Source organism: Bos grunniens, chromosome 7 (assembly GCF_055505025.1).
Source record: "Bos grunniens cultivar Pamir isolate PY7600 chromosome 7, Bosgru_T2T1.0, whole genome shotgun sequence".
NCBI lineage: Eukaryota > Metazoa > Chordata > Mammalia > Artiodactyla > Bovidae > Bos > Bos grunniens.
Genome location: NC_141171.1, coordinates 68,545,518 through 68,689,696, shown reverse-complemented (window position 1 = coordinate 68,689,696; position 144,179 = coordinate 68,545,518). Strand labels below are relative to the sequence as shown.

Here is a 144,179-nt window from a genome sequence, read left to right as displayed (position 1 = left end):
ATGTGGTTCAGATTGTTCCGGCTCTGGTTATATTTCCTGCCTCAACCCTGGAATCAGCCATTTTGCCCAGGTGCTCTAGTTCCTTTTGTTGTAGAGCAGTGTTGCAAACTAAGATCTGGGTGCTAGGTGTGCTCAGTATGTACATTTTTAAAAACCTAAATGTATTCTAAATAACATAAATTGTTCTAAAGGTCTAGAGTAATCTAGTTGTTTAGAAGGCTAATCACTAAAAATAAAATAAATTCCTTTTCTATTAATTTCCATAAAATTTTAACTTTGGGATTTTTCTTCTGTTTTTTACCTCCATATTAGTCATAATATGCTTACTCTGATATTGTTTAGTCAATTTGGACATCAACTATTGACATCCTGTAAGGGCAAATAAAGTTTGACTCTCTGGCACCAGCATCCTGCTTTCCGTCTGCCCATTTTCCCAAAGTCATCAGATTGCAATTTTGTACTAAACCAGAGTCAGTTTCTTTTATTATGAGCATCATTTTCCCCTGTGAGTTTTGAAAACATTCCTGCATTTCTTCTAGCTTGGCTATTTAGAAGACCAATGAGATTCCAATTCTGAATCCCTCCTTTTTATTTGTTTTCCCTCTGGAGTCTTTTAATATCTTCTACTATGTCTAATATTCTTTTCTTAAAGATTTATTTATTTATTAATTTATTTGTTTTTTGATGCACTGGGTCTTCATTGCTATGCACAGTGGGCTTTCTCTCCTTGTAGGGAAAGGCTGCTGCTGCTGCTAAGTCACTTTAGTCGTGTCCGACTCTGTGCGACCCCATAGATGGCAGCCCACCAGGCTCCCCTGTCCCTGGTATTCTCCCAGCAAGAACACTGGAGTGGGTTGCCATTTCCTTCTCCAATGCGTGAAAGTGAAAAGTGAAAGTGAAGTCGCTCAGTCTTGTCCGACCCTCAGCGACCCCATGGACTGCAGCCTACCAGGCTCCTCCGTCCATGGGATTTTCCAGGCAGGAGTACTGGATTGGGGTGCCACTGCCTTCTCCGTGTAGGGAGAGGGCCTACTCTTACTGTGGTGTGCGGGCTTCTCATTGTGGTGGCGTCTCTTGTTCCAGAACACTGGTTTCAGAGTGCAGGCTCAGTATTTGTGGCACACAGGCATGGCTGCCTTCTTGGTTCCTTGGTAGCATGTGTAATCTTCCCATAATCAAATCCCTCTTTACTGCATTGGCAGGTGGATTCTTAACCACTGGACCACCAGGGAATTCCTCATATTCTTATATTTCATGATAACAGTATTTTTCTGGGATATTTTTTATTCATTGTATGTAACATTAGTTTGAGCCCCCCAGTCTGGAGACTCATGTCTTTTGGATATGAGAATTAAGAAAATGATTTCTTTAATAATTTCCTCCTCTCTATTTTATGTTTTATTATTCTGAAACACTCCTAGCTATTTGACTTTACAGATTGGCTTTATAGTTTCTCTGTTCCTTCTCTTTTTTGGGGGGTGATACTGGTTTTGGTTATTTGTTTGTTTTCTTACTTGTTTTGTTCTGGTCTCTGTCTTGTTTTTGTATCCTTTTCATATTGAGGACTTTCCTGAGATGTCTGGAGATCCTCATTTTACTATTCATATTTTAAATTAATGTTCTAAAAAGTAATTAGGAGAGGTGCATGCATGACCGAGACTCACTCTCTGATGACTTTATTGAAGGGAGATTGGGTGACATTGTTGGAAGCACGCAAATCTCAGTATTATTGAGTGTTTTATTTGGACCATTCCATTTATTCAGAGATTACGTCTTCCAGGTTCCTAGGAATGGGGTCGGAAAAGAATTCCACAGTTTAGTGAACACTGAGTGGAAAGATTTTCTCTGAATCCCTCTATTTCCATCCTTTTCTCTCTGTTTTAGTTTGAGTCCAGTGCCTCACCCAAGATTTGTACTTTCAATAATATCTCAATGTGAGAAATTTGAAGATTTAAGGCTCATTTGGCTGGTTACAATCAAATAAGATTTTTTAAAAAAATTCTAGAATATTTGTGCATCCTTAAATTCCCTCTCTGGGGCTAGATAGGCGCTAGCCACTGATATGCTTGGTCTCCTGGTGTATTGCCCTAAGGGTCACAGATCAAAGGAGTGTGTAGTGATTAAGATCTGGGCTTTGAGGTCAGAAAGTCTTGGCTTCAGTTCTGTTTCTACAATATTTTTTGCTGTGAGTGTCAATCACTTAGCTCCCTTAAGCTTCTCTGGTAGCTTAGCTGGTAAAGAATCCATCTGCAATGCAGGAGACCATGGTTTGATTCCTGGGTTGAGGAGATCCCCTAGAGAAGGGATAGGCTACCCACTTCAGTATTTCTGAGCTTCCCTGGTGCTCAGACGGTAAAGAACGCAGGAGACCTGGGTTTGATCCTGGCTTGGGAAGATCCCCTAGAGAAAGGCATGGCTGCCCACTCCAATATTCTTGCCTGGAGAATTCCATGGACAGAGGAGTCCATGAGGTTGCAAAGAGTTGGAAACGACTGAGCTACTTTCACTTTCACTTAAGTCTCAGTTTCCTAATCTGCTACATAGGAAATGGTAGTATCTATTTATTAGGGCTGTGAAAATTAAATAATACATCTATCAATCTATCTATAGCAGAGTGCCTAGCATATAATATATAGCAGAGTGCCTGGCATATAATTAAGCATTCAATAACTAATGATGAGATAAATTTGTTTTATAAAACATATTTGGTTGTTGAACATTGATTTGATTTCTCTTCTAACTGATTCTGTGGTTCAGAATATATCATTGAATCCGGAGTCCAGAAGGGTCATAAATATCAGGAGATTTAAGCCCTGAAATATGGTTTGTGTGCTCTTCAATATCAAGTTGTTTCTCTAACAAGTGTTGGAATTGGGCCCAGACATTGGCTTTTTTATACCTGAGCCTGTCTGGTAACAATCACCATACATTTCCTCTGTTGAACCTCTTCTTTCCTTGCCCAATAATGGGGATTTTGGCTTATGGGATGGTTGATGGCAGCCCTGCTTTTATTTCTTTTATCAGGGCAAGGGGGCCAAGGAGTTGGATGAGGGAGAACCCAGAATGGGAGCAGGGCAAAATTCCCATCTAACTTCCCTTTGGCTCCATGAGGAGTCTGTGTGTGAAACACTGCCAGTAGGAGGAGAGTTATTTGTATTCGAGTGTGAGCTGCACAGTAGCCAGAAGGACCATGGCTGATGCATAGTTTATGAGCATGCATACACACAGCGTAGGTGTTCATGTACATGCTGGAAAACCCTCTTCATGAGTGGACAAGGGAGTACAAGCACACCCACACCACCATTCCACATGTCTGCATACACACTAATGGCCAGGAGAAAAGTGCTCCGCACATGTGATCGTACATCCCAGATTGAGGGAGGCCATTCAGGAGAAGGAAAAAGAAAATTATGATGCAAAAGAGAAATGAAACCTCAAGTCCTGCTCTGTCAGCATTAATTAGAGTGTAAGAAATGGAATTTGGACAGACTGACTCCTGTGGCCTACCAACAGCCGAAATGTCCAAAGGCCTCTGATTCTCTGGCTGGTGATTGAACTTGGGCGGCTTTTTCTGAGTAAGTGTTCTCAGTCCTTCCATCCAGGAGTCCCTGTGATGGATTTCCACAGCTGATCTGTAAAGCAGAAGCCCTTTTCATTCCTTCATCCACTCAATTTCTCTTCCTGGAAGGTCTCTCCCCCTATTTGTGACACAGGGTTTATCCTGAGATTGGTTTGGATGTTTTAGGGTGGGGGTATTTATGTTAATACCAGAGATGGTAAGATAAGAAAAGACATAGAGATGAGAGGTCAGATAACATGTGGAAAAGAAACATCCTTTGTAGGTGTTATTCAGTTAGAGCCAGGGGAATTTGTTCTGCTAAGAGCTCTGAATACATTTTTTATTATTCTCTTTATTTTTAGGACTTTTGTTTGCTTTTGATTTGTTTTATTTTGCTGGGGGTCAGGCATCAAGGTGAGGTTTGCCTTTTCCACACATCATTTTCAGGTTTTGGATGATGCAGAAGTATACACTTAGTGTGGACCAGTATAGACCTTCACATCCTGATTTTATAGGGTGAGATGCTCTGTGCTGAGCTCAAGTCATCTTGGTTATTATCCTTTCACACTGGCAACTATGGCCCTTCCAGGTAAGAAAGGCAGGACCTGGATAAGACCGGTTTTAACAATCCACGACTCTAGGAGAAAAGAATACCTAATGTTCTTTGCAGTTTAAACAGTTCATAGTTTCTGCACATGAATCTTTCAAATGTGCTGCATGAGAAAACACCTACATTCCAAGAAAAACAAGCCTTTGTTATATTGTTCTTTGTTCCTTTCTTTCATCTGTAATTCCATGCATCCTCAGGGCTTCATGTAAGTCAGCCTTTTCCTGACCACCTGTAGCCTCCTAACTGGTTGAATTATTTCCACCAAGAGTTGCTCTCCTCCTTGGAGTATGCCAATTAGAGAACTTGTCACCCTGTAATAATTGCTCTTTTAACCGCCTCTCTCCCCAGATACCCTGTGCGAGTTAATGGAATGAAAGCAATTCCTGTCACTTCCTTTATCATTGTTTTTTCCAGGTCCTATCTTGGACTGGAAGTGTGGAGGGTTTGGTGATGCTGATTGTTGCTAATGCCACCTTTCTGGCTACAGGCTGAACACTGATTGAGTGAGCTTCTCCAATCCTACTTGAAGAAGGCAAGTTACTTTTTTAAAATGACCATTTTAGAAGACAGTGACCACTCAGACCATCAAGGATCAGAGCTGAATGTGCTCTTCAAAGATGCCAAATCAATCTGTACCAGGGACTGAGGATTCTCCAGCTCTTTTCCTAACTGGATGGCATCTTGGAAGGTGGGGTCTCACTATGTGTAATAATCTCTTCAAGTGACTCTCATGTGCTCTAAACTTTGAGGAGAACAGATGTGGATGCTTTTAATTAGAGAACTTTCATAAGCATTAGTATATTTTTCTTTCAAAGCAACTTTGTGTGGTAGAAAGTGTTATTCCTATTTGTTGAAGATAAACAATGCCAATCCAAGTCTTTGCTTTTCAAGCCTGATATAACCAGCTGTTCATATTATTTTGTAGAGTACTGGTTCACCTCAGTATTATATGAGGTCATTTCTAAATTCACTTGAAAATGATGTCTTTCTCATCCATTAAAGTTTATGGAATTTTGGCCTATTTGAGAGAGGGTGGTATGTGTTGAATAACTGTTACTAATGAGCCCAAATTCAGATGCTTAGGAGGTGAATTTTCACCCTATGTCACACTTTTTGGAGCTGCTTTTTTGATTTTGATTGTGGCAAAAATATCTAGCATGTTTCTACCCTGTTCAAGGATTTTGAATTGTACGATGTACTATTGTTAATTATGAATACAGTGTGTGCAGCAAAATCCATCTTGCACTCCCTTTTGATGGCCTTGTTCATTTATTCATTCATACCATGTTTTGAGAATACCTACCATGAACCAGATGCTGTAGTAGGTATTAGTTTTATAGCAGAGAACAAAATAATTACCAGCTTTTCCCTCATGGAGCCAACAGTATGCTAGCAGAAGTAGTCATTACATAATAATTTCTTATTTTCAAAGATTATTCTAGCCAGTGTATGAAGTACAGGTTGTAAAGGCCAAGACTAGAGTTAATAATCCCAATCATTGTGGGCATTTTAATGATCCAGACTTGTGGACCATATGAGGCAACAGAAACACAAAGAAATGGACAGATGCCAGCTGTATCTGTGGTGTTTCCTTCTTCCTCTGTCTCCACTTAGTACCAGACATATCTTCAATCGGTTACAGCCCCCACATTGACATGCTCAACAATCACTTACCACCCAATCACCACCACCACCACCACCACCACCACCTCTGGCATGAGGACACCCGACCCACAGCTGTGCTTCCATCAACAGTCGTGACTACATCTGACCTCACATCCACACCACCACTTCAGATGAGAACCCCTGTTGAACTCAGGACCATGCCCTTTATGCGCTCTCTAACAACCCTGAGCTCCCTTCCTGAGGAAGACACCATACTACTGACCCTTAAGCCTTCCACCGAAGGGCCCATCCTCACTGTAGGTACCTGATTCAATTGGCCAGTCTTTCTCTTCTGCTGCTGAGATGTACTTTTGATCCCTTGACCCTAGTGACTTGTTCTAAGGTATATGTATATGGGTGCATGTATGAGTTTGCAGGGTTGTATAACAAATAGCACAGACTGGGCAGCTTAAACAACAAAAGTTTCAGTTCATTTCAGTTGCTCAGTCATGTCTGACTCTTTGCGACCCCTTGGACTGCAGCATGCCAGGCCTCCCTGTCCATCACCAACTCCCGGAGTTCACTCAAACTCACGTCCATCGAGTCAGTGATGCCATCCAGCCATCTCATCCTCTGTCGTCCCCTTTTCTTCCTGCCCCCAATCCCTCCCAGCATCAGAGTCTTTTCCAATGAGTCAACTCTTCGCATGAGGTGGCCAAAGTACTGGAGTTTCAGCTTTAGCATCATTCCTTCCAAAGAACACCCAGGACTGATCTCCTTCAGAATGGACTGGTTGGATCTCCTTGCAGTCCAAGGGACTCTCAAGAGTCTTCTCCAACACCACAGTTCAAAAGCATCAATTCTTTGGCACTCAGCTTTCTTCACAGTCCAACTCTCACATCCATACATGAACACTGGAAAAACCATAGCCTTGACAAAGGTCCATAGATGGACCTTTGTTGGCAAAGTGATGTCTCTGCTTTTTAATATGCTATCTAGGTTGGTCATAACTTTCCTTCCAAGGAGTAAGCGTCTTTTAATTTCATGGCTGCAGTCACCATCTGCAGTGATTTTGGAGCCCCCCCCAAAATAAAGTCTGACACTGTTTCCACTGTTTCCCCGTCTATGTGCCATGAAATGATGGGACCGGATGCCATGATCTTCGTTTTCTGAATGTTGAGCTTTAAGCCAACTTTTTCACTCTCCACTTTCACTTTTGTCAAGAGGCTTTTTAGTTCCTCTTCACTTTCTGCCATAAGGGTGGTGTCATCTGCATATCTGAGGTTATTGAAATTTCTCCTGGCAGTCTTGATTCCAGCTTGTGCTTCTTCCAGCCCAGCATTTCTCATGATGTACTCTGCATGTAAGTTAAATAAGCAAGGTGACAATATACAGCCTTGATGAATTCCTTTCCTTATTTGGAACCAGTCTGTTCTTCCATGTCCAGTTCTATTTCAAGTCTGCTGCTGCTGCTGCTAAGCCGCTTCAGTCATGTCCGACTCTGTGCGACCTCATAGACGGCAGCCCACCAGGATCCTCTGTCCATGGGATTTCAAGTCTAGCCATAGTGAAATACACATACACACACACACACATCACTCAAAATCCTTGGGTTGCTACATTGTCTCATTGTTAGCCCTGTTTTTTAAAGTTATTTTTAGAGAGAATATTTTTATGTTTTGATATGATGATATACATATTTAAAGAGTTTAAATAATACAAAAAAACACATGCAAACCTGAAATTCTTGTTAATCCAAAGTGTCTTGCAGCTATCACCACTGATAATCTCCTCTGCCTGAAATTCCTTCTAACCCACCCCAATCCTCTCCAATGTTCCTTAGTTGTAGACTTAGAGAGTGACCTTGACTCTCTCCTTCTGGCTTTAAGACGGAGCTAGGATTCTTTCCTACCACCCCCAGTGTTCTGTCCTTTCCCTCTCACATCTTATCACAATGTGTTCTGTCGTCTGTTAACTTGCTTTTCTCCCACTAGGAAGCACTAGCCTGTGAGCTTATTGAAGACAAGAACATTTGGGTAACTCTGCAGCCTGGCACACAGCAATATATAGTTCAGAGGTTGACAATTCTTTACTGTTAAGACTGGATAGTAACCATTTTTGGCTGTGTGGATCATACTGTATATAGATGATATATCTGTATACAGATACATACAGATCACATCTGTCACATTTATTCAACTCTGTCATTGCAGTTTGAAAGCAGTCACAGACAATAGATAAACACACGGGCATGGTTGTGTTGCAGTAAAGCTGTGTTGCAGCTTTATTTATAAAGCTAGATGTGGTCCATGGTCCACGGTTTGCCAACTCTCGCTATAACTGATGAAGAAACAAACAAATAAAAGTGAATGAGTGGGATTACATTTAACCAGAGAGAAATTACTGGCTACCAGAAAGAGCCATTTATCCAAAAACTTGGATTCTATTTTCTCCTATTACTTAAAAGTCTTGTATGTCTATGTCCTTCAGGATCTTGTCATTAAAATGGGACCTGATAATACTGCCTCTGCTTAAAGTTTTGAAACTTTCAGGTCCTTAAGTGTAAAAAATCTGTCTTTACTCCAAGTGCCCAGAACCTAGAAGAATTCCCACGTGCCTAAAGTGAAATAGGTGACAATAGTTGGTGCAAGTCAGGTGTTGAGTGAGGGGATTCCCAGGTGGCTCAATGGTAAAGAATCTGCCTGCCAGTGAAGGAGACATGGGTTCGATGCTTGGATCAGGAAGATACCCTGGAGAAGGAAATGGCAACCTCCTCCAGTATTCTTTCCTGGCAGATCCCATGGACAGAGGAACCTGGTGGGCTACAGTCCATGGGGTTACAAAAGAGTCCCTCACTACTTAGCGACTAAACCAACAAGCAAGGCATTTAGTGAAGCAGGTTATTGGACCAGATAATAGTTAAATTCTTAAGACTGGGAAAAGTTTAGTCATCCAGCCACATCAACACATGTGGATGCCCTTCTAGGTTTAGACTTCGGGTCTTTTGATTCCTAATGATGGAAAACTCAATACAATGCTGAACCTGGAAGCGATTGTATTGGCATAATTAGTAAACCTTGTTGCATGTCAGAGAACCGGGATTTCTCTATGTCTCCACTTGCCTTCTGCCTGAATGGCTCTCTTGTAAGCATACTTCACCCACTGGTGGCACAATGAGCAACACTGGTTTCAGGCTTATGTCCATACCGTTCAGAGCCCAGTGAAAAACAGGGAAAGTCCCTGTTTCTCAACTGCGCCTGTAAATGTGAGAAGACTGTGTATCCTTGCCTTTGTTTGGGTTACCTCTCCGTCCTTGAGCCAATCACCACAAATGAAATCAATGCCAGCTGAACTTTGTTGACCAAGAAGAAGGGAGAATTGGTTCTCTAGAAGCAAACTGCATGCACAGAGAGAAGGTGGCAAACACACGAAGCGTCTAGGACTACTATGGCCCCTCCCCAGAATAGTAGACTTTTGTACAATGATATGAATTAACCATCCAGTATTAGGATATTTGTGAATTCCCTGAAGTCTGTCCACTGACCTTATCTTTGGAAGAGAAGACAACCAAGTTTAGTCCATGTTTCCAGTGTGTGACCCCTTCCAGATACCACATTACTGTTAACATTTTCATGTCTAAAACAAAGGTATATGTACTTCTTTAAAAATAAACAATGTATTTTACAACAGCTTGAGGTTCACAGAAAACTTCTGAAGAGTGTGCAGGGAGTTCCCATATACCCAATACCTAGTTTCCCCTATTGTTAATATCTTCCATAAGTGTGGTTATTTGTGACAATTATTGAACGAACATTGATAATTATTATTACCCAAAGTCCAAAGATTTCCTTAGTTTTTACCTAATGGCCGTTTCCTCTTCCAGGATTCCATTCAGAATACCACATTGCATTCAGTCATCATATTTTCATAGGTTCCTCTTAGCTGTAAGTTCTTTAAACCTTCCGTATTTTTGATGACCTTGACAGAACTTTTGTAGAAAACCCCTCAATTTGGTTGTGTCTGATGGTTTCCTTGTATCTAGACTTAGGTTGTGGGTTCTGGGAGGAGGCTGCAGAGTAAAAGCTCCATTTACCTCCCATCTCTCAAGCTATCACCATAACTTATCTCTGTTGACATTGATCTTGACTGCCTGCTTCAAACAGTGTTTGCCAGGTTTCTCCACTGCAAAGTTAGTCTTTTTCTCTCCCTCTCCATTCTATATTTTTAGGGAAGAAAATTACTGTGTCCTGCCCACACATTAGGAAGGGAGTTTTGCTTCACCTCCTTGGGGAGGGAGTATCTACATCAATTATTTGGAATTCTGGGAAGATTTGTCTCTTCTCCCCAACGTATGTATTGATTCAATTATTTATTGTGTCAGTATGGAATCATAGGATTTATTGTCTACTTTGCGTTATAATCCAGTACTACATTATTTTTTATTGTTCAGATTGTTCCAGGTCTGGTCATTGGGAGCTCTTTCTGTTGTCTCCTCTGTCCCTTTAATAATCCTACTGTTAAATTATGGATTTTCCCCAACATTCCATACTTCCTAGCATTGCAAGATGTTCCAAACTCATCTCAAGTATTTGCCTCAGGCCCAGAATCAGCCATTTTTCCAAGGTGCTCTATTTACTGTTGTTGGAGAGCAGTGTTGGAAACTAAGATCTAGGTGCTAAATATGCTCAATATTTCTATTTAAAAATGTGTTAAAAATAATAAAAATAACTTATTCTAAATTTTTTAAGGCTTACTAATAAAAAAATATAATAAATTGTTTTCCTAAGTCTTTTCATAAAATTTTAAATCCTTAGGTTTCTCCCTCTGTTTTTTACCTCGATTTTAGTAATAATGTGCTTATGTTGGTATTCTTTAGTCAATTTGGACATTAGCTAGTGGCATCCTATAAGGGCAAATAGGATTTGACTCTCTGCCACCACCACCCTACTTTCTGTCTGCCCATTTTCCCAATGTCATCAAATTACAATTTTGTATTAAACCTGTAGTCAGAGTTTTTATTTTCATGACCATCATTTCCCCACGAATTCTGAAAGCAATCCTGCATTATTTTCTAGCTTGTCTATTTAGAAGACCAATGCCGTTCTGACTCTATGTCCTTTCAGTGAGTATCTTTTTGTTTGTTTTCACTCTGGAGACTTTTAATATCTTTCCTTATGTCTAATATTCTTCTATTTCATGATAATGTACTATTTCTGTGGGGATCTTTTTATTCCTGAAGTTTAGCATTTGGTTGGCCCTCCCAGTCTGGAGACTCATTTTTTTTTTTTTAGTATAAGAATTAATCGTTTCTTCCTCTCTATTTTCTGTTTTAATATTCTGAAACACACCCAGCCATTTGACTTTGTAGATAGGTTGTATTTTCTAGAAAGTTTCCTCAATGTCATTTTTCAAAGCCTGTCATAAAATTTTGGAGTAAGTATAATCTTAATTATTAACAGCTCTTATTTTTCTCTGACTTTTCTTTTTAATAGTTTTTCTGTTTCCTCCTTTATTTCTTGGGTGATACTTATTTGGGTTTTTGTTTGTTTATTTATTTGGTTGTTTGCTTATTTTCTTCTACTCTCATAGAATGGGAAAGACTAGAGATCTCTTCAAGAAAATTAGAGCTACCAAGGGAACATTTCATGCAAAGATGGGCTTGATAAAGGACAGAAATGGTATGGACTTAACAGAAGCAGAAGATATTAAGAAGAGGTGGCAATAATACACAGAACTGTACAAAAAAGATCTTCCTGACACGGATAATCATGATAGTGTGATCATTCACACTCACCTAGAGCCAGACATCCTGGAATGTGAAGTCAAGTGGGTCTTAGGAAGCATCAGTACAAACAAAGCTAGTGGAGGTGATGGAATTCCAGTTGAGCTATTTCAAATCCTAAAAGATGATGCTGTGAAACTGCTGCACTCAATATGTCAGCAAATTTGGAAAACTCAGCAGTGGCCACAGGACTGGAAAAGGTCCATTTTCATTCCAATCCCAAAGAAAGGCAATGCCAAAGAATGCTCAAACTACCGCACAATTGTACTCATCTCACACACTAGTTAAGTAATGCTCAAAATTCTCCAAGCCAGGCTTCAGCAATACATGAACAATGAACTTCCAGTTCAAAAAAAAAAAAAACCAGTTCAAGCTGGTTTTAGAAAAGACAGAGGAACCAGAGTTCAAATTGCCAACATCTGGATCATCAAAAAAACAAGAGAGTTCCAGAAAAACATCTATTTCTGCTTTATTGACTATGCCAAAACCTTTGATTATGTGGATCACAACAAACTGTGGAAAATTCTTAATGAGATGGGAATACCAGACCACCAGACCTGCTTATTGAGAAACCTTTATGCAGGTCAGGAAGCAACAGTTAGAACTGGACATGGGACAACAGACTGGTTCCAAATTGGGAAAGGAGTACGTCAAGGCTGTATATTGTCACCCTGCTTATTTAACTTATATGCAAAGTACATCATGAGAAATGCTGGGCTAGAGGAAGCACAAGCTGGAATCAAGATTGCCGGGAGAAGTATCAATAAGAGGTTAAGACAATTGCCAGAGTTGGAAATGTGACATTTCAAAATAAACGACCCTGTATGTGTGAAACCTGAAATAATTTCTCCATAGTGCCATGATGGTCCCAAATGCATCATATAGGATCAAAAACTTCTCCATCTGACTTGTAGGAGGAACTAGTGATGGAAAACTCAGACAAAGAAGGTGGTCTTCTGCCCTCTCTCTCTTCCTTTGATTATAAAAATGTAACCTACTAAGTACCTGGGGCAGCACAACACTCACCTACCAGCTGTAGGTCTCACACACATCCTATTCTAATAAATCTTCTTACCTATCCATTTTCAACCTCCTGCTGAATTCTCTCTGTACTGAGATATAAGTGATCTGAGCTCCTCGGAGCCCCCGTAATACCACCTAGCTGTATTGATTCTGATACCATACATTTGGAAGGCACACTAACCAGTCTGCTTTCTCTTTCCTTCAGTTCAATAGCATCACGTATCCTTGGTTAGCCATCCTGGGCCTCCTACTCCTTCTGCCAGGTACGTGAGCATGTGGTCTATGATTTGGAAGCCTTGAGCTTGGGAGGGTGTAGGGGATATGTAGATGTGATGGTGGAGAGTAGATGTTCTTGGGTTTTCTTGGCATAAGAAAACTTCCCTGGGTTTTCTAGTGGTTAAGACTCGTGCTTCCAATATAGGGAATGTGGGTTCAATCCCTCATTAGGGAATTAAGATCCCACATGTCTGCAGTATGGTCAAAATTGTTTATTAAAAAAAATAAGTAAATCGAAAGAAAAAAATTAATTAAAAGCATTTGATGTAACAAGGGAAATTTTAGGGATAGACATCCCGTAAATTTCCAAAACAATCTCTAGAAGTGGGAATTAGGAAAAGTACATTTTAGAATTATACTTCTGTTACTTAAAGTTTTATAAATAGTATGTTTTACCTTTGTAGTCCAAAAATGATATGTGGTTAAATTAAATATTATCAGAACTACAGGGAAAAAATAGACTCTTACTTTATGTAATATGAGCATTTTATTCCCAGAGCATTTCCCAGATGCACAGCCCAATTATAAGTATGATTAGTTGTTGAATCTCAGATTTCTTTTAAGAACCACTCAGACTACATTTGGCAATGCAGTGTTTTATAAGCCACTACCACAGGGGAGAGTTTTCCTGCCTGTTTGTTTTTAAGAGGCGAAGTTTAGTATTTGACTGAATATTCTCTAATTTTTGGTTTTACCTGGGTAAGCAGACTGTGCCCATTCCGGGGCTGTCATCAACTCACGAGCAGGGATCCCTGTTTGAATTTCTTGGATTGATCCTAAAACTCATTATAAGCCTCAGTTTCTCCTGAAAGTATTATAGACTCATTTTTTTTTAGAATTGATTTCTAAAAGGGTTCCTTGCTTCTGCCTTCTAGCCAATGATGCTTAAAGTAAAGCACTGTTGTTGTTGTTTTTTTAGCTTCCCTAGTAGCTCAGCCGGTAAAGAATCCACCTGCAATGCAGGAGACCCTGGTTCGAATCCTGGGTTGGGAAGAGCCTTTTGAGACAGGATAGGCTACCCACTTCAGTATTCTTGGGCTTCCCTGGTGACTCAGACTGTAAAGAAACCTGCAATGTGGGAGACATGGGTTTGATCACTGGGTTGGGAAGATGCCCTGGAGGAAGGTATGGCAACCCACTCCAGTATTCTTGCCTGGAGAATCGCCCATGGGGATTCATCCATGGGGTTGCAAAGAGTCAGACACTACTGAGCGACTAAGCACAGTAGCCCTCCAGGCTTCTCTGTCCGTGGAATTTCCCATGGAAGAAAACTGGAGTGGGTTGTCATTTCCTCCAGAGTATCTTCCCGACCCAGGGAACAAACCTACATCCCCTGCTTGGCAGGCGATTCTTTACCAACTGAGCTATCAGGGAAGCATCCAAGTAAAACATTAGCTCAGCTTTTTTTTTTTTTTAAATAAGAGAGGGGTTGTGAGGTGACATTATTTGCAATAGCTATTTTTAAAATTGCAATAAAAATTGAAAATCAAAACTTTAAATTCAATAGTTTATAAGCAGATTTCAACTGAGACAGTCATTGAATCAAGGGAAAAGGAAAAGCCACGTATAAGTATTACATATTTAATAAGTAGATACCTGTCAAATACAGGATGAAATATAAACACACTCATGCATTGCTGCAGTGTCATTTGTTTCAAATCTTTTGGAGAGAAATCTGGTCATATATACCAAGAGACTGAGCATATTTCTGCCATTTATGCTGATAGTTTCTCAGTTGGAAATCTATCATATTAGAAAGTAATCATGAATACAGAAAGACATTTATAAGAAGTTTCATCTATAAATATATATCAAGTAAATAGTAATGCCACCAAATAATATATTAGCTTAGAAAAATGCTTATACTAAATTTTAAAAGTTCAAGATAATCAGATGATTTCAAACCACATAAGCTACATAAGAACAAAATGAAAATAAATTAAAGGTAAAATATTGAGACCTCATGCTCTGGTTTCTTTTTATCTATAGATGACGTAACGTCTTACAAACAAGTGAGTGGAGTGGTGGGTCAGTCTGTCACTCTACCGTGCACCTACACTGGAGATGTCATGCCCACGTGTTGGGGCTGAGGGTCATGTAATTGGACTCCGTGTGGACACATCTGGACTGATGGATACAGAGTTGTCGATCGGAGAGACAGACATTTTCATCTAAAGGGAAATAACCGTGAAAGGGATGCCTCTTTGACCATAGACAATGCTGTCCAATCTGACGATGGCTTGTATTGCTGCCGTGTTGAGCAGAGAGGGTGGTACAATGACAGAAGAGTCACCCTAGAGCTGCATATAACACCAGGTGAGTTTGTCTTCTTACTTCCTTTGATTACTTCCTATGAGTTTCCAGAGATAAGAGTTTTCTGCTTGATATTAACTTTTTCTTTTTTAAATAGGGAAACAGGAGGTTCCTATAATCTTGTTTTCTAATAACTGTTCAATAGAATAACTTGTATTTGTGTAGAATGAAGTGTTAAGACGAACCTTGATTCAAAACCAAAGTCAAGAGAATATTTCCAGTCAGCAAACTATCTTCTAAAGCAGTGCTTCAGGAGTGCTGGCTGGTTCATGAAAAAGCATTCATTGTTCCACACTGAAATATAGTGAATATTTTTATGGAACTGAATATATTCCACTTGAAGAACTGTCCTTTTCTCTGAGATTATGTCTTAGGAGAATTTTAAAATGTCATTTCTTAACATTTTACAACTTAGATAGATAATATAAAGCCCTGTCAAGTAAAGAATCCACCTGCTAATGTAGGAGACGCAGGAGACGAGGGTTGGATCCCTGGTTCAGGAATGGCAACCCACTCCAGTATTCTTGCCTGGGAAATCCCACAGGCTACAGTCCATGGGGTGGCAAAGAGTGGGACACAATTTAGCAATTAAAGAGCAACAGCAAGTAGATGTATCATTTGGCTTAACAACTGTCAATTCCATCTTGTTGCGTATACTTTGTATGAGCCTATATAGTTTCAACCTTTCCTTTGCTCTGTCTTCGATTTTTTGAAGCAGATGTCACACCACGTCACTAAATTGCTTGTTTAAAAATCAAAATAGCTTTATTGCAGTATGAAAGCATTTGCATCTCAATAGTTGTTCACTTGTAGCTTTTAATAATTTTGTGAAATAAAAAAAATCGGGGAAGTTTACATTTTTCCATCTTGATGTAGACATCCGAATTTTCCTTATCACTTGATGGAAGGTGCAGGTTCTTCAGGATTTCCTGGTTTCTGGTTCTCTTTCCTAATAAACGTTCTCTCCCTAAAATCTTCTATTAACAACAGAACATGATATTTTTGGCCTTCATAATCTGTTTCAATTTTAATTTAATGAACTTGATATTGTGATCTCCCAACTTTTGTACTTGGCTTGTGCCCTTGATGAAGGCAAGTAAAATGTCAATTCTGATGCAGGAAATAACTGACTCTGGGGAAACTACATCTAGGGGGTGTTTTAAGGAAGCCAAAAAAGGCTGGTGGGAGGAGGCCACATGTGAAGAAGAGAATATTTTTGAAACTGTGAAATTATATGATTGTTCTGGCTGAATATTTAAAAAATAATATAGAAAGAAATTAAGAGGAGAGTTTTAGTGCTCAGAAATTCTTTAGTAGATGAATATTTATAAAGCCACTGCTCTGTTCGGGAAACGGGTACATAGCTGAGTCAAAGTGACTCTACCTCCAACCCAATTCTTTGCTAAAGTTTTCTTGCACTTTTCACAGAATGAGCTTACTTTTCAACCTTATGTTAGGGCTCTTCCTCAGCAGTTTTTTCTACCCTTAGCTTTCTAGCTTCTTTCTCAGGAAATACCGCCAAGGAAGACAAATTAAAGAAGGTGATTAGGTTTTTTCATTGTTATAGTACTTTAATAAGATTTTTTGCTTGGTTCCTTTTTTCTCTGTATTTTATTTCAAACTGAGGGGGTTGGATTTCACACTTTTAAAAAAACTTCTGATTACGCTATTAGAACAGGCTCAGCAAACTGTAGCCCCAGGACCAGATCATATTACAAAACACTTCCACCCACAGTTTTATAAATTGGAAGACAGCCACACTCATTTGTTTATATTCTGTCTATGGCTGTTTTCACACTGACAGATTTGAGCAATTACCACTGAGATCACAGGACCCCCGAAGCCTAAAGCATTTACTAATGCCTTGTACACAACAGACAGGCACAAATAATTGTCGAAAAAAAGTTTTTCTTCTTTAAGGCAAAAATTAGCTAGTTTCCAAATTAATTTGACTTGATCCCTCAAAAGCTGTTCATACCCATCATCCCCTATTCAATAAACTTGGGACTCTAATTTATAGTTTATAGGGTTGAAATTCAAGAATACTTCTTGTAGGCAACAAAAGATGTCTGGTGAGTAAAAGCTACACGTTCTTGATTCAGTCCTGCAATTTTCCCTTTATGGCAGCGGGCACAATGTTTTTGGCTTAATCCCAGATTCAATTTTCCCTGAGCAGCTCTGAGGACTGCAGTAAGTGGTTTGGAATCCTATACCATTTCTAACTCTGAAAAGAGTCTAAATTATTGCCTATTGTTATTATCTCTCCAGTAGAAAAGAACCTTAAAATGTCTGGCTCACTTTCTATCCAAAAGCCTAAGGCATCTATTATCTAGCATATGGTGTGTGTGTGTTGTTTTTCTTTTAAATTGTAGTATAGTTGATTTACAATGTTGTATTACTTTCTACTGTACAGAGAAGTGAGTCAGCTCTATGCATACATATAACCCATCCTTCCTGGTCCTCCCTCTCGTCCACACTTCCATCTTACCCTCTATGTCACCACAGAGCACCAAGCTGAGCTCCCTGTGCTACATAGCAGGTTCCCACTAGCTATCTATTATCCACAAGATAGTGTGTATATGTCGACCTTAATCTCCCAATCCATTCCACCAACCTCTATCCCTCCCTCTGTCCACTTGTCCACTCTCTATGTCTGCATCTCTAATCCTGTCCTGCAAATAAGTTCATCTGGACCATTTTTCTAGATTCCATATATGTTTTAATATATTATATTAATATTTGTTTTTCTGACTTACTTTACTCCATCTGACAGCCTCTAGATCCATCCACCTTTCTACAAATGGCAATGGTGTGAATTAATCTGCATTTAGGATGCAGGTCTGTTGAAAGGGCACTCCTAGGACTGACTGAAGTAAATGCTATTTATTTGGTAAATATTCCAGTTCTTGGGGACTACTATTTAAATCCTAGTCATAAGGCACTCAATAAACTGTTGAATGAAAAAAAAAAAATCCCAGTCATACACCACTAAAAGGACAAAGACAGTTTCAGGCTCTAGACATTTTTTCCTATCTCACAGATGTTTATGAAGATACATAAATCTGATATGCATGACTAGTCTTTATGAAGTGCTTCAATACAAATCCCAAATGTCATTTTTTATATTGACACCTCCCCCAAATATGATCCTTTCAATGCAGGTGTTTCCTTGTTATGACCATGTCTTCATTCCCTCCTTGGTCACAGATTCTAGTTGACCAATGACAAGAACTCAGAGTTCATGGGAGATGAGCCTGAGTTCTGCCTGGGGACAGTCTCCTTGGTTGTGTTGGTTTACTGGACCAGCACAAGTCTCTTGTTTCCCGCAGCTTAATGAATCCCAGCTTTCATGTTGATTTCTAGCTCCACCTACAACAACAACGACCAAAACTACTACTACAACAATAACAACCACCACTGCTTCAACAGCCACCACTACTACCACCACTGCTCCAACAACCACCACCACTACTCCCACAACAACAACTACTACTCCAACAGCAATGACTAATACTACTCCCACAACTACTACTACTACTACTCCGACAACCACCACCACTACTCCCACAACTACTACTACTACTCCAACAGCAACGACTACTACTACTCCAACAACCACCACCACTACTCCCACAACAACTACTACTACTCCAACAACAACCACCACTGCTTCAACAGCCACCACTACTACCACCACTGCTCCAACAACCACCACCACTACTCCCACAACAACTACTACTACTCCAACAGCAACGACTACTACTACTCCCACAACTACTACTACTCCTCCAACAGCAACGACTACTACTACTCCAACAACCACCACCACTACTCCTACAACAACTACTACTACTCCAACAACAACCACCACTGCCTCAACAGCCACCACTACTACCACCACTACTCCAACAGCCACCACCACTACTCCCACAACAACAACTACTACTACTCCAACAACCACCACCACTACTCCCACAACAACTACTACTATTCCAAGAACAATGACTACTACTCTGACAACCACCACGACTTCAACAACCACCACTACTACCACCACCTCTCTGACAACCACCACCACTACTCCCACAACAACAACTACTACTACTCCAACAACCACAACCACTACTCTCACAACAACCACTACTCTCACAACAACCACCACTATTCCAATAACCACCAACACTACTCCAACAACAACCACCGCTCTTCCAACCACCACTACCACTACTCCAACAATGAACACCACCACTTCTCCAAAAGCAACCTCTACTACTACTCCAACAGTAACCACCACCACTCCAACCACCACCACCACTCCAACAACAACCACCACTACTTCAACAACCACCACTACTTCAACAACCACCACCACTATTCCAACAACAACTACTACTACAACTCCAACAGCAACCACCATCACTCCAACAACAACCACCACTACTCCAGTAGCAAACACCACTAAAACAACCCTAAAACAACCACCACTAGTCACACAACCACTACCACAACTCTGACAACAACCATGCCTACTTCAACCACCATCATTACCACCACTCCAACAATCACCACCACTACTCCAAAAATAAGCACTATCACTACTCCAACAACAGATACCACCACTAATACAACAACTACTACTCCAACAACAACCACCACCACTACTCCAACAATGACCAGCACCACTACTCCAGCAACAAGTACTACTACTACTACTCCAGTGACAGTAGCTACCATGAAGATCTCAACAGCAATGACCCCTACTACTCAAGCAACCATGACTACTCCAACAATGACCAGCAGTATTCTGATAACAATGTCTACCTCTACTCCAAGAAGAACCACCGCTATTTCAACAACGATGACCGCTACTACTCCAATAACAACCACAATCATTCCACCAACTACCACCACTATTACTCCAACTGCAACCTGGAGTACTTCAACAACTACCACAACTACTCCAAAAATGACAACCATCACAACTCCAACAAGGAACACCACTGCTGTAACAACCACGATAGTCACCACTGCTCCAGAGAAAATGAGGCCCTCTACCTCTGCTTTTTTAATGCCATCACCCACAAAGGACTTCCAACCAGGTAAGCAGCTATGCTTCTCAGCCCAGAAGGATTTACAGGCGAGGATATAGACCATGCAAGGGCACTGTGTTAAGGCAGAAATACAATCTTGGGTAGGATGCTCAACACATTTCCAAACCTGGTTTCACAAAAATCTGGAACTCTCTGCCCCTTCTTACATTCACAGTTTTTTATGTCTAAGCACTTTCAGAATGAAGGGGACTCATGGCTATTATCTGATTCTCAAAGGAATTAGTCAATAGTTAAAGAAAGCCAGACCACTGATTTGGATATCTATTATGATAGTGAATTTGGCCCAGTTGAATATAGATTTCAGAGGAAAATATATGGAATCCCAGAACAGGCTCAGGTAAATGAGACTCTGTCCTTACAAGGAGTTCTGAATAGAGATCAGGTAATTTATTTTGAAACCGAAGCCAACACTTGAGGATAAAATTTCAATGAAGTTAATTTTACTTTGTTTCCTGTATCAGGAACCATGCTAACTGCTTTACAAGTATTAAGCCACTTAATTCTTAGGACAACTCTATGAATTGTAGGTGTGATTCAATCCTATTGTGTATTCCTGAGTCCTGAGGAATGAAATGTAAGCGCATTGTTGACAGTCATATGACTAGAAAATGGTTGAGTCTAGATGTCTCCATTAGTTTGAATGTTGGGCCTTTTCTGCCTTCTATTATGAACATAGAGCTTATATTTGAGTGAACTTCTGATCTGACATCATCACTGGAAAAGCCTTCATATTGAAAAGCCCTGTCTTTTCAGGTTGTCAGTAACTTACATAGTTTTACGTCATCACTGAAAAGCCCTGTCTTTCCAGGGTGTCATTGACTTACATAGTTTTGCTGCTAGCATCCTTTAATTTATTTATGTGGCATAGAAATGTTATTTATACTGATGAGAATGTAAACATCAGTTTTAAGGACTTTAGAAATTTAGAATCCATGTGTTTGTTTTTTCAATTCAGGCTACATGATTCATACTTCAAATTTTAGTTAGATAAAAGTTTTGATTTAATAGAAATGGAGATTAATTTCCTTTATGGGTTGGAAAATAGTGTCTCATTCTGAGGACATGTTTACATTCAATCATTATATTTTTAGTATTAAAAAGATAATGTTTTAGTGAACATTCTCTCTCTTTGACATGGCTCTAGATCCTGAGGAATAACAGAAATGTCACAACCTCTTAGCTAAAAAAGTCTGATGGAACATATTGATTTCCTCTCCCTCCCATTCAACCATGTGTGTATTCAACTTGAGAAATCTGAAGGATTAGATTTTGAACAGAGTTTGAAAGAAAGATCTTTAGGTTAAAACTGGGATTTTAGAGTCATAAAAGTTTGTAAAAAAAAAAAAGCAAAAGCTTAGTTCCAGGCAACAAACATACTACAGCATCTGTTGACTTTCTCAATATTGATTTAGCTTCTTAATAGTTTGTGCTGACAGAAGTGGATGGATTAGTGCTCCTGGTTTGGGGAACATGTGTAAGCTATGGCCTTTGTTTAAAGGAGAGTTTCAGAAGGAAAGTGTTAGTGTATTTGTCCATGTGACCTCCTGGGGGATATAATCCATTGAATATTATATGTATCCTGATGGAGATGGCTGGATGGCTTCACTGACTCAATGGACATGAGTTTAGCTAAACTCTGGGAGTTGGTGATGGACAGGGAGGCCTGGGGTGCTGCGCTTCATGGGGTCGCAAAGAGTTGGACATGACTGAGTGACTGAATTGAACCGAAATGATGGTTTCCTAAAGAGTTTGAAATTAGATTTGAATTTTAGCAGATCCAGTGCAGAGTCATTTATGTTTACATGCATTTCCTCTCTGTGCATCTGTCCATACTAATTACCTAAAATATTTCTATAATAGTTGGAAGTAAAGTCATAGGAACAGGGAAGGGAAAAAATGCCCACAAAGACCCAAACGAGGGAAAGAAGTTAAGCTCAAGAGTTCTTTTGCACAGATTTAAGAGAAATGAAGACTCTGATCATCTGATTTTCTTTTATTGTCTTGTTCTTAGTTCCTAAAGAGAGTCATATCCTGTTATAAATTTGAGATTAGGGGGAAGCAAAAACAAAGTTAAAAAGCCATTACCTTGGAGATTCCTTTAAAAACTAGGAATAAATCTACCATATGACCCAGCAACCCCAGTACTGAGAATATACTTTGAGAAAACCACAGTTCTAAAAGAAACATGTACCCCATTGTTCATTGCAGCACTATTTATGATAGCCAGGACATGGGAGCAACCTAGATGTCCATCGACAGATGAATAGATAAAGAAGATGTTATACATATATATGATGGAATATTACTCAGTCATAAAAAGAATGAATTTGAGTCAGTTCTAGTGAGGTGGATGAACCTGGAACCTGTTATACAGAGTGAAGTAAGTCAGAAAAAGAAAAACAAATATTGAATATTTACACATATACATGGTATCTAGAAATATAGTACTGATGAACCTATTTGCAGGGAAGGAAAGGAGATGCAGAAATAGAGAATGGACTTGTGGCACAAGTTGGGGAGGAAGAGAGTGGGACGAATGGATAAAGTAGTGTTAACATATGTACACTACCATGTGGAGAATGGAGACCTGGTGAGAAGTTGCTGTATAACACAGGGAGCCCAGGCTTCCACCGTGTGATGACCTAGAGGGGTGGGATGGGTGAGGGATGAGGCTCAAGAGGGAGGGGATATGTGTGAAGTTGTGGCTGATTTGTGTTGCTGTCTGGAGGAAGCCAACTCAACATTGTAAAAATTAAAAACAAACCAAAAAATGACCAAGAAACACACACACACACACAATAGTTCAGAATAAAAGAAGAGGTGATGCTGAAATGTGAAGTCCATGGTGAGGAAGTGGAAAGAGGAAGACCAATGAGAGGCAATAAGAAAAGCCCAGGTTTGTAAACTCATGTCTAAGCAATACCACTAATTTGCTCTAAAATTCTGTGGCACTCTCAGAGGAAGAGATATAAAGATCTTATTAAGAGGCAAGGGGTCAACTCTTAAGGTAAGGTGAGAGGTCTTATGGAAAATAAAGAAGAGATTTCAAGAAGGGAAAAGGAAATATAGCTATGAGAATTCTTACTGAAGCTTTTTATTGAGAAATGGAAGATTAGTCAGATAACACAGGAAATCATTCTTATGAAAGGAGTGACCAGAACACAACTGCAGAAAGAGCCAGGGTACCAGGGACATTGCTTCGTGGCTCATTACCAAGACTCAGACATTGGACAGTACTATTACCTGGAAGGGACCTCAAGGAATTGAATATTTTTAGTATGTTTTCTGTGCTGGTCAATGTGTGCATCTCCCTGGAAAAACATGTGGATGGATAGTTAGGAACTTGAATAAGGTCAGGAAATCCAGATTGGGTTTCTTATGAATGGAGGAGTATGGATTAGTGCCAGGCCATTCTCCACAAAAGTGAAATGTCATTGGTATGAATAAAAGTTTAATTGGGTGTCCCGCTTACAATGCACTGCTGTAGACCTTAGGGGGATCCTAGGAGTATAAAAAGCGAAATAATTCTGTCTATTGGTAGGCTCTCCAGACCATTGTCTAGATCAAATTTATTCATGATGATGAAATACCTATATGTCAATGTAATGCCTCAAGGTTATCCTTTGATACTTCTCTAAGAAAGGTTTGAAGGGTAATTCCTGATTTTAGCTTTGTGTTTTATTTTTGTTGGAGGTGGAAATTTTCCTCCATAATTGTACACGATTCTTCCATTCTTATCATTCCAGTGCTTTCTTTATCTTCTCCAATGCAGACAGCAGAAAACCAGCCTACCATAACGCATGACTCTTGCTCAACAGGTAACTTCTGTTTCTTTCCTGAACACCTTGTTTAACCATTTCGGGTCAGTGTCCTCATCTCTAAAATGCGATTAAGGAAATTGGTATAAGCATGTACAAAGCACTTTGTATATGCTAGATAATCAGCAAAGAAAATCCTGTATTTGACCTATAGTTGCTTATGATGTCCAACAGTATATGTTCTGTATGACAAAATAGATGTTTCAAAACATTATTAAAATTTGCACATTAAAACTTCATGCTATAATATCCTTTTATACTGGGGTATTATGTCATTTAAGATACACCGGCCTTGGGGCTGGTGTAACATATTTTCTAAAGCAAGTTTGGATCAATGGGCAAGCTGGCATATAATGTAGGACTTAGATGGCTCCTGTTTGAGGTATCTTGGTACATTTCATTCATGTTTTGAATGTAAAACCAGTGTAACATCCATTTTGAAAACAGTGGTTCTGCTCTTTGGATGTGTAACGGCCTCTGAGCAATCACTGGCAGTTTCTTAGCTGTCATGAAAATGTTGATTATCTACCTGTGCTATGCTTAATCACTCAGTCATGTTTCAGTCTTTGCGACCCCATGAACTGTATCCCATCAGCCCCTCTGTCCATGAGATTCTCCAGGCAAGAATACTGGAGTGGGTTGCCATTTCCTTCTCCAGGGGATCTTCCTGACCCAGGGATCAAACCCAGGTCTCCTGCATTGTAGGCAGATGCTTTGCCACCTGAGCCACCAGGGAAGTCCTTAAAAAGCACTATGTTAGTAAAATACCCTTTTTGTAAGAAAAAGAGCCATCCACATTTGGAGCATCAAGGTTTCTTTCCCCATCTCCCCACCACCCCATCCCTTTCTGGGAGGCATTTGCTTCTGCTGTAGTGGATATTTGCTTCTGCTGCCCAGCATCCATTTCTCCTGTTAAAATGCACCACACTTTTTTCTTTAGGGTAACCACCCTTCTCTCACTTTCAGAGCATGAGATTTGGTGACCCAGGCCTTACCCAATTAGTCTTTTTTGACCCTATGGACACAGATTGTTCAAGAATGAGTCTGTAACCCAATTTGGGTGTTTGAGGGAATGAGCATCCGTGGGCTTGTGGGAGAGTGGCCAAGAGATGTTCTTGGTGTGCGGATATGTGCTCTGAAGGAGGGAGAGGGACACTGTAGGATCTGCAGAAGGCACCAATGCCAGGACAGCTAGAAATCAGGTCCCTGATGTTTTCACTGGGGCCATTGAGCCAAGCTTTGCCTGAAGCTAGACTTTTCAATAACATCAGTCAATAAATCCATAGTTTAAGCTAATTTGAGTTGCATTTTCAGTCATCTGCAACATAAGTAAAGTATAGGGTCTTTGGTGAAAGAAGTCTTTTTCGGCAAAAGAACACCAAGATCATGTTTTGAGAGGTGGGCAGTAGCAAGGAAGAAATCTGTCTTGTAGCTAACCCTAAGATACCTGGATGAGAGGGATGAAGTACCTCTGTCCGTGCTGGGACCAGATGCAGAAGGCAATATTGAAAGCACTTTGATGTGAATGAAAGCACTAAGACCACACAAATAAAAGTAAAATAAAAAGACTTTCATCGATGCAGTTTGTAGACTGCATCATCTGAGATCATCTGAGATGCAGTCTACAAACTGATAGGTGATTTAATGGGGAATTTTGTACCTTTTCCTGGGTCCCAGTGAATTCAGGATATTCACAATTATCCATGAGTAAGACTTTCTGAGTGGTGATAGACCTACCAAAAGTATGGTGTTAACACATTGTATATATAGAGAGAAATTTATTAAAAATATCTGAAAGGAGAAAAACATTACTGTTTTGGTAACAGTGGATATTTCAAGGTACCAGAGTCTGGCCTTTATTTTATTTATTTATTCCTATTTTTCACAGTTTTCTACAGTGACTATGACTTACATAATAAAAGTTTTTCAAGTATTGTATAGACACATAAGGTTATAGTCCCTTTAAAGGGAAGTCACATGGCTAGCTGTAATCTGTAGGTCAAGATCAAGTTCAGAGTTGCTTAACTTCTTATCTTTTATGTCCAACCTCAGTGTCTGCCTTTGCAAAATTTTGGCACTAATGGTACATGGAACCTAACTGAGATGCTGTGATTTAAATGAGAGGATTTTTGATTCAAACTAAATATGTATAGGATTCCAGCTCTAGTGGGCATTACAATCTCCCCATTACCTAGTCAACTGCAGTTCTCCCATTGTATAGGGTAGATTCTAAGTGAACTGAGTTTTCCAGGTGATCTTATCTGTCTCACCCACATTTTCCTATCTTCTGACCTGAGTAAAATTCTCTCACTTCCATTTTATACATTTTGTTAAGTGTCCCCTTGTCTCTTGTCATATGTCTGACTCTTTTGCAACTCCATGAATTGTAGCTCACCGGGCTCCTCTGTTCATGGGATTTCCCAGGCAAGAATACTGGAGTGGGTTGCCATTTCCTTCTCTAAGGGATCTTTCTGACTCAGGGATCAAATCCATGTCTTCTGCTTTGACAGGTGGATTCTTTACCACTGAGCCATCTGGGAAGCCCATCAGGTGGCCCCTTAGTTATCTATAAATGTGTAATTGTAATTACACATAATTCCAGTGTTTCCATTTAGTGTTTGGAGGATATCTTTAAGGAGTCTGAGATTTTCTGCCACATTTCCTGCTGACAGAGGGAGAAAACAGAACACTTAACTTCTACAGTAGTATCATATGTAGTCGTTTTATTGTGTAGTTATCCCTCCACATAATTATAGCCAACCCTCAACAAGGCCTTGAGAAAATTCATGATACGAGTTTCTATTAATAAACAGAATATAGAAAATATTACACTATGGAAGATTTCTTTACCAAAAATACATTCAATGTCTCCTTTCAAAAAGCAAACTTCTCTTGTACATAATTAAAGAATCATAGACCTTCATGGGTCTTTTATGGTCATCTTTATAAATAAATTGAGACATGCTGTATTCCTTTCAAAAGAATAATAATTATTATTTCCACCCAGTGTTTTCACCCAATAAGATCTATGTTGCCATAACAAAGAACAAGAACATTCTGTATGAGCTGAAATGGAGAAATGCTCAGAATAGAATATGAAGTTGAAAAAGAAAGATGCAAGCTGATTGATCTTAGCATCTCTAGATGTGGCACAACCATTCAATTGTGATGGAGTAGCACCAGCTGTGTGTTCTTGCCGAAGAATTAAGCCTGAATCTAACCAAATCTCTAGAGCTAAGTTACATTTATAGGAAATACAAAGGAAAGAGGAATATTTTAAAAGAAGACACAGGGAAACAAACCCAGAATGTGGAACAGCACATTGTTTTGTACAACTTGTCAGTGGCAGGGGGAAAGGCGGGAAGACTGGCCTTGATGAAAAGAAACTTAAGGGTTATAACCTGTGGAGGAGGAAATGGCAACCCACTCCAGTATTCTTTTTTTTTTTTTTTTTGAAGGTTTTCAGGATTTATTTAAGCATATTTTGGGGCGAGTACGTACCATTGCTGACTTATTTTTATCTTGGTGAATGACACCCTCATTCATCTTGTCACTGAAGCCTGAAACTTGAATGTTATTATCCACTCCTCCCTTTCACTCACCCCTCTGGTCCCATCTGGTCTTGCTTGTTCTACATCTCAAATAGAGCTTGGAAGCAATTTTATTCATCTTCACGACTGAGTGGACCACAACAAACTCTGGAAAATTCCTAAAGAGGTGGAAATACCAGACCACCTGACCTGCCTCTTGAGAAATCTGTATGCAGGTCAGGAAGCAACAGTTAGAACTCGACACAGAACAACAGACGGGTTCCAAATAGAGAAAGGAGTACATCAAGGCTGTGTATTGTCACCCTGCTTATTTAACTTATATGCAGATTACATCATGAGAAATGCCAGGCTTTATGAACCTCAAACTGGAATCAAGATTGCTGGGAGAAATATCAATAACCTCAGATATCCAGATGACACCACCCTTAAGGCAGAAAGTGAAGAAGAACTAAAGAGCCTCTTGATAAAAGTGAAAGAAGAGAGTAAAAATGTTGGCTTAAAACTCAACATTCAGAAAACTAAGATCATGGCGATCTGGTCCCATCATTTCATGGCAAATAGATGGGAAACAGTGGAAACAGTGACAGACTTTATTTATGGGGGCTCCAAAATCACTGCAGATGGTGACTGCAGCCATGAAATTAAAAGATGCTTGCTCCTTGGAGGAAAAGTTATGACCAACCTAGAAAGCATATTAAAATTCAGAGACATTACTTTTCCAACAAAGATCTGTCTAGTCAAAGCTATGGTTTTTCCAATAGTCATGTATGGATGTGAGAGTTGGACTATGAAGAAAGCTGAGTGCCGAATAATTGATGCTTTTGAACTGTGGTGTTGGAGAAGAGTCTTGAGAGTCCTTTGGACAGCAAGGAGATCCAACCAGTCCATCCTAAAGGAAATCAGTCCTGAATATTCATTGGAAGGACTGACGCTGAAGCTGAAACTCCAATACATTGGCCACCTGATGCAAAAAACTGACTCATTTGAAAAGACCCTGATGCTGGGAAAGAGTGAAGGCAGGAGGAGAAGGGGCTGACAGGACAAGATGGTTGGGTGGCATCATGGATTCAATGGACATGAATCTGAGTAAACTCCAGGAGTTGGTGATGGACAGGGAGACCTGGCGTGCTGCAATCTATGGGGTAGCAAAGAGTGAGACAGGACTGAGTGACTGAACTGAACTGAACTGCCACTCTTATTCAAGTTACTATTATCTCTCACAGGGAAATCTGTGAACACTTCTTAACTGGTTTTATAATGCAGCAGCTGAAGTGATTTAAAAAAAAATAATGTATTTATTTTAATTGGAGGCTAATTACTTTACAATATTGTGGTGGTTTTTGCCGTACATTGACATGAATCAGCCACTGGTGTACATGTGTCCCCTATCCCAAACCCCCCTCCCACGTCCCTCCCCATCCCATCCCTCTGGGTTGTCCCAGTGCACTCCAATATTCTTTCCTGAAAAATCCCATGGATTGAGAAGCCTGGCCTACTGTAGTCGAAAGGGTTGCAAAGAGTCAGACACAACTAAGTGAGCACACAGAGCACAAGGGTTATAACAACCAAACGCAGTGTAGGGTTACAACAACCAAAAGCACAAGGGTTATTACAAACAAATGCAGTGTTTAGATCTGGGTTTAAACCTATTATTAAAGGACATTTTTGAGGTAATCAGGGGAATTTGATTATGGACTGAAGAATCAGGTGCTGCTAAGACATCATTATTAATTTTGTCTTATGTGATAATGGTAATTAGCAGAGTGTCAATTTTTAAAAAACAAGATACACATTGACGTCTGTAAGGGTGAAATAACATGACATCTGGGATTTGTTTTAAAAGAAAAATTTGATAAATTTGAATTTGTGTATTGAGAGAGTGTACTATTCTCTCTGCTTTTGATATGTCAGGAAATTTATATAAAATAGTAAATGGAAAATGCAAATTGTAAAATGTGTTATGATATGCTTTTTTGTCAGAAAAAGGGAGAAATAAGAATATATACTTTATTTTCTTGTGTTTGCATTGGGAAGGGTACACAAAAGATTCATGAAAATAGAAACCTATAGGTTGGGGGGGGAAACTGGTGGACTTGAAGGGGTGAGAATGAAGCTTCTCAGTATAAGTTTTTTATATTGCTTTAAACTTTAGCCATTTGGATGTGTTGCCTAAACAGTTAAAAAAAAAACGCCAAGAAATAAAAGTTAAGTGAAAATGATAATATTCAGAAAAAGTCCTGTATACACAGAAAAAGAAAGGGGTTAGAGTAGATTTCTAGGCACCTTCATGTCTAGACCTCAATGAATTAATACATTGTTAATTTTTTAAAGCCTGACTAGTAAGTAATTTCATTTTAAAAATAATTTTATTTATTTATTTAGTCTGTCCTGGGTCTTTGCTGCTACATGTGGGCTTAGTTGTTCCATGGCATGTGGGATCTTCCTGGGCTATGGGGATTGAACCTGTGTTCCCTTCATTGGCAGGTGGCTTCCCAGGGAAGTTCCCATTGTTAAACTTTTATTAAGCTGGATCCAGTAATAATTCCAGAGATGTATAGAGGACAGAGTAATAATAAGAAACACAATAAACCAAAATCAGAACACAAAATGTGAAGCCTGAAACTTTTAACAGTTTTGCTTGGACTCACCCATGCTGTTAGTAAATCTAACCTCTGACCCCATGTTTAATCAAATCTACCTTACACTTGAATATGTACATTTGCTTGTTGTTATTAGGTATGTGGGCAGACATAGTAAGGACAAATATGAAACTTATGAAACATAGTTTGCAGTGGGAAAACAATCTGGTTCTTAGGGAAACTCGTGTTCTTGCCTGAAATGAACAGTCATATACCTTTGGGCAAATTGGTCTTTTCAGATCTCAGTTTCCTTGTCTATGCTGCTGCTGTTAAGTCACTTCAGTCGTGTCCGACTCTGTGCGACCCCACCAGGCTCCCCTGTCCCTGGGATGCTCCAGGCAAGAACACTGGAGTGGATATATACCATAAAGAAATTGAACGTGATCTCCTGAGTCACCACTAACTTCGTGGCACTATAAAGGTACACACACTGAACAAGCTGGATATTTATAATAAATGCATTTAGTAACGTTTAAAGTGAGTGACAAGGAAATTCAGGCAGAGAAGACAGAGGAAGACCACAGGGTTTTCAGAAACTATTCCATCTGAGAGCTCACTTCCCTTTTATAAATAGATGTTTGCTTTAAAGATTTCCAGACAAAAGTCACTCTCCCAGAGTTGAGACTGTTTGAGTCTGAGATGTTAATCTCAATAATGGAGAGTGTGGTTCAACACTTTCTGGCAATTGATGCCCAAAGCCCCTGGGCTGGAAGAGAGGGGACATCTAGTGTATATGGGAGGAAATAGAATATCGAGGTGCCTTCAGGTCCCCCAACAGGAGGGGGAAAGAATCATTACAGGAAGGAATGCATTTTTCCTTGGTGGAAGAGTTTGGAAGTTCAGGTCAAAGTCAGAATATTAGAGCAGCTGTTCATATATCACCTAACACAATTTCCTCATGTTATAAGTTTTATAAATGGGGAGGCCAACCTAGTAAGCTTATATGACATAGCTCAGTTTGTATTAGAGCAAGGCTAAGAACTAGTTTCATGATTGGAGTAGAAAGGGCAGCTAAATGTGAGGATAAGGAACAGGCCTGGGATTTCCCTGGCAGTTCAGTGGTTAAGAATGCACACTTCAAAGCAGGGGGCATGGGTTTAATCCCTGGTCAGGGAACTAAGATCCTACAAGTCACATGGCATGGCCAAAAGGAAAAAAAAAAAAGAATCAGGCCATTCATTCATGGTGGTATCTCCCAGCTCCTAGTCCAGTTCCTGACAAGTAGCAGATGCTTCATAAACATTGGTCACAGAACTCACCAGCTGACTGACTTGACTGAATGAATGTATGAGTGATATATTTCTACCTGTGTTCCCAGGGAACACTGTCCATTTCAGACTGAGGACTACTATTTCACTGGAGATAGTAGAGGGTTTACTCTACTTGCCAAGAGACACTTGACAGAGTAACAGTTTTCTTCCTCTGAGTATTGCTTCCTCTTCGTTGATGAGGACAGGGTAAATGTCAGTCTTCACAGGATGTGTGTGGTCTATCATGAGAGAGAACTAGCATTTCCTTTGCTGTCATCATAGATGACAGTGTTAAGAGAGCAGTGATTGGTAGTCAAACACCTGCTGTGCTGGGCCAGCAGTCTGGAGAGTGGCCACTGCTCCTGTGACTTGGGAGGAGAGACAGTTCCAGGAAATACTCAGTTCGATTGGAGAATTGAAACGGCACCTAAACAGAGCCATTGTTTGACTTTCTTCTTCAGAATCCATGTTTTCACATCTTCTTTTTGATTGTGTCCTGCTCATGCTGCTACTGCTTACAAGTAAGTCTGGATTTTTGCAGTTGGATAGTACAAGATAAAGATGCAAGGATGATCATTGTAATAAGCAAAAGCTTGGAAGAAACCTAAATATCCACCAGCAGAAGGTGGGTAAAGAAATTGTGATATATCCATGATACAAATAGCAAAGCTGATGAAACATGATGATATGAGATGTTTTTAAATCATAATGTTAATTGAAGAAAGCAAGGAGCACAAAAATGGATATATTGGACTTGTTTTTGTGTGTGTCACAGGGCAGTGGGAATACATGAATGCTTCTCTGGGAAAGGGAGCTGGGAAATGGAAAAGAGCAGGGTATGGGAGAGTTGTCATATGCTTTTTATACTGCTTTTATAATATGTGTGTATATTTTTATACTGCTTTTTAATATGCGTGTATATTAGTGTGTAGTTTATATAAATTTTAAACCTCAGAACAGCCATACATTAACTTCTTATTCAACCAAGGGTTTTTATTCATTATGTGACTGGTCCTTCATTAAAAAAAAAGGAGAGAGAGTTTTGTGTCAGGATAACTGCCCTGAGTTTGTGAATAGACGACTAGCCTAAATGGGTGAGCTCTTTTCCTGGCTGACAGTGACTCACTGCTGATTATCTGTTTCCATCAGCAGTGCCCTTCAATGTTCACAGGACCAGGCCATGATTCTCTCCTTGGGCACTGGTTCTCAAAGTGAGGTTCTAAGATGAGCCATATTCTGAGGGTGTCCTGGGAACTTGTTAGAAATATAATTCTTGGGCCCCACCCAAGAACTATTGAATGGGGAACTCTAGCAGTTGAGCTCAGCTCTCTCTGTTTGAACAAGGCTTTCTGGTGATTCTGGTGCCCCTTGAGTCTGAGAATCATTGCTATAGTGAACTGTTCTCCAAGCAGGACAGCAGCAGTGGTTTCCTCTTTATTCTGCAAAGCACTGCTTGCAGTTTTCTTGAAGTGGAACAACCTCTGTCACTGCTCTCTTTCCCTCTTTATGCAGGTTCTTTGAAAGGGGCATATGTGTCTCAGGTGGGTCAGAATGCTGATCTGCCCTGCACCTACTCTCCAGCTACCACCGAGAATCTCGTGCCTGTGTGCTGGGGCAAGGGACCCTGCCCTGTGTTTGAATGTTATAGTTTGGTGCTCAGGACTGATGGAAGGAACGTGACCTATCAGACATCCAGCAGATACCTACTAAAGAGGGATTTGCACAAAGGAGACATGACCTTAACCATCAAGAATGTGACTTTAGCTGACAGTGGGACCTATTGCTGCCGGATCCAATTCCCAGGTCTAATGAATGATCGAAAATCAAACCTGGAGTTGATCATCAAACCAGGTGAGTAGACTTTTGCATACCTTCTTTCTGAATGAGATTTGCCTGTGGATCATATTAAATACACTGACTAGTCTCACCTTTGGTCTTCCCAATTACAGCCCTCCAGTTGGGACCCTAAGACCTAAAGTTTAACAGGTCCAACCGTGTTTAATTCCCTCCATCTATTTTGAACCTCATGGCCATAGAATGAAGGAAAGTGCTAGATCAGTGGTCTGAGTACCTGACTGGTCATTGGAATCACCTGGGGAGCCTTTTGACTCCCACAGTTGCTTGGGCTCCAGCCCTGAACCAGGGAAATCAGCATTTCTGGAGGTGGATGGAGCCTGAGCATGGGAGTTTTACAAAGTCTACACCCAATGATTCTCCCCCATGTGCAGCCAAGATTGAGAACCACTGGACTCTGCATGTGTGGGGAAGAGGGGGCACGTATGCTCTCATGTTTTAATGCTTATAGAGTGTGTACTTAGTGGTTGATGGAGCTAAGTTCAAATTTGACACTGCTTCTTACCAGCTATGTAATCTTGACAAGTTATTTAAGCTCTGTGACCTCTTCCTCTATAAAATATAATATTACCTACCCTAGAGGCCACTGGGAGGATTTTATGAGATGTTTTGTGGAATGCATTTACTATGGCTGTAAGTTTTATTATTAACAATTAGACTGTGATAATAATGATGCAACACACCTCTGTCAGACATTCTGAGTGTCATATACTCTCAACGAAGGTGTTCAGGTAGGTTTGGAAGTTTAGCATGTGTTTCTCTTCTATTGTTGTGTTTACAATTTTTTTTCTGTTGCCACTTTTCTGCTGTCAGAGAAGCCTCATCCTTACATTGGTTTCTGACTTTAGCCAAGGTCACATCAGCTTGGACTCCATGGAGGGACATCACTACAGCCTTTCCAAGGATGCTCACCACAAAGGGACCGGTCTCAGGTAATTACACATGGTGTATAGGAGGAAACCTTTAGTTGGTTTCAGAGTTCAGAAGATTTAGAATATGGGGAAAATACGAGAAAATAGTTTGAGTGGAGGCACGAATATTTCTGTGCACCCAAGACAGTGACAGGTGTAAGGAAGGGTTTGAGGTAAATTTATGCTGGGAAAAAAGAGCCCCAGGCTAGGATTCTGAATTAGTCATGAGTAGCCCTCTACCTGAGGAGAAGGCAATGGCACCCCACTCCAGTACTCTTGCCTGGAAAATCCCATGGACAGAGGAGCCTGGAATGCAGTCCATGGGGTTGCTGAGGGTCGGACATGACTGAGCGACTTCACTTTCTCTTTTCACTTTCATGCATTGGAGAAGGAAATGGCAACCAACTCCGGTGTTCTTGCCTGGAGAATCCCAGGGACGGGGGAGCCTGGTGGGCTGCTGTCTATGGGTTCACACAGAGTCAGACACGACTGAAGCGACTTAGCATAGCATAGCATACCCTCTACCTGAGCAAAAGCCTTTCACTTCTCCTGATAGCAGCTTCCTCTTCTGTCTGAGGAATGAGTTCAGAGACTTGGATTTCACCACCCAATAATTCCCAACTCCTGATAAAGATTTTTGATGAGCTTCATATTTTGCCAAACAAGGGAAAAAAAGATTTCTACTACTGACATCCCCATGTTAAAAAAAAAAAAGAGGATACTCTTACGTAAGTTTAATGAAAAACTCATTATGTTTCCTTATTATTTTCTGATTTACTCCTGTACTGATGATGTTTTGTCATGTATTGGCCCCAGTCCATGTTTGGGATAATTTGGATTAGGCTATTTCAAGAGTTCCTTCTAACTGGAATAAAGTCCATCATCTTCCTCAGATTCTGACCTCAGAAGGAGCAGCTAAAACCTTCAAGTATTTCAACAAGTATTTTCCACAGTGCTCTAGAAAGAAGATAAGGTTGACAGAGCAGACCTCAAGTCACATTGATCAGGGAGGAGTTCTGGTCTCTCTAAACTCTCCAAAGCATAGTCTTTGATTCAGTAAAATGAGGTGGTTATTGTTGTTTAGTTGCTAAGTCATGTTTGCCTCTTTTGTGACCACATGGACTGTAGTCCATCAAGCTCCTATCCATGAGATTTCCCAAGCAAGAATACTAGAGTGGGCTGCTGTTTCCTTCTCCAGGGGATCTTCCAGACCCAGAAATTGAACTCGTATATTCTGAATTGGTAGGTGGATTCTTTACCACTGAGCAACCAGGAAAGCCCTAAAATTTAATAATAGGTAAATTCCAATCCTAATCTATTAAATCTCTCAGATTTAAATAAGGAAGTGTGTCTAAAGTGCTTAGCCCAGAGTCTGATCATGGTACATACTCAGTACATGTTAGCTATTGTCATTTTCAGTAAGATCTAAAGGCAGAATGAGGTTGCAGTTAAGTACTAGTTCAGTGATGGGCTTCCCAAGGTGACTCTGTGGGTAAAGAACCTGACTGAAATGCAGGAGACACAAGAGATGAATGTTCAATCCCTGAGTCAGGAAGATCCCCTGGAAAAGGACATGGCAACCAGCTTCAGTATTCTTGCCTGGAGAATCCCATGGACATAGGAGCCTGCCAGGCTATGGTCCGTACAGTTCCAAAGAGTTGGACATGACTGAAACAAGTGAGCACAGCACAGCGCTTCAGTGATAGGCAGAATGGGTTCTAATGTCAGCTTTTTGTGTTAGTTTTATAAACTCAGTTTTGTTGCTCAAACTCTGTGAGGCTCAATTTCCTTATCTCTATAATGAGGCTAATTTCCAGTGCCTATGTCATAAGACTATTGTGAAGACCGATGTGATGACATATGTAAAGCACTAAGTATAATGCATAATGCCCTGCCCAGACAAAGCACTCAATTATTAGTTATTTTAAATACTAATGTCAGTTCTCACGAGGTTGAATCTTTTTATTGGTTCTTTAGTCACTGGGTACCAAGATCTCTCATGCAATTTGTAAGGAAGTTAAATATGGTGGAAACAGATGATCACCCAAATAGTGAGCTAATCGAATCATACCAAGTGTTTATCATATGTCATTGTTATATTTTAAAGAATTCCACGACTGTAGACCTTGAAGGGAATGGTGGGAGTCCCACTTACCCATCATGGGTTTCAGTGCTCTTTACAATGTCACGCCCCAGTGGACATTTGCTGTGTGACCACACACCTTCCCAGATAGAGAAGTAGCTTCCTCACAAGGCAGTGCACATTTTTTGAGGTGTCTGTGCCATAACCAGAAGTGGCCTTCACTTCAGGTTTTACTTGTTTGTTCCTTCCCTTTAGGGCAACAGAATGGGGCCATCTTTTGTACCTGGGAATATAGGGAGAGTGCCTACAATCTCTGAGCTTTTCAAAGGCCTGAGAAAATACTTAAATGATAAAAGGCAATGGCTCCAAACTATGGAAATAAAATGAAAAGTTGAAATTAATTAGTATTTAATTAGTTAATATATTAGTATTTAATGGTATGACTATAATATGTAACATTATACCAGTTAATTACCTGCAAGTCAGCTTGTGTATAGTTGTACACACCATTTCTTTAATGTGGAATGTGGGTACATATGCTTGCTATGAAGTGGAGAGGAGCCTTTACAAGTAAGAGTTCCAAGGGTCTTTGAGGTTCCTAAACCAACTTTGAACATCGGACAAATGAAATCTCTCCTCCACCTGAAGAAAGCAGGACTGGATCACGGATGAATCCTTAGCTCTGGAAGTAGACTTGATTTGAATCTCGGGGTCTCCAGTTAATAGCTATGTGATCTTGGACAAAATACCTCTCTGAGACTTCTTCATTTGAAAAATGGGAAAATAATAGTACTTTGCACACAGTGACTGCAGCCATGGAATTAAAAGATGCTTGGTTCTTCAAAGAAAAGCAATGACAGCTCTAGACAGTGTATTATAAAGCAGAGACATCACTTTGCTGACAAAGGTCCGTGTAGTCCAAATGGTTTTTCCAGTAGTCATGTATGGATGTGAGAGTTGGACCAGGCAGAAGGCTGAGCACTGAAGAACTGATGCTTTCAAACTGTAGTGTTGGAGAAGACTCGAGAATCCTTTGGACAGCAAGGAAATCAAACCAGTCAATCCTAAAGGAAATCAACCCTGCATATTCATTGGAAAGACTGGTGCTGAAGCTGAAGCTCCAATACTTTGGCCACCTGAAGTGAAGAGCTGACTCATTGGAAAGACCCTGATGTTGGAAAATATCGAGGACAAGAGAAGCGGTTACAGAGGATGAGATGGTTGGATGGCATCACTTACTCAGTGGACATGAGTTTGACCAATCTCACAGAGATAGTAAAGGACAGGGAAGCCTGACATGCTGTAGTTCATGGGGTTGCAGAGTCGGACATGACTTAGTGACTAAACAAGAACAATGGTGGTGAAGATGAAAAGATATTGTGCATGTAGAGTGCTAAGCACTCTGTCAGGCACATAAAACATGCTAGATGGTAAATATTAAGTTTGTATACTTTTAAGACCATCAACCTGCTCCGCCAATCTTGGGTCCTCTAGGAAACACACTGTAACATCCTCCATCTGTCCCACCCATCTTGGTTGATGTCAATCTATGTGAAAATAAGCTGTGATAACCCAATAGGGCTTTAGTTGATTGATCATTTTCACTGTAAGATGAAGTTAAAAAAAAAAGTTAGAAGTCAGACAGTCTTATCATTTAAGCCAAGAAAAGTAATTGTATGGAAGCAGAAACTAGATTTACACTAGAAAATATTGTATGTGTAGTTTACTTAGTAGTTCCACCAGTGTGGTTTTAAAATTCCTTTTCATTATAGGAGCAAAGGTAAATGGGAGATAACGTCTTTCCTTTTCTTAAAATATAAACAAACAAGACTTTAGGCTGCTGCTAAGTCACTTCAGTCGTGTCTGACTCTGTGGACCCCATAGATGGCAGCCCACCAGACTCCCCTGTACCTAGGATTCTCCAGGCAAGAACACTGGAGTGGGTTGCCATTTCCTTCTCCAATGCATGAAAGTGAAATGTGAAAGTGAAGTCGCTCAGTCGTGTCTGACCCTCAGCAACCCCATGGACTGCAGCCTTCCAGGCTCCTCCGTCCATGGGATTTTCCAGGCAAGAGTACTGGAGTGGGGTGCCATTGCCTTCTCCAACTTCAGGCTGAGAATATGCTTTTATACTGTTAAAATCAGAGTTTGTATGCCAGGAGTTTAGCATTAAAAGGCTTAGACTTTGAAGCTTCCAGAAAGTGATCATGGCATTTAGGAAGTTTCAGAGCCTCTGACTCAACCAGAAAAATGAGTTTGCATCCTTACTCTTCCCAAGGCTGACGATTTATTGGTTTGTAAAATGCATTGTTTATGAGATAAGGGCCTGGCCCATCTTGTTCACTGTTCTGTCCTCTGTGCCTGGCATAGAGTGGGGATGTAATATATGTTCATTGAATGGATAGGCAGATAAATAAATAAATGCCTATAAAGGAAAGAAAGTGATCTGGGATCTGGGCAGCATGATGAGCTTAGTAATCACAGTGCTGAGGTGAGCATTGTTGGAGGCAGCATAGTTAAGTGTGTACTTAAGGCCACGCAGACCTAAATTGGAAGGCCATTTCTGTTATTCGCTAAGCTGTATGACCTTGGGTAAGTCATTTAGCTTCCTAATTCTCAGCTTCTTCATCTGTGCAACGGGACAGATACTCCCTACTGTAAGATAGTTGTTTTGAGTGTTAAATGAGATATACTTCCTTGAAGAATTTAACACAATGCCTATTCATAGTAAATTATAGTTACAGTTATTATTATTTTCATTTTTTAGGGAACAAAATACCCTCTCTCTTAATGTTAAACGGTTTTGAGAAAATCAACTTTCCTTACCTTTCAGAGTCTAATCATGCCACATCTTTATACATTCATTTGTTGATGGACATCTATACAATGGAATATTACTTAGTTATAAAAATGAAATAATGCCATTTGCAGCAACATGGGTGGACTTTGAGATTATCATACTAAGTGAAGTAAGCCAGACAGAGAAAGGCAAATGTCGTATCATATTGCATATATACATATGAATTTACTTACAAAACAGAAATAGACTCATAGACATAGGAAACAAACTGATGGCTACCAAAAGGGAAAGGGGTGAAGGAGGGATAAATTAGCAGTTCGGGATTAACATAGAAGAGGCATCCCAGTTGGCCCTGGTGGTAAAGAATCTACCTGCTAATGCATGAGATGCCAGAGATGGGGTCCAACCCCTGGATCAGGAAGATACCCTGGAGTAAGAAATGACAACCCACTCTGGTATTCTTGCCTGGAAAAGTTCCATGAACAGAGAAGCCTGGCAGGCTACAGTCCATGCGGTCTCAAAGAGTTGAACATGACTGAGCGACTGAGCACACAGATACATACAATAGATAACCAACAAAGATCTACTGTATAGCACAGGGAACTATACTCAGTAAGTTGTAATAACCTGTAAGGGAAAAGAATCTGAAAAAGACTATATATATTCTGAATCACTTTACTGTATACCTGAAACTAACACAACATTGTAAATCAACTATACGTCAATTAAAAAATGAACAAAATAAATATTGAAGAGCAGTCATGTGATCTAAAAAAGTCTAATTATAATGCTTGCTTGTGTATTGTCAATGCTGTTAGAATTTTGCAGACCGTTTTAGGTCCTATGGACACAACAAACCACGTATTCAAAATATGTCTTCCCAGAAGAAGTCTCCATTTCATAGAACATAGGTAGTTCGGTTTGTTATCTGGGTGAAAAAACGTCATCCTAGAGTTGATTTGTAAGTGTTCAATAAATTCTGTTGATTTCTCAGTTAATTATTGTGAAGAGTATGAAGTAGAATTAATTTCAAGTAGATTTATAGGCAGCTTAAAAAAAAAACAACAAACCTCATATAAAGAGCATTCCTAACTGTTTTGGCTATTTTTCTTCTTTGTGGTAGACACACGGATACTGGAGACCCTCCATGATAAAAATCAGACAGTAAGTAACTGTGTGTGTGAGCTCAGCTCGTGCTCAACTCAAAGAAAAAAAAGTATGGCTTTAGACTTCCTTCCTGTCCACTCTTTCCTTGGGGAAAAATACCTAATCTCCCTTGTCTTTGGGTTCCTTGACTATAACATGTTGCTGATGACAATTGTAACTGCAGAGGCCTGTTGTAAGGATGGAGTGAGGTGATGCATATAAAAGTGCCTGGCACATAGTAGATGTGCCAAAAGGAAGACTCACTAGCATTTTGTTCTTATCCTGAAATTTCACAACTGCATACCACTGTGGAGGGTTCAGACACCCTGCATCTCCTGAGAGTAGTGTTTTTCCTTGTTAACATTTCTACCCTAGTGAGAAAGATTGTTTGTTTGTTTAAATTTATTTATTTATGACAAGACACCAGTCAGGAATATTCTAAGGTAAGAACTTACATTTCTAACCAAAAACAAAGCCGTATTTCAATCAACCACCATTTTAATGTCTCCCACCTTCTCAGAATGCAAGGGAAAACCACTAGAAAACAATCTGATAGCAGTGACTGGGAAATTGTTTGAGGACATACCCGGGAGTCTGCATTCATTTGACTCAGTCTGACTCACTCTCAAGTATTTTGTGTTTGTCCTGCGGTCTTTGCAATCCAGGACTGCCTTTTAAATACCTCTTTGTGCCACACTGCTCAGGGCGCATCTGCACAGTGCACTTGCAGTAAATGTGGGTTGAATAAATGGAGGACTTAATTGCTTAATGTTGTTTTGAAAGTGTTCACTGTTGCTCTTTTTAAAGGGGGAACATGAACTGAAAGTTTAGAAACAGGATGCAGAGCAATAGCAATAAAAGCTACCACTGATTGAACATTTACCTGTACCAGGCTCTGTGCCGAGCATTTTCTGGTTTTTGTCACTTAATTTTCCTGATAACTTTACAAATGACTCTGCTCTTTGGTGACAGAACTGGGATTTGAACCCAAGACTGTCAGGCTGCAAATTCCTAGCTTTTAAATCACTATCTTTCTGTGGAAATTGGGGTTTCATGGTACAACACCAAATTTAGACCTCTCTGAAACTCCCTGGAAACATGAGGGAATCTTATATAAATAGGGTTCCACTTTAATGTTCATTTTTGTTGGGGAAATTGGGAGTCCATTTACTAAGGCTACTTCTCCACCCATACCACAGACAAGCATATCTTATTCTCTTGCTAAGTCCAAAACTTCAGCTAATCTTTTTCTTTGGGTGGTTTGAAGTTTGTCTAGAAGGGGACAGATTGTGAGTCATTTCAAGGTCCCTGCATTCCTGGGATACTGTGAAAGGGCTGTTCTGATGCATAAGTCGTGAGATTACCTGGGCAGACAATGGGTTTCTGGCCATTTGCTGTAATTCTGTTTGCGTTTCCATAGGAAATATCCACACTGGCTATTGAGTTACAAGACATGGGTACCACCACCAGAACAGGCCTCTACATAGGAGCAGGAGTCTTTGCTGGGCTGGCTCTGATTCTTATCTCTGGTGGTCTAATTCTCAAATGTAAGTCATCTGATGGTGCTTCTCTCTCCCTCTGATAAGGAACTGTTAATATAGGAACCAACCCAAACCTAGACATTATAATTATTAGGTTATATTGATTAGAATCAATACTCTTTCAGTTCAGTTCAGTTCAGTTCAGTCGCTCAGTCGTGTCCAACTCTTTGCGACCCCATGAATCGCAGCACACTGGGCCTCCCTGTCCATCACCAACTCCCGGTGTTCACTTAGACTCACGTCCATCAAGTCAGTGATGCCATCCAGCCATCTCATCCTCTGTCGTCCCCTTCTCCTCCTTCCCCAATCCTTCCCAGCATCAGAGTCTTTTCCAATGAGTCAACTCTTCGCATGAGGTGGCTAAAGTACTGGAGTTTCAGCTTTAGCATCATTCCTTCCAAAGAAATCCCAGGGCTGATCTCCTTCAGAATGGACTGGTTGGATCTCCTTGCAGTCCAAGGGACTCTCAAGAGTCTTCTCCAACACCACAGTTCAAAAGCATCAGTTCTTCGGCACTCAGCTTTCTTCACAGTTCAATTCTCACATCTATACATGACCACTGGAAAAACCATAGCCTTGACTAGACGGACCTTTGTTGGCAAAGTAATGTCTCTGCTTTTCAATATGCTATCTAGGTTGGACATAACTTTCCTTCCAAGGAATACTCCTTAGTCCTTTCAAATCACAGGATTAATAATAGCTTGTTTTTATTCAGTGCTTACCGTGTAACAAGCATGTTTTTACATTTATCATCGTCACCATCTTATAAGGTAGGTAGACTGTTATCCCCATTTTTTACAGCAGAGGAGAGTAACACTTAGAGATGGTAAACTTTCAAGGTTTTCTCAAGGTTTCAGAATCGGTAAGTGGCAAAGCTGGAATTCAGATTCAAGCAGGTTGATTCTAGTATCTATTTTCTTATTTTTAAAGAGCATAAATATTTTAAATTCATGAATTAGCAATCACTTCCCTCTATGCATTTTCTATGTTATGTATCTCTTACGGGTGGTTCTGTAAAGAGGGGCAGCAGGTTCCTTTAATACTGAGTCATGGTCAAGGTTGCAGCATTTGTAGTTTTCCTCCATTGTGGCACTCAGCAAACTTTTTACTTCTAAGTTGCTTATGTTTATTTAAAAAAAATAAGTATAATTTATATGTGATACACTGTCTATGTAAAATGTGTCCAACTTAATGAATTTTTGTAGATGATTTCACTCAGGAAACCATCACCACAATCAATGACCAAACACTTCCATCACTCTGAAAGCCTCACATACTTTAATAATTGTGATATATTCTCTTCTCTTTGGGGCAGAGGCCAAGGCCTTATACCTCTATTGTTTTAGTCGCCTTTCTTACTCATCTGTAAACATAGACTGTGTGTAGCATTACAAACCATTCTGAAATTTCCCAGGACTGAAGCGGGGTGGGGGGTCCGAATATGTGGGTTTTCAGTGCTAAAACTGGGACAGTCCAGGGAAAACTGGGATGAGCTGCTCATCCTGTGTGGCTTATGTGCATTATGCTTCCAAGTGCTTTATGTGCATTAAATGCTCATAATTACCCTGTAGAAAAAGGTACTATATTGTTCTCATTTACCAGTCGGAGAGCCATTGTGTTGAAAAGTTAAGTAACTTTTACTCCAACGTGACACTGTTAATTGATAGAGGATTTGAAACCTGGGCTATCCTGCTTACCTTTTTGTTATTCTGCCATTAATAGTAAATGAATTGTTCAGAGGAAGAAGCTACTCACTCCCACTTACCCGAGTTTATGGAGAGGTAGCAGTGGAGTTTGGGAATTGACCACATGAATATGGAATCTACAGGCTGATAAGGAGTAATGATAACACCCACTTTTTGTGTTCTGCCAAGGCCTGGATATTGGGGACTATTATGGTTTGGGTAAAAGAGTGTGGAAAGAGGTTGATGAGGAGTAGGAGAAGTCATGTTTTGTACACACATATGATTACTGCCAAAATGGTATGGGGAGGGAGTAGGGAGGGGGGGTTCAGGATGGGGAACACGTGTACACCCGTGGCGGATTCATGTTGATGTATGGCAAAACCAATACAATATTGTAGAGTAATTAGCCTCCAATTAAAATAAATAAATATATATATATATATAAAAAACATGACTACGTAGAAGGATAGATGGGAAAGTTGTGTACAATTTGCAGTCTTTTCCTTAGAAGCTGCTACAGAAAATCACACAACGAGGGTAACAGGTTTTTAATCATGACATCAAAGCCATAAATTGGCACTCAGAAATGTGCAGCAATCTTGTTTCTTCCTAGTGCAGTGTCTGAGATGAGCATCACATATTTCACTGCTTCTCAAACCTCCCTCCCTTCTCACTGCACTAATGAAGTATTAAAAGCCTGTTTCAACTACTTTGGCATAGCCATGACTTCCTTCTTCCTTTGATTGCTTTCTCCAAAATCATCTCTTTCTCCATTCCTATTTATGCTTTTTTTATTAGTGTAAAAATAAGATCTAGTTCACACATTTCTCTCCCGCCACTCCCATTTCTCTCCTCTCCTTCACAGGCATATTTCAGATGAGTTATTCTTACATTTCATTCCTCTGTACTCTTCAAACACCCCCAGCCCCATTTAGCTTCTACACCTGAATTGCCATGGAAGTAGTTTTAGTTCAAGCTCAGTGATCTCCATTTTGATAAACCCTGTAGATACCTCTGTCTTCATTGCCGTACATCCATCTTTCAGTAATATTCAACTAAGTTGACCCTGGAATGGGTGAATTTAACTCAGATGACCATTATATCTACTACTGTGGGCAGGAATCCCTCAGAAGAAATGGAGTAGCCATCATGGTCAACAAAAGAGTCCAAAATGCAGTACTTGGATGCAATCTCAAAAATGACAGAATGATCTCTGTTCATTTCCAAGGCAAACCATTCAATATCATGGTAATCCAAGTCTATATCCCAACCAGTAACACTGAAGAAGCTGAAGCTGAACGGTTCTATGAAGACCTACAAGACCTTTTAGAACTAACACCCAAAAAGGATGTCCTTTTCATTATAGGGGACTGGAATGCAAAAGTAGGAAGTCAAGAAACACCTGGAGTAACAGGCAAATTTGGCCTTGGAATACGGAATGAAGGAGGGAAAAGACTAATAGAGTTTTACCAAGAAAATGCACTGGTCATAGCAAACACCCTCTTCCAACAACACAAGAGAAGACTCTACACATGGGCATCACCAGATGGTCAACACTGAAATCTGACTGATTATATTCTTTGCAGCCAAAGATGGAGAAGCTCTATGCAGTCAACAAAAACAAGACCAGGAGCTGACTGTGGCTCAGACCATGAACTCCTTATTGCCAAATTCAGACTTAAATTGAAGAGTAGGGAAAACCATTAGACCATTCAGGTATGACCTAAATCAAATCCCTTATGATTATACAGTGGAAGTGAGAAATAGATTTAAGGGCCTAGATCTGATAGATAGAGTGCCTGATGAACTATGGACTGAGGTTCGTGGCATTGTACAGGAGACAGGGATCAAGACCATCCCCATGGAAAAGAAATGCAAAAAAGCAAAATGGCTGTCTGAGGAGGCCTTACAAATAGCTGTGAAAAGAAGAGAAGCAAAAAGCAAAGGAGAAAAGGAAAGATATAAGCAACTGAATGCGGAGTTCCAACAAATAGCAAGGAGAGAGAAGAAAGCCTTCTTCAGTGATCAATGCAAAGAAATAGAGGAAAACAACAGAATGGGAAAGACTATAGATCTCTTCAAGATAATGAGAGATACCAAGGGAACATTTCAAGCAAAGATGGGCTCGATATAGGACAGAAATGATATGGACCTAACAGAAGCTGAAGATATTAAGAAGAGATGGCAAGAATACACAGAAGAACTGTACAAAAAAGATCTTCATGACCCACATAATCACGATGGTGTGATCACTGACCTGGAGGCAGACATCCTGGAATGTGAAGTCAAGTGGGCCTTAGAAAGCATCACTACGAACAAAGCTAGTGGAGGTGATGGAATTCCAGTTGAGCTGTTTCAAATCCTGAAAGATGATGCTGTGAAAGTGCTGCACTCAATATGCCAGCAAATTTGGAAAACTCAACAGTGGCCACAGGACTGGAAAAGGTCAGTTTTCATTCCAATCCCAAACAAAGGCAATGCCAAAGAATGCTCAAACTACCGCACAATTGCACTCATCTCACATGCTAGTAAAGTAATGCTCAAAATTCTCCGGAGAAGGCAATGGCACCCCACTCCAGTACTTTTGCCTGGAAAATCCCATGGACGGAGGAGCCTGGTAGGCTGTACTCCATGGGGTCGCTATAGTCCGACACGACTGAGCCCTTCACTTTCATTTTTCACTTTCTTGCATTGGAGAAGGAAATGGCAACCCACTCCAGTGTTCTTGCTTGGAGAATCCCAGGGACAGGGAAGCCTGGTGGGCTGCCGTCTATGGGGTCGCACAGAGTCAGACACGACTGACGCGACTTAGCAGCAGCAGCAGCAGCAGCAAAATTCTCCAAGCCAGGCTTCAGCAATATGTGAACCGTGAACTTCCTGATGTTCAAGCTGGTTTTAGAAAAGGCAGAGGAACCAGAGATCAAATTGCCAATATCTGCTGGATCATGGAAAAAGCAAGAGAGTTCCAGAAAAACATCGATTTCTGCTTTATTGACTATGCCAAAGCCTTTGTGTGGATCACAATAAACTGGAAAATTCTGAAAGAGATGGGAATACCAGACCACCTGACCTGCCTCTTGAGAAATCTGTATGCAGATCAAGAAGCAACAGTTAGAACTGGACATGGAACAAGAGAGTTTCCAAATAGGAAAAGAAGTATGTCTAGGCTGTATATTGTCACCCTGCTTATTTACCTTATATGCAGAGTACATTATGAGAAATGCTGGACTGGAAGAAGCACAAGCTGGAATCAAGATTGCCAGGAGAAATATCAATAACCTCAGATTTGCAGATGACACCACCCTTATGGCAGAAAGTGAAGAGGAACTCAAAAGTCTCTTGATGAAAATGAAAGTAGAGAGTGAAAAAGTTGGCTTAAAGCTCAACATTCAGAAAACGAAGGCCATGGCATCTGGTCCCACCACTTCATGGGAAATAGATGGAGAAACAGTGGAAACAGTGTCAGACTTTATCTTTCTGGGCTCCAAAATCACTGCAGATGGTGACTGCAGCCATGAAATTAAAAGACGCTTACTCCTTGGAAGGAAAATTATAACCAACCTAGATAGCATATTGAAAAACAGAGACATTACTTTTCCAACAAAGGTCCGTCTAGTCAAGGCTATGTTTTTTCCTGTGGTCATGTATGGATGTGAGAGTTGGACTGTGAAGAAGGCTGAGCACCAAAGAATTGATGCTTTTGAACTGTGGTGTTGGAGAAGACTCTTGAGAGTCCCTTGGACTGCAAGGAGATCCAACCAGTCCATTCTGAAGGAGATCAGCCCTGGGATTTCTTTGGAAGGAATGATGCTAAAGCTGAAACTCCAGTACTTTGGCCACCTCATACGACGAGTTGACTCATTGGAAAAGATTCTGATGCTGGGAGGGATTGGGGGCAAGAGGAGAAGGGGACGCCAGAGGATGAGATGGCTGGATGGCATCACTGACTCGATGGACGTGAGTCTGAGTGAACTCCAGGAGTTGGTGATGGACAGGGAGGCCTGGTGTGCTGAGATTAATGGGGTTGCAAAGAGTCAGACACGACTGAGCGACTGAACTGAACTGAACTGAAGTTGACCCTCACTCATTCCAAAAGTCTTCCTTCTCTGGACTTCTGAAACACCACTCTCACTTTGGCCACTCCTTTTCAGTCATTTTTATAATATTCTCTTTTTCAGCATGATCTTTAGGTGTTGAGATTCCCCAGAGCTGGTGTTTTTCCTCTCTCCATACCCTCTGGATGATGATAACCTGTATTTCCGTAGACTTAAATGTCATCCTTAGTTTCTGTCTTTAGCACTCAAGGGTGTTGGTACTGACTGTCCAGCTGTTCAGGTGTTATCTCCACTTATTTGTCTCCCACCTTACTGCATCCAAAAAGGAGCTCTGGAGTCTATATCCCACCTTTTTAAAATCCTACCCGCCCCCGCCCCCCCGCCCCCTGCCGCCACCCCAGGTCTTCATCATAGTGTTTCCCTACCATCCAACTGGTTGCCTGAGCTAGAAGCCCTCCTTGAATTCTCTCCTTCTTCACTCCTAACACACAATCCCAATTACACACAATCCAGCTTCACTTCCTGCACTTTCCCCAAAACATATCTAAAATCCATTCATGATTCTGTGCCTCTCTGTCATCACCTTACTCTGAGGTAGTTCATGCCTTACCTTCTCTTTTTTCATACCTCCTTTTAGTTCATTCTCCACATAGCAACCAAAGTGATTTTCTTGAAACCCAGTTATATCATATTTCTGGCCTTCAATTATTTCTTATGTCTTAGGATAAAACCCAAGCTCCTGATTATGACTTCAAGGGTCCTATGGTATCTAGCCCAGCCTCCATTTCAGATCTTATCTTGTGCCACTCTTTTATTCCAGTCATGCTTTCAGTTTCAGCCACTTATCACCATCTTTACCAGGGCTTTACTCAATCCAGAATGCTCACCCTGGTTCTTCATTTGGCTGACTCATTCTCTTCTTTCAGAACTGAGCTTAAAGATCATCTTCAGTTCAGTTCAGTCACTCAGTCTTGTCTGACTCTTTGCGACCCCATGAATTGCAGCATGTCAGGCCTCCCTGTCCATCACCAACTCATAGCCATCGAGTCGCTATGCCATCCAGCCATCTCATCCTCTGTCGTCCCCTTCTCCTCCTGCCCTCAATCCCTCCCAGCATCAGAGTCTTTTCCAGTGAGTCAACACCTTGCATGAGGTGGCCAAAGTATTGGAGTTTCAGCTTTAGTATCAGTCCTTCCAAAGAACACCTAGGACCAATCTCCTTTAGAATGGACTGGTTGGATCTCCTTGCAGTCCAAGGGACTCTCAAGAGTCTTCTCCAAGACCACAGTTCAAAAGCATCAATTCCTCCGCACTCAGCTTTCTTCACAGTCCAACCCTCACATCCATACATGAACACTGGATAACTATTGCCTTGACTAGACAGACCTTTGTTGGCAAAGGAATGTCTCTGCTTTTGAATATGCTATCTCAGTTGAGTTCAGTTGCTCAGTCATGTCCGACTCTTTGTGACCCCATGAATCACAGCACACCAGGCCTCCCTGTCCATCACCAACTCCCGGAGTTCAACCAGACTCACGTCCATCGAGTCAGTGATGCCATCCAGCCATCTCATCCTCTGGCGTCCCCTTCTCCTCCTGCCCTCAATCCCTCCCAGCATCAGACTCTTTTCCAGTGAGTCAACTCTTCGCATGAGGTGACCAAAGTACTGGAGTTTCAGCTTTAGCATCATTCCTTCCAAAGAAATCCCAGGGCTGATCTCCTTCAGAATGGACTGGTTGGATCTCCTTGCAATCCAAGGGACTCTCAAGAGTCTTCTCCAACACCACAGTTCAAAAACATCAATTCTTTGGTGCTCAGTCTTCTTCACAGTCCAACTCTCACATCCATACACAACCACAGGAAAACCACAGCCTTGACTAGATGAATCTTTGTGGCAAAGTAATGTCTCTGCTTTTGAATAATGCTATCTAGGTTGGTCATAACTTTCCTTCCAAAGATCATCTTAGTGGTATATATCTGTTCATTCCACACTCCTAATTCATCTCTGCTCCCCTCTCCCCTTTGGCAACCATAAGTTTGTTTTCTATGTCTGTGAGTCTGTTTCTGTTTTGTAAATAAAGCTATTTGTAATGTTTTTAGCTTTCATATGTAAATGATATGATGTTTGTCTTTCTCTGTCTTATTTCACTCAGTATGATAATCTCTAGGTTAATCTATTTTGCTGCAGTACTTTTCTTTCTATCACATCAAGTTTGAAATTATTTTATTTTTTCTATTTCTTATTTTTTTTTTCTTAAATGCCTCCCCACTGGAAGACAAGCTTAATGATGTCAGGGCTCATAATTCATTTTTTTGTGTCCCTGGTGCTTAGCATACTAGCAGATATGTAGTAGCCACTCCCTATATTTGTTAAATATGAAAATACATCTTTATTACTTTCTACCACAGTTTATGTAATATACCAAGACACACATCAGTGGTTTGATGTAATTAAATCTTAACCAGTAGACCAGATTTCCCTAAACAATCTTTTCTTCCCATTAGCCCGTTTTGTTTTTTATCTCATTTATTTTATTAAAGCATTTTAAATGGACTTTCATTTTCCTTTCTACTTAGGGTATTCTGATAGAAAAGAGAAGATACAAAATTCAAGGTAAGAATCATGAGTAGGGTAGGAGAAGGTGGGGATCTTGGGTGAGCCTTCAGCTGATTGAGCACCTACTCCACCCAGGCTCTAGGTGGCCGCTGGTTACAGAAGTGAATGAGAAGCTCAGCGTCTACTCTCAGAGCTTTTCATAACTCAGCCTGGTTCTTCTGAACTCTGATTACCTGTTAGAATCACCTAGGGCACTTAAACATATTTGTCTATCCCAGAGCAAATACGTTAGAATCTTTGGGGATGAGGTCTCAGCATAGTGAAAAAGTGAAAGAGTTAGTTGCTCAGTTGTGTCCGACTCTTTGTGACCCCATGAACTGTAGCCTGCCAGGCTCCTCTGTGCATGGAATTCTCCAGGAAGGAATACTGGAGTGGGTGGCCATTCCCTTCTCCAGAGGATCTTCCCAACTCAGGGATCAAACTCGGGTCTCTTGCATTGAAGGTGGATTCTTCACTATCTGAGCCACCAGGGAAGCCCCTATTGTTCTAAAAACTTTCTAGGTAATTGTAATGTTCAAACAGAGTTGAAAACTGCTTGTCTGTCATATTGAAGAATTAGTCTCCATTCCTAATTACACTACACTACACACACACAAAGATTATATAATTTTACTGGGTTTCTGTGACATTTGGGACATGGGCAGAATGAAATGTATTTTAAGAAAAAAATGATTCTGTCCACTGAATACTATCTGAACCACTAATAATTTTAGACTAAGTCTAGGTGGTGCTATTGGAGAAGGAAATGGCAACCCACTCCAGTGTTCTTGCCTGGAGAATCCCAGGGACGGGGGAGCCTGGTGGGCTGCTGTCTACGGGGTCGCACAGAGTCGGACACAACTGAAGCGACTTAGCAGCAGTAGGTGGTGCTAGTGGTGAAGAACCTGCCTGCCAGTGCAGGAGACATAAGAGACGCAGATTCACTCCGTGCGTCGGGAAGATCCCCTGGAAGAGGGCTTTGCAACCCGCTCTTGCCTGGAGAATCCCATGGACAGAGGAGCCTGGAAGACTACAGTCCCTAGGATCATAAAGAGTTGGACACGACTGAAGTGACTTAGCATTCACACACACTAGATGATATAGTTATGAAGACAAAATAGTCTGCAGTAAAAAGTCAAATAAGACCAAATAGAACACTTAATCATCATGGTTCTATATGATCTATAACCAGCATTTATTAGAGCTGAAACCTGAAATGTTGTGATATCAATAGGTAATATTTACATTTATGAGTACTACTGCTGCTGCTGCTGCTGCTAAGTCACTTCAGTCATGTCCGACTCTGTGTGACCCCATAGACGGCAGCCCACCATGCTCCGCCATCCCTGGCATTCTTTATGAAATTATTGGGTTAATGTTTTATCTCTACCTATAAATGTAAACTCCATAGAAAATTAGGAACTTATCAGCACATTAACAACTGTATCCCCTAGTGCACACCTGATTCTTAGTACACACTTCATAAATATTTGAGGATTGCATGGACAAATGTTCCTTACAGCAGCCTTGTGAGAGAAGAGTACTTATTCCCATTGTATAGGTGAGGACCCTAACACCCTGAGTTTACTAATATACAGCCTCCAGGAGCTTTTTGTGTTTTGTTCACTGTTGTATCTCTTGATGCATGGGCTCAGTGTGTAACACACTAAATAGTTCTTTAATGAATAAATGGAAAAGGCAAATCTGACTCAGCCTAGATCATATGGATGGTAAGAAACAGAGGTAGAATTCAAACTCAAGTCTCACTGGATCCATAACACATTCCTTTTACTTTTTGGAATTGTTTAAACCCACATAATAATTGAAATAACAGTGCAATTTGAGCATGTTATTTGATATTTGTCACATTTACTTTGTTTCTCTCTTTACGTATACAATTTTGTTTTTGTCTGAACCATTTGTACAGGTATTTCAGACATCTTGACACTTCACATAAACACTTCAGTCTGCACTTCCTCAGAATGAGTATATTCTCTTAGATAACACAATTCCACTTTTATACCTAAGAAATTTCAGATTAATTTGAATTTGTACAGAGTATTCCCCAGATTATTTCATTGCTATTTTATGTTTTCCCTTCCTAGTCAGGACCTGATCAAGGATCGTATACTGCCTTGGTTGCTAACTCTTCAGCAAAGCCCGTTCTCTCAATTCTATTACATATTGTCCAGAAAGTGCTTAACTCAACTACAATGCTTTATTTCCACAGCCTCATCACTTTGGCCAACCTTTCTCCTTCAGGGTTGGCAAATACAGCAGCAGAGGGGATGCACCCAGTGGAAAACATCTATATCATTGAGGAAAATGTATATGAAGAGGAGGATCCATACGAGTGTTACTGCTCCGTCAACAGTGGGCATCAATCCTAACAACCTCTGGGCTGCTGTCACCTTTCAACGACACCAGATTCAACCACTTCATTTAGGGGCTTGGTGTTGTCTTCTTTGAAGACATGAGATGGCTCAGCTGACTGATTTAGGAAATTCTGCCCTTGGCCACCGAGCAGAGTTTTTCCATATTTTAAAGATAACTAGCTCACTCGAGGATTGAGCTGGAACCTGTGTGGTAATACACAGGCACTACATTGCCTCTGTGTTCCATCCACACAACTCAGAGACTGCTAATTGGGACATTAGAGCTCCAGTGGGCTTTTACAGAGAGTAAGAATTCTTAATATGGGATCTCTGGAATTCTAGATATTCGATTACATGGTGTGTCCATGAAACTCTTGAAAATACAGGGGAAATTACCTGCTGAGATATATGTGTGTCTTTTTCAATACAGGAAATCTAAAGGGTCACTGATTCTCAAAGAGCTCTGTGATCCATAGAAGGGGTTAGGAAACTACTGGAGTAGGACTAGATGGTCTTGATTCCCTCAAAGCCTCAAGGTTTATACTTCTTTGAATGTTGACTCTGCCACAGTAAGTGCCAATGCACAGCTCTCCTTGGCTTCAGTTAAGAAGATGGGCCAACAAGGCCTGTGGTGTGGCAGATGCTCCTGGAGAAAAAGGAAGTACTCTCAGTGTGAATTGACTAGTTTTGCTTGGGGTGTACTCAAAGGGAAAGATCTCTAACTGACTTGTCATTCATGGAGAGAAATGGAGCAGTGTTTTTCATAAAAGAAGAAGCAGGACTGGGACACAAATTCTGTTCCCTGGTGGAAAGTAGATGAGGGTCTCTAGCCGTCTTTATTTGTCAGAGTCAGATCCCTTCGTGCTTCGACAATGGTCCTTAAGCTTCAGTGCCAAGATGGTGGACAGTAGGTCCATCTTGCCTGTTTTTTCCTCCCCAGTTATGGCACAACTCTGACACATAATAGAGATTTACTTAATATCTTTGGAGTGAAAAAATTAAAAAGCAGAAAGGCAAATTTCTGGAAAAACTTTTCCAATGGAGAATTCAGATAGAACTCTGTACCTTCACTTGTGGGGAACTAAAAAATACTCTCAATCCTCTGTTTGTGGTCTTGTCCAGCTCTTAGTTTCTCAGCATCTTCTTCCAGCTCAGGCCCTGGAAGTCTATTACTCTCCTGTCTTCTTTCTCTTTTCTGCTGGATGAATCAACAGTAGAGACCTGCCTGAAAACGGCCTTCTCTGGGTGATGGCTAAAGTGCTACTGTGTTGCATGCAGGAGATGTTGGTCACCAAGGATGCAGGCTTCCTGTTTGTTACAGTGTTCAGGCTGCATCCAGATAGGATTGGGAAGCATTCATTTTCTACTGGAGATCATTTTGCAGTGTTCCAGGCAGGGGCTTTTAAACAAGCTGAATAATTAATCTTAAGTGTTTTTAGTTTATGAAATTCTAGAGGGAAGAGGTTTCAGAACACATTTAAACCAGGTCAATGATTGCCCCACAAAAGGGATTCTTATTCTAAAAAAATCTTTAAACAAGGATGTATATATAAGAACAACTCTTGCAACAGTGCTTGTGAGAGACTTTTTCCATGAATTGGGGAATAGCTAATTAGGTGGTATTGCCAACACACTGGAACAGTTTAAAAAAAATTAGTTGGTTTCATCATAGAGTTGTTTTGCTAGTTCAACAGATACTAAATGCTTACCTTGTGCCAGGGACTCTGGTGCTGGGATCACAGAGACCAAATAGACACATCCCTGACCCTGTGGAACTTCTGACTGATCTGACAGGAAGGAGGATCTCATTCATTCATCCAGTGAACATTTTTTAGCACCTAGTTTGTGCCAGACAGTGATTTAGTTCCTAGAAATATAGCAGTGAAGGAAACAGACAAAATCCCTAGTTTCACAGAGCTGTGTTACTTGTCAAAGGAGAAATCTATATTGCTAATAAAAAGAAAAAGGTTCTAAAATAGTATAGTTAATTCTATTTTTTTCTTTTACTGTAAAATATTCCAGAAGCATATTCCAAAGTTAATATGGTTATTTCACAGGGGCAAATAGTCAGTTTCACTTTTTCCTTTTATGTGCTTCTATAACTGTTTGAGGAGAAGGCAATGGCACCCCATTCCAGTACTCTTGCCTGGAAAATCCCATGGATGGAGGAGCCTGGTAGGCTCTAGTCCATGGGGTCGCTAAGAGTTGGAGATGACTGAGCAACTTCACTTTCACTTTTCACTTTCATGCATTGGAGAAGGAAATGGCAACCCACTCCAGTATTCTTGCCTGGAGAATCCCAGGGACAGAGGAGCCTAGTGGGCTGCTGTCTATGGGGTGGCACAGAGGCGGACACGACTGAAGCGACTTAGCAGCATAACTGTTTGAATCATTTTCTCCATTTTTTTGTAATAAAGAAATTGATTTAAGTATGATCACAACGCTTTCCTGTCCACCCTCCTCCTCACAGAAAGAAATGAAGACTTTGGATAAGCTCAGGTCACAGCCAGCGTAGTGTGCAGCATCACTCTGGATGTGTCAAGAGTGGTTCCAGCAGGGATTCGGACCCTGGTTTTCAGGGTAGGATCAACTCTGTATCAGTGATTTGTAATGAGGAAGATGGCAGAAAGATAACAAACTATCAAGGAACCCCCAAAGGGTCTGGGTGATGACAAGTGGTTACTTAATTAAAAACAACATAGGAAGAGTGAATGTGTGGTTTTTCTCTTAGAAGTGCTTTAGAAATTTTTCTCCTAGATCTCTGCCATAGACACCCACAGGGCCCGTAGAGGCTCCCTTATCATTTCAGACTGAAAATTTAAAATCTTGCCATGTTTTATCTGCCTATCACTTTTAGTGTTAGAATTCCCAAGGCAGAAATTCCAAGCAGTTTGACTAGTCATTCATTTATTTGGGAACATCCCCTTATGCTTATTTCCATTTAAATTTAATTTTCACATAAGTTTTTTTGAACTGAATACAAATTAATTTTGTCTCCAGATTTCTACTGAGAAAGTCTTTCCAGAGGTAAGTAGAGATGCCCTAGATCTGTAATTTTAAAGATTTTCATTATTCTTTTCTGGAACTCAGCAGGCAAGGGGAAAAGGAGAGGGGCAGCTGGGACACTTGTTTGTAGAGTTCTCAAGCTTAAGGGGAGCTCAGATTTTAACCAGTTTTCAGTGGAAAAGCTGTGCAGTAGAGAATGCATCAGAAATGTGACTTTCAAGATTCTAGATCCTCTACATTTTTTTTTCAGTTGTATTGCCTGTAATTATAAAGGTCACTCATTTACATAGTAGCAGTTTTCTTTCGTAATTCTTAGTCAAGCTCCTTCTGCTTATGGTGTGACTCTTTTTCCAGAGAAAGTAGTGATGTTTAAAAAATTATTTAAACTCTGCAGGTGTGGTTGTGGTGGTAGAATGTCTGTTTAAATACCCACATTATTTTTAACATACTTGTTTTGTCGGTGGGTCACCTTTGGAAAATATTTTGTTGCAGCTTTATAGTCTATACTTAACAACATGCCTTATGACAATCTGACACGTTGTCCTTTGTAATTTCTATATTTCATGCCTTTTAAACCTACTTCATGTAAAATGAAAGTATTTTACACTCCAATGCAGTGTTTAAAATTATCTTCATTTGGCCAGTTCTGAAATAACCATGTATCTATATATCTATATCAAATCTGTTTTAAATTTTGTTATCCAGTTTTACCTGCCATTCCTACTCATTTGCATGCTGAGTTTAGTTCTTGTTCTGGAAACCTTTAAGTAAGTAGTAATACCTGCACAAATATAGGTGAAGGTTGTTATAATATTGATTTTTGATTCATTTTTTTAATCTCAAAGTTCACAATGAGATCTTAGCAAAAACCTCTTGACCTTAGTGTTGGTTTAGTCTGAGGGCTGAAGCAAGGAGCCAATGAGGGAGCAAGGAGCAAGTGAAGGGGCTTTGAAAACTTCTAGCTGCCCAGGCCTCAGTGAAGTCCTTGGAGAGGTGGAAGCTTTCCTCTTCTCTGAGCAAGCCTCCTATTCCAGCAAAAATCCCTGGTACCTAAGCAGCAGCCAGGCAGCTTCTAATCACCAAGGGAGAAGGGAGTTTTCTGAATTGATGGAATTTCAGGTGGGAGCTAAGGAATATGATATTTAGTAATCCTAGCTGCCTTGTTTCAAGCAAACGTGTTTACAAGGAACTGTGGGTAGGTGAGTTACTTTACAGTAAGTACTTTGAGACTCCAAGTAAGAATCTCTAAGCAGAAGATACATCTTGTTAGAGTGCTTGTTTCCCTCATTGTTGTTTTTTTCAGGTTTTTATTTTGAAATAATTTGAGATTTTCAGAAAAATTGCAGTGATAGTACAGAGTTCCTGTATTCAGCAGATTTTTTTGGTTTCGTTTTGGTTAACAGCTTACATAACCATGGTACCATTTGTGAAAACTAAGAAATTAAGACTGACACATAATATTAACTAAACGATAAATTTTGCCTGGATTCTTACTCTGATTTTTAAAATTTTAAATTAAGTGCTTTCTGAAAAGTAATTAAAAGTGGAAATCCCTATTCCCTGTCCTCTTCATCAAAAATTTTCCCCAGTCCCAATCCCCAGGAACAGTTCTAGGTCAGCAGTGTCCAGTAGAAATGCAGTGTTTTTGTTTTTGTTTTTTTGTTTTTTCTTATTGTTGTTATTTTGCTTTTTTCCTTCATTATATGTCTTTACAGTTCAGTGAGTATTTTCCATTTAGAGGACATCTCCATTCTGACTAGTCACTTTTTAAGTGCTCAATAGCCACATGTGGCTAGTGGCTCTAGATTTAGCAAAGTTCTGGGCTATTCTCTTGTTTTCTCTCTCTCTTTTTCACACACACACACACACACACACACACACACAGAGTAACCTAATTTTTTCCACTACTTACAGAAGCTCATCATTCCCTGTGAGAATGGGGCAACAACATTTACTTAGACAGCTATATAGTATTACGTATAACAAATGTGCTTAATCTATTAAATCATTTCCCCACACATAGATGTTTAGTTTTTTTTTCCCATTTCAAATATACAAAAACCTATGTGCATTTGTATACTTCCAACATCTATGATTGTGGACATGGAATTGTTGTGTCAAAGGATGTGATTGTATTTGAACTCTCATGACAATAGAACAGTAGTATATTTTTAAAGAAATATACCATTCAGTGTATTACTAAATGTATATTTTTTCTCAAGGCAGTCATTTTAGAAAGCAATTTATTTTAATAGTATTCCTTTTACTCGATATAATTCATTTTTGATTTTTGATGTTTGAAGTTTTAACATTTTAAAATGTCAACATTCTTTAGCAACATAGCTAGTTAACAGAGGGTTCTGATGTCAGTGTGGTAAGTCCCAATGCTCACTACAAATGCAGTGCCTTGACAAAACTTTTGACAAAGCTCAGCATACATTTTGAATAACTTCTACTAGCACAGGAGTTCAACTGGTGCCCAAGTCTTGCAGTGGGCTTGGTTTGGAAGAGTACTGAGTCCTTCAGAAGATTCCCTTAACCTTATCTGATGAAAGCCAAGTGCTATCATGCTTTTTTTTTTTTTTTCCGATCCAATCATCTTCCCTAAAATGGATTCAGAGGAAATGACTTACAATCATGTGACAATGCAGCAAGGCACATAGCTAAAAGTAAAAGTTTTCATCCCCAAATAAATCTCTGATGTCACTGTTTTTAAGTAGAAAACATTGTTTTGGTTTTGGGGAGGAAGAAAAAGGACCCATCATCTCATAATTTGGGGAGATGTTCTGTTTTACACTAGGCAGTGCCCTCTAGCTGTGTGAACAGGAGCTCACTTAGCTCACATTCCATTTTCTGACATCGTCTCACTCACAGCTTCAAAACCTGGAACATTAATGGACGTGGTATTATATGTGAGAGAGGTATATAAATTATATAGGGGCACAGTGTAACTAGACTCCTTTATTTTAAATTGAAGTACAGTTGATTTACAGTATTATGTTAGTTTTAGGTTTATAACAAAGTGATTCACATATGTGTGTATGTGGATGTATTTCTGATTATTTTTCCATTATAGTTTATTGCAAGATAATGAATATAGTTCCCTATAGTGTGAAATGTAAGTCACTGAGTCTTGTCTGCCTCTTTGAAGCTCCATGGACTGTAGGCTGACAGGCTCTTCTGTCCATGGGAAGAATACTGAGAGTGGGTAGCCATTCCCTTTTCCAAGGAATCTTCCCAACACAGGGATCTGCCCTGGCTCTCTTCCTTACAGGCAAATTCTTTACCATCTGAGTCACCAGTTTCCTATGCTATACAGTAAATCTTTGTTGCTGATCTAGTTTATGTATCAGTTGAACTGAATCAGTTCAGTCGCTCATCCGTGTCTGACTCTTTTCGACCCCATAAATTGCAGCACACCAGGCCTCCCTGTCCATCACCAACTCCCAAAGTTCACTCAGACTCATGTCCATCGAGTCGGTCATGCCATCCAGCCATCTCATCCTCTGTCATCCCCTTCTCCTCCTGACTCCAATTCCTCCCAGCATCAGAGTCTTTTCCAATGAGTCAACTCTTCACATGAGGTGGTCAAAGTACTGGAGTTTCAGCTTTAGGATCATTCCTTCCAATGAACACCCAGGACTGATCTCCCTTAGAATGGACTGGTTGGATCTCCTTGCAGTCCAAGGGACTCTCAAGAGTCTTCTCCAACACCACAGTTCAAAAGCATCAATTCTTCAGCACTCAGCTTTCTTCACAGTCCAACTCTCACATCCATACATGACCACAGGAAAAACCATAGCCTTGACTAGATGAACCTTTGTTGGCAAAGTAATGTCTCTGCTTTTGAATATGCTATCTAGGTTGGTCATAACTTTCCTTCCAAGGAATAAGTGTCTTTTAATTTCATGGCTGCAATCACCCATCTGCAGTGATTTTGGAGCCCAGAAAAATAAAGTCTGACACTGTTTCCACTGTTTCCCCATCTATTTGCCATGAAGTGATGGGACCAGATGCCATGATCTTAGTTTTCTGTATACTCCTACTTTTTCTACCACCTTCTCCTTTGGTAACCATAAACTTGTTTCCTATGATGACTTCCTTCATACTGAAAGTGGTGGCTTGTTTTCCTAAACTTTCAAGGGTGGAGATTGTGGGTTTGCTTTATCTACTAAAATGTTCCATTGCTTAGTATGGGATGCTTGATGAATATTTGGTGAAATAAATGGGAATTCCCTGGCAGTCCACTGGTTAGGACTCTGAGCTTTGATTACAGAGGCTGTGTGTTTATATCCCTGGTTGGGGAACTAAGATCCCACAAGCTGAGTGTTGCGAAGAACAATAACAAAAAACATTGGTGAAATACTCTTTCTTGAGGAAGTGGAACAGTGGAATAGGGGTAGGTGAACCTGGCTTTCACTTCTGCATTGGTCCCAAGTGACTTCTGTGGGTCCTCTCATCTATTTCTCTCTGGTCCTCAGTTTATTCACATAGAAATCAGGAGGTTTGGCCCCAGGTAGTTAAAGTCCCTTCTTGTATAAACAGTATCAAAATTCATATGACTTTTCAGGCCTAAAGTCTGACCCTAAATCAAGACCTGTACTGAATCTTTTAAAAACAGCCTACCTCAAAAAGAATAAATTTCCCAGAATGCCGGGAGCTGGCCTGAGGAGCTCCACCTGTGGCAAAGGTCATAAGGAAGGAGGCTCGGCATAAGCAAAGGCTGGATCGAGCCTCAGGAGTCCCCCTGGAAATTCTTGAGCATCTACCCCCAAAACCAGAGTCTCCCTACTTTCTGCTTTTTGCTCTCACCTACACCTCTGACTTTATGGGGGGCTGTCCCCCACTACCTCTCTCTGAAAAAAAGAGTTAACTTACAGCTCCAGTTAATAAAGTTCCTGGGTGTGATAGTGTTTCAACCTACAAACTCCTTTGGAAGTCCTCTAGCCTGCCTGAATGGGTTTTTCCGGCCACATGTGATTGCTCAGAGCCTCCCAACTGTGAGAGGCATGAGATGTTCTAAACTGTCTAAATACAGATTCCTTTGAGCAGTTAAAAGATTGATTAGAAATTGTATTGGTGAAGGGTTTTTTACTTGTTGGGCCAATGTTTGCTGCTAAGTCTCCATATCCCTTACCTGCTGTGTCCCTGGCAGTGTATTGATTAATATAATTGGTGGAAGTAGTAGCTGTAATGTTTGTAACCTTGGACCCTTGAGTTAATTCTTTTTCTTGTTATAGCCCACCACACCTTTGCCCTATAGGAATGCAACTTTAATGCTTTTGGAGGGTGGCACCTGAGAAATCACCTTTAGAGAAAAATAAGTTTTCTGAAGAAAGGGTCTTAAAATGTTAACAGGCCTCTGGGCCAGAAGATGATGCAAATCACCTAAACTTTTGCATATGATAAGTTTGCAGGAAGAAAGCCTGGCTTACTGCATAACTCTACCCCTCCCCCCATTATCCTCTATGCATAACTTAAGGTATAAAAACTACTTTGGAAAATAAAGTGCAGGCCTTGTTCACCAAAGCTTGGTCTCCCCATGTCATTTTTTCTCTCACCTTCTGGCTGAATTATTCAGCCTCTTTTCTTCACTAAATTTTCTCACTGAGCTATCCTTATTTAACCACTTTTTATATCCTTAATTAACGTTTAATTAAACAATTGTTTCCTGATCCTCGCCAACGCCGTCCCCGCTTCGAATTCCCTGGATCCACCGGGGCTGGACCCTGGCACCAGAATAAAACTGCCTAAGGAGGTGAGAGACCTGTACTTGGAAAACTACTGAAGATAATACAGATGAAAAATTATGCCATGTTCTTGGATTGGAAGAATTAATATTGTTAAAATGATTGTTAAAATAATTAATATTGTTAAATATTAAATTTAATATTTACTAATATATCTATAAATTTACATTTTAAAATTTATATAAATATATAAATATTCATATATTTTATATATTATATAATTACATATAATGTTGTATGTATTATATATCAAATTTTATATTAATAAATTATTATTACTGAAAACACTTTATTAATATTTAACAATAATTAATATTGTTAAAATTACCCAAGGCAATTTATTGATTCAATACAATCCCTACCAAAATACCAATAGTATCTTTCAAAGAACTAGGAACAACTTTAAAATTTATGTGGAAATACAAAAGACCCAAAAGGCCAAAACAATATTGAGAAAGAGAACAAAGGTGAGGAATTCACACTCCCCAACTTTAGACTATATTACAATGCTATGGTAATCAAAACATTATGGTACTGGCTCAACAGACACACAGATCAATGGAAGAGGATGGAGAATTCAGAATCATATACTTTTGGTCAATTAATCAATGACAAAAGAGGCAAGAATAGACAATGGAGAAAAGACAGTCTTCAAAAAGTGGTGCTGGGAAAACTGGAAAGCTACAAGTAGAAGAATGATAGCTCAGCAGGTAAAGAATCCACCTGCAATGCGGGAGACCTGGGTTCGATCCCTGGGTTGGGAAGATCCCCTAGAGAAGGGAGATTCTACCCACTCCAGTATTCTGGCTTGGAGAATTCCATGGACTGTATAGTCTATGGGATCACAAAGAGTCGGACACGACTGAGCGACTTTCACTCAGGCACTCAATATCACATACAAAAATAAAATGAGTTAAAGATATAAATAGACCAGAAACCATAGAACTGCCAGAGGAAAACATGGGCAGAGCACTCTTTGATATAAAAAGTAGCAGAGTTCCTGTTCAAGAACCATGATCACCTAGAACAGCTGAGTGGTGACTGAGGCAGCAAGACAGTCTATGAGAAGTTCCTGATGCAGCTTCTGGCCATCAAGGGCATGCTACAGAAGTTCATGGACGCCCTCTTCCAAACCATCTTCAGCATCACTGGGGCTCAGCCCTGCTGCTGGCCATCGAGTACATGTTTGATTTCCTGGATGAGCAGGCCGATCGGCACCAGGTACATGATGCAGATATGCATCACACCTGGAAGAAAAACTGCCTGCTCCTGTGCTCCTGGTTGAACATGATCAAGAACTGACAGGTCCTATTCAACATCTACAAGAGCAGCAGCGCTCACGCCTGGCTGTCAGTGGTGGCCTAGGCCTTCATGGACTCCTGCTCCACATCTGAGCACACGCTGGACAAGGACTTTTCCTCCCAGAAGCTGCTCTACACCAAGGACATCCTCAGCTATAAGACCTAGGTGGAGATTTACTATGCCTACATCACCAAGATGGCCTGCCATCAGCTACCACACAAGTGCATATCTCACGTTGGACCTGAGTCAATTCAATAGCATGAGTGTCCTGCATGAGATCTACTCTTACATCACCAAGGGGGAGACCCCAACACAGCCCTGGAGAAGGATAAGCAGACCTGGTGGCAGCTGCTTTGGAGCAAGCTGGAGCGAGTAGTACACACCGTACCCCTGAGTAGCTGAGTCATGGGCCTATGACCTTCTGACCATGGGGACTTGAGTGAATTTGGGGCTGGCCCTTATTTAGCAGCCAGAGCGGGGAGATCTGTAGAAGAGGCCTGGTCCCAACTGTGCCAGGTGCCCTGTGCTAGGGGCCATGTGTCCAGTTCTGGTCCCCTTGGCCCTAACCCCCTTGGAGCCTGCCAGGGTCCCAGTTCTTAATTGGTGTGAATGAGATGATGCCTGAGCCCTCCATGCCCAGAATTGCTTGCTATGGGGTTGGGGAACCCAGGTGTGACCAGGGTCCTTCTTGGGGCAATAAGGTGACTGCTAAGGCCATGGAAGTGAGGCCAGACCCTCTGGAAGATAGAGACCAGGTTTCCAAGGCCAGGACTAGTCCCAGGGGCTGGGAGTGTTCAGCTGTGCCTGGCTTCCTGGGCAAAGTCTGAGGACGGGGCCTGGCTGGTGGCCCAGGTGGGAAGAGTGAATGTCCAGGGCTCAGTCATGATGAGCTAAAGTCTGTCTGGGCCATCACCCACCACCTGCTATGTTTCAGCACCCCTACGCTCACCACTACACACCCACAACCACCATCCTCTTGATTCACCACATGCTGTCCATGGCTGAGGTTGGAGTGACACATCGACCTCATCCAGAGAGAGGCCCTGGGTCCATCCTATGGAGGGGTTGCAGGATGGCTCCACCCAGGGCCCAAGTGACTTCCTGTTCTATCCTCTGGGCTGTGCCTCTGAGAGATATTGGGGTCTGGAGCTCCTGGTCATGAGTGTAAGTTTATCTCATTTATTCTCCCTCACCATGCCCACCATCCCCCACACCCTGCCTCAGGCTGAGCTCTCAGCTGTAGAGGTCCCAGGGGCAGTCATGATCACCCTCCTCCCCACTCCCTGACCTGCCACCAACCTTTCAGAGGCTTCAGTCTGGCTCCCCAACAGCATGCTGGCCTCTTGCAGCAACGGGATATCTGGGGGCCATTGCTCATTTTCTAGGGGAACAATGGACTCCTGCTGACTTTGCTCAGGCAGCTGGGATTGTTGAGGTCTCTGGTCACACCCAATGGCCTCGTTGGCAGCAGGATGCAGTGACCAGAGGGTCTGGAGGTTGGGTCTTCCCATGCTGTAGTCAGCAAGCAAGAGAATACATGTTGAATTAGAAAACCTGTGCATTAAAAAAAAAGTAGCTATGTTTTCTCACATCTGCTTCTTTTAAAGCAAGAGAAATAAAAACAAAAATAAATGGGAACTAATTAAACTTAAAAGCTTTTGCACAACAAAGGAAACCATCACAAAACAAAAAGGCAACATAATGAGAGGTAGAAATTATTTGTAAATGATATGACTAATAAAGGGCTGATATCCAAAATACATAAACAGTTCATATAACTCAACGTCAAAAAAACAACCATGTTACAAGATGGACAGAAGACATGAGTAGACATTTTTCTAAAGGGGTCATGCAGATGGCCAATAGGCACATGTTTGACATTGCTTCTCTTCAGGGAAATGCAAACGAAAACGTCAAAACCACAATGAGGTATCACCTCACAGCTGTCAGAATGGCTTTCATAAAAAAGAACACAAAACCAAATGTTGGCAAGGATATGGGGAAAAGAGAACCCTTGTACACTGTTGGTGGGAATTTGATTTAGTGCAGGCAGAGGTTTATAAGAAAACTAAGAATGGGACTATGGTATGACTCAGCAATTCCACTCCTGGTTATATATCCCCACCAAAAAAGCAATAATTCAAAAAGATATATGCACTCCAATATTCATAGCAGCCTTATTTACAGTTGCCAAGATAGGAAAGTAACCTAATTGTCCATAAACATGAATGGATAAACAAGTTACAGTGTATATATATACACATGCAGTGTTGCCATTTGTAACAGCTTGGGTGTATTTGGAGGGTATTATGAAGGCAATGGCACCCCACTCCAGTACTTTTGCCTAGAAAATCGCATGGACGGAGGAGCCTGGTAGGCTGCAGTCCATGGGGTCGCCAAGAGTCGGACACGACTGAGAGACTTCACTTTCACTTTTCACTTTCATGCATTGGAGAAGGAAATGGCAACCCCCTCCAGTGTTCTTGCCTGGAGAATCCAAGGGATGGGGGAGCCTGGTGGGCTGCCATCTATGGGGTCGCACAGAGTCGGACACGACTGAAGCGACTTAGCAGCAGCAACAGCAGCATGCTTAGTGAAATAAGTCAGAGAAAGACCCATACTGTATTACTGAAATCACTTATATGTGGAATCTAAAAAATAAAACAGACTAGTCAATTTAACTGAAGAGGAAGCAGACTCACAAATATAGAGAACAAGCTAGTGATTACCAGTGGGAGAGGGAATAGGGAGAGGAAACGACAGTAGGGGGTCAAGTGGTATTAACCACTAGGTATAAAATAAGCTACAAGGATATACTGTACAACACATATTGTACAACAGACAATACTTTATAATAGATGAAAATGGAGCATAACCTTTGAAAATTGTGAATCACTACATTATACACCTGTGCTGCTGCTAAGTCGCTTCAGTTGTGTCCGACCTGTAACTTCTATATTATTGTATGTCCACTCTACTTCAATTAAAAAGTAAAAACAGTCTAGGAGAGAACAAATTCTATTCCAGCTCACTAAAATCTCCTGGTAATCTATTTAGTAACTGGATCAAATCCAGCAAAAAGACTGGCAGACTAGAGAAGTTTAACTTCTAAAGATACCTCCCAACATTCTCTGGAAAGGTGTGGCAAAGAGATAAGGACTAGACAGAATCAGTGACAGACCACCAGAGAAGCTGGAAAACCACCTCCTGACTCAGCTGTAAGTACAATCCTCTGGAAAGCACTGTACTTCTCTTCAGCTCAGCAAAGGGATGTATTGTCTCTAAGTTACACAGCTTTTGTTTGTTTTTTTGGTCCCCCCTGCATGGCTTGTGGGATTTCCCAATCACAGATCAAATCCAAGTACATCGATGGATGTACTTACATCCACCTGTAAATACAATCCTTTCTTATGCTGAAGAGAAAACTGGAACATTGCTGCTTGAACTTTCTCAGTAAAATATGGAATCTTAATACAATGATGAATGGACCAATAGAAATTGTGTCACTCATATAAAATGGATTTGTATGTCTTGAGAGAGGAGTCCTCATCTAAATAGAATCATGGACTTACACATTGGAATTGTTTAAGCTTTTCCTGGGCAACATCAGTGAGGGAAAGAGAGGGAAAAGAAACCTGAGTACAATTGTGTGGTACCTTTTGAGGAAGGAATACTCATTGAAGCTCACTTCAAAGCTGTGTGGGAAATTCCATGATAGGTCAGTGGTAGGACTCAGAGCTTCCACTGCAGGGGGTGTGGATCCTATCTGTGATTGGGAAATGAAAATCCCACAAGGCATGCAAGGGGAACAAACAAACAAAAGCTGTGTGACTTAGAGTCAATACATGCCTTTGGCGAGTCTCTCCTTATCTGTCAGACGGGTGTTATAAAGTATCAAGGAAATGGGAATAGGAGTATGTGTATCTCTGTGAACAATTTTGTTCATCAATGTCTGTGGTTAATGTCTGTAAAGTTAAAATATTGGTAAAATGTAAAGAAGGAGCCTGATATTTGCTTCTGACTATTACAGGTTTGATAGTATTTGTGTATGTGTTAGAAATTGATCTTGCAAAGATTAGCAAGTACAAGTTTTGGCTTGGAGTTTTGTTAGGCTTGGGATAGAAGGAAGGGTGTGGCTAGCTTGGGAAGTCTCTTCTGGGCAGATTTTAGAGTTTCAACTTTGGTCTTAGGAAACACCTGAATGCTTTAAGAGGGGGAAGATAATTGATGGGATTATTAAAATACTGGAGAAGATTTCAAAAATAGCTATCCTCTGATGTGTGTTCTTCCTCATAGTTGGCAACTGCAGATAGCTGGAGAGCATTGGCCTCCTGGGCTTTGCTTTCATGACCCCTTGGTTTCCAGTGGCACCTCAGCATTTCCAAATGGTCATGTTCGAGTCCCTCGTCCATTTGCTCTCGAAGATGTGTTATCCCAGTCATGTCTCAGTAGAATCCCCTAATTGGACAGTGAATTCTGTCCCTCTATTGCTCCATGTATTTTTTCCTTGCCCAAATCAATTCTTCCACTCAGTCATCTCCAGATAGTACAAGCATGCTGATATTTTCATCATCTGTCTCTTAACCCTACTTCCAAACTCCCCCTTCCTTTTATTTTTTGTCACAAAATTCCTTGAAAGAGTTCCCTGACCTCAATTTTTAATTCTCTTGATTTTCCCGTTCCTTGTAAACCCTTTTTCTTGAGATGTAACATAGATTGGGAAAGTGAACAGTCATTCAACTATTCTTTACTGAAACTGTTTTATTAAGGTCATTAATGATCTCCAGGTTGCTCTGTCCTATAGGAAAGTCTCATTCCTTGCCTTTGTGGCATTTGATTCATGATCACTGCCTCTTTGTTAATGCATTTGCTTCACTTGGCTGCAGTAGGATCCCATTTACTTTTTACCTTTCCTCCTGCTTCATTGGCTTGTTTCTATGTGTGTGATATGCCTCTTCCACCTCCTACTTTTGCTCAAGGCCCCAGGGCCTAGTCTATAAACCAAGGACATCCCCTGAGCATCAATTCTGGTTCATGGCTTTAAAATCCCATTTCTAGGCTGATGTCTCTGAAATAAGTATTTTCATTCCAGATCCCCTCTCCTGAAGAGTTTTCACTTGGGTGTCTGAGAAATCTGAAACTCAACATGTCTGAAGTCCACAATATTTCCTCCCAAACTGTTACACACAGCTACCCCTGTCTCAGTTGGTGGCACCTCCAGTCTTTCCAGTTGCTCAGGCCACATCGCTTGGAGTCATCTTTAGGCTGTTACTCCACACTCTACAAGAAGTCCTGATGGTCCTGTGTTGAAACAACCAGGGCCTGAGGTGCTCTCCCTCCTCTCTTCTGTTAAAGACATATAATCATACCTCTTGGTTTTATGGACGGGTTGATTTTCAGCAAGTATTTTAGGACACAGCATATGTGAAGGCCCAGCAACAGGTGGGAGCTTGTGTTCAAGTAGGTCGAAGAAGCTCTAAGACTTGGGCCTCTTCCAACCAAGGCCTTCTTCAGACTGAAGCACCCCCAGATAGAAATATTGCAGTAGCTTCCTGACAGGTCCTCATGCTTCTCACCATAGTGGCCCCTGCATTCCTTCTCAAAGGTGAGTCTGATCCTCTCATTCTCTGTGCCTGCACTGGGGCTTCATTTCCTGTGGAGTAAGCAGCTGGAAAGTCATGTTTGCTTCCTGAGCATTATCCCTCAACTGGGATGTATCTTCAAGGGGTCACAAAGTTGATTCTAGAGTAGCAACTGTAGAATAGCTCAAATTGAAAAAATCTATTTTGCTGTCTGGGAGCCTTGAGGACATAGTGAGGGCTCCCGTGGGAGACAGCTTGTCCGAAAATTCAGTCCTATGAAATCGTACACTTACTGCACATCACAGAGCCTTAATTCTATGTCCCTGTCTTGGCTCTTACTCATCTTTTCTCCCACTTAAAACACCCTTTGCCTATTTCCCATTCTCCAGTTGTGAAGCTCATATGTCACATTTTGAAGAGACTTCCCCCCATCCAAAATCCCAGTTCCTCAGTCAATGAACAGTCTCTCTCTGTGCCTTTGTGCTTTCATACTTTATTCAGTCAATACCCATCAAATCCCTAACAAGTTTTCAGGGATAGAGAATGAAAGGGGGAGGCCTACCTTGAAGGGTTTTATTTATAGTCTATGTCGAGCACCATCCAACACAGTATCCATGTTTGGCTATTTAAACTTATATATAAATCAAGTTAAATGGAAAAAAAATAATTCTTTGATTGTAATGGCACATTACAAATGCTTGCACAACACCCATAGAGCTCCAGCATCACAGAAAGTTCTATTGGATATTACTGTAAAAGAGGGAGGAGAGGTGGATTTCTCTTTCTCTCTCTCTCTCACACACACAAATACATAATAGGAAACAAGGTAAATAAATGCAGAGAACTGAAAAAAAGGCAGTGACTCGTGGCTACTTTAGATAGAGGGACCAAGAGAGTGTCTGAAAAGGTGAGATTTGAGCAGGGATCAGAATGAATAGAAGAAATTTGAAAATGATGGGGTGAAAGAATAGGGATCTACGCTGAAGCACCAGTAGGGAAAAGGTCCTAAAGTAGGGATACATTTGAAGGAACTCCATTTGTTGGAGCCCTGTGGGCAAGGAGAGAGTGGTAAAAGAAATCTGAGAGATTGGTGGAGGCTAGGGCTTTTTTAAAATTTTTTTTATTTTTTAACTTTACAATATTGCATTGGTTTGGCCATAATCAATATGAATCCACCACAGGTATACACGTGTTCCCCATCTTGAACCCTCCTCCTTCCTCCCTCCCCATACCATCCCTCTGGGTCGTCCCAGTGCACGAGCCCCAAGCATCCAGTATCGTGCATTGAACCTGAACTAGCGACTCATTTCATATATGATATTATACATGTTTAAATGCCATTCTCGCAAATCATCCCACCCTCTCCCTCTCCCACAGAGTCAAAAAGACTGTTCTATACATCAGTGTCTCTTTTGCTGTCTTGTATACAGGGTTACTGTTACCATCTTTCTAAATTCCATATATATGCGTTAGTATACTGTATTGGTGTTTTTCTTTCTGGCTTACTTCACTCTGTATAATAGGCTCCAGTTTCATCTACCTCATTAGAACTGATTCAAATGTATTCTTTTTAATGGCTGAGTAATACTCCATTGTGTATATGTACCACTGCTTTCTTATCTGTTCATCTGCCAATGGACATCTAGGTTGCTTCCATGTCATGTCTATTATAAACAGTGCTGCGATGAACATTGGGGTACACGTGTCTCTTTCAATTCTGGTTTCCTCAGTGTGTATGCCCAGGAGTGGGACTGCTGGGTCATAAGGCAGTTCTATTTCCAGTTTTTTTTAAGGAATCTCCACACTGTTCTCCATAGTGGCTGTACTAGTTTGCATTCCCACCAACAGTGTAAGAGGGTTCCCTTTTCTCCACACCTTCTCCAGCATTTATTGCTTGTAGACTTTTGGATTGCAGCCATTCAGCTGAATTCTACCAAAAATTTAGAGAAGAGCTAACACCTATCCTACTCAAACTCTTCCAGAAAATTGCAGAGGAAGGTAAACTTCCAAACTCATTCTATGACGCCACCATCATCCTAATACCAAAACCTGACAAAGATGCCACAAAAAAAGAAAACTACAGGCCAATATCACTGTTGAACATAGATGCAAAAATCCTTAACAAAATTCTAGCAAACAGAATCCAACAACATATTAAAAAGATCATACATCATGACCAAGTGGGCTTTACCCCAGGGATGCAAGGATTCTACAATATCCACAAATCAATCAACATAATACACCACATTAACAAATTGAAAAATAAAACCATATGATTATCTCAATAAATGCAGAGAAAGCCTTTGACAAAATTCAACATCCATTTATGATAAAAACTCTTCAGAAAGCAGGAATAGAAGGAACATACCTCAACATAATAAAAGCTATATATGACAAAACCACAGCAAACATATCCTCAATGGTGAAAAATTGAAAGCATTTCCCCTAAAGTCAGGAACAAGACAAGGGTGCCCACTTTCACCATTACTATTCCACATAGTTTTGGAAGTTTTGGCCACAGCAATCAGAGCAGAAAAAGAAATAAAAGGAATCCAAATTGGAAAAGAAGAAGTAAAACTCTCACTGTTTGCAGATGACATGATCCTCTACATAGAAAACCCTAAAGACTCCACCTGAAAATTACTAGAACTAATCAATGAATCTAGTAAAGTTGCAGGATATAAAATCAACACACAGAAATCTCTTGTATTCCTATACACTAATAATGAGAAAATAGAAGAGAAATTAAGGAAACAATTCCATTCACCATCGCAACGGAAAGAATAAAATACTTAAGAATATATCTACCTAAAGAAACTAAAGACCTATATATAGAAAACTATAAAACACTGGTGAAAGAAATCAAAGAGGACACTAATAGATGGAGAAATATTCCATGTTCATGGATCGGAAAAATCAATATAGTCAAAATGAGTATACTACCCAAAGCAATCTATAGATTCAATGCAATACCTATCAAGCTAACCATGAATTTTTCACAGAGCTAGAACAAATAATTTCACAATTTGTATGGAAATACAAAAAACCTCGAATAGCCAAAGCAATCTTGAGAAAGAAGAATGGAACTGGAGGAATCAACCTGCCTGACTTCAGGCTCTATTACAAAGCCACAGTCATCAAGACAGTACGGTACTGGCACAAAGACAGAAATATAGATCAATGTAACAAAATAGAAAGCCCAGAGATAAATCCATGCACCTATGGACACCTTATCTTTGACAAAGGAGGCAAGAATATACAATGGATTAAAGACAATCTCTTTAACAAGTGGTGCTGGTAAAACTGGTCAACCACTTGTAAAAGAATGAAACTAGAACACTTTCTAGGGCTTTGTAAATCTGAGTTAGGAGTTAGATTTTTTTTTTCCCCTAAAAGAACCATAGAAGGGTTGTAAGTCTAGTAGTGACGTAGTCCAATTATAAGTTTATCATTTTTATCATTCTGCCCAATTTTATTGGTTGCTTACTTACCTCTGTCTCTACCTGATTGCACAATTCTGGATATTTTTCATCCTTGATGCATTAAATCATGCCCTGTTACTGTCAATATATTATTAATAACAGTGTTAGAATTGAATTAAATTAGAACATTTTTATCACTGATATACTGGGTTTTGGCCGTGTCTCTCAAATAAATAAGGCATGGCCTACTTTTGTATGAGGCATTTCAGATTTCCCCCCCTAACCTTTGGTGCTGATTGAAATGGGGTCAATAGTGTCCCCTCCAAGAGTATAGAGGCAGTGGAAAAGAGGAAAGCAGGTATCCAGAAATATGCTATTCCTTGGTAGAACACCTCTTGTTGTCTACTTAAATTCACATGCATAGCATCATAAAGCTGTGCTGTGCTCAGTTGCTCAGTTGTGTCCAACTTTTTGCAACCCCTAGGAGGACTATTAAAGACATATAATCACCTCTTGGTTTTATGGAAGAGTTGATTTTTAGCAAGTAGTTCAGGGCACAGCATGTGTGAAGGCCCAGCAACAGGAGGGAGCTTGGTTCAAGTAGGTCAAGGAAGCTCTAAGACTTGGGCCTCCTCAATCCAAGGCCTTCTTCAGACTGAAGCACCCCCAGACAGGGCTCCCACAGCCTTGTTTCTCATAATAAAAGTTCTTATGAACTTTTATAAAATAGAGATAGAGCAAGTATTTTCAGTGCTATTCTCCAAATGAGGAAATCAAGTAACAGAGCTGTGATCTGAACCTGTCTAGTCCAGACTCTGCTTCCTGAAACATTCTCCTGATATCACTCAATAAGATGTGGCCTGAGACATCCTGTAGAATGAATGGGTAGGCATAATTATTTGCATTTTTGCTGAATTCTTGTGCCTTCTAAAGAATGTTGCTCCCCACTTGGCTCTACCAAGATTGAATCTGTAGCCATGGCAGTAGCTGACTTTCAACACACCCTGAAAGGAGTTCAGGGCAGAGATTAGGAATGAGGCATTCTGTGCTCTGGGAAAACTGGCAGAATAGGCCTTCAGATGATATTTTTGAGAGAAAATTTTATGAATCCAAATTTCTTTCATCTTCCCATCCTTAGAAAAGCACTAAAGTCAGTTAACTGAGATGTCTGTTCCTTGTGACTAGTAACCTTCTACTGTGTGCCCTGACTGCACAGTTTCAATATCACAGACATGCCGACATCCCCTCGCTCCACCCCACCTCTTTGGAGCAGTTCCTCAGAGTTCTCTGAGAGGCCATCTCCTTGTACTCAGTCAGTCTCCAAATAAAACAGAAACTCACAGGTACATTGTGCATTATTATTTCAGTTGACCATTTTGGGCACCATGAAGAGACACAGACCAGACTTTCCTTGCTTGAACTTTATGAGGATCAAGAGCCCTTGGTACTTCAAAGACCAGCAGGGTCTCTTGTGTCTGTCTTCATTCTCGATGAGTCCAGATGAATTTGAGTAGACCTTTCTTGGTTCTCACGTCTCCTGATTATTGACTGATGATTCTGAGTTTTATTTGGCAGTGTATAATTGATAACTGCTCCCCTCTCCCCCACGTCCCTGAAGTTGGAAGACACTGGGATGTTGGTTGAAAGAGGCTGGAGAAATCTCGATTGGGTGATTAGGTGGGAAGTTGGACTCGTTCCTCCTAGGAGAAGTTTGCATTTCTCTCCTGGTGCCTTGAGACGTGAAGACTTTACCAGTGCTCTCAGGAACTAGACGGTCTAGAGACTAAGAAAAAAAAAGGAGAAACCTGTTTTAAATTCAAGCAAGTAAACAACTTATTCCAACTGTTATTTAAAATACTAGGGTATTGTAATACCAGATTCATGACTAAGTTTTAAAAATGAAGCTATGAAATCTCTGGTTGTATCTGTCTATATGTCTGTGTGAGCCTTATAGATATGATATGTCTACCTCTGGAGAACATTACCAAAATTAACTTGTAAATGAACTCTATTTACTTGACTTACAGAAAATTAAATACTTACATAGATTCTCAAAAATATAAAAGAAATTAACCCAAATGAATTTTAGGTTCATGTGAACTAAGGAATATTCAGTATTAAATTAATATTTGAAGTAAAAGTAAAAATTTGTTGGTTTAATTAATATAGACATGTTTTTAGGGCCATCAACATTAAATGTAATACTTTTATTATACCTAGATTTACTACAATAAGATCTTGTCAGCAAGAAAGATTACTTGGTATGATGAAATTTTTTTATAAAATATGAAGCTGTTAAATGTAAAAGAGATAAGAGGTTTTAGGTAAACTCTTTAGATATAATTATGTTTTAGCAATGTCTACTTATAACTAGTCTCTCTAAATAATTGGTTACTTGAAACTTTAGGATTTTCCTACATTAAGTTGAATGATGAAAGTTTATTAAACATCAAGCTCCCTTCCAAACAAAACAAGGTAGCTGAAACATTAATTACTGAATGTAGATATCATTTTGCAGAGAACCTAAAGATTCAGGACTGTTAATAAATACATTTGGTGCCACATTGTGACATTTTCTCTATGAAAGCACACGCATTTTAGAAATTATGTTGTTTAATCACTAAGTCTAGTCCAACTCTTTGCGACCCCATGACTTCAGGACACCATGCTTCCCTGTCCTTCACTATCTCCCAGAGTTTGCTAAAATTCATGTCCATTGACTTGGTGATGCTATCTAACCATCTCATCCTCTGCTCCCTTCTTCTTCTTTTGTCTTTAATCTTTCCAAGCATCAGGATCTTTGCAATGAGTCAGCTCTTTGCACCAGGTGGCCAAAGTATTGGAGATTCAGCTTCGGCATCAGTCCTTCAATGAATATTCAGGGTCGATTTCCTTTAGGTTTGACTGGTTTGATCTTCCTGCAGTCCAGGGGCCTCTCCAGAGTCTTCTCCAGCACCGCAATTTGAAAGCATCAGTTCTTCAGTGTTCATCCTTCTTTATGGTCCAACTCTCATAGGACTACTGGGAAAACCACAGCTTTGACTATATGGACCTTTGGCAACAAAGGGATGTCTCTGCTTTTTAATACACTGTCTAGTTAGGTCATAGCTTTTCTTCCAAAGAGCAAGTGTCTTTTAATTTCATGGCTGCAGTCACCGTCCACAATGATTTTGATACTCAAGAAAATCTACCACTGCTTCCACTTTGCCCCCTTCTATTTGCCATAAAGTGACGGGACTGGATGCCACGATCTTTGGTTCAGTCTCTCAGTTGTGTCTGACTCTTTGTAACCCCACAGACTGCACATATCAGGCTTCCCTGCCCATCACCAATTCCCAAAGCTTGCTCAAATGCATGTCCATTTAGTCTATGATGCCATCCAAACATCTCATCCTCTGTTGTCCCCTTTTCCTCCAGTCCTCAATCTTTCCCATCATCAGTCTTTTCTATTGAGTCAGTTCTTTACATCAGGTGGTCAAGGTATTGGAGCTTCAGCTTCAGCAAGAGTCCTTTGATTGAATATTCAGGACTGAATATTCATTCCTTTAGGATGGACTGGTTGGATCTCCTTGAAGTTCAAGGGACTCTCAAGTGTCTTGTCCAACACTACAGTTCAAAAGCATCAATTCTTCGGTGCTCAGCCTTCTTCACAGTCCAACTCTCACATTCATACATGACTACTGGGAAAACCATCCATAGCTTTGACTAGATGGACCTTTGTTGGCAAAGTAATATCTCTGTTTTTTAATATGCTGTCTAGGTGGGTTATAGCTTTTCCTCCAAGGACCAAGTGTCTTATAATTTCATGGCTGCAGTCACCATCTGCAGTGATTTTGGAGCCTAAGGAAATAAAGTCTGTCACTGTTTCCATTGTTTCCCCAACTATTTGCCATGAAGTGGTTGGACTGGATGCCATGATCTTCATTTTTTGAACACTGAGTTTTAAGCCAGCTTTTTCACTCTCCTCTTTCACCTTCATCAAGAGACTCATTAGTTTCTCTTCACTTTTTGCCATAAGGGTAGTGTCGTATGCATTTCTGAGGTTATTGATATTTTTCCCCACAATCTCGATTCCAGCTTGTGCTTCATCCAGACCAGTATTTCACATGATGTACTCTGCATGTAAGTTAAATAAGCAGGGTGACAATATACAGCCTTGATGTACTCCTTTCCCAATTTTCAACGATCTTAGTTTTTTCATGTTGAGTTTTTATAAATAGCATTTCAAGTTTGCCAATCTATGGGATGCTAATGTAAAGCACAGTATGTAATTGCTTGCTTCTCAGTTTTCACAAGAAATTAAGTTTTTTGAAATTTGATAATTCAGGACTTCTCTGGTGGTTCAGTGATTAAGACTCTGTGGTTTCAATGTGGGGGCCTGGGTTTGATCCCTGGTCAGGGAACTAGACCCCATGTGCCCCAACTAAAAGTTTGCATGCTGCAACTAAAAATCCTGCATGCCCCAATGAAGACACAATGCTGTCAAATAAATACTTTTTAAAAATTGATAATTCTAAGTAATTAGCCTATAAAGTTAATATGAAAAACATCTTTGTATGCACGTAGGAAGAAGAGGGGCTTCCCTGGTGGCTCAGATAGTAAAGCATCTGCCTGTAATACAGGAGACCTGGGTTCAATCCCTGGGTGGGGAAGATTCCCTGGAGAAGGAAATGGCAATGCACTCCAGCACTCTTGCCTGGAAAATTCCATGGACGGAGGAGCCTGGTAGGCTACAGTCCATGGGGTTGCAAAGAGTCGGACACGACTGAGCAACTTCACAAGAAGAAGATATAAGAAATAAAAATGCATTTTATTAAGGAAAAAGAAAATAATTTTGTTCTGATGCTAGTTATTTCTAAATAGGAAAGAAGAGACAGATTGTTGTAAGTATAGAAAACTGCAGTTTTGAGAGGAAAAAAGAAACTTTAGAAAGGATTCTATGTTTGGGCAGAACTAAGGTTAGAATTAATTTAATTGGGCAAATGAATTTCAATATTAAAGATAAAATAGTACAAAACCTGACTTTGGTTTCTCTCTATTAAGAGGGGAGAGTTTTCTTAAGAATATTGATCTGACTTTTGTAACAGATTGTGAATTTTCCTTGTATTTTAAGTAATTTTTATAACTTTCTGTATTTGCCTTTGAAATATTTTATTGTTTCTTGGTTAAGTATAAGTATCGTTTCATAGTGACCTGTAATGCCACCTGACCAAGTGTTTTTTTTAAAGCCTTTTGATATTTTTGGCAAACTTGCCAGAGATCAAATTCTTCTTGAAGTTCATTTGACCTTTAGCTTACTTTGAGATTTTCCAAAAGGTCCTGAAACACCTAAGGGAATTGTTTTCTCTCTTTATCAAAGATAAAAATTTTAAACTAACTAGGCTTATATCCTATGTTAAACTGCATGGGAAGCATTTCAAGGGATGGTGATAAACATCCTTACACTATATTATTAGGGGCAATGTTTTAGATACTTTAGAAATTATTGGAATTCCTAAGACTCTGATATGTCATAGTAAAATGTTATCAGACTTTATTCTGATTATTAAAATGTTCTGTCATAGCAGTAGTTTCTTTGTCAATTGCATCTCAATCGGATCTTTAACCATGTCTTTAAAAATCTTTGTTGTTCATAGACAGTTATTGTTTGATCCTGATGCCTTTGCAAAAATGCTTCATTTTCAAGAAATTCACAGAAAGAATTTTTGACAAGTGGGACTGGAGTCGGACACGAGTGAGCGGCTTCACTTTCACTTTTCACTCTTATGCACTGGAGAAGGAAATGGCAACCCACTCCAGTGTTCTTGCCTGGAGAATCCCAGGGACAGGGGAGCCTGGTGGGCTGCCGTCTATGGGGTCGCAGAGTCGGACACAACTGAAGCGACTTAGCAGCAGCAGCAGCAGCAGCAGGCTTTAAAAAGCTTTATAAAACTGTTAACAAAAGATCAAGAATTAGTTATGTAGGACTGAGTGAACTGATGAACATGGTTATAGATTTTATGGTTTTTCTGGTCTGAAATATTACTGCTTTTTAATCTGTTTTCCAGATATAAGGAAACCTTTCCCCTTAAACTAATTATAACTTACAGCAATTTGGTTGTGATACTTTGTAAGCAAAACTGAAACATGTCTCTTTTCTTTCTACCTGATCCCTCCAAAATTGTAAACACTTACTCCTTGGAAGGAAAGTTATGACCAACCTTTTGAATATGTCTCTGCATATTCAAAAGCAGAGACATTACTTTGTCTACAAAGGTTCATCTAGTCAAGGCTATGGTTTTTCCTGTAGTCACGTACGGATGTGAGAGTTGGACTGTGAAGAAGGCTGAGCGCTGAAGAATTGACGCTTTTGAACTGTGGTGTTGGAGAAGACTCTTGAGAGTCCCTTGGACTGCAAGGAGATCTAACCAGTCCATTCTGAAGGAGATCAGCCCTGGGATTTCTTTGGAAGGAATGATGCTAAAGCTGAAACTCCAGTACTTTGGCCCCCTCATGGGAAGAGTTGACTCATTGGAAAAGACTCTGATGTTGGGAGGGATTGGGTGCAAGAGGAGAAGGGGACGACAGAGGATGAGATGGCTGGATGGCATCACTGACTCAGTGGACGTGAGTCTGAGTGAACTCTGGGAGTTGGTGATGGACAGGGAGGCCTGGAGTGCTGCGATTCATGGAGTCGCAAAGAGTTGGACACGACTGAGAGACTGATCTGATCTGATCTGATCTGAGGCTGTTAGCAGACTTATCAAGTAAATAAGAAAGTCCACCTGCTGACAGTTGCAGGAATCTGAAGACACTTTGGAACTCTGAGAAGAGAGAAATTAATTCAGATCTTTAGGTATCACACGTGGGATCTGATGGCATGCCCTTCGGATGACTTTTCTCACCTTGAGAAAGAAGCCTTTTAAAAATTCAATCTGAGATTCTTTATAAAAAGTTCCACCTAAACCAATTTTTAAAAGGATTGTATGTTCAGTTACACTTATATAAGTAATCAGGCCAAGTTTACTGAAAGCAGACTTATTTTTGTAAACAAATTACTCTTTATTTGATTATATTTGATAGAAGTCACATAATTTTAGAGAGAAAAATTACATATACAGATATTAAATTCTAGTATTGTTCATTTAGGTCTGTATTTACTGCCCAAGACTCACTTCTGAGATAGACCCCTGTTGTTAGGTTACATTATTGTAAAGTTTAATTGAATTATTAAAAGGACACTCTAAGTTTGTCTCTGAAGCCTATCACTGTAATCTATCTTTGGATGAATATCAGATGCCTCATGGCCTATAACCAGAAGATTATGCATTTGGAAAGGCATCATTTAAGGACTGTCTCCAACCTACATGAAAGGACACTTGTCAGACTTGCTTGATTAGCTCATGCACAAAACAAACGAAAGAAATTGACTTTTGGTTTTGTATTTTCCACTTAGAAAGAGTTCTTGCAATGGAGCCCTTCAGTTCAATTCAGTTCAGTTGCTCAGTCATGTCTGACTCTTTGCGACCCCATAAATTGCAGCACGCCAGGCCTCACTGTCCATCACCAACTCCCAGAGTTCACTCAAACTCACGTCCATCGAGTCAGTGATGCCATCCAGCCATCTCATCCTCTGGCGTCCCCTTCTCCTCTTGCCCTCTATTCCTCTCAGCATCAGAGTCTTTTCCAATGAGTCAACTCTTCGCATGAGGTGGCCAAAGTACTGGAGTTTCAGCTTTAGCATCATTCTTTCCAAAGAACACCCAGGACTGATCTCCTTTAGAATGGATTGGTTGGATCTCTTTGCAGTCCAAGGGACTCTCAAGAATCTTCTCCAACACAACAGTTCAAAAGCATAAATTCTTCAGTGCTCAGCCTTATTCACAGTCCAACTCTCACATTCATACACGACTACTGGAAAAGCCATAGCCTTGACTAGATGGACCTTGTTGGCTAAGTAATGTCTTTGCTTTTGTATATGCTGTATAGGCTGGTCATAATTTTCCTTCCAAGGAGTAAGCATCTTTTAATTTCATGGTGGCAATCACTTAAACTCACCTTAAAACAAAGTTCAAACAGAGGAGAAACTACACTCCCATCAAGACAAAGAGAAGACCACATCCGAATCCCAATCTGATCTGTATGATTAGTTACAGTACTTTCAGCATAATAGTTACATTAGATAATAATATCATATTATATAATTATAAAAGTATGGATGTAATTATATATTATAATTATTTTTGATAATTTCTTGGACTTTTTCATAAGTCCATATTTTTTTTTTATCATGGTGTAAGTCTTACACAGAGTTTAAAAATTAATCTAATTGTTAGGCTTATGATCAGTTACCTACATCTAGTACTTCTGGGTTACCATGGTGGATTTCTCCTCTCCACTGGTCTAATTGGATGACTCTTAGGAAATTTATTCCAGAAGAAAGCTATAATTCTGTTTGAGCAGATGTTGATATTATTAGATTAGACTCCCTCACTTGGCCAGTCAATAGTGCTTTCTCTATAATATGAACATTCTTTTAAAGTTACTCAAGCTCAATAATAACAAACAAAATTTCAGTCAGCAAATATAACTTCCTGATTATTAGGAGGGATCGTCCTTCAGCTACAGGGTGGATTTATGACTCCCACCAGATTATTTAAATCATTTAAGTTTAAAAGTTCCCTTACATTGGGAACTTAAATTAAGGATTATCAGCTTAATAACACTAAAGAATTAGGCCGGATGCCTTGTGAACAATACAAGTATTTCATTACCTTTAAGATAGTGATTGTACAGGACAGATTGAGTCAGATGAGCTGGTAATGTACTGGATCACATTTAATTGAAACTCTTGGCTTAAATATTTACTTATGACCCTATTAATGCTACTAGCCATGTTACTCGGAGAAGGCAATGGCACCCCAATCCAGTACTCTTGCCTGGAAAAATCCCATGGATGGAGGAGCCTGGTGGGCTGCAGTCCATGGGGTCACTAAGAGTCGGACAAGACTGAGTGACTTCACTTTCACTTTTTCACTTTCATGTTTGGAGAAGGAAATGGCAACCCACTCCAGTGTTCTTGCCTGGAGAATCCCAGGAGCAGGAGAGCCTGGTGGACTGACGTCTATAGGGTCACAAAGAATTGGACGCCACTGAAGCGACTTAGCAGCAGCAGTAGCAACAGCAGCTATGTTACTTTTGTTTGGCCTATTTTGCAAGATTGTGATTTCTTGCATTACTAAATGTGTGACTAAACCTCTGATAAAAATGATGACTAGGCAACTTGAACATATATATTTATTTAAGAGCTATACATGTATATATTTATTTATGAACTCAAGACTGTAATAGTGTAGCTCTAAATATGGGAAGAAGCAACACAGGGTATTTTGCTTGGACCAAAACAGATTTGAAAGACATGTGGTCCAAAGACTTTTGGCTACTATTAGCAGTGCCTAGTCCAGTAAGAGCACACTGAAGATCATCAAAATACTGGCCTGACTGAGAAAAAGGTATAAGTTATGACCAAGCTAGATAGCATATTCAAAAGCAGAGACATTACTTTGCCAACAAAGGTCGGTCTAGTCAAGATTATGGTTTTTCCAGTGGTCATGTATGGATGTGAATGTTGGACTGTGAAGAAAGCTGAGCACCAAAGAATTGATGCTTTTGAACTGTGGTGTTGGAAAAGACTCTTGAGAGTCCCTTGGACTGCAAGGAGATCCAACCAGTCCATTCTGAAGGAAATCAGCCCGGGGGGTTGTTTGGAAGGAATGATGCTAAAGCTGAAACTCCAGTACTTTGGCCACCTCATACGAAGAGTTGACTCATTAGAAAAGACTCTGATACTGGGAGGGATTGGGGGCAGGAGGAGAAGGGGACGACAGAGGATGAGATGGCTGAATGGCATCACTGACTCGATGTATGTGAGTTTGAGTGAACTCCAGGAGTTGGTGATGGACAGGGAGGCCTGGCGGGCTGCAATTCATGGGGTCGCAAAGAGTCAGACACGACTGAGTGACTGAACTGAACTGAACTGCACTATGAGATAAAGTGGTCATGAACTGCCTCCTAAATCATGATTGAATTTATAACCATGAGGGGGCACTGCCAGCTAAGGAATGTCCCTAGCCATCTGGTTCTGTAAGAATTAAGTCACTAGCCATTGTAGTCACTGATACTCAATATACCCTGAAAGGAATTCAGTGCAGTGATCCAAAATGAAGTACTCTGTGCTCTGGGGAAACTAGTAAAACAACCTTTAGATAGTTAGATGTTTACAGGAGAAAATTTTATGACTGCAAGTTTCATCATCTGTACTTAGAAAAATGCTAAAGGCATTAATTGAGGTATTTGTTTCTTGTACCTAGTGGGGACCTTCTACTGAGATGTTTGATTATACTTCTCCAAAATCACATATAAGCTTATCTCTCCACCCCTCTTGGGCGTGGTTCCTCAGAGCTATCTGAGAGGCAGTCTCCTGAGCCATAAGTGAAACTCACAACTCTCAGTTCTTAGCTCAGTGGACATTTGATAATTTGACTAGGGCTGGGGACTAGCCATTCTGACCACAAAGGAAGAAGTACCCTCCTCTCACCAGAAAGCCAGGTGACTCATCTTCAAGGCTAAGGATAAGTGTACTTTTGCCATGGGAAGTCTGGCCTTTGCTCTGGCTTTCCCTGCTAAGCCTTCCTCTCATTTCCTTCGTGTTTGCTCCCTCATGTCCTCTGTCAGCACCTAGAGTCAGTTTGGACTCTAGGTGTAGGAAAGGAGCTGGGTAAGTAGGCACTGTTTCAGAGGACAGCTTTGCCTGTCTGTTGGAAGGGGCAGAGCTCTCAGTCACCTGGAGCAGACAGACAGCTGAAGCATTTGCAAATGTGCTCCTGCTTCCTGGGAAAGAGTCTGCCTGCAATGCAGGAGACCAGGTTCGATCCCTGGGTTGGGAAAATCTCCTGGAGAAGGAAATGGCAGCCCACTCCAATATTCTTGCCTGGAAAATCGCATGGACGGCGGAGTCTGGTAGGCTATTGTCCATGGGGTCGCAAAGAGTCCGACACGACTGAGCGACTTCACTTCACTGCCTGCTTCCTGCAGGCAGGCTTATGTGATTCACCCTGTAAGGGTGAAAAGGAGAAGTTGCAATCTGAGATTAAGACTTGTTCTGATACCATCTGATTGAGGGCCACACCAAGCAGTCTGCTTTCTCTTTCCTTCAGGTCAATAGCATCATGCATCCTTGGGTAGCCATCCTGGGCCTCCTATTCCTGCTAGGTAAGTGAATAGGTGGATTGTGCTTTGGAACCCCAAGGATGTAGGGGGTGTGTAGGGGGTGTGTGGGCATGGTGGAGGGGGGCTTTGTTGAAGGTAATGGGATCAAGCTTAAGTTCTAAGAATTAAAAAATCTATGGGTAGGTGAATAAGGCATGCTGCAGTACAGTACAGCTTATGCTGCCTTTGGTGTTTAAATTAAAAAAAAAAAAATAGTAGGTAGATGGTTGTGTATACATGAACTACTCAAGTGTATGTAAGAAAGAGTAACCCTGGATGAGGGTGGGAAGAAGCAATGGTGATGGGTGGGAAGGAGACGAGTCCTTTATTGTACTATTTTGTACTTTTTGATTTTTTTTAACCATGTGTAACTGTTTCTTTTAAAAAGAAAGTATTTTAACTTCCCTGGTTTTCCAGTGGTTAAAACTTTGTGTTTCCACTGCAGGAAGCATGAGTTCTATCCCTGGTTGGGGAACTAAGATCCCACATGTGGTGCCAAGTGGCCAGAATTTTTTTTTTAATCAATAATCAAAACATTTAATTTTTAATAAACAAAATAATTTATCTCATATTTTAACATTATATGAGATAGGGGAAATTTTTAGGAATAGACATAATCCTAAATTAAAAAAATCTCTAGAGGTAGGAATATGAGGAAAAGTATATTTTTAAATTATATTCTGTAACAAATTTCTATAATCAGCATGAATTGCCTTTATAATTCAAAAATGATATTAAGCAAAATTGAAGATAATCAGAATTTTGGTAATAAAAACTAGACTTATTTTATATAACAATGAGTGTTTTATTCCCATAGCATTTCCCAGATTTACAGCCCAGTTCTAATTATGACTGGTTGTTGAATCTCAGATTTTTTTAAGGACCTTCAGACTTCATTTGGCAATACAGTTTTTTAAACCACTGCTGCAGGAGACAGTTTTCCTGCCTGTTTGTTTTTAAGAGGTAAAGTTTAACATTTGATTGAATATTGTCCAATTTTTTGGTTTCACCTGGCCAACTGGACAGTGCTCCATTGCAGGACAGTCATCAACTCACAAGAAGGGGTCCCTGCTTGAAGTTTTTTTAATCGATCCTAAATTCCATGATGGGCTTCCCAGGTGGCTCAGTGGTAAAGAATACACCTACCAATGCAGGAGACATGGGTTTGATCCCAGAGTCGGGACGATCCCCTGGAGAAGGAAATGGCAACCCATTCCAGTATTCTTGCCTGGGAAATTCCATGAACAGAGGAGTATGGCGGGCTACAGTCCATGGGGTGGCAAAGAGTCCAATACAACTAAGCAACTAAACAAAAACAACAAAGCCCATTATAAGTCTCAGTTCCTTCTGAGAGTATTATAAACCCTTTTTTCCAAAAACTGATTTCTAAAGAGTTTATTAGCCTCTGCCTTCTTGCCAATGATGCTGTAAGTAGGGTATTAGCTGTTTTTTCTTTAACTTAGAGAAGATTTGTGAGGTGAAGTTTTTTGCATAGCCATTTAAAAAATTTTAATAAAATTGAAAATCAAAATTTTAAATGCAACAGTTTTAAAATCAGATTTCAACTGAGACAGTGACTGAATCTAGGGGAGAGGAAAAGCCACCTGTATGTATTAACATTTAATAAGCAGATACCTGTCAAACACAGGATAAAATGCACACACACTGATGCGTTACTGGAATATCCTTTGTTTCAAACCTTTTGGAGAAGAATTTGAATCATATTCACCAAAAGACTGAACATATTTCTGCCCTTTGTCCTGATACTTTCTCTCATAAACCTGTCCTATTAGGAAGTAATCCTGAATACAGAAAGACATTTATATGATGTTTCATCCTCAAATATATCTGGTTAATAATAATACTGCTAAAGAATATGTTTACCAGAAAAGCATATATTAAATTTACAAACTCAAGATATAGTTAGATAATTTCAAACAGCATAAACTATATAAAGAACAAAATGAAAATAAAATTAAAGTTAATATTTTGAGACCTCATGCTCTTGTTTCTCTTTATTTACAGATGGTGTAACCTCTTACCATCGAGTGACTGGAGTGGCGGGTCAGAGTGTCACTCTACCCTGCTACTATAATGGAGAAGTCACAAGCATGTGTTGGGGCCGAGGGGCATGTCCTTGGTTGAATTGCGGAACTAACATCATCTGGACTGATGGATACAGAGTCACCTATCGGAGGGATGGACGTTACCAGCTAAATGGCAATATTCGTGGAAGGGATGTGTCTTTGACCATAAACAATGCTGCCACATCTGACAGTGGCTTGTATTGTTGCCGAATTGAGGTGAGAGGGTGGTTCAATGACATAAAAACCACCCTAGAGTTGAGGATCAATCCAGGTGAGCTTATCTTCCTACTTCTTTGATCACTTCCTGTGGGTTCTGAGAGATAGAGTTTTCTGTTTGATAATAACTTTCTTTTCCTTTAGTTGGGAAAAAAAAGTTTCCTATGATCTTGTTTTCTAATAACTCTTCAACTGAATATCTTGTATTTGTGTAGAGTGAAGTGTTAAGACTAACCTTGATTCAAGACAGTAGGCTAGAGCATCTTTCCAGTCAGCAAACTGTCTCCTGAAGCAGTGCTTCAGGAATACTAGTTGGTTCATGAAAAAGCATTCACTGTTCCACACTGAGATATAGTGAGTATTTTTTTGGAGCTGAATTTCTTCTTCTTGATAATCTGACCTTTTCTCTGAGGTCATTTCTTTGGAGAATTTTCAAATGTTCTTTCCTAACATTTTAAGACTCATAGAGAGTTTCACACATATAAAACAGGTAATATAAGGTCCTGTCAAATAGATGTATCATTTGGTTTAGACAACTGTCAACTCAGTTTTGTAGCATATACATTGAAAGAGTCTAGATAGTTTCATCCCCTCCCTCTACCCTTGGATTTTTTGAAGCACAATTCACACCATATCATGGCTCAGCTGGTAAAGAATCAGCCTGCAATGTAGGAGACCTGGGTTCAATCCCTGAGTTGGGAAGATCCCCTAGAGAAGGGAATGGCTACCCAGTCCAGTATTATGGCCTGGAGAATCCCATGAACTCTATAGTTCATGGCGTCTCAAAGAGTTGCACACAAGTGAGTGAGTTTCACTTTCACTCACATCAGATCACTAAATTGCTTGTTTAAAAGTTAAAATTGCTTTCTTATCCATTTGACTGCTGGTGGACATCTGGGTTGCTTCCATGTCCTGGCTATTATAAACAGAGCTGCAATGAATATTGGCATACATGTGTCTCTTTCAGTTCTGGTTTCCTCAGTGTATATGCCCAGCAGTGGGATTGCTGGGTCATATGGCAGGTCTGTTTCCAGTTTTTAAAGGAATCTCCACACTGTCCTCCATAGTGACTGTACTAGTTTGCATTCCCACCAACAGTGTAAGAGGGTTCCCTTTTCTCCACACCCTCTCCAGCATTTATTGCTTGTAGACTTGTGGATAGCAGCCATTCTGACTGGTGTGAAATGGTACCTCATTGTAGTTTTGATTTGCATTTCTCTGATAATGAGTGATGTTGAGCATCTTTTCATGTGTTTGTTAGCCATCTGTATGTCTTCTTTGGAGAAATGTCTGTTTAGTTCTTTGGCCCATTTTTTGGTTGGGTCATTTATTTTCCTGGAATTGAGCTGCAGGAGTTGCTTGCATATTTTTGAGATTCATTCTTTGTCAGTTGTTTCGTTTGCTATTATTTCTCCCATTCTGAAGGCTGTCTTTTCACCTTGCTTATAGTTTCCTTTGTAGTGCAGAAGCTTTTAATTTTAATTAGGTCCCATTTGTTTATTTTTGCTTTTATTTCCATGGGGCTTGATTCCAAGAGTGTCTCCTCCAGTGGATAGCTGAAACTGCACAGAGTACCAAACCCTGTGCATGTTTTTTCCTATGCTTGTCAGTTCAGTCGCTCAGTCATGTATGACTCGTTACTTATATACCAACGATAAATTTTAACTTAGAAATTAGGCACAGTAAGAGATTAAGAATAACTAATAATAAAATAGAACAATTATAACAAAAAAAGAGAAAAAATAATTAAAATCACCTTATTGCAATATGAGAACATTTTCATCTCAACAACTGTTCACTTTTGGCTTTTAAGAATTTTGTGAAATCCAAAAGTCTGGGAAGTTTATGTTTTTCTATCTTGATGTAGATATTTTAATTTTTCTTACCACTTGGTGAAAGGAGCAGGTTCTAAAGGATTTCCTGGTTTCTGGTGCTCTTTCATAGTAAGTAATTTCCCACTAAAGTTTCTAATGAAAACAGAGCCCAATATTCAGAGCCTTTATAAGCTAGGTCTCTTTTAGTTTAAATTAACTTGATATTTCAATTTCATAACTTTTCCTAACTTCATCAAAGATACTTAGCTTATTTGATGAAGGCAAGTAAAATCAGGTCAATTGTGATGCAGAAAACAGCTGACTCTGGGAAAACATCTAGGAGGCAATTTAAGAAAGCCAAAAGATGCTGGTGCTATATACATGTGGCAGGAGGCTGTGTGTGGAGAAGAGATTATTTTTGGAGTTGTGAAATTATATGATTGGTCTGGAGGAAGAAAGAAATTAATAGGGGACATGTAGAGTGCTTATAAATTCTTTAATAGATTAGTATTTGCAAAGTCACTGCTCTGTCCAGTGGGAAACGGGTTCATAACTGAGCCAAAGTGACTCTCTGCCTCCAACCCAATACTTTGAGTTTTCTTGCACTTTTCGCAGAATGAGCTTACTTTCAACCTCTCTTAGGGCTTTTCCCCAGCAGCTTTTCCTAGCCTTAGTGTCCTAGCTTCTTCCGTAGGAAATATTTAGTCCTGAGCAAGACACATTAGTGGAACAAGCTGATTAAATCTCCTCCTTGTTATACTCCTTTGATCAGATGTTTTTCTTGCTTCCTCTTTTTCTTAAGTTTCACATCAAACTGAAGGGAGGGGATTGAGACTGCACTGTTCTTCAAAATCTTTAACTACACTGTTAGACCCAGGTAGGCAAACTGTAGCCATAGGACCAAATCAGATTATAAGATAAGCTCACCAACAGTTTTTTTTTTTTTTTAAATGAATAAAGGTTTATTAGAACACAGCCTCATCCATTCATGTATATACTATCTATGACTGTTTTCAGGGCTTCCCTGGTGGCATATGGCATCTCTGTTATCCAGCTATGTTAATGATGTGAATTAATCCACATTTAGGATGCAGATATGTTAGGAGGGTACCCGAACTGACAGAAGTGAATGCTATTTATTTGGTCAATAGTCTGGTTCTTGGGAACTACTATTTGGGCTCTAGTCATGTACTGCTGAGAGGACAAAGACAGCTTCAGGCTCTAGACACTTTCCCCTCCCTCACAGATGCTTATGAAGATATGTAAATCTGATATGTATGACTAGTCTTTACAAAGTGCTTCAACACAAATCCCATGTGTCATTTTTGAATAGCAACACCTCCCACAATACCATCCTTTAAATGCCGCTGTTGCCTTGTTGTGACCATGTCTTCACTCCCTGCTCAGTCACAGATTCTAGTTGACCCATGACAAGAACTTGGAGTTCATGGGAGATAAGTGCTGAGTTCTGCCTGGGGACAGTCTCCGTGGTTGTGTTGGTGCACAGGCCCAGCACGAGTCTCTTGTTTCCTGCTGCTTGATGAATCCCTGCTTTCATGTTGATTTCTAGCTCCACCTACAACGACAACGACCACCACCACTGCTACTACAACGACAACTACCACCACTACTCCAACAACCACCACCACTACTCCAAGAACAATCACCACTACAAGAAGGACAACTACCACCACTACTCCAAGAACAACCATTACAAGAAGGACAACTACCACCACTACGCCAAGAAGAACCAATAGAAGAAAGAGAACTACCACCACTACTCCAAGAACAGCCACCACTACAAGAAGGACTACTACCACCACTACTCCAAGAACCACTACCACCACCACCACTATTCCAAGAACAACCACCACTACTAGAAAGACAACCATTACTACTACTCCAACAACGACTACCACTATTACAACTATCACCACTACTACCCCCAAAACAACCATCACCACAACTCCAACAACCACCACCACCACTACTCCAACCACAATGGTCACCACTGCTCCAACAACCACCACCACTGCTGTGCCAACAACAATCAATACCACTACTCCAACCATGACAGTCACCACTGCTCCAGTGACAGCGAGGTCCTCTACTTCTGCTCTTCCAATACCAGCACCCACAAAGGACCTCCAGCCAGGTAAGTAAAAGTACTTGTAAGTGCAGAAGTTTTCAAAGTCAGGATATGCACCATCCAGGGCACTGTGTTAAGGCATATGGACAATCTAGGGTAGGGATTCTTAACAGGTTTCCAAACCTGGCTTCACAGAATCTGTGAACAATTGCACCCTCTTATATTCATCTTTTGTATCTTTAAGCATTTTCAGAGTGAGAGGGACCTATGGTGTTTACTAGATTATCAAAGGAATCGTTAATAGCAAGGAAAAAAAAAAAAAAAGCCAGACCACTGGTCATGGACATATAAGAAGGATGGTCCATTCAGCCCTGTTTAACATAGAATTATGAGGAAAAAATAAGAGTGCCAGAACAGGGCCAAGTGAATGAGATTCTATCTTACAAGGAGCTCTGAATAGAGATCATTTAATCCATTTTGAAGCGTAATCCAACACTTGAGGATACGATTTCGGTGAAGTTAATGCTTACTCTGTATCCTGTGTCAGGAAACATGCTAACGACTTTATAATACTAAGCCTCTTAATTCTAATGACAACCCCAGGACTGATGCTAAAGTTGAAGCTCCAATGCTTTGGCCACCTTATGCAAACAGCGGACTCATTGGAAAAGACCCTGCTGCTGGGAAAGATGGAAGGCAAAAGGAGAAGAGGGTGGCAGAGAATGAGATGGGTAGACAGTATTGCTGACTCAATGGACATGGGTTTGAGCAAACTCCAGGAGACAGAGAAGGACAGGGAAGCATGGCATGCTGCAGTCATGGGGTTGCAAAGAGTTGGACACGACTTAGCAACTGAACAACAAAAGAAGTATAAAAAGTGAAATAATTCTATTGTTTAGCTCTCAGATCATTATCTAGATCAGATTTATTCATGATAATGAAATGCTTACATAGCAGGTAACTACCATAAGGACATCTATTAATATATTTCTAAGAAAGAGTCAAAGGGTAATTTCTGATTTAGTTTTGTTTTTTCTTTCTGCTGCGGGTGTAAATTTTCCTCCACTAATTGAACACTACTTTTCCGTTCTTGTCATTCCTATAGCTTCTTTGTCTTCTCCAACTCAGACAGCAGAAAGCCAGCCTACTACCCTGTATGAAAGAAACATAACCAGCTCACCATGGCACTCTTGTTCAGCAGGTAACTTCAGTTTCTTTCCTGAACACCTGGGAACATTCAAATTTTGATAAAATACTAGCACATTGTTCAGAGCACATATTCTGAAATAAGACAAGCGTGACTTGAATCCCAACAATGGCTATTCCACTTAGCTATGCAACTTGAACAAATGTCTTATTACCCTCTTTGAATCTGTTTTTATCCTTTGGAAAATGGAGGAAATATTACTTATTCTTACAAGCGTTATTTGAGATAAAGATCTGGGGACACAGTTACAAGGTAAGTGATGGAGTTGGAACTATGACCGTTACTTAGAATGTCCAGAAATACGTACATTTGAGTGACACAGGCAGCTTGTATGACTTGGGATCATCCACATATATATCCACATTTTTCTAAATAAAATGAATCAGCCTTGTCTTTAAACTTATTTCTAGGCATACTTTCCTGGACAGAGCCGTAAAACAATTAAATCCAAACTGGTCCAGACTGAACTGGTCGCCTGTTTATGCTTCCTCTAAGCCCCAGACACTACACAGATTCAGGAGGCTTCCCTGCTGCCTTGTCGAGCTTTCATTTCACATGGACACTTTGAGTTGGGTTGAGGACATGGACACCAGAGCCAAAGAGGCAGGTCCCACAAGGATTATGCTATTCCACTCCCAAAGACTCCAAGTTTTCCCTTGTTTGGGAAAGTCTATATTCTTTTGAGATGTAAGATTAGTTTGTTTTTCCTATAATGGAGAAAGATGATATTGAATTGTCATCTCTCTGAGCTAACTCTGTTACCCATGGTGGTATATTTGGAGAGTGCCACATGTGAACCCCTTTGTAGTGCAGAACTGGCTTATTTTGTCCATGTGCCTGTGAAGCATCCAAACAAGGTCAGATTTTGTAAGACTTGTGCCTATGATTCATCATGCTCAGGAGTTGCTAATCTGTAGCAAACACCCAGAGTGGCCTACTTTGCCCATCATTCAAGGAAGCTCTTATTTGAAAATGGACATGCAGCGGGACTCAGAGAGGGACCAGTTTACTTGAAATTAGCTAATAGTGACATTTGGTTTTGAAAGTGGAATCCTTGGTGTGAAGTGTTTCTTGGCACAGAAACAAGGAGAAAGCAGATAAAAATACAGGTAAGAGCAGTTGGGGCAACTGCACCCCACACTTTTAGGCTAAGAGGAAGAACAAAGTAGAAAATGGGAAATTGTTCTCTAAAATATGTCACTAAAACCTGGTCAAGTAGACTTGGCAGCATGGAACAGACATTGCAGCAGCTGTGTCCCCACGACTTCTGTGACTGCTGCCATCTTTGCAGTATCTCTGAGGCCCTTCAGCCAAGTCCTCACAGTGCCTGAGTCACACTTCCGTGGGTTAAAGCCTCACAAAGCCAAGAATGTTAGTCTAGAAGGAATTTTGGTTTTCACAGGGCCTGCACCTACCTTTTCAGATGCACGTGCCAGCAAATTGTTGTGCATTATCTCATTTAATTCTTTTGGGCAGGTTTATTTCTTGCCATTGCCAGACTGAGGAGGACATTTAGTTCTACTTTGGAGACAAACAGCTTTCAATTCAACTCTCCGCCAATGGCAGTTTCAAGCTGCACTCGCATGGGCAAGTTGTTTCATTCCTCACTACATGTTTGTAAGGAATGAAGGACATGCTATTTGGAAAATCCATTGCATGGTGTCCCTTCCCCTTTGCTCCCATTGTTATATAGCAACATAATTGTGATACCTGATATTTGTTTAATATGGTGTTAAGCACCTTACATGCATCATCTAATGTGATAACTTTATGAGACAGGTGCTATCAAGAGCTTGTAGTTCAAGGTTACCCCAGCTAGAAATATAAATACATACATTTACATGCATATGTATGTAATGTGTATGTAAAGGACATTGATCGAGGTCACATTGGTAAGTGACATGTCAGCACTAAAGTCAAGTTTCATCTAACTCAAGTCCATGCTATTTTTTTGTAACATCACTCATTCTATAGCTTAAGGATTTAAGGTTATAACATAAATTATACAGAGACTAGACTGTAGACACTGTCTTTGTCTCTTGAAGAAGTAGTGTCGGAATGTTTAAATTGTAGATACAGTAATGTAAACTGTGAAAATTTAGGGGGGTATGGTTAGTTCATGTTCACTACCATTAGAAAATGATGGTTTTATAGCTCTGTCAGTAGTACGGGAATCTCTGAGACCTGCAGAATTTACATTGGATGGGAACATAGTGTGTGCGGTGGTTATGAGCTGAGGCTGTTGTCCTTTAGTAGAGTTGGAAACTTCAACCATTTCAGCACCTCATCTAAAATTTCGGATTAAGAAAATTGGTATAAGGATGTAAAGTGCTTGTATATAATAGATACTCAGTAAAGAGAGAATCCTGCATTTGACCTATAGTTGCTTAGAAGGGCCAACAGTATATGTTCTGTGGGACAAGAGATGTTTCAAAAATTATTAAAATTTGGACATTGAAAACTTTAAGGCATAGTATCCTTTTATATTGGGAATTTAGGTAGTATAAGGTATACTGGCCTTGGGAGTGATGTAACATATTTTCTAAAGCACATTTGGATCAGTGTCTGGGCACACTGGCATATAATGTAGGAGTTGGATGCCACCTGTTTGAGGTATCTTAGTGCATTTCACTCACATTTTGAATGTAAAACCAATGTAATGTTCATTTTGAACGGAGTGGTTCTGCTCTTTGGATGTGTAATGACTTCTGAGCACTCATTGCAAGTTTCTGAGCTGCCATGAAAATACTGATTATTTATCTGTAAGTGGTAATTTTTAACCTAGTTCTGAGAATGGGTCACTCTGACTTGTCTAAAATTGTCAGTAAATTTTCTGTGAGCATGCATTTTTTTCCCCCTCCATAGGGAGAAAAAAAGGTTCATTTTCAAAGGGTCCATGACAAAATGGTTAAGAAACATGACATTACTACTTAAATTAATAAATTTTACTAACTTGGTGTTATTCCTGGGATGCCTACAGCATTAGGCCATATGATTATTCAATGTTCCCTTCATTACCAGAAGGCAGTGTGAATATATTTGGTGCTTGCAGGAAAGTTCAATATCTTTTTGTAATTCTTATTAATTTTCTTTCTTGTTGAGCAGATGCAAATGGCACTGTGACCCAGTTTCCAGATCCCCATTGGCATAACAATCAAACTGTAAGCATATTCCTTCCTATTTTAGCCTGATTCACTTATATGTCTCTTCTGGAATCAAGTTACATTTAGAGATTATTATTGTCAGACTAGACCACAGATTGATTCTTTATAATTTAAAAAAATAAAGGAAGAAACAATTGACTCTTAAATAGGGATAGTTTAATTAATTTTACAAGTCTATATAGATGCACTACTTTGTTAGAAATACCTGAAAAGTGATATTTTTCTCTAGGCACACATATACAGCCAAGACAGAATTTCTCCTGACCATAAGATAAGAAAAAAAAGAGTGAATTAATTCAGGCATAGTAACTTAACATTATATAACAAGAAAGACTGAGATCATTGTTAGAGAAATAACATGCCTTGAATTGATGTAGTGGAATGGGGGCCATCCCCATCAAAAATATTATGTCAATGAAAGTGTGGTTCCTTAAACATAGGCCCCCTGATATCCTTTTCCAATCTAATTTTCCTCCTATGAGAAATTTTGAGGCCACTGCTGAGTCTTTCTATATATAATCCTCCCCATATGATGACATATTAAGGTCCTAAGGTCTTCAACAACTTTGTGATTCTATGATTTGTGTAATTTGTGTAATTTCCCACAAGTAGCTTGGGAAAAATCCAAGGGACTATAGTCTTATGATGTTCATCAAAGCCTTATCTTTGTGTGTAAGTTAGAAGAATTTATCAGTGAGATTTTTACTTTTGGCTCCCTTGGGTGAAACAACTTTCCTTTCACTATGTGCAAATAACTTTTAGAAGCAAAAAACGTGAACAGACTCAGGTATGAGAGTAATCTTGATTGCAAGTGGTGAGAAATTGCAGCATGGACATTGTAAGAGATATTCAAGTTCAAGCAAAGTGGGGTTAATGTGACGTCAAACGGCCTTATGTTGCATAACTTAGTGACAATGAGAACACTACCACGTAGGAATGATATGAAAGATTTTAATCACTCTGATGATATGGGTACTGATTGATCTGATGGACATGGGCTGAATTTGTTGTGCTTGTTAAATAGCAGAACTGCCACCATGTAAATGTCATGTCAGTCAGACTTATGCTAGTTTTAAAAAAAGAAACAAACACTCTGAGAAGATTGTTTTTGACCTCAGTTACCTGCAGGACAGGTATATTCAGTAGCAATTAATCTCTTCTATATAATGTAAGCAATACAGAAGCAAGTTCACAAGAGGTGGTAACACAATCGTGGGATTTTTGTGTCTTGACCGTGAAGAGATGAAGTGTCTCCCAAGTATCTTGAAACCAAGCAGCATATATATCCACCCAATAGGTCAACTTCTTGAGCTGTATCTTAAGAGGAGAATGAACATATACATAAAGATGTATAAAACAAGATATACATTGCTGCTGTTTATAATCATGAAAATGTTATAAACAACCTCAATGTTCAATAATAAGAGATTAATAATTTATCAACTAAGCATGCCCATTTATTGCCACTAAAAATGCTGTCACTGCAGTGTACTTACTGCCATGAGAAGACAGTGTCAATTGTTAAATGAAAAAACTAGCTTTTCAGATAGCATTGGGACTTCCCTGACAGTCCAATGATTAAGACTTCATGCCTCCAATGAAGTAAGTACAGGTTCGATGGCTGATTAGGGAACTAAGATCCCACATGCCAAGTAGCATTGCCAAAAATGAAAATATATATATATATATATATTTATTATATATAGGTTATAGATACAAGATAAAATGATGTATATACTGTAGTATACATTGGATACGCTAACTGTGTCTGTTAAGAAAACTACTAGAAAGATAAAATTCTAAGAGTATGTACTGAAAAATGGTAATAGTAACTATTTCTGGATGTTGAAATTATGGTTGATTTTTGTTTTCCTTTCTTTATCCTGAGCTGCACACTCTAAAATGAACTTTCAGTTTTTATGTAACATAATATTTTTTAAAAAGCAAGCAAAGACTGCTTCCTGTAACCCTGTGTTCCATCTAACTGCTTTCCCCGCTACAAGTAAGGTGATAACACAGCTTTTCCCTCCCAAGGCACTGACTGTTTTCCATTTAGGCAAGGACAGGTCAGAGGCTAGGTCACCCTCCTCTGTATTCCTCAGAGTGTTTATCAGGAGGTACCTGAAGTACCTTTCCCAAGAACCCTATTTAATCTTCATTTGACAGAAAAAGAGGTTTGGAGAGGCTAAATAACTTGCTAGGGTCACAGAGCAACTAAATAAAAGTTAATCTGGGATTCTGACTCCAGAGATTAAACTCTTATGCAGGAGCAGACTTGAGACTTAATCTTTTTCTCTGATTTTCACTTCCTTTCTGTTAAAATACCTACCTGGTAGGACATCTTTAGAATTAGAATTAAGCTATGTAAAGGAGGCAAGCATGATGGTCTGGTATATTTTGGGTTTACTTTAGGAAGTGATGATCTGTCACACTAGGAATTTTTTTTCCCAATTGCACAGCATTTTAATTGTTAAGCAGAGCCATGAATCTGAGCAGCTACTTTCATGCCCATTTATAAAGATATAGAATCCTGAATTCTAGTTCAAAAAAGTGTTTTAATTAATGGCCAGTTTCAGTAACTGAACACATTCAAATAGCACCTCCATGGCAACTTATATAGGAACAAAATTGTTTTTGATTAGTATCATAAGAGGATTATTTATGAAAAGAGCTTATTATTTTAAAAATATATATAAATTATAATAATAAAGTACACTCTTTTGAAGCGTACAGTTTGAGCTTTAACATATCTGTACCCTTCTCTAAATACCATGGCAAGTAAGATGTAAACATTTCCACCACCCCGAAATACATTTTGAATTTTGAGTTGTCTTAGAATTTCATCATAAAGCTATAACTTTACATCATTTGGTCTTACCCCTCATGATCCAGAACTAGCCAGGGGCCAATAAATAAGGATTAGTCTGGGTATATTATTTTCTGAAATGTTTTCTGCCTATAATGCTAACAAGATCGCTTTATTTTTCTGTTTTGTGTTTGATCTGCTGATGTTTCTGTAGATTGCAGCGCTGGCACAAGAAACATGGATGAGCACCAACAAGGGAGTCTACATTGGAATCTCAGTTACTATTTTGGCATTGTTGGTCATGTTTGTGGTATTCTGGATTAGGAGAAGTAAGTCACCTCAGGACTGAAATATTCAGAAATATTCTTGAGCCCACAGGAGTATTCTTGAATCAACTGCGTGTAGCTGTACATTCCATAAGATATCAGTTTCATGTAACTTCTTTGGTTCTTACCTTGTTCTTTTTTATCTTAAATTTATTGTTCCATAAACATGAAGAAATAAGCACTGGTTGTGTAAAGTTGAGATTTGTAAGTCAAAAGCGACTATAATATACAACATTTGTTCCCTCCCATTTTGTTCTTTTCCCATTCCCTCAATAACAATTTTTTATCCCTATTGGGAGTAAAACTTTTGATGGTTTTATAACACCCACTAAATAGAAGAAGCACAAGAGACATTAGGAGGGTACATGATTTCAGAGCTAGTAGAAGAACAAAGTGTTTCACATAACAGTCATCCATGCCTCCTGGTCTCCTTCCACCAGTTGTGTGTGTATGTGTGTGTAAAACCTGTCTTCTATGGGAGAAGTGCAATATTCAGGGTTTTTTTCAGTGAAATATAATGGCATTAAAGTAAGCTAGGGCATGTAGGTCAATACACTAAACCTACGAATCACAAGATACTCTATACTAAGGGGCTTACATGGCCCCTAGAGATTCAAGAGAAGTTACCTGGAGTTATCAGGTTAGGGTCCAGATTGATTTTTTTTCTGCTTCTTTTTAAAAATATTCTTTCTTTCAAATTAATTTTTTTTTGGACTCAGAGCTGTACTGCTTTTGCTCATATTAAAGTAATAATCGTAATAATATACTGGTTTGGAAAAAAAAATCTCATGAACTCTTTGGCTTGCATGTTTAATTTTCTCTTCATTTCCCCCTCAATTTAGGATATTTTTGCCTGGGGAGCAAGGTGGAGCTACTACGGTAAGTTTGAAATGGTTTGTGTTAATAATGCCTTTTGATGTTCTTACTCTAGTAAACATAAGGAAAATTTCTCTGTCCCTCTCCTCTTTTCCTTCCGAGTTCTCCATTTTATACTCTGGATCCTGAAAAATCTAGTATATAGAGCACCTCCATTGCTGTTCAACCTTCCAGTGATGATTTTAGTATCTCCACGCTGCTGCTGCTGCTGCTTCTAAGTTGCTTCAGTCGTGTCCGACTCTGTGCGACCCCATAGATGGCAGCCCACCAGGCTCCTCCTTCCCTGGGATTCTCTAGGCAAGAATACTGGAGTGGGTTGCTATTTCCTTCTCCACGCATCTCTATATTTCTCTGGAATTGTGTCATAACTACTAAAGAAATGACACCTCAAACCTTATCTCTTAGAGTAAGAGAACTAAATTGCAGATATTGTTTCAGGGATCATTTGAATGGGTTTGTTATTTGATTTCATTCAGTGCTTTGTTTATTGCATGTCTATTGAATCTCTATTATATTCCGAAAAGATGAGCAGAACAGACAGAAAACATATAAATGAGTAAGCAGGGCCTTTTAGAACTTCTAGAGAAATACCACGGGGAATACTGGAGCAGGGCAGTAGGCTATGTGAGTGAGCCCCAAAGAAGCAGAAGGCAGCTCTGCTAAAATCTGCAGGAAGACACCTCCAGGCTGAAGACCCACAAAGGCAGTGGGTAGGGACATGCCTCCAGCTCCCCACGGTTCCCACCATCCCCTATTATTCCATACCCAGACTGCTGTGTTCATTTACATTAGTTGTCTGGCCTCACAGGCATTTCAATTTACAGTTTTTGCAAATTTACCCCTTCACCCAATAAAAAATTAAATCTTCTTTGTATGCATCCCTGCAGTCATTTCCCCAAACATCTGTAAAAGTCAGAAACCAGTACCTACTTCCAGCAAAATAAACTGCTTCATCTGGTCCAGCTTGGGCTTTAAGACAAGTCTTTCTTTGTTCCGAATTCGTCCCTCTTTAACTGCCATCCATTATTCTTAGTTCTCTTTCATTGGATGTTTGTACCCAGTCTTTCCTACATCTGAGTTAATCACATGAGCCAGTCCACAAAATACGCCTTGAATAATCTCCAGCATATTGCAAGTGTTCCATAGATGCTGGATTTTATTATTGCAGACATGCCCTTCACAGCAATAAACCTGTGAGACAGGCAGTAGTAGTATTCTCAGTTTATTAATTAGAAAACAGGTTTAGAAATGTTAAGTGACGTCCAAGGTCACATCACACAGGAGGTCTCTTAGAGTCCATAACCAGACTTTTAGGAGTTTTTGACTGTCAGCTTCCAAGAGTGGGGAAAAAAAAAAAAAACAAAAGTACTCCCTACAGATAGAAAAGCATGAATGATAACATCTTTTAGTTCATTTTTGTTGTTTCAATGTTTACTTCTTTAAAGTTTCAGTTTTCAATCACCTAGTTAGAAAAGAAAATATTTGTTGTAGAAGATGCTGTATAATATTGGAAAGCAAACAAAACAAAAACAAAAAGGTGTATTTCCTCATGATGTTGTTTTTGGAGGCAGCTGTATCACATTGACTCATTTTGAGCTCTGATACCTAACCTGTTTCCACACATGTATGACTAATCTATTTAAAGATCAGAGCAGAGTAATGATTCATTGCATTTCATTTCATTTCTTGGCATGCTTGGGTAACAAAAATAGTGTCTATGGACAACTTCTACAAAAGCATTGATATCAAAACCCCACAAATGAACTTTGTGTACACTTGATGTGTGAGCATTCATGGTATAAAACTCATCTAACCCATGGCTTTCTAATTTTGACTGTTAAGGCAGGGTGTGATTTTTGACTCTGTGATCTAGAACACGCTTAGGTGAAGCAATTGTATTTTACTACATCTGATATGCTCTGATATTTTGTATACTTATATATATTTATCTTAAATACAGGATACATACCACTAAATAACCTTGCTAAAGGGTCACAGTCCTCAGGTAGAAAAACACCAGCCAAACCATTTTCTGGCCATCTTTGAGATTGTGCATCCTGGTTTAATACTTCAATTTGATGTGTGGTATTTGTCTTCTTAGATTATAAATTTTTGTGTTCTATTGCATGAGTGTCTTGAAAGAGACCAGTGTGAGTTTTTTGAAACCAAAAGGTGTGACTTTCTACCTCCTTATTAAAAATAATTTCCTGTAACTTCATATTCACAATTCTGGAAGCTTCTATTCATTTCATAGGATGTTTGAATGGGGCTCTGAGAAATGCAAATACCCAGGCTTGAATGAACATAAACAAATATGCTGCTCATACTTGAGAAGTGATCTTCTTTTCTCTTACTCATGTTATTGTTTCTACAGTGTGATTCCATTGAAAGATTCTCGCATTGGAGCTTTGAAAAATGCAGCTCTGAAGCCTATCCAAGCAGAAGACAATGTCTGCATTATTGATGACTATCACTAAGTCCTGGATCCAGATTCTAAAGTGCTATGCCTTGACTGTAGCAGACAGTGACCAGACACCGTGTCAGAGTCCTCTGAATCAGCTGAAGAATTTTTCAGTCAGTTTCCCATGGCATTCCTCTGAGTAAGGGACACTGGATAGAGTGATGCTAGCTCAACTGTGTAAAGTCAACCTCTGTCACAGAGTCCTAATTTTTTATATTAAATTGGTTCAAACTTTCTGATCATTGCAGAGGTCTCTTCAAAACATGAAACATACTTCTTAGAATTGTACATTCTCTTTAGACCTCATGAATCCTGTTTTCCATCAAGAATTCTCATTGGGAAGATAGAAAAAAAAAACCACTTCTCCCTTAGTTACCAAGGCTGTCAAAGAATACCTGAATACAGCTTAGAATCAGGACATCTAATCTGGGACTTTAAGGACTTAACATGCAAGCACTTCATGATTGTCCTTTTTTTTTTTTTATTAAATCAACTGACTCCAAATGTGATATTGCTTAGGGTCCCTAAGGTTTCAAATCATGGTGTGTACAGGTTTTCATTTACCCAATAGAAAAATGGCAGTGAGCAGTCAGAATGCCTGCGACCAAAAGTCTACAAGCAATAAATGCTGGAAAGGGTCTAGAGAAAAGGGAACCCTCTTACACTGTTGGTGGGAATGCAAACTAGTACAGCCACTATGGAGAACAGTGTGGAGATTCCTTAAAAAACTGGAAATAGAACTGCCTTATGACCCAGAAATCCCACTGCTGGGTATACACACTGAGGAAATCAGAATTGAAAGAGACCCGTGTACCCCAGTGTTGATCGCAGCACTGTTTATAATAGCCAGGACATGGAAGCAACCTAGATGTCCATCGGCAGATGAATGGATAAGAAAGCTGTGGTACATATACACAATGGAGTGTTACTCAGCCATTAAAAAGAATACATTTGAATCAGTTCTAATGAGGTAGATGAAACTGGAGCCAATTATACAGAGTGAAGTAAGCCAGAAAGAAAAACACCAACACAGTATACTAATGCATATATATGGAATTTAGAAAGATGGTAACAGTAACCCTGTATATGAGACAGCAAAAGAGACACTGATGTACAGAACAGTCTTTTACTCTGTGGGAGAGGGAGAGGGTGGGATGATTTGTGAGAATGGCATTGAAACATGTATAATATATATGAAACGAGTCGCCAGTCCAGATTCGATGCACGGTACTGGATGCTTGAGGCTGGTGCACTGGGACGACTCAGAGGGATGGTAAGGGGAGGGAGGAGGGATGAGGGTTCAGGATGGGGAACACTATATACCTGTGGTGGATTCATGTTGATAAATGGCAAAACCAATACAATATTGTAAAGTTAAAAAAAAATAAAAAAAGAAAGAAAAATGGCAGTGAGTGTAATTTTGCCATTATAGACAAATTTGGTTTCTCAGGGTTCTGGAAATACAAGGAACTAAATGCTTTCTTTGGGAGGAGGATGGTATTGTAGCAGTTAGCAGAAGCAATGGTATCGAGTAGACCATGAAGACACCAGGAGAAGAAAATCAATTGCCATATAATTTATGATATTTTTGCTACATCAGTGCCACAGTTCCAGGTGCTTATGTTGACAACTGGCAGGCTCTGATTTTTAGAACCAGGCAGGGCAGAAATAAAAAAATACAAGGAAAAAAGAGAGGGAAGGAGTAGCAAAGAGGCTTTCTGTTTTAGAAAACAGAGTTTGCAAATATAATAGTATTGTTTGAGAGTGTTACTAGTTTCTACAAAACGCTAAATTGTCCTCAAACCACTTTGATTTTTAAAATTGTTTTGGAAGAATAAAAGGTCTTTTTCATATTGAATCAATACCTGTGTTATATTTGTTTTTCACAACTCAATTACATTTTGGTTTTCCCAGAAGAATTAGACAAAGGCTAAATGTAAGGATAATTTTAATCATTTAGAAGCATTTCTACATGAACAGTTAAAAGACTGGAGATTAATTTCACTTTGAGTAAACCCTGAAATAACTCATGCTTGAGTAATTTGGGGGGCATTCAGAGGTCCTCACACCAAAGTGGTCCACGAGGGCTGGATGCTTGTTTTTGAAGGCAATGTTTTTTGACACTTTTGTTAAATTCTTGGCAATTAAAACAGGACCTCTGAATAAAGGTTATATGGTCAAAGAAGATTGCTAAACAGTGTTTACTAGTAGAAAGCAGGTGGTACACAGAATTAGAGACTGTCCCTGAACTCTAATTCTAAGTCTTACCACGAATGTTAGATGACATTAGAGAGCTGCTGCTGCTGCTGCTAAGTCGCTTCAGTTGTGTCCGACTCTGTGTGACCCCATAGATGGCAGCTCACCAGGCTTCCCCATCCCTGGGATTCTCCAAGCAAGAACACTGGAGTGGTTGCCATTTCCTTCTCCAGTGTATGAAAGTGAAAAGTGAAAATGAGGTCACTCAGTTGTGTCTGACTCTTCACGACCCCATGGACATTAGAGTAGGTCATTCTTTATGCCTAATTTTTAATATATTTTTAAATGAAGTATAGTTGATTTACAATGTTGTCCTGATTTTTTTTTTTAAACCTATTAGAAATATTTCCACACATACATTGGTGTAGTAGTAATTCTAGTGACATGTTATTTGGGAGAAAAAAAGAAGTAAAAAAAAAAAAAGAAAAACACTACAGAAATTCAGATTCTGTGTGTGTGTGTGTGTGTAGTTTGTAGTGATAGGAGATCTATCATCAAGGGTCAGTATATAATTTCTGTGGTACTGCATTCAGAGGTCTCTTGCTATATGGTCCCTTGTTATTTTTATGAAAAAATGTATCTGTTTTAGAAAAGTTGATAATGGGTAATTTGGCTATCACAGTCTAGAAAATTTTTTTGATTCCTGAGGGGAAGAATGGGCTTTTCAGGTAGTGTTAGTGGTAAAGAATCTGCCTGCCAATGCATGAGACTCAAGAGACACAGGTTTCATCCCTGGGTTGTTAAGATCCCCTGTAGTAGGAAATGGCAACCTGCTCCAGTATTCTTGCCTGGGAAATCCCATGGACAGAGGAACCTGGTGGGCTACAGTCCATGGAGTTGTAAAGAGTTGAACACAACTCACTGACTGAGCACACACACGCAAGAGGAAGAATGGGTTAGAAGGAAGGAAGGCAAGGTATTTAGTTAATATTAAATTATTTTCTGTGGATATGCCAATAATATAGGATGTATTGACCTTCGTTTTTGTCTTTTGAGACCATCGAGATTACATTTCTACAATCTGCTTATGATATTGGGATCCTGGTATAATTAAAACTAGGGCTATCCTGATGGCTCAGTAGTAAAAGAATCCATCTGCCAATGGAAGAAATGTGTGTTCAATCCCTGAGTTGGGAAGATCCTCTGGAGAAGGAAATGGCAAACCCACTTTAGTATTCTTGCCTGAGAAATCCCATGGACAGGAGCCTAGGGGGTTACAGTTCCTGGGGTCACAAAAGAGTCAGACACAACTTAGTGAGTAAGCAACAACAACATAATTAAAACCATATATTTGGACTTGGAAATTTTGCACATTTTTAAAAGTAGAGGAACCAATCTTTCACTGATGGCTATGAAGATAATTTTGTGAGTACATGAAAGCATGAAGAACTCCCAATCATGAGTTTCATTTGTATGCACACTCATTAATTGAACACATTTTTATTTTCACTTTCTAAAGTGACATATTTTCTTATCCTCATCATTTACTTGAGGTCAGTCATCCTCAACTTGCTGTGGGATCTCAGGACAAGGATAAATGGGACCAGATTTGAGAGTCAAGGTACCTGGCACTCCTCTAGGTGCTGAGGTGAAGCGGAGAACAACCCTGAACTCCAGTTCCCGAGGAACTCTATTCAGTAGGAAAGAAACCCCGACACCATCAGTTCTAGTGCTGATGATGAGAAGCAAAAAACATAATACACTGATAGAGCTGAACTTCTCAAACATGGCATTTGGGTCCAGATAATGCATTGTAGGAGGGGACTGTACTATGCATCATAGGATTGTTTATCAGCATACATGGCCTCTGTTCACTACAAGGCACTTGTTTCCCCCCTACCCCACACCCAGCCCTAGGTAGTGACAACTGCAAAAATCTGTAGACTTTACCAATGTCTCCCTTAGAGGAAATATCACCCTTGGTTAAAAACTGCTGTGATAGAGGATGCCTGGAGGGCATGGGAATGTGGAGAATTGGTGTAGCTTTAGCTGGATTGGTTAGGAGCTGCCTCTGGGAAAGTGGGGAGTTTGAGTTGAAACCCAAGGAACGTGTAGATGGCAGACATGTGGAAGAAATCCAGCAAGTGCAAAGGTACTGAGGTAGGAAGAGCTTGTATATTAAGAGGGAGAAAGTGAGGTGTGTTCTAGTGTGGCTGAGGCAGAGTGACTGAGGAAGATTGAAAAGAAATGAAGCTGGAGAATCATGTACCATTTCAGATGCTGATGCAAAGGGCTGTATGAATGTATCTGTTTGAGGAGAAACCCATTCTTGGAATAGAAAGCACTTTTGCTATCAAGGGTTAAACCTGCAGAGTATATATTAACATTTATTAACATGCTTTAGGTGTTACTGTCCTAAGTTCAGAAGTAAAAATCCAGTTTGATTGGCATGACAGGAGAGGGTACATAGGGAAAGACAGGACAGGGTCCTGGAAGTGTGGGGCTTTCCATAGGACTGTGTGAGGATGCCCAGGCCTAGGAAGGTGGGTCCTGGAATAAGAGGGCCAAAGTTTGACTCCAAAGTTTGAATCACATGGACCTGGAAGCAGCTGACCCAGTCTTCCCAAACTTACACCTTTGAATCAGTAGAGTGGAGTAGGTGCTGCCTTCAGCTAGTTCACGATGGATTTTTAAAATAGTTATGTGTTTTAATTACATTTTTAGAAAACAATGCATTAAAACTATGATTTAATGGATATTATTTAGGATGACTACAATTTTAGTTAACCTAGAACAACTTGAGTGAATAATGGCAAAAGGACAATGTGAGTTTGGCAAAGGTTATGCCGATGCCTGAAGCCTAGGAGACAATGAGTTAGATTGGGATCCCCAACCTCTGGACCTTGCACTGGCACCAGTAGGAGTCCTATTAGGAAACTGGCCACCCAGCAGGAGGTGATTGGCAGCAAGGTTCATTTGCTGCTCCCTATTGCTCCCCATGAATTGTATTGCCACCTAAACCATTGCTTTCATTATTGCCTAAACCATCCCTTGCCCCTCCTCCACAGAAAAATTGTCTTCCAGGAAACTGGTCCCTGGTGCCAAAGGTTGGGGATTCTTGAGTTAGATCAACTGGGCACTCATTAGAATACAGATTCCTGGGGTCTGCTCCTGGAGATTCTGATTCAGTAATAAAGGTGGCATCTGGGAATTTATTTCTTATTTGTTTAAATTATAGAAGATAACTTTAAGTAATAATTTAACAGCAAAGAGTCTGAAAGAATAAGCCTTCTTTAGCAATGCAGCTCCAGAAGTTTCACTTCTTCCTCTTCCTTTTCTCTTTCCTAGCTAGAAATCTCTTAAAATACTTGGACCCTGTTAAAAAGACCTTTTATATTAGAGTGGGGGTAGATCTATTGACAGGGAAAGAGCCAGTTCAGTAACCATCCACAATGACAATGATAAAAATTTAGTCCTCTTCTTCTGTCAGAGTCCATTTTCAAATTGTCTCTGTGCTGTCATATGCACTAAACTTTCTCCTTTTGAGTTCTCACAAAGAATAACTCTTCTCAAAGCCTCTTTGCTAGAAAAACCAATAGAATAGGAAAATCATTTAATTCAATTCAGTTCAGTCTCTCAGTCGTGTCCAACCCCTTGCGACCCCATGGACTACAGTATGCCAGGCCTCCCTGTCCATCACCAATGCCAGGAGTTTACACAAACGCATGTCCAATGAGTCGGTGATGCCATCCAACCATCTCATCCTCTGTCGTCCCCTTCCCCTCCTGCCTTCAATCTTTCCCAGCATCAAGGTCTTTTCAAATGAGTCAGCTCTTTGCATCAGGTGGCCAAAGTACTGGAGTTTCCGCTTCAGCATCAGTCCTTCCAATAAATATTCAGGACTGATCTCCTTTAGGATGGACTGGTTTGATCTCCTTGCAGTCCAAGGGACTCTCAAGAGTCTTGTCCAATACCACAGTTCAAAATCATCAATTCTTCAGCACTCAGCTTTCTCGATATTCCGACTCTCACATCCATAAATGACTACTGGAAAGCCATAGCCTTGACTAGATGGACCTTTGTTGACAAGTAATGTCTCTGCTTTTTAATATGCTATCTAGGTTTGTAATAACTTTCCTTCCGCGGAGCAAGCATCTTTTAATTTCATGGCTGCAATCACCATCTGCAGTGATTTTGGAGGCTCCAAAAATAAAGTCAGCCACTGTTTCCACTGTTTCCCCATCTATCTGCCATGAAGTGATGGGAGCGGATGCCATGATTTTCGTTTTCTGAATGTTGAGCTTTAAGCCAACTTTTTCACTCTCCTCTTTCACTTTTTTCAAGAGAGGCTCTTTAGTTCCTCTTCACTATCTGCCGTAAGGGTGGTGTCGTCTGCGTATCTGAGGTCATTGATATTTCTCCCAGCAATCTTGATTCCAGCTTGTGCTTCCTCCAGTCCAGCACTTCTCATGATTTATCTGCATATAAGTTAAATAAACAGGGTGACAATATACAGCCTTGATGTACTCCTTTTCCTATTTGGAACCAGTCTGTTGTTTTATGTCCAGTTCTAACTGTTGTTTCCTGACCTGCATACAGGTTTCTCAAGAAGCAGGTCAGGTGGTCTGGAATTCCATCTCATTAAGAATTTTCCATAGTTTATTGTGATCAACACAGTCAAAGGCTTTGGCATAGTCAATAAAGCAGAAATAGATGTTTTTCTGGAACTCTCTTGCTTTTTCCATGATCCAGCAGATGCTGGCAATTTGATCTCTGGTTTCTCTGCCTTTTCTAAAACCAGCTTGAACATCTGGAAGTTCATGGTTCACATATTGCTGAAGGCTGGCTTGGACAATTTTGAGCATTACTAGTGCGTGAGATGAGTGCAATTATGCAGTAGTTTGAGCATTGTTTAGCATTGCCTTTCTTTGGGATTGGAATGAAAACGGACCTTTTCCAGTCCTGTGGCCACTGCTGAGTTCTCCAAATTTGCTGACATATTGAGTGCAGTCCTTTCACAGCATCATCTTTTAGGATTTGAAATAGCTCAACTGGCATTCCATCATGTCCACTAGGTTTTAATAGATCATTATTAAGGATTTCAGTTCAATGAAGTATTCAATGGACAAGGCTGGCAGAGAGATAACAGAGCAAAAGGAATTACTTTAATGTTTAGAGATCACATAACACACACACTTTGAGAGAGAGAAAAGGAACAATTAGAATAATGGGCAAAGATAAGTCAATTCACTGAAGGGAAAACATAAGTTTAATATGTTCACTTATGTTACCAATAAGTGAAGAGATGATTAAAGTCAACAGAAGTCAGAGAAATCCAAAGGGAACACAGTAGCACATTACATATATCAGCATAGCAAAAATTCTAGAGGGATCATATTGTTAGCAAGGTTGTGGGCAAACAGAACTCTGAAGCACAGCAGATAGAAGTAAAACAGTGCAGTTGTTCTGGAGAGAGCTTAAGAACCTGTTGAAGTTAAGTGTGTGACTAGCCTATAGTTTAACAGTACCTTGTCTGGATACCTACCCCTAAGAAACTTTCAAAGTCCATGTTTGACATGTATGAGGTTCTTTATTGCAACTTTTTTTTTCTTTTTTGTATTAGTAGTGAGTTGGAGGTAAACTTGTTAAGAGAATTGATGACTATAATATGGAATATGCCTACAGTCAGTCAGTCAGTTCAGTCGCTCAGTCGTGTCTGATTCTTTGTGACCCCATAAACAGGGAGGCACGCCAGACCTCCCTGTTCATCACCAACTGCTGGAGTCTACCCAAACTCATGTCCATTGAGTCGGTGATGCCATCCAACCATCTCATCCTCTGTCATCCTCTTCTCTTCCTGCCCTCAGTCTTTCCCAGCATCAGGGTCTTTTCCAATGAGTCAGTTTGGCATCTCAGGTGGACAAAGTATTGGAGTTTCAGCTTCAACATCAGTCCTTCCAATGAATATTCAGGACTGATTTCCTTTAGGGTGGACTGGTTTGATCTCCTTGCAGTCCAAGGGGCTCTCAAGAGTCTTGTCCAACACCACACTTAAAAAGCATCAATTCTTCAGCACTCAGCTTTCTTTATGGTCCAACTCTCACATCCATACATGACTACTGGAAAAACCACAGCTCTGATTAGATGGACTTTTGTCAACAAAATAATGTCCCTGCTTTTTAATATGCTGTCTAGATTGGTCATAGCTTTTCTTCCAAGGAGCAAGTGTCTTTCAATTTCATGGCTGCAATCACTATCTGCAGTGATTTTGGAGCCCAAGAAAATAAAGTCTGTCACCGTTTCCATTGTTTCCCCATCTATTAGCCATGAAGTGATGGAACTGGATGCCATGATCTTAATTGTTTGAATGTTGAGTTTCAAGACGGTTTTTTGACTCTCCTCTTTCACTTCAGTGATATATTAATATATGCAGCAGTTAGAGGCTATAAGATAAATGTACAGATGGTACCGCAGTTACAGTTCAAGAACACTGGGTTGAGTAAACAAGGAAGCAGCATGAGATCAATAGAAAAATATTTTGTGAGTTTGAAACATAGTATACAAAGCAATACTCTGCATTTTCTAAGGATGTTTGTATATCCAATGGCATTTACATGATACACTAAAGAAAAATTGAGACAGGTGTGGAGATATAAAGACAATTCTGAGAAGGCTTAACAAATCTGAGATGATATTGTGCCTTAAAGCAGGGGTCCCCCAACCTTCTGGGACCAGACAGAACAGCAGGAGGTGATTGGCAGGCTTGTGAGCAAAGCTTCATCTGTATTTACAACTGGTCTCCATCGCTTGCAGTACCACCTGCCAGATTAGCGGTGGCATAATAAGTGCAGTGCATTTGAATCATCTTGAAACTACCATCTGTGTAAAAAATGTCTAACAAAACCAGTCACAGCTGCAAAAAAGTTTGGGAACTGCTGTCTTCAACTTGATGATGAACTCAACTGTGGACATGTGAAAAAATACACTCATTTGCTCACACAGAGGTAATTTGTTCATCCAAGAAATACTTATTGAGCACTTGCTTGAAGACAAAAAAAATCATCCAAACCTTCCACACAGAAATAGCTATTTTTGGCATTGTGTACACCTGTACTCGGAGAAGGCAATGGCACCCCACTCCAGTACTCTTGCCTGAAAAATCCCATGGACGGAGGAGCTTGGTAGGCTGCAGTCCATGCTAAGGGTCGGACACGACTCAGCGACTTCACTTTCACTTTTAACTTTTCACTTTCATGCATTGGAGAAGGAAATGGCAACCCACTCCAGTGTTCTTGCCTGGAGAATCCCAGGGATGGGGGAGCCTGGTGGGCTGCCATCTATGGGGTCACACAGAGTCGAACATGACTGAGGATACTTAGCACACCTGTACTGTTTTCTCTACCTCCTTCTCGTACTTCTGTATCTTTGGCTAACAAAAATTAAACTTTTCTGCAAAACACATTTCCCCTTTTGATTAATTTCATTCCCAGTGCTACAAAACTGACTTTTTCCCCATCCCTGAAATGACCAATTCTCTTGATCATCATCATCTCCCTTTCTATTTCTCGTTTCAAGACAACATCTTCAAATAACTTATTTTCATATTCACTTCTCAACTTCGAATGTTTGTCATTTCTTCCAAGCTTCCATGAAAGTTGTTTTCTATGAGACTGCCAATGATTTCTTAAATTTAATCAGGTGGTGTTTTCTCTGCTTAAATAAGCATTTATTGTGTATATACCTTGATATATAGGATGATGCCAAGATCTAGGTGCTGGGCCTACAGGAAGACTTTAGAACACTCCCTGTGTTCTGGGAGATTACATTCTGTTTGAAAAGTAGATGTGGAAATGGATACTTTTATGTGATGTTCTAATTAGAGATTGGATGTAACTAGGTTGCTACTGGAGCCCATGGGGGAACTTTGAATTCAGGAGGACATTTTGGAGAAGTCAGACTGAGTGTTGAAGGGTGAACCAGTTAAATAACATTAAGCAACTGCAGACAAGTAGCTCTCAAAGCCAACTGCACATCTGGCATAAAAAGTACTAATGCCTAGGCCCTGCCCAAGACCAGTGAAATCACAATGTCCAAGGTAGAAGCTGGGCAAGTATTTGAGGTTCCTCTGGTGATTCGAAGATGCAGATTTGAGAGCCACAGATTTGGGCTGATGGACGAATGAGAGCAAGGATAAAGGGTGAAGAGTAGAAGGACTTCTGGTTCAGAAGTGTCAGAGCCTCCACTCCTGGACTGACTTACTTCAAGAAATGTTTCTAACCCCTTTTGCTGCTGCTTCCATGTGACTGCAGTGGCATTAGGACACGTGACATTATGCTGCAGTGACCCAGTTTAATGGTTTAGAACAATACAGCTTTGTTTGTGTTTCTGTTTGCTTCCATGGGAGGGCCATGAGGCAGGGGTTCTGGCTTGATGTCATTCTTAGCCTGGGATCTAGGCTTGTGGAGCTCCCACTGTTTGGAGCCAGTTGTTCTAACAGGGGAGGGAGAATAGTGACTTGCATACAAATTCTTATAGGCTTCTGCCTGCAGGTGACTCATGACAGTTCTGTCCACAATCACAGGATTATTATCAAGCCTGGTGACCATATCTAATGTCATGGGGGTGGGACATGCTCCTTCACCCTGTGGTAGCCTGCTACTGCTGCTGCTAAGTCGCTTCAGTCGTGGCCGACTCTGTGCGACCCCATAGACGGCAGCCCACCAGGATCCCCTGTCCCTGGGATTCTCCAGGCAAGAATTCTGGAGTGGGTCGCCATTGCCTTCTCCAATGCATGATGGAAAGTGAAGTCGCTCAGTCGTGTCTGACTCTTAGCGACCCCATGGACTGCACCTACCAGGCTCTTCCATCCATGGGATTTTTCCAGGCAAGAGTACTGGAGTGGGGTGCCATTGTGCTAGCTTAAATATTTGTAAAAAACAACTGTCACTAAGTCTCTGAAATTGAACTGAGCTCAACTGTCACAGGCAGAGAGCTATACTCATATGCGGTTGGTTCCACAGTGTTATATAAGCCTGAAAGTAGTGAATATATTATATTTGGGCCAAGTAGGATATCCCCAGGGGAGCTGAATGGTGTACTTTTTTTTTTTTTTTTTATCTCTTATGTCTAATGCTTCTATTTTCAATTTCTTAACCCAAGTCTTGGACTTGCCAAAAGATTATGAGTTTCCAATATTATTAGATCAGATCAGATCAGTCGCTCAGTTGTGTCCGAATCTCTGTGACCCCATGAATCGCAGCATGCCATGCTTCCCTGTCCATCACCAACTTCAGGAGTTCACTGAGACTCACATCCATCGAGTCAGTGATGCCATCCAGCCATCTCATCCTCTGTCGTCCCTTCTCCTCCTGACCCCAATCCCTCCCAGCAGCAGAGTGTTTTCCAATGAGTCAACTCTTCGCAGGAGGTGGCCAAAGTACTGGAGCTTCAGCTTTAGCATCATTCCTTCCAAAGAAATCCCAGGGCTGATCTCATTCAGAATGGACTGGTTGGATATCCTTGCAGTCCAAGGGACTCTCAAGAGTCTTCTCCAAACCACAGTTCAGAAGCATCAATTCTTCGGTGCTCAGCCTTCTTCACAGTCCAACTCTCACATCCATACATGACCACTGGAAAAACCATAGCCTTGACTAGATGGAACTTTGTTGGCAAAGTAATGTCTCTGCTTTTGAATATGCTATCTAGGTTGGTCATAACTTTCCTTCCAAGGAGTAAGCATCTTTTAATTTCATGGCTGCAGTCACCATGTATAATGATTTTGGAGCCCAGAAAAATAAAGTCTGACACTGTTTCCACTGTTTCCCCATCTATTTCCCATGAAGTGGTGGGACTGGATGCCATGATCTTTTTCTGAATGTTGAGCTTTAAGCCAACTTTTTCACTCTCCACTTTCACTTTCATCAAGAGGCTTTTGAGTTCCTCTTCACTTTCTGCCATAAGGGTGGTATCATCTGCATATCTGAAGTTATTGATATTTCTCCCAGAAATTCCAATATTATAGCACTTCCTAAATAATTCAAATGGAAACTCATTGGGGTAAAATCTTCAGAGGGTAAAATTAATTTAACAATCACTTCTTGAGCCAATCAGAATATGTATCCCAAGCTCTATTTCTCCTTTTCATTTTGTGGAGCCCCTCCATCCCTGGCAAAGATGATCTTTAAGGTTTTTTGACCCATGCCAGTTCCCTCCTGTCTTTGCTTCCATTGCTTGTAAATTGAAACAGTATTTCCTAATTTTTTTGGTTTCAAGGAATTACCTGTATGTAGTTTCATTTGTGGAGAAGGCAATGGCAATCCAGTCCAGTACTCTTGCCTGGAAAATCCCATGGATGGAGGAGCCTGGTAGGCTGCAGTCCATGTGGTCGCTAAGAGTCGGACACGACTGAATGACTTCACTTTCACTTTTCACTTTCATGCATTGGAGAAGGAAATGGCAGCCCACTCCAGTGTTATTGCCTGGAGAATCCCAGGGACAGGGGAGCCTGGTGGGCTGCCGTCTATGAGGTCGCACAGAGTCGGACACGACTGAAGTGACCTAGCAGCAGCAGCAGCAGCAGCAGTTTCATTTAATCCCCAAATTATGGCAAATGGATTATTCAGTCTTATTTTATAAAGAAATTGAGGTTCAAAGAGGTGAGACAAGATATCACACATATTTCTGAAAATTTGTATCTCATAACTGTCACTCTTGTCTTCTTTCAACTTGGTATTAGTTTCTGTGTTTCAAGAGTCAGAATATTCATTCATTTATTCATCTACTCATTCACTCAATAAGAAGTTGTTGCTGTTGGAAGCACTGGACCAGCTATAGGGTGCATTTTCAGGATCTCTTTTCTTAGAGGTGTGCTCTGTTAAAGAAGGTGCTCTTTGTTGCTCAGCTAACAGCCTTTCCTTTTCCTAATACAACTGTAGGACTTTCTCATGAGACCACCATGTTCCATCCCTTGATGTCAGAGACCCTAAGTCCCAACCCCACACTCAGGGATGTCCCTGCTCTGCTCATCCTAAACCAGTCATAGACATATAGTTTGGATTTGAGAATTGACTGGTAGCCATGCTTCAGATTATAAGAGGTAGTCTCCATAGAAGGTCTTCCCTTCCTCAGTGAAAGTCATAGAACACCATGTGAAAGTGCTCTGACTCTCCCTTTCTTTTCCCAAAGATGAACTTGACATCCAGAAATAATGTCAGCCCTACAGTGACCATGTTGTGACAACTCAATAGGGAGGAACAGAAAGAAAAGAGCCTGGGTCCTTGACATTTTTGTGTATGTGGGTTGCCTACATCCAGATGTCTTGTTGTAAGAGGGAAAACCAGCTCTTTATGTGTTTAGGCTTCTGTGAAATGGATTCTCTGTTACTATTGACTGGATTCAACTGACTATTTTGGGGAAAACATAAACAAATCTTATTTGTGTTCGAGTTTTTTGCCATTTCTCATTCACCTCAGCCACTTCTGAGGGACTGTGTCCCATTCATTGCCCTCATTCCTCAAGTTTCAAATGGAATGATGTATTCTGCATGGTCCTTTCCCTCATGATCCTGGGGTGCCAGTCGCAGACCTGCCAGCGAACTACAACCTGAAGTCTGCCATGGGAAATGAGAACTGGAGGGACTGGAGTCCTCTTTCAAGGCCAATGAACTCATAAATGAGAGGATGAGTCAGTGAGCTCAGAGAGATGAGTTGAGGGTCATAGAGAGGACTTGGGACTGGGTTGTATAAAGTGGACCAGGAACTAGCTGAACTCATGAGGAACCTGGTCACAGAGAGAGGTTCAGGACAAGCAGAGAGAGACACCTAAGAGGAGAGCAAAGCAAGTGATGCCTTGGAGGTCCCTGATGGTGTAGTGATTCCTTACCATGAGTGTCCTTGTCAGGAATTAGTTCTTCCCAGGGGTAATATGAGCGACTCTTGGTCCCATAAAAACTCTAGCTAATATACTAGACAACAAAAGTTATATTGTGAGTTAAAATTTCGGCACTTGCAATTCCTCTTTCTTTGCCTATATCATGTGAAATGTTAATTCTTCTTTACGGGTTTGCAGTTGGGAATATATGTACACGACATAGTACTTGGCACATAATGGCAACTGAGTGAATGATACTAATACTTCCTTTCCATTTTCCTAACATTAGGGCTGTACAGAGCTAGAAAGGACAACTTGAAAGAAAGACACAAGCAGAGGCTTGACACCATGTATCAAGCTTGGATAGATGGATAATTTACCCATCTTTCTTCTTCTTTCTTTTCCAGGTGTCATGATTCTCCATGTCTCTGAACTAGCCTCTCCCAGTTAACCATATATTGTCTTTGTCTTGTACCAGTTCCTACAAAGGAATAGGTTAAAATGATTAGTTGCACCCACTGACTCAAATGCTGGACTGGATTCACACAGATTGAGGAAGAAAGGGTTCCACAAAAGAAGGGATGTTGAGCAGCCAGTAACAAAATGCACACTGCAACAGGTCACTCTCTCTTCTATGCTCCTCCAACACTACCTGAATAGCAGCTACTTGAATGATAAGTGACTTTTATTGGTTGCTTACTATTTGCCTGCTGCTGCTGCTGCTGCTGAGTATTTGGCTAAACACTTTCCATGGACCATGTCATTTAGTACTTACAGCAATCCAAGATGTAGGTATGATTATCTCCAATTTACAGAGGGGTAATTGTGCACAGAGAGGTTAAGGAAATTGCTCATAGCCGCACAGCTCATATGTGGTCAAGATAGAATCCAGGCAGTCTGAATTCGCATTCCACAGGAAATCACAGAAAGTACGGAAGCTGATGCTTATGTCGTAGATGATAGGAGGCTTGCTGAGTGGATCCTCATGGTTGATGATAAGCAGGAAAAGTAAGTGAGCCCATAAAAGGAGCCTCTTTCTCAGGTTAAAGTTATTTCTAGATCTCGAGTCATACAGTAAAAGGTAGAGAAGATTTTTGTGATCTTACAGCTAGCTCTTGAAAATGCTTCCAATCATGAAATTCTTATTCTTTCAAATAAATTTTGCCTTAAAGTTCAATGATCATGAATGAAAATTATAAATCAACTATATTTCAGTTAAGAAAAAAAAAAAGTTTCTCTTTACTCTCAAGAAAGTACCCATACTTCTTCATGTGGCTTTTCAGGCCCTTGGTGATCTGACCCCAGACTGTGTTCCAGGCACCTCAGTTTACACTTCCACTTCATTCTCCTGACTTCAAGTCCAGCCATAGTGAAACACTCACACACACACAAATGCACACACACACATGAACACATCAGTCATAATCCTTGGGTCACTACATGGCCTCATTGTTAGTCTGCACATAGCCTTGTTTTATTTCTTAAGGTTTCTTTTTTTTTTTTTTTTTTTTTTGAGAGAGAGCATTAAATTTTACTTTTACTTTTTTTTTTTAGTTTGAGAATTGATTTCTTTTTAAAAGTTATTTGTTTTTTAATTGAAAGATAATTGCTTTACAAAATTATGTGTTTTCTGTCAAACCTCTACTTTTACTTTTAAATACTACCATATACATCTTTAAATAATTTAAATAATATATAGACACCTGAAAACCTGAAATTCAGTCATCCTGAAAACTTAGAGATTGACCTTGACTCTGTCCTTCTACCTGTAAGACTGGGCTAGGTCTTTTGTAACACTCCCATAGTGTTCTGTACTTTTCCTGTCACATCTTATCACAGTGTACTCTGTTGTCTATTAACTTGCTTGTCTCACACTAGGAAGCACTAGCCTGTGAGCTTATTGAGGCCAACAATGGCTGGGCAAACATTGCAGCTTGACACAAAGCAAGAACTCAATATATATGTTTTGCAGATTGACAATTCTTTAGTGTTAAAACAAGATTGTAAACATTTTTGGCTGTGTTGACCATACTGTATCTGTCGCATTTACTCAACTCTGACATTGCAGTGTGAAAGCAGCCATAGACAATACATAAACACATGGGCATGGTTGTGTTGCAATAAAACTTTATTTACAAAACTAGATGATGGGCTAGATGTGGTCCATGGGCCACAGTTTGCTGAGCCCCACTATAACTGATGAAAAAATGGACAAGTAAAAATGATTGAGTAGGATTACATTTAACCAGAAAGGAATTATTGGCTACCACAAACAGCCCTTCATCAGAAAACTTGGATTCTGTTTTCTGGTATTTAAAAAACTTATTCTCTGTGGCCTCAAGGGCCTTATCTTTAAAATGGGAGTTGATAGTACCATGTCTTCTTAAAGATTTGAAACAACCAGGTCCTTAATGATAACATCTATGTCTTATTTGTCTTTACTCCCAGAGCCCAGAGCCTAAGAGAATTTCCACATTCCTAGAGTATAAGTGACAAATACTAGCTGGGGCAAAGCATGTGATTGGTAACGCAGGTAGTTCAACTAGATAATAGTGTAAACTCTTAAGACTGGGAAAACTTTAGCCATCCAGCCAGATTATCACTCTAGTGTTCCTTCTAGGTTTAGACTTAGGGTCTTTTGATTCCAAATGATGGAAGACTCAACAGAAATGCCTGAAACACCAAAGGGAATTTAGTGGCACATTGATGTGCCTTGTTTCAGTGGCTCAAATCTTGTCAGAGATCCAGGGTTTCTCTATGTCTCCATTTGCCTTCTGCTTGGTTCTCTTATCAGGCAGACTTCACCCGTTGGCGGCCTAATGACTAATATTGGCCTCAGAATCATGTCCTCATAGCTCAAAGCCCAATAAAAACCAGGAAAGTCTCCATTTCTCAAAAACTCCAGTAAACATGAGAAGACTGTGTATCCTTACCTTTGTTTGGGTCATCTCTTCATCCTTAAGCCAATCACCACAAATGAAATCAATGACAACTGAACTTTGTTGATAGAGAAAGAGGGATAACTGGTTCTCCAGAGGCAACCTACATACACAGAGAGAAGGTGGCAAACACATGAAGAATCTAGGAATTCTATGGCCTCTCTCCCAAGAATACTAACATTAACCATGCAGTATTAGGATGTTTGTGAATTCCCTGAAGCCTGTCCACTGCTCTTAAGAAGGGGAGACAACCAAGCTTAGTCCATCTTTCCAGTGTGTGACCCCTTCCAGATACCAAATCACTATTAACATTTTCATTTCTAAAATAAAGGTATATGTTTGTTGTAGTTGTTCAGTTGCTAAGTCATGTCTGACTCTTTGTGACCCCATGGCCTGCAGCACATCTGGCTCCTCTGTTCTTTAATACCTCCTGGAGTTTGCTCAAATTCATGTCCATTTTGTTAGTGATGCTATCTAACCATCTCATCTTCCGCTATCCCCTTCTCCTTTTGCCTTCAATTCTTCCCAGCATCAGGGTCTTTCCCAAGATATAGGTACTTCTTTAAAAATAAATTTTATTTAGAACAACTGGAAGAGGGGAGTTTTGTTTCACCCCCTTGAGGAGGGAGTATCTACATCAATTTTTCAGAATTCTTCTGTGATGATTTATCTCTTCTCCACAACGTATATATTGATTCAACTATTTATTATATCCGTATGGACTCAAAATTCTCCAAGCCAGGCTTCAATAGTACTTGAACTGTAAACTTCCAAATGTTCAAGCTGGTTTTAGAAAAGGCAGAGGAACCAGAGATCAAATTGCCAACATCCGCTGGATCATCAATAAAGCAAGACAGTTCCAGAAAAACATCTACTTCTGCTTTATTGACTATGCCAAAACCTTTGATTGTGTGGATCACAATTAACTGTGGAAAATTCTGAAAGAGATGGGAATACCAGACCACCTGATCTGCCTCTTCAGAAACCTGTATGCAGGTCAGGAAGCAACAGTTAGAACTGGACATAGAACAACAGACTGGTTCCAAATAGGAAAAGGAGTATATCAAAGCTGTATATTGTCACCCTGCTTATTTAACTTATATGCAAAGTACATCATAAGAAACACTGGGCTGGAAGAATCACAAGCTGGAATCAAGATTCCCGGGAGAAATATTAATAACCTTAGATATGCAGATAACACCACCATTATGGCAGAAAGCAAAGAGAAACTAAAAAGCCTCTTGATGAAAGTGAAGGTGGAGAGTGAAACAGTTGGCTTAAAACTCAACATTCAAAAAACTAAGATCAAGGCATCTGGTCCCATCACTTCATAGCAAATAGATGGGGAAACAGTGGCTGACTTTATTTTTTTTTTTGGCTCCAAAATCACTGCAGATGGTGACTGCAGCCATGAAATTAAAAGACCCTTGCTCCTTGGAAGAAAAGCTATGACCAAACTAGAGAGCATATTAAAAAGCAGAGACATTACATTGCCAACAAAGGTCCATCTAGTTAAGCTATGGTTTGTCCAGTAGTCATGTATGGATGTGAGAGTTGGACTATAAAGAAAGCTGAGTGCAGAAGAATTAATGCTTTTGAACTGTGGTGCTGGAGAAGACGCTTGAGAGTCCCTTGGACTGCAAGGAGATCCAACCAGTCCATCCTAAAGGAGATCAGTCCAGGGTGTTCATTGGAAGGACTGATGTTGAAGCTGAAACTCCAAGACTTTGGGCACTTAATGTGAAGAGCTTACTCACTGGAAAAGATCCTGATGCTGGGAAAGATTGAGGGCAGGAGCAGAAGGGGATGCAGAGGATGAGATGGTTGGATGGCATCACTGACTCAATGGACATGAGTTTGAGTGGACTCTGGGAGTTGGTGATGGACAGGGAGGCCTGGCATGCTGCAGTCCATGGGGTCACAAAGAGTTTGACATGATTGAGCGACTGAACTGAACTGAACTGATGGACTCATAGGTATTCCTACCTACCTTGGGCTATAATTCAGTAATCCTATATTCAAATTCTGAACTTCTGGTTCAAATTGGGAAAGGAATACATCAAGGCTGCATATTATCACCCTGCTTATTTAACTTATATGCAGAGTACATCATGTAAAATGACAAGCTGGATGAAGCACAAGCTGGAATCAAGATTGCCAGGAGAAATATCCATAACTTCAGATATGCAGATGACATCACCCTTATGGCAGAAAGCAAAGAGGAACTAAAGAGCATCTAAAGAGATGACAGAGGACAGGATGGTTGGAGGGCATCACCAGCTTGATGGACATGAGTTTGAGCAAGGTCTGGGAGATGCTGAAGAACAGGGAATCCTGGCATGCTGCAGTCCATGGGGTCTCAAAGAGTAGGATATGATTGAGTGACTGAACAACATCTCCTGTATTATGTGGTTCAGATTGTTCCGGCTCTGGTTATATTTCCTGCCTCAATCCTGGAATCAGCCATTTTGCCCAGGTTCTCTAGTTCCTTTTGTTGTAGAGCAGTGTTGCAAATTAAGATCTGGGTGCTAGGTGTGCTTAGTATGTACATTTTAAAAAAACTAAATGTATTCTAAATAATATAAATTGTTCTAAAGGTTTAGAGTCATCTAGTTATTTAGAAGGCTAATCACTAAAAATAAAATAAATTCCTTTTCTATTAATTTCCATAAAATTTTAACTTTGGGATTTTTCTTCTGTTTTTTACCTCCATATTAGTCATAATATGCTTACTCTGATACTGTTTAGTCAATTCGGACATCAACTATTGACGTCCTGTAAGGGCAGATAAGGTTTGACTCTCTGGCACCAGCATCCTGCTTTCTGTCTGCCCATTTTCCCAAAGTCATCAGATTGCAATTTTGTACTAAACCAGAGTCAGTTTCTTTTATTATGAGCATCATTTTCCCCTGTGAGTTTTGAAAACATTCCTGCATTTCTTCTAGCTTGGCTATTTAGAAGGCCAATGAGATTCCAATTCTGAATCCCTCTTTTTTATTTGTTTTCCCTCTGGAGTCTTTTAATATCTTCTGCTATGTCTAATATTCTTTTCTTAAAGATTTATTTATTTATTCATTTATTTGTTTTTTGATGCACTGGGTCTTCATTGCTATGCACAGTGGGCTTTCTCTCGTTGTAGGGAGAGGGCCTACTCTTATTGTGGTGTGCGGGCTTCTCATTGTGGTGGCGTCTCTTGTTCCAGAACACTGGTTTCAGGGTGCAGGCTCAGTATTTGTGGCACACAGGCATGGCTGCCTTCTTGGTTCCTTGGTAGCATGTGTAATCTTCCCAGACAGGAATCAAATCCCTCTTTACTGCATTGGCAGGTGGATTCTTAACCACTGGACCACCAGGGAATTCCTCATATTCTTATATTTCATGATAACAGTATTTTTCTGGGATATTTTTTATTCATTATGTGTAACATTAGTTTGAGCCCCCCAGTCTGGAGACTCATGTCTTTTGGATATGAGAATTAAGAAAACGATTTCTTTAATAATTTCCTCCTCTCTATTTTATGTTTTATTATTCTGAAACACTCCTAGCCATTTGACTTTACAGATTGGCTTTATAGTTTCTCTGTTCCTTCTCTTTTTGGGGGGGTGATACTGGTTTTGGTTATTTGTTTGTTTGCTTGCTTGTTTTGTTCTGGTCTCTGTCTTGTTTTTGTATCCTTTTCATACTGAGGACTTTCCTGAAATGTCTGGAGATCCTCATTTTACTATTCATATTTTAAATTGATGTTCTAAAAAGTAATTAGGAGAGGTGCATGCATGACCGAGACTCACTCTCTGATGACTTTATTGAAGGGAGATTGGGTGATGTTATTGGAAGCACACAAATCTCAGTATTATTGAGTGTTTTATTTGGACCATTCCATTTATTCAGCGATTACGTCTTCCAGGTTCCTAGGAATGGGGTCGGAAAAGAATTCCACAGTTTAGTGAACATTGAGTGGAAAGATTTTCTCTGAATCCCTCTATTTCCATCCTTTTCTCTCTGTTTTAGTTTGAGTCCAGTGCCTCACCCAAGATTTGTACCAAGATTTGGACAAGGGAGTACAAGCACACCCACACCACCATTCCACATATCTGCATACACACTAATGGCCAGGAGAAAAGTGCTCCGCACATTTGATTGTACATCCCAGATTAAGGGAGGCCATTCAGGAGAAGGAAAAAGAAAATTATGATGCAAAAGAGAAATGAAACCTCAAGTCCTGCTCTGTCAGCATTAATTAGAGTGTAAGAAATGGAATTTGGATAGACTGACTCCAGTGGCCTACCAACAGCCGAAATGTCCAAAGGCCTCTGATTCTCTGGCTGGTGATTGAGCTTGGGTGGCTTTTTCTGAGTGAGTGTTCTCAGTCCTTCCATCCAGGAGTCCCTGTGATGGATTTCCACAGCTGATCTGTAAAGCAGAAGCCCTTTTCATTCCTTCATCCACTCAATTTCTCTTCCTGGAAGGTCTCTCCCCCTATTTGTGACACAGGGTTTATCCTGAGATTGGTTTGGATGTTTTAGGGTGGGGGTATTTATGTTAATACCAGAGATGGTAAGATAAGAAAAGACATAGAGATGAGAGGTCAGATAACATGTGGAAAAGAAACATCCTTTGTAGGTGTTATTCAGTTAGAGCCAGGGGAATTTGTTCTGCTAAGAGCTCTGAATACATTTTTTGTTATTCTCTTTATTTTTAGAACTTTTGTTTGCTTTTGATTTGTTTTATTTTGCTGGGGATCAGGCATCAAGGTGAGGTTTACCTTTTCCACACATCATTTTCAGGTTTTGGATGATGCAAGAGTATACACTCAGTGTGGACCAGTATAGACCTTCACATCCTGATGTTATAGGGTGAGATGCTCTGTGCTGAGCTTAAGTCGTCTTGGTTACTATCCTTTCACACTGGCAACTATCTATGGCCCTTCCAGGTAAGAAAGGCAGGACCTGGATAAGACCAGTTTTAACAATCCACGACTCTAGGAGAAAAGAATACCTAATGTTCTTTGCAGTTCAAACAGTTCATGGTTTCTGCACATGAATCTTTCAAATGTGCTGCATGAGAAAACACCTACCTTCCAAGAAAACAAGCCTTTGTTATACTGTTCTTTGTTCCTTTCTTTCATCTGTAATTCCATGCATCCTCAGGGCTTCATGTAAGTCAGGCTTTTCCTGACCACCTGTAGCCTCTTAACTGGTTGAATTATTTCCACCAAGATCTTCTCTCCTCCTTGGAGTTTGCCAGTTAGAGAACTTGTCACCCTGTAATAATTGCTCATTTAACCACCTCTCTCCCCAGATACCCTGTTCGAGTTAATGGAATGAAAACAATTCCTGTCACTTCCTTTATCATTGTTTTTTCCTGGTCTTATCTTGGACTGGAAGTGTGGAGGGTTTGGTGATGCTGATTGTTGCTAATGCCACCTTTCTGGCTACAGGCTGAACACTGATTGAGTGAGCTTCTCCAATCCTACTTGAAGAAGGCAAGTTACTTTTTTAAAATGACCATTTTAGAAGACAGTGACCACTCAGACCATCAAAGATCAGAGCTGAATGTGCTCTTCAAAGATGCCAAATCAGTCTGTACCAGGGACTGAGGATTCTCCAGCTCTTTTCCTAACTGGATGGCATCTTGGAAGGTGGGATCTCACTATGTGTAATAATCTCTTCAAGTGACTCTCATGTGCTCTAAACTTTGAGGAGAACAGATGGGGATGCTTTTAATTAGAGAACTTTCATAAGCATTAGTATATTTCTTTCAAAGCAACTTTGTGAGATAGAGAGTGTTATTTCTATTTGTTGAAGATAAACAATGCCAATCCAAGTCTTTGCTTTTCAAGCCTGATATAACCAGCTGTTCATATTATTTTGTAAAGTACTGGTTCACCTCAGTATTATATGAGGTCATTTCTAAATTCACTTGAAAATGATGTCTTTCTTGTCCATTAAAGTTCATGGAATTTTGGCCTATTTGAGAGAGGGTGGTATGTGTTGAATAACTGTTACTAATGAGCCCAAATTCAGATGCTTAGGAGGTGAGTTTTCACCCTATGTCACACTCTTTGGAGCTGCTTTTTTGATTTTGATTTTGATTGTGGCAAAAATATCTAGCATGTTTCTACCCTGTTCAAGCATTTTGAATTGTACGATGTACTATTGTTAATTATGAATACAGTGTGTGCAGCAAAATCCATCTTGCACTCCCTTTTGATGGCCTTGTTCATTTATTCATTCATGCCATGTTTTGAGAATACCTACCATGAACCAGATGCTGTAGTAGGTATTAGTTTTGTAGCAGAGAACAAAATAATTACCAGCTTTTCCCTCATGGAGCCAACAGTATGCTAGCAGAAGTAGTCATTACATAATAATTTCTTATTTTTAAAAGATTATTCTAGCCAGTGTATGAAGTACAGGTTGTAAAGGCCAAGACTAGAGTTAATAATCCCAATCATTGTGGGCATTTTAATGGTCCAGACTTGTGGACCAGATGAGGCAACACAAAGAAACACAAAGAAATGGACAGATGCCAGCTATATCTGTGGTGTTTCCTTCTTCCTCTGTCTCCACTTAGTACCAGACATATCTTCAATCGGTTACAGCCCCCACATTGACATGCTCAACAATCACTTACCACCCAGTCACCACCACCACCACCACCACCACCACCACCTCTGGCATGAGGACACCCGACCCACAGCTGTGCTTCCATCAACAGTCGTGACTACATCTGACCTCACATCCACACCACCACTTCAGATGAGAACCCCTGTTGAACTCAGGACCATGCCCTTTATGCACTCTCTAACAATCCTGAGCTCCCTTCCTGAGGAAGACACCATACTACTGACCCTTGAGCCTTCCACCGAAGGGCCCATCCTCCCTGTAGGTACCTGATTCAATTGGCCAGTCTTTCTCTTCTGCTGCTGAGATGTACTTTTGATCCCTTGACCCTAGTGACTTGTTCTAGGGTTTATGTATGTGTGTATGTGTATCAGTTTTCCAGGGCTGTATAACAAATAACACAGACTGGGCAGCTTAAACAACAAAAGTTTACTTTCTCGCAATTCTGGAGGCTAGAAGTCTGGAGACCAGGGAGTCAGCAGTGTTGGTTTCTTCTAAGGCTTTTCTCCTGGATCACCTTCTCCCTGTATCATCACATGACATTTCTCCTGTGTATCTGTGTTCAAATCTCCTCTTTCTGTAAGAACATCAATCATATTCGAGTAGGGCTCATCCATATAGCATCAATTTTATCTTAATTACCTCTTTACAGGCACTATCTCCGAATACAGTTGCATTTGAGCTACTAGGGGTTAGGGCTTCAACATATGGATTTGCAGGTGGGGACTACATATTCATCCTATAACACTGTGTGTGTATGTGTGTATAGATTCATTAAATTGTTCCTTTTGTAGTTTCATGATTTCCTTTTTTATTTTATTTTTTCCTTTGTGCTATGCAAAGGTCAGCTTTTTTGGTTTTCCAGTTGACCTGCCACGGGTCTTGGAGACAATTAGTAAAAGACCAGGAAATTTCACCCTGGATCAGACATCAGTTCTATCCTGCCAGGGCTGAAGTCTGTACTTTAATAGAGATTGATTGAGGAAAGGCCTCTATATTACCTTAAAATATCCCTTTATGTACTGGCTTCTTTATTTCTCTCTTTTTCTTTCTCTCTTACTTTTTCTCCTTCTTCCTCCTTCCTTCCTTCCCTGCTTTCTTCCTTCCTCTCTCCTTTCCTCCTTCTTGCATCCTACTTGATTCTATGTCTTAGAACTCTCACTGAGTTCCTAGCTCCATTAATTATGGGGGTTTATTGAATCTCCTACCATGTTTCAACCTCTGATTCACAGGTAAGAATATTTCAAAAAATATCATTTCTTAAAGCTTAGGCATTTCAGCTGCCTCAATAAGACCTGGATTAATATAAACAACTTCACAGCATTCAATTGGCTAATTTCATTATATTCTGTATGGTCATCTAAGGTCCCTGAATGCTAAGTCAATTTTTATAATTATGTTTTATTCTTTTGGTCTTTAAAATAATCATCTTAGAATACAAATTTACAGTTTCCCCCACTAGGTTCTGAAAATTACTGTCAATTCAGATCAGTCTCTTAGTCGTGTCTGACTCTTTGCTGCCCCATGAATTGCAGCACACCAGGCCTCCCTGTCCATTGCCAACTCCTGGAGTTCACTCAAACTCACGTCCATCGAGTTGGTGATACCATCCAGCCATCTCATCTTCTATCGTCTCTTTCTCCTCCTGCCCCCAATCCCCCCCAGAATGAGAGTCTTTTCCAATGAGTCAACTCTTCGCATGAGGTGGCCAAAGTATTGGAGTTTCAGCTTTAGCATCAGATCATGAACTCCTTATTGCCAAATTCAGACTTAAATTGAAGAAAGGGAAAACCACTAGACCATTCAGGTATGACCTAAATCAAATCCCTTATGATTATACAGTGGAATTGAGAAATAGATTTAAGGGCCTAGATCTGATAGATAGAGTGCCTGATGAACTATGGAATGAGGTTTGTGGCATTGTACAGGAGACAGGGATCAAGACCATCGCAGGGAAAAGAAATGCAAAAAAGCAAAATGGCTGTCTGGGGAGGTCTTACAAATAGCTGTGAAAAGAAGAGAAGTGAAGAGCAAAGGAGAAAAGGAAAGATATAAGCATCTGAATTCAGAGTTCCAAAGAATAGCAAGGAGAGATATGAAAGCCTTCCTCAGCAATCAATGCAAAGAAATAGAGGAAAACAACAGAATGGGAAAGACTATAGATCTCTTCAAGAAAATTAGAGATACCAAGGGAATATTTCAAGCAAAATGGGCTCGATAAAGAACAGAAATGGTATGGACCTAACAGAAGCAGAAGATATTAAGAAGAGATGGCAAGAATACACAGAAGAACTGTACAAAAAAGGTCTTCACGACCAAGATAATCATTTTGGTATGATCACTCACCTAGAGCCAGACATCCTGGAATGTGAAGTCAAGCGGACCATAGGAAGCATCATTAGGAACAAAGCTAGTGGAGGTGATGGAATTCCAGTTGAGCTATTTCAAATCCTGGAAGATGATGCTGTGAAAGTGCTTCACTCAATATGCCAGCAAATTTGGAAAACTCAGCAGTGGCCACAGGACTGGAAAATTCCGTTTTCATTCCAATCCCAAAGAAAGGCAATGGCATTGAATGCTCAAACTACCGCACAATGGCATGCATCTCACACACTATTAAAGTAATGCTGAAAATTCTGCAAGCCAGGCTTTAGCAGTACATGAACCGTGAACTTCCAGATGTTCAAGCTGATTTTAGAAAGGCAGAGGAACCAGAGATCAAATTGCCAACATCTGCTGGATCATGGAAAAAGGAAGAGAGTTCCAGAAAAACATCTATTTCTGCTTTATTGACTATGCCAAAGCCTTTGACTGTGTGGATCACAATAAACTGTGGAAAATTTTGAAAGAGATGGGAATACCAGATCACCTGACCTGCCTCTTGTGAAACCTATATGCAGATCAGGAAGCAATAGTTAGAACTGGACATGGAACAACAGACTGGTTCCAAATAGGAAAAGGAGTACATCAAGGCTGTATATTGTCACCCTACTTACTGAACTTCTATGCAGAGTACATTATGAGAAATGCTGGGCTGGAAGAAGCACAAGCTGGAATCAAGCTTGCAGGGAGAAATATCATTAACCTCAGATATGCAGATGATACCACCCTTATGGCAGATAGTGAAGAGGAACTCAAAAGCCTCTTGATGAAAGTGAAAGAGTAGAATGAAAAAGTTGGCTTAAAGCTCAACATTCAGAATACGAAGATCATGGCATCTGGTCCCATCTCTTCATGGGAAATAGATGGGGAAACAGTGGAAACAGTGTCAGACTTTATTTTTTTGGGCTCCAAAATCACTGTAGATGATGATTGCAGCCATGAAATTAAAAGGTGCTTACTCCTTGGAAGGAAAGCTATGACCAACCTAGATAGCATATTCAAAAGCAGAGACATTACTTTGCCAACAAAGGTCCGTCTAGTCAAGGCTATGGTTTTTCCTGTGGTCATGTAAGGATGTGAGAGTTGGACTGTGAAGAAAGCTGAGCACCGAAGAATTGATGCTTCTGAGCTGTGGTGTTGGAGAAGACTCTTGAGAGTCCCTTGGACTGCAAGGAGATCCAATCAGTCCATTCTGAAGGAGATCAGCCCTGGGATTTCTTTGGAAGGAATGATGCTAAAGCTGAAACTCCAGTACTCTGGCCACTTCATGCGAAGAGTTGAGTCATTGGAAAAGACTCTGATGCTGGGAGGGATTGGGGGCAGGAGGAGAAGGGGACAACAGAGGATGAGATGGCTGGATGGCATCACTGACTCGATGGATGTGAATCTGAGTGAACTCCAGGAGTTGGTGATGGACAGGGAGACCTGGCGTGCTGTGATTCATGGGGTCGCAAAGGGTCAGACAGGACTGAGTGACTGAACGGAACTGAAGAGAATTATTTATGAAAAGAGCTTATTTTTTTTTACAGTATGTATAATTTATAATAATAAAGCACACTCATTTGAAGCATACCATTTGAGTATTAACAAATCTGTACCCTTCTTTAAATACCACCACATGTAAGATGTAAACATTTCCACCACTCCCAAATACATTTTGAATTTTGAGTTGTCTTAGAATTTCATCATAAGGCTATAACTGTACATCATTTTGTCTTACCCCTCATGATCCAGAAGTAGCCAGGGGCCAATAAACAATAATTTATCTGGGTATATTATTTTCTGAAATGTTTTCTGCCTATAACTCTAAAAAGATCGCTTTATTTTTCTGTTTTGTGTTTGATCTGCTGATGTTTCTGTAGGTTGTGGCGCTGGCACAGGAAACATGGATGAGCACCAACAAGGGAGTCTACATTGGAATCTTGGTTACTATTTTGGCATTGTTGGTCATGTTTGTGGTATTCTGGATTAGGAGAAGTAAGTCACCTCAGGACTGAAATATTCAGAAATATTCTTGAGCCCACAGTAGTATTCTTGCAGCAAATACATGTGGCTGTATATTCAATATATTATTTTCACGTAACTTCTTGGTTCTTGCCTTGATCTTTTTTAAATTTTTTATTTATCTTAAATTTATCATTCCATAAACATGATATTTAAATTCTCCATAGGAGAAATTAAATATGGAGAAATAAGCACTGGTTGTGTAAAGTTGAGATTTGGAAGCCATAAGCCATTGTAATGTACAACATTTGTTCCCTCCCATTTTGTTTTTTTCCCATTCCCTCAATAACAATATTTTATCCCTATCGGGGGTAAAACTGTTGATGGTTTTATAACACCCACTTAATAGAAGAAGCACAAGAGACATTAGGAGGGTACATGATTTCAGAGCTAGGAGAAGAACAAAGGGTTTCAATGACAGTCATCCAGCACCTCGTGGTCTCCTTCCACCAGTTGTGTGTGTAAAACCTGTCTTCTATGGGAGAAGTGCAATATTCAGGGGTTTTTTTCAGTGAAATATAATGGCATTAAAGTAAGCTAGGGCATGTAGGTCAATACACTAAACCTACAAACCACAAAATACTCTATACCAAGGGGCTTACTTGGCTCCTTAGAGATTCAAGAGAAGTTACCTGGAATTATCAGGTTAGGGTCAGATTGATTTTGTTTTCTCCTTTTTAAAAATATTCTTTCTTCTAAATTATTTTTTTTTTAGACTCTGAGAGCTGTACTGATTTTGCTCATATTAAAGTAATAATCATAATAATATACTGGTTTAGAAAAAAAATCTCATGAACTCTTTGGCTTGCATGTTTAATTTTCTCTTCATTTCCCCCTCAATTTAGGATATTTTTGCCTGGGTAGCAAGGCGGAGCTACTACAGTAAGTTTGAAACGGTTTGTGTTAATAATGCTTTTTGACGTTCTTAATCTAGTAAACATAAGGAAAATTTCTCTGTCCCTCTCCTCTTTTCCTTCCAAGTTCTCCATTTTATACTCTGGATCCTGAAAAATCTAGTATATAGAGCACCTCCATTGCTGTTCAACCTTCCAGTGATGATTTTAGCATCTCTATGCTGCTGCTGCTGCTGCTGCTGCTGCTGCTAAGTCGCTTCGTCGTGTCCGACTCTGTGCGACCCCATAGAAGGCAGCCCACCAGGCTCCTCCTTCCCTGGGATTCTCCAGGCAAGAACACTGGAGTGGGTTGCCATTTCCTTCTCCAAGCACCTCTATATTTCCCTGGAATTGTGTCATAACTGCTACAGAAATAACACCTCAAACCTTATCTCTTAGAGCAAGAGAACTAAATTGCAGATATTGTTTCAGGGGTCATTTGAATGGGTTGTTTAGTTTTTTATTTGATTTTCATTCAGTGCTTTGTTTATTGCATGTGTATTGAATATTATTTTCCGAAAAGATGAGCAGAACAGACAGAAAACATATAAATGAATAAGCAGGGCCTTATAGAATTTCCTGGAGAAGGCAATGGCACCCCACTCTGGTACTCTTGCCTGGAAAGTCCCATGGACAGAGAACCCTGGTGGGCTGCAGTCCATGGGGTCGCTAAGAGTCGGGCACGACTGGGCGACTTCCCTTACTTTTCACTTTCATGCATTGGAGAAGGAAATGGCAACCCACTCCAGTATTCTTGCCAGGAGAATCCCAGGGACAGAGGAGTCTAGTGGGCTGCTGTCTATGGGGTCGCATGCAGTCGGACACTACTGAAGTGACTTAGCAGCAGCAGCAGCAGCATAGAACTTCCAGAGAAATACCATGGGGAATACTGGAGCAGGGCAGTAGGCTACGTGAGTGAGCCCCAAAGAAGCAGAAGGCAGCTCTGCAAAAATCTGCAGGAAGATACCTCCAGGCTGAAGACCCGCAAAGGCAGGGGGTAGGGACATGCCTCCAGCTCCCCACAGTTCCCACCATCCCCTATTATTCCATACCCAGACTGCTCTGTTCATTTACATTAGTTGTCTGGCCTCACAGGCATTTCAATTTACAGTTTTGCAAGTTTACCCCTTCACCCAGTCAAAAATTAAGTCTTCTTTGTATGCATCCCTGCAGTCATTTCCCAAAGCCTCTGTAAAGGTAGGAAACCACTACCTACTTCCAGCAAAATAAACTGCTTCATCTGGTCCAGCTTGGGCTTTAAGCCAAGTCTTTCTTTGATTCCGAATTCGTCCCTCTTTAACTGCCATCCATTGTTCTTAGTTCTCTTTCATTGGATGTTTGTACCCAGTCTTTCCTACGTCTGAGTTAATCACATGAGCCAGTGCACCAAATATGCCTTGAATAATCTCCAGCATATTGCAAGTGTTCCATAGATGCTGGATTTTATTATTGCAAACATGCCCTTCACAGCAATAAACCTGTGAGACAGGCAGTAGTATTATTCTCAGTTTACTAATTAGAAAACAGGTTTAGAGATGTTAAGTGACATCCAAGGTCATATCACACAGAGGTCTCTTAGAGTCCAAAACCAGACTTTTAGGTGTTTTTGACTGTCTTCCAAGAGGGGAAAAAAAAAGTACTCCCTACAGACAGAAAACCATGAATGATAACATCCTTTTGTTTTATTTTTGTTTTTTCAATGTTACGTTTTTAAAGTTTCAGTTTTTAATCAACTAAATAGAAAAGAAAATATTTATTGTAGAAGATGCTGTATAATATAGAAAAGCAAACAAAACAAAACAAAAAGGTGTATTTCCTCATGATGTTATTTCCTCACTCAGCTCTGATTCAGTGCATTTCTTTTCTGAGCAGGCTTAGGTAATAAAAATAGTGCCTACAGACAACCTCTAAAAAAGCCTTGATATCAAAACTCCACAGATGACCTTTGTGTACACTTGATGTGTGAGCACTCATGTTGTAAAACTCATCTAACCCATGGCCTTCTAATTTTGACTGTTAAGGCAGGGTGTGATTTTTGACTCTGGGATCTAGAACATGCTTAGGTGAAGCAATACTATTTTACTATATCTGATATGCTCTGATATTTTGTATTGTTATATATATATATTTATCTTAAATACAGGATACATACCACTAAATAACATTCACTAAAGGGTCATAGTCCTCAGGTAGAAAAACACCAGCCAAACCATTTCCTGGCCATCTTTGAGACTGTGCATCCTGGTTTAATACTTCAATTTGATGTGTGGTATTTGTCTTCTTAGATTATAAATTTTTGTGTTCTATTGCACGAGTGTCTTGAAAGAGACCAGTGTGAGATTTTTGAAACCAAAAGGTGTGACTTTCTACCTCCTTATTAAAAATAATTTCCTGTAACTTCATATTCACAATTCTGGAAGCTTCTATTCATTTCATAGGATGTTTGAATGGGGCTCTGAGAAATGCAAATACCCAGGCTTGAATGAATATAAACAAATATGCTGCTCATACCTGAGAATTGATCTTTTTTCTTACTCATGTTATTGTTTCTACAGTGTGATTCCATTGAAAGATACTTGCATTGGAGCTTTGAAAAATGCAGCTCTGAAGCCTATCCAAGCAGAAGACTATGTCTACATTATTGATGACTATCACTGAGTCCTGGATCCGGATTCTAAAGTGTTATGCCCTTGACTATAGCAGACAGTGACCAGATACCATGTAAGAGTCCTGTCAATCAGCTGCAGAATTTTTCAGTCAGTTTCCCAGGCATTCCTCTGAGTCAGGGACACTGGGTAGAGTGACACTAGGTCAACTGTGTAAAGTCAACCTCTGTCACAGAGTCCTAATTTTTTATACTAAATTGGCTCAAACTTTCTGATCATTGTAGAGGTCTCTTCAAAACATGAAACATACTTCTTAGAATTGTACATTCTCTTTAGACCTCATGAATCCTGTTTTCCATCAAGAATTCTCATTGGCAAGATAGAAAAAACACTTCTACCTCAGTTACCAAGGCTGTCAAGAATACCTGAAAACAACTTAGAATTAGGACATCTAATCTGGGACTTAGAGGACTTAACATGGAAGCATTTCATGATTGTCCCCCCCCCCCTTTTTTTTTTAAATAAAGTGACTCCAAATGTGATATTGTGTAGGGTCCTCAAGGTTTCAAATCATGGTGTGTACAGGTTTCTATTTATCCAATAGAAAAATGGAGGTGAATGTGATTTTTCCATTATAGACAAATTTGGTTTCTCAGGGTTCTGGAAATACAGGGCATTAAATGCTTTATTTGGGAGCAGGATGGTATTTTAGCAGTTAGAAGAAGCAATGGTATTGAGTAGACTATGAAGGCACCAGAAGAAAATCAATAGCCATATAATTTATGATATTTTTGCTACCTCAGTGCCACAGTTCTAGGTACTTATATTGACAACTGGAAGGCTCTGAATTTTAGAATGAGTCAGGGCAGAAATAAATACAAGGAAAAAAGAGAAGGAGGGAGTAGCAAAAGAGGCTTTTTTTTTTTAGAAATTAGAGTTTGCAAATATAATAGTATTGTTTGAGAGTGTTACCAGTTTCTACAAAATGCTAAATTGTCCTCAAACCACTTTGATTTTTAGAATTATTTTGGAAGGATAAAAATTTTAGAATTGTTTTGGAAGGATAAAAATTCTTTTTCATATTGAATCAATACCTGTGTTATATTTCTTTTTCACAACTTAATTAAATTTTGGTTTTCCCAGAAGAATTAGACAAAGGCTAAATGTAAGGATAATTTTAATCATTTAGAAGCATTTCTACATGAACAGTTAAAAGACTGGAGATTAATTTCACTTTGAGTAAACCCTGAAATAACTCATGCTTGAGTAATTTGGGGGACATTCAGAGCTACTCACACCAAAGTGGTCCATGAGGGCTGGATGCTTTTTTTTAAATATAAATTTATTTATTTCATTTTATTATTTTTTTTATAAATCTTTTTTTAATTTTATTTTATTTTTAAACTTTACAATATTGTATTGGTTTTGCCAAATATCAAAATGAATCTGCCACAGGTATACATGTGTTCCCCATCCTGAACCCTCCTCCCTCCTCCCTCCCCATACCATCCCTCTGGGTCATCCCAGTGCACCAGCCCCAAGCATCCAGTATCGTGCATTGAATCTGGACTGGCGAATCGTTCCATACATGATATTATATGTATTTCAATGCCATTCCCCCAAATCACCCCACCCTCGCCTTCTCCCACAGAGTCCAAAAGACTGTTCTATACATCAGTGTCTCTTTTGCTGTCTCGTACACAGGGTTATTGTTACCATCTTTCTAAATTCCATATACATGTGTTACTGTACTGTATTGGTGTTTTTCTTTCTGGCTTACTTCACTCTGTATAATGGGCTCCAGTTTCATCCACCTCATTAGAACTGATTCAAATTATTCTTTTTTAATGGCTGAGTAATACTGCATTGTGTATATGTACCACAACTTTCTTATCCATTCATCTGCTGATGGACATCTGGGTTGCTTCCATGGCATGGCTATTATAAACAGTGCTGCGATGAACATTGGGGTACACGTGTCTCTTTCCCTTCTGGTTTCCTCAGTGTGCATGCCCAGCAGTGGGATTGCTGGATCATAAGGCAGTTCTATTTCCAGTTTTTTAAGGAATCTCCACACTGTTCTCCATAGTGGCTGTACTAGTTTGCATTCCCACCAACAGTGTAAGAGGGTTCCCTTTTCTCTAGACCCTCTCCAGCATTTATTGCTTGTAGACTTTTGGATCACAGCCATTCTGACTGGTGTGAAATGGTACCTCATAGTGGTTTTGATTTGCATTTCTCTGATAATGAGTGATGTTGAGCAACTTTTCATGTGTTTGTTAGCCATCTGTATGTCTTCTTTGGAGAAATGTCTATTTAGTTCTTTGGCCCATTATTTATTTTAATTGGAGGCTAATTACTTCATAATATTGTAGTGGTTTTGCCATACATTGACATGAATCTGCCACAGGTGCACATGTGGTCCCCATCCTGAACCCTCCTCACACCTTCCTCCCCATCCCATCCCTCTGGGTCATCCCAGCACCAGCCCCGAGCATCCTGTATCATGCATCGAATCTGCACTGGTGATTCATTTCACATAAGATAATATACATAGTTCAATGCCATTCTCACAAATCATCCCACCCTCACCCTCTCCCACAGAGTCCAAAAGACTGTTCTATACAACTGTGTCTGTTTTGCTTTCTCACATATAGGATTATTTTTACCATCTTTCTAAATTCCATATATATGCATTCGTGTACTGTATTGGTGTTTTTCTTTCTGGTTTACTTCACTCTGTATAATAGGCTCCAGTTTCATCCAACTCATTAGAACTGACTCAAATGTATTCTTTTTAATGGCTGAGTATTATTCCATCATATATACGTACCACAGCTTTCTTATCCATTCATCTGCTGATGGACATCTAAGTTGCTTCCCTGTCCTGGCTATTATAAACAGTGCTGGCATGAACAGTGGGGTACATGTGTCTCTTTCAATTCTGGTTTCTTCAGTGTGTATGCCCAGCAGTGGGATTGCTGATCATATCGCAATTTCCAGTTTTGTATTTCCAGTTTTTAAAGGAATCTTCACACTATTCTCCATAGTGGCTGTACTAGTTTGCATTCCCACCAACAGTGTAAGAGGGTTCCCTTTTCTCCACACCCTCTCCAGCATTTATTGCTTGTAGACTTTTGGATCACAGCCATTCTGACTGGTGTGAAATGGTACCTCATAGTGGTTTTGATTTGCATTTCTCTGATAATGAGTGATGTTGAGCATCTTTTCATGTGTTTGTTAGCCATATGTATGCCTTCTTTGGAGAAATGTCTATTTAGTTCTTTGGCTCATTTTTTAATTAGGTCATTTATTTTTCTGGAATTGAGCTGTAGGAGTTGCTTGTATATTTTTGAGATTAATTCTTTGTCAGTTGCTTCATTTGCTATTATTTTCTCCCATTCTGAAAGCTGTCTTTTCACCTTGCTTATAGTTTCCTTTGCAGTGCAAAAGCTTTTAATTTTAATTAGGTCCCATTTGTTTATTTTTGCTTTTATTTCCAATACTCTGGGAGTGCATCATAAAGAATCCTGCTATGATTTATGTCAGAGAGTGTTTTGCCTATGTTCTCCTCTAGGAGTTTTATATTTTCTGGTCTTATGTTTAGATCTTTAATCCATTTTGAGTTTATTTTTGTGTATGGTGTTAGAAAGTGTTCTAGTTTCATTCTTTTACAAGTGGTTGACCAGTGTTCCCAGCACCACTTATTAAAGAGATTGTCTTTTCTCCATTGTATATTCTTGCCTCCTTTGTCAAAGATAAGGTGTCCATAGGTGCGTGGATTTATCTCTGGGCTTTCTATTTTGTTCCATTGATCTATATTTCTGTCTTTGTGCCAGTACAATACTGTCTTGATGACTATAGCTTTGTAGTAGAGGCGGAAGTCAGGCAGGTTGATTCCTCCAGTTCCATTCTTCTTTATCAAGATGGCTTTGGCTTTTGAGGGTTTTTGTATTTCCATACAAATTGTGAAATTATTTGTTTTAGTTCTATGAAAGTACCATTGGTAGCTTGATAGGGATTGCATTGAATCTATAGATTGCTTTGGGTAGTATATTCATTTTCACTATATTGATTCTTCCAATCCATGAACATGGTATATTTTTCCATCTATTTGTGTCCTCTTTGATTTATTTCATCAGTGTTTTATAGTTTTCTATATGTAGGTCTTTTGTTTCTTTAGGTAGCTATATTCCTAAATATTTACTCTTTTCGTTGTAATGGTGAATGGAATTGTCTCCTTAATTTCTCTGTTTTATCATTGTTAGTGTATAGGAATGCAAGGGATTTATGTGTGTTGATTTTATATCCTGCAACTTTACTAGATTCATTTATTAGCTCTAGTAATTTTCTGGTGGAGTCTTTAGGGTTTTCTACATAGAGGATCATGTCATCTGCAAACAGTGAGAATTTTACTTCTTCTTTTCCAATTTGGATTCCTTTTATTTCTTTTTCTGCTCTGATTGCTCTGGCCAAAACTTCCAAACTATGTTAAATAGTAGTAGTGAGAGTGGGCACCCTTGTCTTGTTCCTAACTTTAGGGGAAATGCTTTCAATTTTTCACCATTGAGGATAATGTTTGCTGTGTGTTTGTCATATATAGCTTTTATTATGTTGAGGTATGTTTCTTCTATTCCTGCTTTCTGGAGGGTTTTTATCACAAAGGGATGTTGAATTTTGTCAAAGGCTTTCTCTGCATCTATTGAGGTAATCATATGGTTTTTATCTTTCAATTTGTTAATGTGGTGTATTATGTTGATTCGTTTGTGGACATTGAAGAATCCTTGCATCCCTGGGGTAAAGCCCACTTGGTCATGATGTATGATCTTTTTAATATGTTGTTGGATTCTGTTTGCTAGAATTTTGTTAAGGATTTTTGCATCTATGTTCATCAGTAATATTGGCCTGTAGTTTTCTTTTTTGTGGCATCTTTGTCTGGTTTTGGTATTAGGGTGATGGTGGCCTCATAGAATGAGTCTGGAAGTTTACCTTCCTCTGCAATTTTCTGGAAGAATTTGAGTAGGATAGGTGTTAGCTCTTCTCTAAATTTTTGGTAGAATTCAGCTGTGAAGCCGTCTGGCCCTGGGTTTTTGTTTGCTGGAAGATTTCTGATTACAGTTTCAATTTCCATGCTTGTGATGGGTCTGTTAAGATTTTCTATTTCTTCCTGGTTCAGTTTTGGAAATGTCAGTTTTGGAAAGTTGTACTTTTCTAAGAATTTGTCCATTTCTTCCAAGATGTCCATTTTATTGGCATATAGTTGCTGATAGTAGTCTCTTATGATCCTTTGTATTTCTGTGTTGTCTGTTGTGATCTCTCCATTTCCATTTCTAATTTTGCTGATTTGATTTTTCTCCCTTTGTTTCTTGATGCGTCTGGCTAATGGTTTGTCAACTTTATTTATCTTCTCAAGGAACCAGCTTTTGGCTTTGTTGATTTTTGCTATGGTTTCTTTTGCATTTATTTCTGCCCTAATATTTAAGTTTTCTTTCCTTCTACTAACCCTGGGGTTCTTCCTTTTCTAGTTGCTTTAGGTGTAGAGTTAGGTTATTTATTTGACTTCTTATTGTTTCTTGAGGTATGCCTGTATTGCTAGGAACCTTCCCCTTAGCACTGCTTTTACAGTGTCCCATAGGTTTTGGGTTGTCGTGTTTTCATTTTCATTCATTTCTATGCATATTTTTATTTCTTCTGTGATTTGTTGGTTATTCAGCAGTGTGTTGTTCAGCCTCCATATGTTGGAATTTTTAATAGTTTTTCTCCTGTAATTGACATCTAATCTTACTGCACTGTGGTCAGAAAAGATGTTTGGAATGGTTTAAATGTTTTTGAATTTACCAAGGCTAGACTTATGGCCCAGGATGTGATCTATCCTGGAGAAGTTTCCATGTGCACTTGAGAAAAGGGTGAAATTCATTGTTTTGGGGTGAAATGTCCTATAGATATCAGTTAGGTCTAACTTGTGCATTATATCATTTAAAGTTTGTGTTTCCTTATTAATTTTCTGCTTATTTGATCTATCCATAGGTGTGAGTGGGTTATTAATGTCTCCCACTATTCTTGTGTTAATTTCCCCTTTCATACTTGTTAGCATTTGTCTTACATATTGTGGTGCTCCTACATTGGGTGCATATATAATTGTTATATCTTCTTGGATTGATCCTTTGACCATTATGTGGTGTCCTTCTATGTCTCTTTTCACAGCCTTTATTTTAAAGTCTATTTTATCTGATATAAGTATTGCTACTCCTGCTTTCTTTTGGTCTCTATTTGCATGGAATATCTTTTTCCAGCCCTTCACTTTCAGTCTGTATGTGTCCCTTGTTTTGAGGTGGGTCTCTTGTAGACAACATATATAGGGGTTTTGTTTTTGTATCCATTCAGCCAGTCTTTGTCTTTTGGTTGGGGCATTCAACCCATTTTCATTTAAGGTAATTATTGATAAGTATGATCCCAATGCCATTTACTCTGTTGTTCTGGGTTCGAGTTTATACACCCTTTCTGTGTTTCCTGTCTAGAGAAGATCCTTTAGCATTTGTTGGAGAGCTGGTTTGGTGGTGCTGAATTCTCTGAGCTTTTGCTTGTCTGTAAAGCTTTTGATTTCTCCTTCATACTTGAATGAAATCCTTGCTGGGTGCAGTAATTTGGGCTGTAGGTTTTTCTCTTTCATCACTTTAAGTATGTCCTGCCATTCCCTTCTGGCCTGAAGAGTTTCTATCAAAAGATCAGCTGTTATCCTTGTGGGAACCCCCTTTGTGTTATTTGTTGTTTTTCCCTTGCTGCTTTTAATTTTTGTTCTTTGTGTTTGATATTTGTTAATTTGATTAATATGTGTCTTGGGGTGTTTTGCCTTGGGTTTATCCTGTTTTGAACTCTCTGAGTTTTTGGACTTGGGTGATTATTTCCTTCCCCATTTTAGGGAAGTTTTCAACTATTATCTCCTAAAGTATTTTCTCATGGTCTTTCTGTTTGTTTTCTTCTTCTGGGACTCCTATGATTTGAATGTTGGGGTGTTTAACATTGTCCCAGAGGTCTCTGAGTTTGTCCTCATTTCTTTTAATTCTTTTTTCTTTTTTCCTCTCTGTTTCATTTAATTTTAACATTCTATCTTCTACCTTACTTATCCTATCCTCTGCCTCCATTATTCTACTGTTGGTTCCCTCCAGAGGGCTTTTGATCTTTTATTGCATTATTCATTATATATTGACTCTTTTATTACTTCCAGGTCCTTGTTAAACATTTCTTCCATCTTCTCAATCCTTGTCTCAAGGCTATTTATCTGTGATTCCATTTTGTTTTCAAGATTTTGGATCATTTTCACTATCATTATTTGGAATTCTTTATGAGGTAGATGCCCTATCTCTTCCTCTTTTGTTTAGTTTGGTGGGCATTTATCCTGTTCCTTTACCTGCTGAGTATTTCTCTGGCTTTTCATCTTGTTTATATTGGTGTGTTTGGGGTGGCCTTTGCATATACTGGGAGTTTGTGGTTCCTCTTTATTGTGGAGGTTCCTCACTGTGGGTGGGGTTGGATGGGTGGCTTGTCAAGGTTTCCTGGTTAGGGAAGTTTGTGTCAGTGTTCTGGTCGGTGGAGCTGGATTTCTTCTCTCTGGAGTGTAATGAAGTGTCCTGTAGTGAGTTTTGATATGTCAGTGGGTTTGGTGTGACTTTGGGCAGCCTGTATATTGAAGCTCAGGGCTATGTTCCTGTGTTGCTAGAGAATTTGTTTGGTATGTATTTCTCTGGAGCTGTTGGCCCTTGGGTGGTGCTTGGTTTCAGTTTAGGTATGGAGGCTTTTGATGAGCTCTTATTGATTAATGTTCCCTGGAGTCAGGAGTTCTCTGGTGTCTCAGGATTTGTACTTAAGCCTCCTGCCTCTGGTTTTCAGTCTTTTTCTTACAGTAGCCTCAAGACTCCTCCATCTATACAGCACCAATGATAAAACGTCTAGGTTCATGATGAAAAGTTTCTCCACAGTGAGGGACACCATAGAGGTTCACAGAGTTACATGGAGAAGAGAAGATGGAAGAGGGAGATAGAGGTGACCGGGAGGAGAAAAGGGGGAATCAAAAGGGGAGAGAGCAAGCTAGCCAGTAATCATTTCCTATGTGCTCTCCACAGTCTGGATCCCTCAGAGATGTTATGGAGTTACACAGAGAAGAGAAGAGTGAGTAGGAGACAGAGGTGGCCAGGAGGATAAAAGGGGGAATCAAAAACAGAGAGACAGATCCAGCCAGTAATCAGTTCCTTAAGTGTTCTCCACAGTCTGGAACACAGAGGTTCACAGAGTTAGGTAGAGAAGAGAAGGGGGAGGGAGGAGATAGAGGTGACCTGGTGGAAAAAAAGGAGAGTCAAAAGAGGGAGAGAGCGATCAGGCCAGTAATCTCACTCACAAGTAAAAATAGGTACTGAAGATTGGATTCTTAAAGGTACAAAATTGATAACAAATACCAAAAAGCAAAGATTAGAAATCTAGAGTAGAGGTTAGATTCTCAAAAATACAATATTAAAAAAAAAAAAAGTAACAAAAATTATAAAATATATGTATATGAAGTTTGCTTTAAAAATAGGGTCTTTTTTTTTGCAAGGTAATAGTAGGTTATACAAATGAAAATTAAAGGAGTAATAGAGGACTTTAAAATAAAAAAAAATTAAGAAAATTTATAAAATGATAATAGTAAAAAATATATCTAGGACTTTCTCTGGAGCTGTTGGGGACAGTGTGGGGTCAGTTCATTTTCAGATAGTTCCTTCATCCAGCTTATACTTCTGAAGATTTATAGGCCCCCTCCTAAGCAGTTGGTGCTAACTACAGGGTTTTAATCTATTGCACCTGTCACTTCCAAAGCAGTTCCCTCTGTTTATTTTAGCTTCTTCTGTTTGCTGGCCTCTTCAGGGTCTAATTTCTGCCCTGACACAAGGGGCCGGTGGAGGTCACTTTTTTTAGGCTCACTTGTTCAATCGTGCTGTGGGGAGGGAGGAACACTGCAAAGAAATATCACTGGCATGTGTGGGGTGTGCTCACAGTGTCTCGGCCACACTGGGTTTGCCCCTGCTCACAGCGTGTGTGCTTTTCCAGTCTACACTGCTCGGGCTCTAGGTTGCTCTGTGGGGAACTGTCTGTGGCAGGCCCTGGGTTGCAAGCACTTCCCAGGTCTAAGCCGCTCAGGTTCTCGGGTAGTCCACAAAGGCTCAGACTTGGTTGGGCCTGCGTTTTGTGCCCTTCCCAGGTCCGAGCAGCTCAGGTGACCAGGTGTTTGTTGAGCTCAGTTCCCACCCCACCCCGCCACGGCCCCGCCATTGGAGGCTGCGTCTTATCACCTCCCCTGTCCCAGTCGCTCAGTTTTCTGGATGTACAAAGGCTGCACCTTCTCAGGTATGCTATCTGTGTCTTCTGGGAAGCTGATCTCTGGTTGTGACCCTCCCAGTGGATGTCAACCATCCAGAATCCCAAGAAGTCTTGGAATGCAGTGAAGCTTGCTTGCAGTTTGGTAGAGGATGCATCTCTGGGATCGCAATTGCCCTCTCCCGGCTCTGCCTGCCCTCGCCTGCTTGTCTCCAGTGGGGGATGGGCCAGTCCACAGCTGGCTAGTACTGCTCAGTCCTTTGTTCTTGAGTGGTGGTGTCTGAGGTTAGGGCTTTTTGCAGGATAGCTATCCCACAGTCTGATTTGCTATCTCAAGCTAGATCCCTCAGGTTGCCCTCAAGGCATTCAGGCCCATTCCTTACCCAAAGCAATGCAGCCTGAGCCTCCCTGTCCAGCACCTGCTTGCTGTGGCCAATGCGAGCATCTGGGTTGCTTTTCTGCTGGGAGTTGCCGTTAGGCACGTAATCTCCTTCCAAAGAAAATGGGCTGCCTTTCTGGGTGCTTGATGTCCTCTGCCAGCAATCAGAAGTTTTGTGGAATTTGCTCAGTATTCAAATGTTCTTTTGATGAATTTGTGGGGGAGAAAGTGGTCTCCCTGTCCTATTCCTCTGCCATCTTAGGACCACCTCCCAAATTTTTTTTCCTGGCTCTGATTCTTAACTCTGGTGGTTTAATTCTCAAATGAAAGTTATTTGATGGTGCTTCTTTCTCCCTATGATAAGGAGCTGTTAATATAGGAACCAACCCAAAACTAGGTATTATAATTATTAGGTTTAATGATTAGAATGAATACTCTTTAGTCCTTTCAAACCACAGGATTAATAATAGCTCGTTTTTATTCAGTGCTTACCATGTAACAAGCATGTTTTTATATTTATCATCATCACCATCTTATAAGGTAAGTAGTACTGTTATCCCCATTTTTTACAGCAGAGGAGAGTAACACTTAGAGACGGTAAACTATCAAGGTTTACGGAAGGTTTCAGAATCAGTAAGTGGCAAAGCTGGAATTCAGAGTCAGGCAGGTTGATTCTAGTACCTGTTTTCTTATTTTGTAAAAAACATAAATCTTTTAAATTCATGAATCAACAATCACTTCTTTCTATGCATTTTCTATCTTATTTATTTCTTAAGTGTGGTTCTTTAAAGATAGGTAGCAGGTTCCTTTAACCCTGGGTCATGGTCAAGGTTGCAGTATTTGTTATTTTCCTCCATTGTGGCACTCAAAAAACTTTTTGCTTCTAAGTTGCTTATGTTTATTTAAAAAAAAGTATAATTTATATGTGATACACTGTATATTTAAAATGTGTCCAATTTAATGAACTTTTGTAGATAATTTCACTTAGGAAACCATCACCAAAATCAAAGACCAAACACTTCCATCACTCCAAAAACCTCACATACTTTAATAATTGTAATATACTCTCTTCTCTTTGGGGCAGAGGCCAAGGCCTTATACTGCTATTATTTTAGTAGCCTTTCTTACTCATCTGTAAACATTAACTGTGTGTAGCATTACAAACTATTACAAAATTTCCCAGGACTGAAGGGGATGGGGATCTGAATATGTGGGTTTTCAGTGCTAAAACTGGGACAGTCCAGGGAAAACTGGGATGAGCTGCTCATCCTGTGTGGCTTATGTGCATTATGCTTCCAAGTGCTTTATGTGCATTAACCCTCATAATTACCCGGTTGAGAAAGATACTAATATTGTTCTCATTTACCAGTTGGAGAGCCATTGTGTTGAAAAGTTAAGTAACTTTTAGTCCAATGTGACACTGTTAATTGATAGAGGATTTGAAACCAGGGCTATCCTGCTTACCTTTTTGTTATTCTGCCTTTAATGGTAAATGAATTGCTCAGAGGAAGAAGCTACTCACTCCCACTTACCCAAGTTTATGGAGAGGTAGCAGTGGAGTTTGAAAATTGACCACACAAATATGGAGTCTACAGGTTGATAAGGAGCAATGATAACACCCACTTTTTGAGTTCTGCCAAAGCCTGGATATTAGGGACCATTATGGTTTGTTTAAAAGGGTGTGGAAAGAGGTTGATGAGGAATAGAAGTCATGTTTTGTACACACATATGATTACTGCCAAAACTCAAAACATGACTACTTAGAAGAATAGATGGGAAAGTTGTGTACAATTTGCAGTCTTTCCCCTAGAAGCTGCTAGAGAAAATCACATAACGAGGGTAACAGGTTCTTAATCATGACATCAAAGCCATAAATTGGCACTCAGAAATGTGCAGCAATCTTGTATCTTCCTAGTGCAGTGTCTGAGATGAGCATCACATATTTCACTGCTGCTCAAACCTCTCTCTCTTCTCGCTGCACTGATGAATTATTAAAAGCCTGTTTCACCTACTTTGCCATAGCCATGACTTCTTTCTTCCTTTGATCGCTTTCTCCAGAATCATCTCTTTCTCCATTCCTATTTATGCTTTTTTATTAGCGTAAAAATAAGATCTAGTTCACACATTTCTCTCCAGCTACTCCCGTTTCTCTCCTCTTCTTCACAGGCATATTTCAGATGAGTTATTCCTACATTTCATTCCTCTGTACTCTTCAAACACCCCCAGCCCCATTTAGCTTCTACACCTGAATTGCCATGGAAGTAGTTTTAGTTCAAGCTCAGTGATCTCCATTTTGATAAACCCAATAGATACCTCTGTCTTCATTGCAGTACATCCATCTTTCAGTAATATTCAACTAAGTTGACCCTCACTCATTCCAAAAAAGTCTTCCTTCTCTTGACTTCTGAAACACCACTCTCACTTTGGCCGCTCCTTTTCAGTCATTTTTATAATTTTCTCTCCTTCAGCATGATCTTTAGGTGTTGAGATTCTCCAGAGCTGGTGTTTTTCCTCTCTACATACCCTCTGGATGATGATAACCTATATTTCCATAGACTTAAATGTCATCCTTAGTTTCTGTCTTCAGCCCTCAAGGGTGTTGGTACTGACTGTACAGCTGTTCAGGTGTTATCTCCACTGATTTGTCTCCCACCTTACCGTGTCCTAAAAGGAACTCTGGAGTCTATATTCCACCTTTTTAAAACCGTACCTCCCCTCGCTGGGTCTTCATCATAATGTTTCACTACCACCCAACTAGTTGCCTGAGCTAGAAGCCCTCCTTGAATTCTCTTCTTCTTCACTCCTAACACACAATCACAACTACACACAATCCAGCTTCACTTCCTGCACTTTTCCCAAAACATATCTAAAATCCATTCATGATCTGTGCCTCTCTGTCACTACCTTACTCTGAGGCGGTTCATGCCTTACCCAGTCTCTTTTTCATACCTCCTTTTAGTTCATTCTGCACATAGCAACCAAAGTGATTTTCTTGAAACCCAGTTA

At 40.0% G+C, this 144,179-nt stretch overlaps 3 protein-coding genes across 14 annotated transcripts; all 3 read left to right on the top strand.

The window, feature by feature from the left end:
- The first annotated feature begins 31,880 nt into the window (after positions 1 to 31,880).
- LOC147369767 (hepatitis A virus cellular receptor 2-like) lies at positions 31,881 to 52,990 on the top strand. 9 transcript variants are annotated; one of them, XM_086413719.1, is made up of 7 exons: positions 31,881 to 32,058; positions 33,050 to 33,388; positions 34,240 to 34,323; positions 40,309 to 40,349; positions 41,752 to 41,878; positions 50,190 to 50,226; positions 52,439 to 52,990. In XM_086413719.1, the coding sequence occupies exons 1-7, from the start codon at positions 32,004 to 32,006 to the stop codon at positions 52,596 to 52,598; spliced, it is 843 nt and encodes a 280-aa protein (XP_086269845.1). In that variant the 5' UTR covers positions 31,881 to 32,003; the 3' UTR covers positions 52,599 to 52,990. The 9 variants fall into 9 exon arrangements, with proteins under 9 accessions (XP_086269845.1, XP_086269847.1, XP_086269849.1 ...); XM_086413721.1 differs by having other exon boundaries at positions 52,471 to 52,534; XM_086413723.1 differs by lacking the exon at positions 41,752 to 41,878 and having other exon boundaries at positions 52,471 to 52,990.
- Positions 52,991 to 65,777: 12,787 nt separating this feature from the next.
- LOC147369766 (uncharacterized) lies at positions 65,778 to 100,174 on the top strand. 4 transcript variants are annotated; one of them, XM_086413716.1, is made up of 10 exons: positions 65,778 to 65,859; positions 82,841 to 82,895; positions 84,918 to 85,250; positions 88,580 to 89,164; positions 90,204 to 90,299; positions 91,782 to 91,892; positions 93,411 to 93,466; positions 96,490 to 96,604; positions 97,444 to 97,480; positions 99,852 to 100,174. In XM_086413716.1, exons 2-10 carry the CDS (start codon positions 82,853 to 82,855, stop codon positions 99,952 to 99,954), a joined length of 1,479 nt encoding a protein of 492 aa, XP_086269842.1. In that variant the 5' UTR covers positions 65,778 to 65,859; positions 82,841 to 82,852; the 3' UTR covers positions 99,955 to 100,174. The 4 variants fall into 4 exon arrangements, with proteins under 4 accessions (XP_086269842.1, XP_086269840.1, XP_086269843.1 ...); XM_086413714.1 differs by lacking the exon at positions 65,778 to 65,859 and adding an exon at positions 82,078 to 82,232; XM_086413715.1 differs by lacking the exon at positions 65,778 to 65,859 and adding an exon at positions 82,250 to 82,401.
- A 27,638-nt stretch (positions 100,175 to 127,812) lies between these two features.
- LOC147369765 (hepatitis A virus cellular receptor 1 homolog) lies at positions 127,813 to 132,156 on the top strand. The gene is made up of 3 exons (XM_086413514.1): positions 127,813 to 127,923; positions 128,796 to 128,832; positions 131,399 to 132,156. The coding sequence occupies exons 1-3, from the start codon at positions 127,836 to 127,838 to the stop codon at positions 131,499 to 131,501; spliced, it is 228 nt and encodes a 75-aa protein (XP_086269640.1). The 5' UTR covers positions 127,813 to 127,835; the 3' UTR covers positions 131,502 to 132,156.
- Positions 132,157 to 144,179: the final 12,023 nt, after the last annotated feature.

What these genes read in the sequence shown, in the direction of transcription:
- LOC147369765 (XM_086413514.1), top strand. Translation starts at nt 127,836, where the DNA reads ATGAGCACCAACAAGGGAGTCTACATTGGAATCTTGGTTACTATTTTG. An exon ending in GGTATTCTGGATTAGGAGAA is followed by an intron (nt 127,924 to 128,795) that starts GTAAGTCACCTC and finishes CCCTCAATTTAG; the next exon opens with GATATTTTTGCCTGGGTAGC. An exon ending in AGCAAGGCGGAGCTACTACA is followed by an intron (nt 128,833 to 131,398) that starts GTAAGTTTGAAA and finishes TTGTTTCTACAG; the next exon opens with TGTGATTCCATTGAAAGATA.
- LOC147369766 (XM_086413716.1), top strand. Translation starts at nt 82,853, where the DNA reads ATGCATCCTTGGGTAGCCATCCTGGGCCTCCTATTCCTGCTAG. An exon ending in GGGCCTCCTATTCCTGCTAG is followed by an intron (nt 82,896 to 84,917) that starts GTAAGTGAATAG and finishes CTTTATTTACAG; the next exon opens with ATGGTGTAACCTCTTACCAT. An exon ending in GGTATTCTGGATTAGGAGAA is followed by an intron (nt 96,605 to 97,443) that starts GTAAGTCACCTC and finishes CCCTCAATTTAG; the next exon opens with GATATTTTTGCCTGGGGAGC.
- LOC147369767 (XM_086413718.1), top strand. Translation starts at nt 32,004, where the DNA reads ATGTTTTCACATCTTCTTTTTGATTGTGTCCTGCTCATGCTGCTACTG. An exon ending in CATGCTGCTACTGCTTACAA is followed by an intron (nt 32,059 to 33,049) that starts GTAAGTCTGGAT and finishes CTCTTTATGCAG; the next exon opens with GTTCTTTGAAAGGGGCATAT. An exon ending in TCCATGATAAAAATCAGACA is followed by an intron (nt 40,350 to 41,751) that starts GTAAGTAACTGT and finishes GCGTTTCCATAG; the next exon opens with GAAATATCCACACTGGCTAT.